Here is a 144,179-nt window from a genome sequence, read left to right as displayed (position 1 = left end):
AAACAATAGGTGCGACAGAGAAGTCACAAATTTGGGGCATGTTGCCTTCCCACCAAGTGTCACTCTGCCTTTGTGATGCCAATAAATTACACTTAGAAGCCCATGTTTTCAGATAAATTAACTTTAGAGAACCAAGTGTGTTTCCTTAAATGTAGACTAATGTCATTTTTTAAAATTTTGGTAGACTTTTAGTCATGAGTTTGTTGCAGCTGAGGAGTTTCTCAAACTATTCTTTTCTTATCTGTTTTGTTACTTGATGTTTTCAAACTGTTTTTAACACATTGCTTTTTAAGACTATGAATATTTATTTAATTGGGTTGCTGTGAGCTTTTCAAGCTATATGACCATGTTCCAGAAGCATTCTCTCCTTTCCTTTTTCATGGCCATATAGCCCGGAAAAACTCACAGCAACTCAGTGCTTCTGGCCATGAAAGCCTTTGACAACACATTTATTTAATTGTTTTTATTATTATGTGTTGGTTTGGCTAGTACATTTTGCTTTAGTATCTATTAATAAACCACCTCAGGACCTCTAGTAGAAAAACAACAAGATAACAATGAAACAAACAAAGAAAAAAGAAACAAGTTTGAATGAATGCATATTGGAAGACATCTTTCAAAAATGGTTTATCACGAAAACAATGGTGATTTTTCATGAAAATAGTTTTTAATTGAACTTAAAAGTTTAAAAAAGACAAAACAGAATTATGAATTACAGTTGTGTTTCCACATTTGTGGGTATACATTCACAGATTTTATTATTCGCAGATTGCTGTTTCTGCTACCACTTCCACTGCTGCCCCATACATGATTAAAACAAATATGTTCTCCAAAGACCTTTGTAAGGTCTCAAGTAAATGCTGATCATAAAATCGTGTTTGGAAACTTGCAATGCCTAGAGAAGTCTTTTCCGATCTCAGCATACAAATTTTATAGAAATCAGTAAGGTCAAGGACAGACAGAAGTTTGAGGTGGTTTGGAAACCAACAAAGACTAAATTTTGTCATACCCCCTCAGCTTTTCTTTTTAACCACTTTTAGCATAACTAAGTCTATCCCTGAGTGTGAATCCCCAACCCCATGACTTGTATATGAATGTTGCATACCAGCAGGGAGAGATGCTGGGAATCCAAGAAAATGGGTTAGTGGTTGCCTTCTGGGGCTAGTTTTCAAAATTACTGAAAGCATTCATTGAGTATTCCCATGCTAGTCCCCAAAAAGTACTAAAAATAGCTAGATGAATTGGTTATTATTCTGAGATTTAACCACCACTAAAGGCTGTGTTGACCTTGCTTACCCCATGATAAAAATTATGAGATCAACAATAAATCCAAATAAGTTGTTGACTGTACCTTAACTGTAGTCATCACTGATTTTTCCAATCATCTTTTAGTTTTTCTACTTTCTAATGAATGGAATCTGATATTTCAAACCCCCAAAATGTTGTTGTTGTTATTATATTTATTTATGCCCCATTGTCCTCTACTAAACAAAACTCAAACAAGACACGTTAGCATTGATACATCTAGTAGAACACTAGAAAGAGCTAGTGCTATGCAAAGTTTGTAATAACTGTAATGCAACTACATTTTATGGCACACAGCACAAACAACTTGTTATGTCATGACATTGTAGAACTTGAAAATAAGCTTTCAAAAGTAGTTATAATTGTAATTCTAGTGTAAGTAGCTGGTTGTAATTATAAAGTAGTTTTCAAAAATAAATATTGACTTTTCTATTTATCAGAAATGACTCAAATAAATATATTTTAGCTGAGTTTTTTGAGATGTAGTAGCATGAGGCAGAGCAACTTGAGTCTTACTTATTTATTTGATTTATTCAATGTATATCCCACTTTTCTCCTGACATGAATTCAAAGCAAGAGAGGCCACACACCATAACTATAAAAGTAACTGAAAAATTATAGATGCACTGTAAGAAAAATGAAACTATCCTGCACCAAATTTCAATTGTTTCCTCAAAACAAGTTCAGAACCTTAGATACTTCCTTTAAAGTTTGGACTTCACCTACAGTAGTATAGATATAGGCGACTGAAAGAAAGATTTACACTAGAGAGTAAAAATATGGGATTTGAAAGAGACCAATCAGAATTTGAAAAGGAACTGTGTAACATCTTATTGGAAAAATATATAAAGTATTACTGAAGATGGAAATGGAAACCGAACTGATAAAGGAATATATGATTAAATGGGCACAAAATGTTGGGCACCACATAGAACTAGATAAATTTAACTAATTTATGAGGCCATAAAGAAAGAAGACTCCGGGGAATGTGGAATGCGGAAGAACTTCATCGGTGTCGTTGATGGACGATGAAAAGCAGCAGCTCCCCTGGCGGCCAGAAAAAAAGTTAAATAGCCTTTGTCTGTTAAATGTTGTTTGTCAAACTGGCATTGAATGTTTGCCATATATGTGTTTACTGTAATCCGCCCTGAGTCCCCTGCGGGGTGAGAAGGGCGGAATATAAGAACTGTAAATAAATAAATAAATAAATAAATAAATAAATGGGGGAAAACGTGGACTATAGGCTTAAAGAAGATTTGGTGCCATGACCGTGTGTGAATTGGTGAATAATGTGTGCAGATCCTAGTAAGGTTGGCTTCTGAGCCTGAGCTGCGCCTGTTGAAGCAAGAGCCTGAGCTGCGCCTGTTGAAATCCAAATCCAAGGGAATCTAAGGTGACCCTTCCCTCGCGACCCTCCCAAACTCAAATAGGGAGATCCGGAGTAGTCAGGGATCTCGAAAGAGGTCTTGGCGGTCCGGAGGAACCCAGGAGAAGGGAGAAGGGAGAAGGAAAAGCAGAGGGGGAAGAAGAAGAGGTGAGTGCCGCCATTACATCGCGGCTAGCTCCCTCAAGTTTTTAAGACTTTATGAACTCACCGGAGTACCAAAGCTGCAGGGGCTCTCTGTGGACACTGGCAGGGAGTGAACTGGCTTCCTGACCGGCGCTGCCGTCCCCCTGCCGTTCCCCCAGGTCATCGGGAGAAGGCAGGCCGCGATTTGCAACATCGCCGTGGCCGCCATTGTTGCCGGAGGGCTGACGAGCCGGCTGAGTTGCTGCCACGAAGACGCCGCTCTGCCGCTGGGATTGGGGCTCAGCGGGCCCTGTGGTGACTCCTGGCTCTCTTTGCCCCCCCCCCTCGTGGCTCCCGTGGCTCCCTGGCCCCCCATGGTTCCATCTGGGGCGAAGAGCTGGGCAAGCAAACAAGGAGGCCTATCGGACGCCTCCCTCCTTCTGCCCTTCCCCCGCCAGTAGGCCCGGCCGCGCCGCGGGGGTGTTGCTCCATCTACCCCCGCAGCATTGTGGTGGGGGCTGAAGCGCCCAGCAAGCCTTGTAGGCCTTACAAAGGGCCTATTTGAGTTGTGGGGGCCGAGGCGCCCAGTGGACCCGCGAACTAGAGACCATCGGGCCTACCAGTAGGCCCAGCTGCTTGGCGCTGTTCCATCTGGCTCCCGTTTGCACCGAGTGTGGGAGGGACGAAGCGCTCAGCAGGCCTTCTTTCCATCGGACCTCTTTTTCCATCATCGGGACTCCTTTCCATCAGTGGGCCCGGCTGATCGGCCACACCAACTGGAAGGCCCAATTATTACAGGGCCCAGCGTTTGCCAGAGTCATCCAACTCATAGGAATATAAGACCTGAGTTTTCCAACACTGCCCTCTCTGGCCGGAGGTGTAAATAACATCATCCCACATTGCTGCTGAAAACGGGTGCTATATTTCCTCAGCCACTGCCTCACTTTATAAGGATCATCTCCCACTAAATTGCACCAACTCCTCACCTGGACGATCAAGAAGAATCAGGAACCGGACCAAGGGTGCCGGCTTGTTGCCCTTGCGGCTGGGACCTACGTTCTGTATTGACTGTCCTAGCTGAGTGACTTTGGGAAATTGTGAAGGACTGTCTCTGAGTTGTAGAAACTGTTAAGCACTTTAGTCCAGCACTTTAGCTCATATGGTCCTATCAGCACTGGAGCCATAGATACTATCTAGCACCTTAGCCCTGCACTTTAGATTGCCTGGTTCTGTCAGAAACTAGCGACTGGTCCCAACCACCATTATTGCTGCTGGTAGCACTACAGCACTTTGACAAACACTGTGACTTTATCTAACCCCCAGGCTCACACTGTGAATTATTGTTGTTTCATTTGTTTTCATATGTTACTCTTGCTATTACTGATATTTCATCAGCTTCCCTCCCCCTCCAGTAATGCACAAACACACTTTATGATACGTAGCACACTGGAGGGTTTAGGAAGGATTGAAGGGGGGGGACCCTCAGGGTCCAGATATTTACAACCACAACCATGTTTGTTATGATACATTAACAACTGAGATAGTAATTGAAGATCATGGAGGGATCTCCTCCGGGGCGGGTGGGTCCGTGGGTGGAGGGGCTGCGATAGAGGTGGTGACAGGTAGAGGAAGAAACGGGAAAGGGAGAACAAATTACTTTTTTCGGCCCAAAATTTATAATAATAATTTGACAAGCTTAAAACGTGACAAAAATGTGAGACAAAAGCAAATCTGGCCCAAAATTTATAATACAACATTGGCAATTCCAAAAATCCATACCACAACTCAACAAACAATTCGGCCTGAAAATAACAAGAATGTATTGGGAACTCCAAAAAACCCTCCCGACAAGATACAGCTGAGATGCCAGGATGGTGGCCCCTCTGGGTTAAGGGTGGTGCTGTTCAATGCCAGGTCGGTAAATGGAAAGACCTCCATCATTCGAGACCTAATCCAGGAAGAACAAGCTGACCTGGTATGTATAACGGAGACCTGGTTGGACGAAGGGGGAGGGGTGAATCTCTCCCAACTGTGCCCACCAGGTTACTCTGTGCAGCACCAACCAAGACCCGGAGGGCGGGGAGGAGGAGTTGCAGTAGTCTATAAGGAGTTTATCCCCCTGATCAGGTGCCCCATCCCACAATCATCATCATTTGAATGTGCCGGCTTCAGGTTAGGTGACCGGGACAGGATAGGGATTCTGTTAGTGTACCGACCACCCCGCGGCACGACAGTTTCTCTACCTGAGTTAGCAGGTATGGTCTCGGATATGGCGCTGGGCTCCCAGCGGCTTTTAGTCCTGGGGGATTTCAACGTCCATGCCGAGGCTTCACTTTCAGGTGCAGCTCAGGACTTTATGGCTGCCATGGCAACCATGGGCCTGTCCCAACTAGTATCTGGTCCCACCCATACGGCCGGACACACATTGGATTTGGTCTTTACCCAGGGATGGGGTGACAGAGTCGGGGCGGAGGAGTTGACCATCGCTCCGTTGCCATGGACCGATCACTTCCTGATTAGGTTTAGACACCTCCGCAGGGGTGGTGGACCCATTAAAATGGTCCGCCCCAGGAGACTTATGGATCCAAATGGATTCCTGACGGCTCTTGGGGAGCTTCCCACTTCCCTGGCTGGCGATTCTGTCGATGCCTTGGTCTCTCGCTGGAATTCTGAGATGACTAGGGCAATCGATACAATCGCTCCGGAACGCCCCCTCTCGAGTAACCGGGCTAGTCATGCCCCTTGGTTCACTGAGGAGCTGGCAGCTATGAAGCGAAAGAAGAGGTGGCTCCGGAATCCGACTAAATCAGCCCAAACACATCTGAATGCCTTTCTAAGGTTCTACGATGTGGCAATAGCAGCAGCACAAAAAACATCCTTTGCGGCCAATATTGCATCGGCGAAGAACCGTCCAGCTGAGCTCTTTCGGGTTGTCAGGGGTCTGTTAAATCCGCCGGAAAGCGAGATCCCTGACAGCTCAGGAGCTCGCTGTGAAGCATTTGCTCGGTTCTTCGCTGATAAAATTGCGCTGATTCGGTCTGGATTCGACGTCACTTTAAATGCAGTCTCTGAGGATGTAGCGAGAGCATCTGCTTGTCCGGTTTCGTTGGATTCATTTCAATTGGTTCAGCTTGAGGATGTGGACAGGATCCTTGGAGAGGTGCGACCCACCACATGCATCCTAGACCCCTGCCCATCCTGGCTGATAAAGGAAGCCAGAGGGGGTTTGGCAGAGTGGATGAAGGTGGTGGTTAATGCCTCCTTGCAGGAGGGCAAAATTCCAGCGAGCTTAAACAAGCTATTATCAAACCGCTGTTGAAAAAACCATCACTGGACCCCACTCAATTAGACAACTATCGGCCAGTTTCCAATCTCCCCTACTTGGGCAAAGTCATGGAACGTGTGGTGGCGACACAGCTCCAGGGATTTCTGGTAGACACTGATTATCTAGATCCGGCACAGTCTGGCTTTAGACCGGGACATGGAATGGAAACAGCCTTGGTCGCCTTGGTAGATGATCTTCGCAGGGAGCTGGACAGGGGGAGTGTGTCCCTGTTAGTTCTGCTGGACCTCTCAGCGGCCTTCGATACCGTTGACCACGGTATCCTTCTGGGACACCTCAGAGATATGGGACTTGGGGGTACTGCTTTGCAGTGGCTCCGGTCCTTTCTTGAGGGACGGTCCCAGAAGGTGTTACTGGGTGACACCTGTTCGGCCCCACAGCCGTTGTCATGTGGAGTCCCACAGGGTTCAATTCTGTCCCCAATGTTGTTTAACATCTACATGAAGCCGCTGGGGGAGATCATTCGGAGTTTCGGACTGAGATGTTATCTCTATGCAGATGATGTCCAGATCTGTCACTCCTTCTCACCTGTCACCAAGGAGGCTGTCCAGACCTTGAACCGGTGTTTGGCTGCTGTATCGGACTGGATGAGGGCTAACAAATTGAAATTGAATCCAGACAAGACAGAGGTCCTACTGGTCAGTCGTAAGGCCGAACAGGGAATAGGGTTACAGCCTGTGTTAGACGGGGTTACACTCCCCCTGAAGACGCAGGTTCGCAGCTTGGGAGTGATCCTGGACTCATCGCTGAGCCTGGAACTCCAGGTCTCAGCGGTGGCCGGGAGAGCTTTTGCACAATTAAAACTTGTGCACCAGTTGCGCCCGTTCCTTGGGAAGTCTGATCTGGCCACAGTGGTCCACGCTCTTGTTACATCCCGAATAGACTACTGCAACGCGCTCTACGTGGGGTTGCCCTTGAAGACGGTTCGGAAACTTCAACTGGTCCAGCAAGCGGCAGCCAGGCTGTTCACTGGGGCGACATACAGAGAGCACACCACCCCTCTGCTGTGTCAGCTCCACTGGCTGCCGGTTCAGTTCCGAGCCCAATTCAAAGTGCTGGTCTTGACCTACAAAACCCTGTACGGTTCCGATCCAGCGTATCTGTCCGAACGTATCTCCCTCTATGTCCCACCACGGAATTTAAGATCATCTGAGGGGGCCCTGCTCTCGACTCCACCGCTTTCCCAAGCAAGGCTGGTGGGGACGAGGAGCAGGGCCTTCTCAGTGGCGGCCCCCACCTGTGGAACTCACTCCCAGTGGATATCAGGGCATCGACATCACTCCTGTCCTTTAGGAGGAAGGTAAAGACGTGGTTGTGGGACCAGGCCTTCGGGCAATCTGCTAACTAGATAGGACAACCAGGCAATTAGGACCGGCAGGACTGATATATGTGGACTGATAAATGTGGAAGAAAACTCTGAACCATGAGATAGCGAACATTGACTGGCAATAAGGAAGAAGCGGTTTGTATCGGTTTGTATGGAATTTTACTGGTTTTATTGGTTTTAACGGGTTAGATTCAATGTATTGCTGTTGTTTGCTAATTTGTTATTTTGTTTTATTGTTATTATTGATGTTTGCTATGGGCATCGAATTGTGCCTTGGATGTGTAAGCCGCCCTGAGTCCCCTTCGGGGTGAGAAGGGCGGGGTACAAGTAAACCAAATAAATAAATTCTGCAGCTGACAGATGGTAATTTTGTCAGCGCTGATTGTGTTTAAGTGCAGGCCAAGGTATTTATATTATTATATTAGATTATTATATTATATTATTATTTATATATTATTAGATTATTATTATTTAGATTATTTAGATTATTATCATTATTTTACTGACACAAAAGCGCAGTATGTCACAGCAAACGAGATCTATATGCTGGAATTATTATTATTATTATTATTATTATTATTATTATTGAAATGTCAAATAGCCAAACAAAAATAATTAAACTACAAAGTATTGCACTACATGATATCAGCAGCAAAAACAGTATACAATTTACACAGTTGTGGAAGAAGGCAGACCTCCCAAAAATAGAGAATGGATGATTAAAATTTTTAAAATAGCACAAATGGAAAAATTTGCAATGACAAACAAAGGAAAAAACATTAAAAAAAACTTTATTGAGGGCTGGGAACAGTCTAAACTATGTAAAAAAAAGGGGGAAAAAGGAAAAGCTTTTATAGAAGGCTTCATAATTTAACCTGTTAGAATCTGTATAGGGAATTTATAAATAATAAATATGAAGCCAGAAGAAAGAACAGAAGAACAATGTGATAGGAAAGAAGAACAGAGTTATATATGAATGTCTGCAACCCAAGGGATGGGAAGTCACTAAAATGGAAGGGGTGGGAGGGGGGGAAGCATAACCAACTACAAATATTGTATAGGTGTTAGGTTGTATTGTATTGGTTTGTGCATATACACACACATATATATACACACACATTGGACCAATTATCAAAATCTTGTTGTTGTGAAGATCTTTTCTCTATCTTCCTCTACAATATGCTATCTTTTAACTTAATCCCAGTGGATCTAGTCCTAGGGATAATGTTCAGGCCTGTTAACATAGACGTTACCATACACCATGTATTTACATGAGTGTCATTTGGGGATATAAATCATTATAGTAGGTATACTAGATTAGCATGCAACTATGGTTATGGATTTTCTGTCAGAAATATCTTGCATTGTCTAGTAACTGAAGCAAACATAAAGTTATCTCAATTTATCTTTCAACCGACTGGTAGATAAAGTAAATCCTTTAACTGACACATTGCACTAGCTCAGGAATTCTAGACAATTCCTAGCAAACGTAAACTGCCTGAGATGATTTGTGTGGGTTTTGTAGCCTTTTATTGGATTTTCCAAAGTAATGAATTTTCTGTAATCATGGGTCAAAGAAAACACTCAGCCAGCACAAATAGGTATTTGCTCAGAGAGACTCGTGCTCGGTTCCTCTTTTCCATACACAATCACATCAGTTCATGTTGCTTCTCCTGTAGTCAACTGGTGCTGAAAGACTCCAGTTATTGGAAATATTTTTCAGATTTCTGATTAAAGTAACTGGAATGTTTCCCTCACACTTTTTGCTTATGACTAAGAACAAGATTCTCTGGAATCTTTATGCAAATCAATAGCTTATGAATGAACAATCCGTTGGGGGAGAAATGATGTTAAGCAACAGAAGTTCAACTCATGAATCATAGTCAAGAAAGGAAATTATGGTCTGTGGAAATTATTAATGCAAGTAAGGGAGTCTTAATATAGGTTATTCAAAAGAAATAAAACAACGGAGGACAACACATTCAGCAACGATAGCAAATAATAGCATTTCTCATTTTATCAGCAAAGCTTTATTGAACTCCCTGTTTTTGAAAGGGGGAGTTCCTAATGAATCTCTAAAAAGACAAAAGGGCAATGACTTGATCATCTTGAGCAGGGAATTATTTGACATGGATGCCATTCTTTGACATGAATGCAATGACAGACTTTGTCTTTCTAGGCACAAAGATTACTGCAGACTCAGACTGTAGCTAAGAAGATGTTTACTTCATGGGAGGAGAGCAATTACCAATCTCGATCAAATAGTTAAGAGTAGAGACATCACACTGGCAGAAAAGATCTGTATAGTTAAAGCAATGGTATTCCCCATAGTAACCTATGGATGCAAGAGCTGGACCATAAGGAAGGCTGAGCAAAGGAAGATAGACACTTTTGAACTTTGGTGCTGGAGGAACATTCTGAGAGTGCCTTGGACCATGAGAAGGTCCAACCAGTCCATACTTCAAGAAATAAAGCCCGAATGCTCACTGGAGAGAATGATATTAGAGGCAAAGATGAAGTACTTTGGCCACATCATGAGAAGACAGGAAAGCTTAGAGAAGAGAATGATGCTGGGGAAAATGGAAGGAAAAAGGAAGAGGGGTAGACCAAGGACAAGATAGATGGATGGTATCCTTGAAGTGACTGGCTTGACTCTGAAGGAACTGGTGGTGGCCACAGCCGACAGGTAGCTCTGGTGAGGTCACGAAGAGTCAGAAGTGCCTGAAAGAATAAACAACATTCTAATGTTGATGTTGAGTCACCTTCGGGCAGAGAAAGGTGGTATATAAATATGGCAAACAAACAAACAAACAAACAAATAAATAGTAGAGGGAGTCGGTGGTTATTTTAGATTATCCCGGGTTGGATTAAGCTCTCACTGTTCACCACTCTGCTCAGAGAAAGGAATGGTTCAATTTTTGATAATAATAAATATCAATAGAATGATGAAGAATTTTTTGGGATGTCTGGGTGGCCAGGGGCAACTGGCCCGCTGGAGCAACACGTGTGCTTTCACTTCTCTGTGGAATCCACAGGTCATACTAAAATCTATAATTTGCCCTCAAAACCTTCCTTATTAGAGGTGTACAAAATGGCTGAGATCCAATAAGTAATTCATTTTGGAGATCTGGATGCCCTCCACTTCGATTAGTAAAGATTTGGAGGGGTCCTGTTCTAATTTGAAATTGGAATATCCGAAGCTTCGTAATTACTTCATTAAGATTTGTTCCATTAGTGGCAATGGGGGAAATTGCAAGGCTAGTTTCTGTGTCATTTTTATGTCTATCAGGATAAAGCTTGGAATACTTGTAGGCAACATTTATGACTTTAAGCCTGCCAAGTTTCAGAACATTTCAGCCATCCACTAATTTTTAGGAATTTTAAAAAGCTTTTACAAATACTTTTCTTTGACTGCTTAAAGCGGGGAGGCTAATTTATGACACCATAAAAGTGCTAGAGAGCAAGGAGGAAATACTACTATCAAAAAGGCTCGGTGTCATAGTGGACAAAGCGACAGCTCCCCCTGTGGCTGAATCGAGCAACCTCCAGGTTCCAGTGGAAGAACTACTGAATGGCCTCTATCTGTCTGTATGTCTTGTATGTCAAAAATGACATTGGTCATTGAATGTTTGCTGTGTATATGTGTATTGTGATCCATCCTGAGTCCCCTTCGGGGTGAGAAAGGCGGAATATAAATACTGTAAATAAATAAAATAGGCAGGGATTTGTATTTTTCCAAGAGCCAATACACACTACCCTGCCCCACACAATGGGGCTGACTTGCCTAAGGGTTTTGTTCTTCAGGCTGCAGCAACTCAAAATTATCCAAAGGACCTTGAATACCACCACATATATTGTCTCAATAACAACATCATGTCTTAAAAGGAAGGCAGATGTGTTTGGCTAGCTGGATTGTTTGCCTTCTCTTCCTCTGAGGCTGCAAGACTGTAACTGTCTCTGCACAAATATGAATAACTTTCCCTCTCAAATGCATAACAGATTTATCACAGCAGGGGTATACTGCTGCCCTTTTGAGTTTGATCCCAGCAAGTTTGATCTCCAAGTTTGATCCTATCACTCCTTCTCTGAGCTTGACCTCATCATTATGACTTGGAACAACTTTCCCCAATCCTTGTCCAACATTTCAGCCACTAAATCATAATGACTTTAAGTAACTTAAGCAACATAATAATCTGGCATTATGATACGACCTCCTTAGGATAGTTTCTGCCTTTATAACTGTCCCAAGCAAAGGCTATTCTATCAATTTTTACAGAATGGTTGAAAGTGTATTTTCTGCCTGGGCTTAATCTAAAGAAATCTACTCATGCAAGATTCAGAAATGATTCATCCAGAGATTCAGAAAATTACTTTTTTGGACTTCAATTTCCTGAATTCTCTAAGCACCATGTCATGCTGACTAGAGAATTTTAGGAATTGTAGTCCAACAAGAAACATTCCCAAGCTCTGGCTCTAACAATCAGTAGCATCAAAAATCAGCAACAGCATCTGTCGAGTGCTTTCTGTCTGTTGTCAAAATAAAACTACAAAAATATAGATATAGAATATAGATATAGAAGGGTTGGCAGTTGTGATATTTAATGTTAGCAAATCACATGCACTAAACCTCACCACCTCTTATGGCTATCATAGCTAAACATCCATGAAATCTCAAGACTCATTCTCGTGACCGTCTACATACATTCTCATGACTTTATGATTATTATTCATAATTGATGTTTATAATCAGAGATACTTAAACAGGCTGCTTTTTTTCAACTTTGCAAGGAACATTGGAACAAGGACTCTGAAATTCTACATGCATGACCAACAGTGTTCCTTACTCACAAAACCATATGGTTATTTCATAAGATACTGGAATGCTACTTGTGTTTTTATACTTTTATCAAATTATTTTTAATCAAGTTGTACTTGTTCTGTGCTTGGTTTTTGACAGTCTGTATGGCTCTGATCCTGAAATCATTCCCATAGCTGCTACTCACGTTGCAGCTTTGAAGTGGTATTTGTTAAGAAATTCTCACCATTCCTCCTGCATCAGTTTTTTATTAAATAGTTGCAGAATGGCTGGACATCATTGCCTTAGGCACCATTTTCTTGACAAAAAGGCATGGTTTAATAGATTTAATTAATTAATAATAAACATGTTTCTGGCAGAGGGATGGGAATGAACTTTCAGATGTTGGTGAATTGCAATTCCACATGTCGTAGCCTATAGCCATCATCTTCAAGGAATAGTGGGAACTTTAAAGAACATCTAGATGGTTACACAGTTCCCACAAAAGTAGAATGAACTAGAAAAATGGTGATGGTGACTACATCAACTAATGGTGATATGCAGTTTGAGCCATGCTGATTTTCTGGCTCTGGTCCCATAGAGAACGTGGCCTCTTATAGTTGTTTTTTTAATTTAAAATATGCTATTCGTAAAACTTTTTAAAATTTCCCAAAACTCAGTGGATGAGTGAAACATTCTGAAACTTTGGGGGCTTACGGTGTCCTACAGGTGTCAGTTTATCAATTTCCACATCACAACTGATGCTGCTCACAGCTGACCACAGCGCTCCATGCAAGTGCCTGATCATTCTGGATGTCAGAATGGGATGCCTCACATGAGCAACAAGGGAAGACGTAAATTGACCCTCTTATTTTCAATGGCCACGCAGATTCCCTATACAGTATCTGAAGATGCTTCTGCAATGGCCAACTGCTCATGGGGACTTCTGAGGCTGGTGGCTGGCAGTGGTGGCAACACTGGGATGCAGCATCCCCTCCCACTGTGCTGACAGCAGTCCGTCTAGTCAGGAGATCTGACAGAAATTGATGTGATCCAACTGTCCAGTCTGTTGCAAAGCCCCTAAAGTTGGATAAACTCAGGCCCCTTCTGATTTGAACTGAAATATATGGCAGCATGGACTCAGAGAACCCAGTTTAAAGCAGATATTGTGGGATTTTCTGCCTTGATATTCTGGGTTATATGGCTGTGTGAAAGGGCCCTCAAGTTAAGGCCAGAAAATCTGGGATACTCACTAGAAGTCCCCATGCATTGTATTAAGCAGACAGAGGTGGATATATATATATATATATATATATATATATATATATAAATTTAAATAATGGACCAGATGCACCATCCCATGACATGAGATGGGATATGGGAGGAACACTAACTGGGGATATGGAAGGAATGCTAACCTCTAATTTTTTTTACTGCAAGAAAGAATCTATGCAGAACAGACTCTCTGCATTGCAATGTATAACAATAAAACCAAGATTTTTTAATTTGTTGAGCCATATTTATTAGAGGTTTTCTACATTCTTCATTATTGCATTTGTTTATCTTCTCCTTTTTTCTATCTTAATTGAGGTTGAATGAAATGTGTTTATAATTTATCAACTTGGGAGCTGTGGGATGAGTAGGGTACTGAGATGGAACACCATAGGTTCCTCTTTTGTTCTAAAAGTTGTTTCGGTCTTTAAAAAATCTATGTGATTCATTTGAGAGTTCTGGGTGCCACATTTATATAGGGAAAAATCCTATTTAGATACTAGCATATCTCAATTAACAGTGCTTCTATGAAACTCCTTTATACAATAGCTTTTCCTTATTCAAATTTCTGATTCTAGTGCAAAGCAAAGTGTGAAAGAAGTTCTGTGCAAGAACACATTTTCAAATTAAGGCTATATATAATGATTTGAAGTGAATCCTGACTTTCCTGACAGTTCTAACAGACTAGAACAGAGTTTCTCAAACAGCAGTCATCCAGATGTTTTGGACTTCATATCTCACGATTCATAACAAATGGTAAGCTGGCTGGGATATCTGGGAGCTGAAGTCCAAAACATCTGGAGGAGCACACTTTGAGAAACACTGGACTAGAGGTTCAGATGCAGATTTCATTTAGGACCCAAGTTCTCTCTTTCCATAGGTTTATTTTATTAGATCGCCGTGACACTATATTATTATACTATTTTTGATTCAATCACTTCTTTGCATTTTCTTGGCTTGTTGAATCACCTAAAACCTTGTTTCTTCTATATTAACCTGTAGGGTGTAGTGTTTGGCTTCATCTGTAATATTTTGAAAGAATATTAGATCTAGGAAAAATATTTTCTAATAGTTATGTTAAATTATGATTCTGGGATCAGTAGTCTAAACAAAATTATTTTTCTAAGTTTTGCATAATCTGATACTTAAACCAATGCAAATAATTTATACGGCTGTAGCTCAACTTTTTAAAATTTTGCTTCAAAGCATTGGAACATCTTATTAAAGAGGTCTAGTTATTAATCCAATATGCGAACAACATCATAAATTGCTGAGCCTTTTTCAGACATGCCAGCCATTCCTATCCCATCCTCATAATTTTTGTCTCCTTTGACATTTAGGAGAACTATCTGAATTTGGCTTTCTGAAAGAGAGGATCTACTATATCTGTGATGCCTCAATGTGCAGTTTGAACTCTGAACCGTTTTCAAGGGGAAAAAATGAAAGTCTCCACATGGAGGACCATCTGTCCCCTAGAAAGTTGTGATACTGTACAGTAGGACTTAAATATCAGTCCTACTATATATAATGAGATATGAAGCTAGGATGAGCCCTGAAACTGAGCAGGAAGTCAAACAGATAACAAAGATTAAGTTCGACAAAAGGATCCACCAAGCCCCAGTACATGTTTTCAGTCCATAGCACTGACTGAGATAGATAGTGTTTATCCCAAGCATCAGTATTTTATATTATGTTATGCAAACAAAGTTAAAGTGCAGATGGGCAATATCAAATGTATACATGGTTATGCTTATTTGAGGGCAATGTGACTTCCACAGACTGTATTCAGGCTTGTTTGTTGTTTAAGAGGATATTCTGAGATTCTGGCATTATATGTAGCCAGATCATTTGGTTGCTGGCTTGATGAGGTGATGCAAGCTAGCCTTTGACAGTCTGAATGTTGTGTAAACCAAATGTTATTTGTCAGGAAAAGAAACTCTGATTGATTGAAGTTTCAGCCTTTGTTGGTCTGAATGTTGTGCAAATTTAGTCCTATGAAAGCTGCACAGTTGTCAGTTTCTATTTGCAAGCTGCATTAATTTCTAGAAAATCACAGTCTTCTGATCAAGCTGTGCAGCACTAATAAAAAAACCTGAAGTTTTCTGTCATTGTGGGGGGGGGGGGATCTCAGAGTGTCCCAAAGTTATGAAACCATTTCCCCATTGTTTATATCAGGAATGAGGGAGGAAAATTAGAATCACCATCAGAAGATGGTTGATATTTTCCCCCTTTAACTCTTAGCATTAGCTTCAGTGAATTATTTTGATTTCTTTTAAATAAATTAGAATTAGTTAACACATCATTGATAGCTAAAATTGCTTACTATGTATATGCACGAGCCTTCAGGCCACTACTTGACTTATGGTGATACCATTGATGTCATAGGGTTTTTCTAGGCAAGAAATATTAGATACTTTCTTCCTATGAATTATGGCCTATAGCATTTGGTATGTGCTGACACTTCCATTCAAGTACTAACCAGAGCTGACTGTGCTTAGTTTCGAATTTCAGATGAATTGTGGTTGCTTACTACTTGGTAAAAATTGGTTACGAATGGCTTTATATTCTGTATGCCATCTTGAAAGCTCCAAATAGCAGAAGGATATAAATATTTTAACTGCTAAATCAATCAATAATTTTTTTTCTTCATTCCTCTGAAACTTTTAATAACATCTGTTTCAGTGGAAGAAGCAGATTTGAGCACAAATTGCACTATCCACTGTATGAAATGGATCGACTCAGGTTTTTATGTGAGAGCATATACATTTTAGGATGAATAGGGCTTTGAATCAGAAAACACAACTAGAAAGTTATGTTGTACAAGCAGCCCATCCATTCAATTAACCCATGTCTTCTTTTGTGTGCTTTGCTGAAAATGAGGTCATGTATTTGCTAGATTCATGCTGCTTATGCTTATAGAACTATGCAGGTGAGTTAGCTGTCTTTTCTGCACACCATGTTATGCCATGAAGTCAACAGAAGCGCAAGAACTAGCCAGACAGGCAAAGAACTATCTGGTGACCTCATCTGAAGGATCGCCACTTAATGGAAGCTGTTCCGCATCTGGCATGTGATAACTGAACTGAGACTACGCACACAATGGAAACAACAAAACAAATTGTAACACAGTCAAGAACACTTAATAGCATCTCCCCAGTGGTTAGTCTTTCATCCTGTTTCAAGTCAAGTTCCAATTGAATGCAGGATTTCACTTGCACACAATGACAAATGTTGTTTGTATGAGTTTCACTTCTTCCATACATTCTCACACCATGGGCAGCCTCCTCATGAAACCACTCTGCTGGAGGAAGCTCTCACTGCTTTTAATGTTTAACATGTGCATAGCTTCCGTTTACATGACTGTTCCATTTGTGGATTTAAAATTATGGTATGCAATGTCGTGCAGAAAAGCTCAGGTTCTAACCCTCTTAAGACAGTTCAAGGCATGATCACAGGATAGGAACAAAATGGAAAATTTTCAAACCATGAACATAACATTAAAATATGGCAAAATTCAAAAGCAGCAATGGGAGATAGAATGATTTACTGAAGCATCTTGAAATACATAGCGTGTGTATTTATTTAAAAAGGTTTATAAGATTCTCCTAAAGACCAGTAAAGAAGAAACTGGGAGCATTTCCTTTCTTAAGATATTCTAAAAATGTATACATCACTGAAAATGCCCTGTTCTGGTACTTAACCTAATAAATTTCACTGATAAAGAATGTAGAGTCTCAGCTAATGATCTAAATGATCGTCATTTCTTACAAGCGCACCCACACAATTTTTAGTACATTGTGCCAAATGGTAAAGAGACCTTAAATCTAGTCTAGAAATGAAAGCAGCAAATGCAAATAGCAAGGAATAAAAGAAGCTCCTACTAATGTCATAATGGCCATAGTCTGAATTCAGAGAAAATTTCCAGACTCTCTTTAATGGTGGATCCATACAGAGAGTGCATTGCATAGTCCTGTCATTATATGCCTTCAGGTCATTTCAACCTTATTACAACTTTAAGGCAAACTTATCATGGGGGTTTCTTGACAAATGGATTTTATCCATGGTTTCCTTCCCCCAGAATCTCAGAGCAGCTGGGCTTTTGGTCTGACTTATCTCTTCTCACTTCTCCCTTTCCCTCTTTTCAAAAAGTGAGGCCACTTATCCATCAAGGGCTTGAGAGCTGCCAGGTGTAGGAGGTTTTTAGGGTGAAAGAGAAAATAAAAGACCATGGCGTCCCATCCAAAAGGGGGCCACCAAGTGCATGAGTTGTACATACAAGTGCATAAATAATTAATGATGCTGTTCAACATATGGATGAAAACATCAGAAGATTCCAACAGTGACTGTGGAAAATGAATCAAAAAGCATTTTTCTCCTCTTTGAAAGTCCTCGAGAAAAGTACAAACTGAACTGTTGATAATCTGGCCTAACTGACTTCACACTCCTGGGCCAGTATCTCTACAGATTGAAAGGGGCGAGGGTGGTGGCAGGAGGGGGAGGGTTCTTTTGCCCTTTGGTTATATAACCACAGATGGGACAACTTTCTTTATATGATTCTAATCCAGTGGTTCTCAACCTGTGGGCCATGGCCCAGCAGTGGGTACGACTCTCCTTCCTCTTCATTTATTTTATTTTATATAATATCATTCTGAAATAAAATGGTATGATAAGAGAGAGGGAATATAGCTATCAGGGTCTGCTTGAAAATGTATATGCAGCCAGAATTTTATAGGTCTCATGCCAAGGTTTCAGAAGTGGTTTGACCTGTCTCAATGAGGGAGCCCCATTCGTGTCTGGAGAAACTTGGAATGTGGGGTATTAAATGATTTATTGATTGCAGAAATCCAAATAGGGGAGCCATTTAGTAACAGAGAACCAATCCTAACCTCAAAAACCTTGAGGGAAGCAGGGATATATAGGTTACCCTTACTGTAGAAGAAACAATATATTTCTGCAATATTGGTATGTGCAGAAGCCATTACTGCTTGTCGCTGTGAAAGCCACGACAGGAGATATCAATAACGAATACCAAGGTATCAAAAGTATTTGACCTGTTCAGTTTTGTGGCCCCTGATCTGCCAAGACATGGGCTTCCACTTTTTGGCAAAAATGAGAATTTTGGATTTAACATGTCTAGTTTCTGGTCTATTTATTTTAGTTATTGGCAAAGCAATGAATTAAGTAGTAATTTTTCTCCTTCTAACGAGTTAGTGAGAGATTTGATATCAGAAATGTATTGTTAAATTCTAGTCTGTGTATAGATTAGCATGAAGCTCTATGCAATTGTCCACTGTGCCCATGTATTAAGACAGTACTGGTTGGTGGAATGTAACAGGGAATCCCTTGAACAGTTTTAAATTTCTGGGCTAATACCTACAGGGAGAAGCACTTCTTTCAATACCAAGGTCCCAAGCCATTTAGGGTTTTCAATGTCATTACCAGCACTTTGAATTCAGAGTACATATATGTTTGGGCCTCTATCAAGTATTGTGGACAACAATCCATAACTATTTTGCATTAGCTGCAGCTTCCAAGTCATTTTCAAGGACAGCTCCACAGACAGGCATGTAGCCGGGGGGGGGGGGGGCGCTCGGGGGGCTTCAGCCCCCCCCCCGAAATTCTCATGGTGGTTCGCGAAAAGGCCTTACTGGTGCATTATTTAAACTGTTATGTTTATTAATATCATGATTTGATCACCATTCTCAATATATCCCATATGTATGGGGGTATTGGGGTAATGATACAAAAGGTTTGCTAGGCTAGACCCTCTTTCACTCAGACTCAGCCCCCCCCCTGAAACTCAGCCCCCCCCAAAACCTCCCCTGAAATTTTTTTAGCCCCCCCCCCCCCGGAAACGAAATCCTGGCTACGGCCCTGTCCACAGAGAATGCATTTCAGTACTGTAATCAGGAGGTTAGCAGTGCATGAACTACTGTGGCCAGATTATCCCATTTACCTGGTGGTAATCCCATTTGACTCAATTACAGTTAATTTTAAGGAGGCTATACTGTTAGCAATATTAGCATCCAAGCAGAAGTGAAAGCCAAAGACTCTAACAAGTAGTCCACGGCTACATTCTAATATAGCTGATATTGTAGTTCGCCCTTTCCTTTCTGAAAAGCTATTTCATTTGTGGTAAATAAATGACCAGGAAAACACCCTGTCAAATCAAGTTGGACCCAGATGCATTTTGTAACTGTATTTGAAATATAATTAGGGTCTGAGACTAGGCATTTTGAAACACAAAGGCAGCACTTTTGGATTTTGAGACTTAGGATTTGAATTTCAGGCCTTATTGGTGTCTGAAAAAATAACAATCTGGTGGATAGCTTACGTACAACTGTACATGAGCCATGAAGCATATTTTACATAATAAAGTTTACTGGACCACAGCAGTTGAGGTTAGACATGGGGCAGCTTGTTCTGTTTATTTTATGAGTAGCATTGATGTAATTAGCACTTGCATTTCATGCAGTTAGGGCAAACAAAGACGTATGTGAAATGTCATGTATTGTAGAGATGGCTTGCTGAGTATACTTGTGATTTGGGATTTGTCACATGGAATAAAGCACCAGCAGATTTGCAATAACATGGCAAAATAATATTTTATTTTTGGAAAAAACCTTTGAAACGTGACCTGTTTTTTACAGTGTATAAATAAATAAACTCACACCGATACGAGAGGAAGCCACAGGGAGGAGGGAGCAAGCTTGTTTTCTGCTTCCTTGGAGACTAGGACGTGGAACAATGGCTTCAAACTTCAAGAGAGGAGATTCCATCTGAACACGAGGAAGAACTTCCTGACTGTGAGAGCCGTACAGCAGTGGAACTCTCTGCCCCGGAGTGTGGTGCAGGCTCCCTCTTTGGAAGCTTTTAAACAGAGGCTGGATGGCCATCTGTCAGGGGTGATTTGAATGCAATATTCCTGCTTCCTGGCAAGGGGTTGGACTGGATGGCCCATGAGGTCTCTTCCAACTTTTTGATACTATGATTCTATGATTCTATGATTCTACTAAAATATGCATTTTGTTATTGGTCTTTTGTGATTGTTTGGTTTATTCTTTCACACCAGAGTTATTCTGATTCAGAGGGTTTGCATCCCTGCATCTTACTGTTTTTGTACTGAATGGGAAAAAGTTGCACTTATGAGATGCGGTCTTTACATCAAGGAAACAACACCTGTGGTTCTCTTATCACCCTTCATTATAGGGAGCCATATTCTAATAACATACCTGCCAATATTTCACAGTTGCAAACCAGGATGCATGTGGCCAAGCAACAGCAGAGTGTGATCAAGATGGCAAATGTTATTAATGGGTAAGACTATGCAAGCTGTGGACCTCATCACACTTACCTTTTTTAGCATCCTAGGACACTAAAGGGTCAGTCCAGCTACAGATGGGCACTCTGCCTATCACACAATGTCACTGGATTTTCTGTTGAAGCCCCACTCCCAACTGGAGTAGAAGCATCACAGGATGCCTCCCTCCTAACATGGGAAGGATCTCATGTGGTGCTGGCTCCAATGTTGACAGGACACTTCAGCGCCACTTTGGCACCACTTCCCTCATGTCACCGCTGCTCATGGGGCATCAGAGTCAGTCTACATCCTGCCTTTTCACCACGGAAGCTGGCAAAATGGCATGGGAGGGCAGGGGATACTTGTGATGACATTGTAGGGGAGGCTGCAGTTGTTTGCTTTTTTTCGGAGTCTACTGGGCTTTTTTTCTTTTTGCACCCCTCTTGACCACCCATTTCAAGACTAGGAACAAGGGGGAAAAACAGTTCTCCCCAGCTGCCTTACAGCAAGCATTACAGAACTAAATAACCATCACTGAAAAGGTATTTTCAAATGTTGCCACCTATTGAGAGCCTCTCCACACAAGAAAAAACTATCTGAAAGTCCCAGTTAACACAGTATTTTCTTAAATATAATGCACCTTTCAGTGGTTGCCTGTTTGTGCTATCCCAGAGGTAACGAAGATGGCTGCTGCCAAGAAACACAGCAGTTGTTTCCAGGACCCAGATTCTACAGAGATTAAGCAAAGGAAAGAGGAATGCTAGTAATAAAAGAACATGTTTGGGGCAGACATCTTTTACATAACTTGTTTGCAGTTTCTTCATGCGTATCTATGTCTGGCAGCATGTTTAGTGATTACATATAATTAGAAAGACTTAAATGGTGTCATGTCCTTTTCTCAATGATTAGATAGAGTCTTGAACATCGTACTAATGGGGAAATTAATTAAGAGTAAGAGCTACCAAACAAGTTCATTCGTTATGCAAATAAAAGTAGCTGTTGTCTCCCTTGCTCTTCCTTGCATGTATTAACTGGAGACATTTTAGCTTGATAATCAGGAAATGTCTCACAACAGACATCATTGTAGAGGATCTCATGTGTTTTGTTCATGGGTGATATCTGTTTCCAGGACAATCTAACAGTGTGCCCAGTTATACAAGAAGGCATTCCTGAGCTAGGAGGGAAGGAGGTGCTGCTCCTTCAGACATTTGCAGTTTACAGATGTCAAATTTTTGGACCAACAAAGATCTCTGACTGAGATCCTGGAAGAGCTTTCATGCATCAGAGAAGATTCTAAGATAGATGGATAAATGGATTGCATCAGTATCAGACGGCTTTCTAGGTTTAATGATTGAACACTTCCTGTGAGACCATACAAATCAAAAGCCTTGTACTACGACTTCATGAAAGCAATCTGCAACATGTCAGTCGGGCAGTTCTTCCAGCTGTTTCAAGATTATCTTTGACCCTCTTGCACAAAATATGGAATGACATTTGGCACCAGCATTCTACTCAAATGTAAAATGGGCCTTTCTCTGTTCTGTTATATAGAAATGAAGAAAAGAAACCCTAAACCCTGGGAACAAATATTATGTAACATGATGGAACTTATGTCAGAGTAAACATATATGGGACTTCAGATTAGTTTTACCTGAAGAAGTGTCTTAATTTTGGATCTTCCTCTTCAAAATAAAATGAGTAAAAATGTCTTCTTATACTTTCATACTCTGTTGGAAAACATCCTTTGTAAAAGAATTTAAAGAGCAGATCCTGATTTATTTCCCCATTGCAGATTTTCTTCATTTGTAGACATTAGCCACAAAAACTGAAGTGCATATTATTCACAAGGACCATCATTCCTTTATTAAAATAATTCCATTTTTGGAAGAGTTCTAACTTGTATTTAAATTGTGTTTAGATTTAGCTACACTTAAAAGGGGAGAAAAACCTACTTTGCTCACAAATGAAATGTAACAGCTTATTCATGAAAGCATGTAGTATAAACAGTATCAATGGAAAACTGATGTACAAAAGATTTTTTCTCTCCAAAACATCCTACAAAACTGGAAGACTTTATTAATAGATTTTACATATTAAAGTAATCCTTCACTTTATTTCTATTTAAGAGACTGGAATGTGTGGATTTTATGTGGATTCCTCAGAGAGAAATCTTAGTCTCTTTTCATAGCAACATTTAAAATACAACAGAGGAGGGAGTCAGAATATGTGACTTCATTTTTTAAAAAAAATATTAAATATACTGTGATGCTGCAACTTAAGGTATATGTTCATTTTAAAGAATGTACAAAGATGGTTTATTTGTAATCAGGAAGAGAAAAGAAAAATCTAAATTCTCTGTCGAAAAGAAAGCATGAATGAATAAGGAAGATGTTAGTGAAGCCACAGATTGGAAACAGTCTTCAGTCCCCAAAAAGGGGATACCAAGGATTGCAGTGACCACAAGAACATTGCATTAATTTCTCATGCAAGCGACATAATATTTAAATTCTACTACACCATATATGAGGTGACGCATTCTAGATGTCTACCCTGGGTTCAGGAAAGGAAGCACACTAGGGATCATCTTACAAACTTACACTGAATAATGGAGCAGACCAAAGAATTTCAGAAGAAAATCAAACTGTGCTTTCCAGATTATACCAAAGCCTTTGAATATGTAGATTAGATTACTTTTTTTGGATAATACATAAAGAAGAGGTGTACCACAATATTTGATTCTCCTGTTACATAACATCTACTCAGGACAAGAAACTGCCATCAGAACAAAATACAGAAAAACAGCAAAAGGGTCAGACAAGGCTTCATTTTATCACTTTATCTGTTTAACATATATGTTGGATTTATCATACATAAATCAGACTTAGAGATTCTCCCTGAGAGCCCTCGAAGGTGCCAAACTGACTTGAAAGGTTAGGTTCAGAAAACTGGACAACTTTTTAAAGTGTGGACTAAAATTCAGAGTAGTTTCACAATCCTACCAACTAGGGAGCTACTAACCACAAACGAAAAGATGTACTTTGTGAACATACAATAATAGCCTTTTGGGAGGGTGGAGGGAGAGTGCCATTTAAGGATTATTTTAAAGGCAATATTAAGCATGGCTTCTACTTTGTCTATTCAAACAGTAATTTAGAAACAGTATTGTCTCCATCAAGCACTACATGAAGACAGCATCCATGGCCCAGCCATTTCTGCTTCTGCGCATTTTTTTATCACCCCATGGCATGAACCTCCATAAGTTACCATTATTTTTTACAAAGAAAAACTATTTGTTTGTTATACATGAATGTGATATGTATCATTAAACACTATCACAATTTGCTTTTTATTTGAAATACATTCAGTGGCAACTGATGATGTCCATTTTAGCACAGGTTGCAGGAATTTGGATATCTCCCAATTCCAGACTGAAATGGAAATTATCATGAACATCAGTTAACTCATGTAGATGAATGGTGTGAACAAAGTTCATCTTTAACCAAGAATCATTATTTGGAAATAGGATCATCTATGTGGTATTCAATCAGTAAATATTTGAGCATTATATCACCTATCCCATAACGCCTAAATACCCTAAAGACACCAGAACTCACCTTAACTTGAAAGCTAAGCAGGATCAGTTCTAGTAGTACTTGGATGGAGGACCACCAATGAATACCATAAGCTGTATTTCAGAGTAAGAAACTAGCAAAGCCGTCTCTGCCCATTCTTAACTTAAGAAAACCTTGTGAAATTTATGGAGTTGGTATAAAAAGACAGGTGACTGGAAGGTACATGCATATACATAAATAAACATACACACTCAGGTCAAAGAAATGTCAGCACATTATAATTCCTGGTAAAATTTTTAATATCTGCCTTGAATGTCTCTGGAATGTGAACAAGAAATGATGAGCGGCTTCTTTGATGCTGCTCCCAAAAGCTTGGCCCTCAGATGGTTGCATGGCTTTGTTCTGAGAGTAAGGTTGCAATGTTGATTTACAATAGTTATGGGGCTCACTGCTAACGTCTGTTTAGATCCATCATAGCCGGTGTTTTTTATTCCCACTGTAAATATGCCTCACCCTGGAATGTACTGTGGATGGAAATCATCATCTAGCAGTACTATGTCAGGACATCTCAGTTTATCAAGAGGATGATCAAGCATGGCTAGATCCAGACTCCTGTTGTGTAGAAATTTATTGCAAGCCTCCTTGAAGTGATGTTCACTGGACCTCCCACAAAGTCTTTCCGGCTCATTCATTCTTGAGAGGATGACTCACATTCTTAAAGAAGATTCAGAATCCCATTTTGCCCTTCCTTAAAATAAGAGCTGTGTATGTTTAGCTAGCAGAAGAGAAGGTTGAGAGGAGACATGATAGCCATGTATAAATATGCGAAACAATGTCATAAGGAAGAGGAAGCAGGCTTATTTTCTGTTGCCCTGGAAACTAGGATTCAGAGCAATAGGTTCAAATAACAGGAAAGGAGATTCCACCTGAACTTTAGGAAGAACTTACTGACTGTAAGAACTGTTTAACAGTGGAACACTCTGCCTTGCCGTGTGGTGGAGGCTCCTTCCTTGGAAGCTTTTAAACAGAGGCTGGATGGTCATCTGTTAGTGATACATACTTTGATTGTGCATTTCCTGCATGGAAGGTTGGATGGCCAATGTGGTCTCTTCCAACACTATTAATCCCAGGGTGGTGCAATGGGTTAAATGTATTATTTATTATTAATTAGGAGCATTTCTATCTCATCCTTCTCACCTCCAAAGAGGGAAACCCTTGTGCCAGTAGGACTGAAAACTGACAGGTCGGAGGTTTGGACTTGGGGAGAGCGTGGATGAGCTCCCGTCTGTCAGCTCCAGCTCCCCATGTGGGGACATGAGAGAAGTCTCCCACAAAGATGGTAAAACATCAAAACATCTGGGTGTTCCCTGGGCAACGTCCTTACAGACAGCCAGTTCTCTCACATCAGAAGCGATTTGCAGTTTCTCAAGTTGCTCCTGACATAAAAAGAAACATTCTATGATTCTATGATTGAAATGGCAGGATTCGCCAATGAGAAATATGGAAACATCAGATTTGCAGCGCACATGTTGCTATTTACTTGTTGTTTCAGAAGACATCATGGATGGAGTAGATGATGGAGCACACTTTGATTTATGATTGTCTCCTTGTTAGCAACACTTTACATGTATAGTTTTATATTTCCTTTTAAATAACATAGCCCTAAATAGTAAATGGTCACGACTTATAATAGTTGATGTAAATAGTGCTTCGTGTCAGGCATTTGACAAAGCAACTTAGTCTACTAAAGTTCATGGTGCCAACTTTGTTCTCTCGGTCTACAGGATCCCTTTGCACGGTTTTTATATTATTAAGGATAGGCTTGGATTTCTAAGCTTCTGGCAGCAAAAGGCAAGCAAGATCACAAATCTGGAAGAACCCTTTAGGCATTATCAGATGCCGGAAAGAATATGCTAATACTTCTGTTTTAGTCTTTGATTAAAATAAACAGAAATATCCCTTTGTAATGACATAAAATATTCCTTGTAAAATTTGCTTGGTGTTTGTAGATGTTATGCTACAGAAATAGCAGCATATAAACATGCATTTGATGTATGCCATTCCTTTGCAAATTTGGTGCTATTTTTCTCACTGGAATGGAAACTCAGCATACTTTCATTGCACATTAACAAATACATCATACCATAAAATATTGTTATCCATGTAAATACTTATAACTCACACACTAAAACATTTTAGACTAACATAATTAACAAAATGTAGTTAATGAAAACAGAGAGATTGGATAGAGATATATTAATATCTACAAATTTTTAGAGGTATAAATATTTTCATATCTAGACTCACTAATTGCTAGTTTTCATGTTACTTTCAAGGAGCTTAGGCATAGAGTTTATTTCATGTCACTTCCTGTTTGTTTGGGTTTTCTTCTCCCGTACTTACTCTCTTTCTGCCTCATTCTGCATTTATGTCACCTTCCTGAAAGAAATACAATTTTAACCAGATTCTTGTTAAAAGACAAGACTGTTCTAGAGACAGAAGGATAATATTTGAACAATCAATGTTGCACACAAGCTAGCATCTGTTTCAAACTTATAGTGCTTACCAAGTTAATTTTTAATTGAATGAAATGAGAATGCTACCTATGGCTCAAAAAAGATTTTAAGTTTGAACCCCAAGTGATCATCCTGCACTTGAAATTCAGCAAACAGAGTATATAAGCAAATAAAAAAATTAATGGTATTCTGGAAAGTGTCTGCCAAAGTTACAACGCAACAATATAAGGACACACTGTCTGTTATTTTAATGCCATTCCAGCAAGTGTATTTTATGCACTATATAATTCACTCTATGTAAGATTCAGAGAAATAGCTGGGAATCAGAACTCTGGCTACAAAAGGCACATATTCATGGAATGCACACAAAGTTCCATTGACAAAGGAAGATAAAATATTCAGGAAAATAGGCTTGGAATGGAAATAAAGCTTCTTTTATTATGACACTCAGACAACTGCTACATGTCAGGAAAATGTGTTTGGTCTGTAAGTACAATAAAACTGCAATCTTATTTCGTTGGAAGTTGTTTAACTATTCTCTGGCAAAACTAAGAAATTTGGCCATGAGTCAGAAGGCCTCACAACAGGTCTAAGTGAATATTTATTTTGCTAAGTGTGACTCTTTGCATATTCAAAAATTAAAGATTTGCAGCCCCAAACCAAAAAATGCCCCTATTCCTTTGTCTCCACCAAATGCTTCAGAGGTGTTGGAAATACCTGCAGTAATCATTTCCATAAAGCAATGTTTCTCAAACTCTGCTCCTCCAAGTGTTTTGGATTTCAGCTCCCAGAGTTCCTACCAGCTGTTAGGAATTGTGGGAGCTGAAGTCCAAAACATCTGGAGGAGCACAGTTTGAGAAACTCTGCCATAAAGAATTGCAAACAGAGCAGTGGGTTCTGTTGAAAGCATTTCAGCTATGCACTAATAAATATAAGAAGCCTTTCCAAGCGGGGGGCGGGGCGGCTAGAAGATTTGTTCAAAATTTGTCTTAAAAAATGGATGTGAAATACAACAGTATGTTTACTGTTTTACTGGACCTCTTATTTCTAAAAAGGAAATGAGTCATCTTCCTCTTTCCCAAGACATTTGCTATTGCTTTGAAAATGATTGTAGTATTGGAGGGGGGTGAGCACAATGCCTGCCATATGAACTTATTTCTCTCTTCATGAAAATTTCCTTCACTCCTTAAATCTCTTCTAGCATTGCAGAACATTTAAAAAGTCAGTTAGCACTGCATTGCTATAATACTATATTCCATGGCAACATTCTATGGAATTGTGGGGGGTCACTCCCAGTTTTGCCAAAAATGATGATCTCTAAAGAATACAAGGCAAATATTGATAGGCGCAAAAAGTGGCATGGGACTCACAGACTGAATTTTGTCTATTTCCTGCCATCAGCGAGAAATGGACAAACAAAATAGGGGTATATTTGCTTACAAAATAAATGTGACATCATACATATGAACACTGGAAACACTGTTAACAAGGAGGATACAATCAAACTAATGCAATCTGTGATAACATGGTGTAAGAATCAGAATTGATATAAAAGTTGAGTATCCTTTATCCCAAATGCTTGGGAACAGAAATGCTCCATATTTTGGATCCTGGTTTTTTTAAAAATACTTTTATGTATATAATGAGCTACCACAGAGATAGAGGTCAAGTCTAAACACAAAATATACCTCACACATATAACCTGTAGGGAAATTTATACAAAATATTTCAAATAATTTTATGCATGAAACAAAGTTGGTATAACTTGAACCATCAGAAAGCAGAAGCATCACCATCTCATTCATGTATGTGGACTGAGGACCACTACCCATTTGATATACAGTAGAGTCTTGCTTATCCATCATAAATGGGCTGGCAGGACGTCGGATAAATGAAAATGTTGGATAATACAGAGGCTTCTGAGAGTTGACGTCCATATTTCTTTCCTGGCAGAGATCAATGTTGAGTGAGTTCTCCTTCTGTTTGGTTTTCCGGACACAAGGAGAAAACTCACCACTGATGGAAAAAAGAACCTCAAATAAGGAATTGTAATGAAAAGTTAGATAGTACACTTACACAAATCCTCAAGACAACTGCCCACCTTCATTCTTTTATCTTCCCATATTTCCTACAAACTCCCATATAGCCATGGCTCCTCCTTCCAACTCGTGGGGGGGGGGGGAGAGGCAGAACCATTATGCCATGGCTCCTCCTTCGGAGTCCACACAATGGTACCAGCCAAAATGGGGAACAAAGAAGGAAACTAAAAACATGACCTCTAAAGGGGAAATGCTGGAGGAAAATGGGGTGGGGGTGTTGGATAACATGGAAGGTCAGATAAGCTAAGGTTGGATAAGCGAGAGTCTACTGTAATTGCATATGACCAAGCTATTTCAGAGTAAGAAAACACTCTGGCATCCATGTTAAGTCTTCATAACATGTACATTTAAATTTCCAGTGGCTATTTTTAGCCATAATAAATGTTAAGTTACAATGTACATGTCCCATAATGCAGTGAGTTCATTCCCGTTAATCCTCCTTCAGAAATAATGCTACAACTGTTTAGGGTGAGAAGATGGATTTTTACGTAATGCATGACATACTTCCTTTTAAGACTCAGAACTTTCCATCTCAATAACTGCCATATCCAGCTATACTCCCACCATATATCATTTTAATGTGACTGCTCTGCCACTGAAGTTACATACATTCTACGTATATATAATGATAACATAGGGAGAAAGACTGCACCATATCTTAGATGGTGTCAGAATGGAGTCTGGAGTGCTCTTATGGGTACAACTCATGTAAGTCACAAGGAGGGTTATAGTCAGAATGATCTGTAAATGCTAAGATATTTGAAAGGAAAAAGTGACAGGTGCTTATACACTCTGATTTAGGTTACTTAAACATTTGCTTCTCAATATGTCAGGAAGAATTTTGGAGAGCTCTGACGCTTATGCCTCCTACTCAATGCTCTAGGACTGTGCTTGGATGACTTATGAAGCAAAGGAGGGGATAAATCTTTGTGGAAATAGGTGACATCGTACACTAAATTCAATACAACCCCCCCCCCCCCAAGTCCTTCCTCAAATGTGAGGGGACTATCCAGAAAAGACAGCTGAGTAATTTGCCTTGAGATTAGTGTCTTTCTGAGTCAGAGAATATGATGCATGGACAAAAGAAATGGCTCATCATTCTTGAAAATCAATTGGTTCATAAATTCAGAGATTAATGCTAAAGGCAAGCAAAACCTGAGACAATTTCACCAAGTCAAATTATAAACCCACAGTTCTATGATTGACAAAGCCTAACACTATTGCAAAGACAGGCAAGAAAATAATAAGGTAAAGCTAATAATAAAGTGATAATTATGAAACCACCACTGCCTATTAACAAATCCTACACTCACGTAGAGTAAAACTTGAAGCACATATTATTCTTGTGTTTCTGAAAGGCAAGGAACTCTTACAAAATCAAGTTGCGTGTGGATGGGCGACACTCCTCCCGCCATAAGAACCAGAGATGACACTGACACATAGATGGAGTAAAACATGGCCACAACTTAATTTATTGTTTACAGGAACAAGGGGATGGCTGCCAGGCATGGGTTCTGGATCAAGATCGATCAGCCCGCTACTGACCGATAAAAGATGAGACCAACAGGGGGCCCACTGGCACAATACCGGGCAACAAAAACGGTACCCCTGGGAACAGCCGTATCTTCCCTCCCCGGCCAGTAGGGGAGGGGCAGAAACCAGATTCAGGGCCCATGCCACATGCCAACGCTAGTTGTGATGAACAGATAATAACCAAAAAACTGCAATACTATACAACAACATGAAACATGCAGAGTGGGTGGGAGGAAAACTCAAAGCAGGTCTGGGCCTGCCTAGCCCAGCACAGCCTATATAAGGCTGCTGGGCAAGGGAGAGGCCGGCCCCTTAGCCCCTTAAAGGTACTGGGTGGGGCCGGCCGCTGATTGGCCTGCTGACCAGGCGGCAGGAAAGCTTCCCGCCACGCAAGGGGCTTCTGAAAGGAGAAGCCCCCTGCTCCCTATGTGGCCGGCGGGAAAGCGCCCCCCGCCGCAACAGGCCTTGCCCGGTAAGTCGGGCAATGCATTTGTTGGCAGATGTTGAACCCTAATGCCACTGGGGAAATCACATGATTTCAATGTATGAGACAACTTTTAAAGAAAGAAGTACAAGGGAGACTTGATTCACAAGGCACTTATGCAGTTTTTCATGAATGTTAAGAATGACTAAGTTTGGTTCAAGCCCTGTCTCAAGGTGCAGCTACATTATAGAATTAATGCAGTTTGACAGCACTTTAACTGTCTTGGCACAAAGCTATGGGATTATAGGATTTCTCGTTTTTCCATATCTTTAGCCTTCTCTGCCTAAAAGTGCTAGTAGCTCACCAAACTACAAATATCAGGATTCCATAGCATTGAGCAATGCCAATTACAAGGTTGTCAAAATGCATCCAGTATAGCCAACCTGATAATAACCTGCTTTATTATATGTAAAATAATATTTTTACGAATGCACTCAATTCTGTGAACACTGGCTGAGCGCTGTTATCATTATTTATTTATTTATTTATTTAAAACATTTATATTCTGCCCTTCTCACCCCAAAGAGGACTCAGGGCAGAGCACAACATATATACAGCAAACATTCAATGCCAAACTGTAAATATACATAAACACTAAAATTGGTGTGTTGTAGGATGCTTGCCACAGATGCAGGTGAAACGTCAGGAGAGAATGCTTCTAGAACATGGCTATTCAGCCCGGAAAACCTACAACAACCCAGTAATTCCAGCCATGAAAGCCTTTGACGATACATTGAACATCAAAATCAATTATCTCCACTTTAAAATGAATTGCTTAAAACCATTATAACATTCCTGTCTCAGTTACAAACCATGCTTCTATGGTTAAATCTGCAATTCTGTCAGTACAACAATCAGAAATAACTACCATCCATTTCTTTACGTAAGTACTCTAGGCATTGGTTTGGTTGGAGACAAAAATCTGTAGTTCTTAAGGGAATTACTCTAAACTTATATGCTTTTTCACAACACTTGACAACCCTGGGTGTTGCTTTAATAGTTACATTTAAATCCCACCTTGTCATCAATAAGCTCAAGGCAACACACAATTTTCATCCTCCCCATTTTTTCCTTCCAACAAGTCTTCCTTCCAACAAGTCAGACTGGGAGAAAGCTTAACTGGTCCAAGGCCACCCAGAGTGTTTCATAGCTCAGTGAGGACTGAAATCTGAATTTCCCAAGTTCAAGTGTAACACTCTAACTACCACACTGTACTGGCTTTCCAATTTATATCATTATTGAATTGTATTGGTTAGTTGCAGAAAAATTAAACAGAAGTTGAACCTGAATCCTTTTAACAGTCAAAACATTATGCTACTACTTCTTGTAATATTTTAAAAACATTACAAACCAAGCAGTCCCTTGAGTCTGTGCAATTCCAGTCCACCTTCTGTACACAGTAGGCTTGGGTAACCACGGAAAAATTTGGTTCTAAACTCGTTTCGTCTTTAGGGGAGCCCTTGCGTTTCGTTTTTTTAAAGAATTCCGAAATTTTCCTTTAAAAAAGTTCGAAATATACGAAATTTCGTAAAATTACAAATCGATTTGTTAATGGCGGACGCGATTGCACAATATGCTAAAAAACCCTCCAAATGGGACAGGGGGGACTTCTGAAGTTTCCCTCTCCCTCTGTTGTTGACTGTTGGTGTGATAATTTATTTTTTATCACTGATAAAACAAACAACAACTATAAAACTTGCACCAGACATACGGAAATAATTACGAAACAATTACGAAACAATTTCGAAACAATTTTGAACCAATTACGAAACAATTACGAAACAATACGAAATAAATTGGAAAAATTGTTTCGATTTTTAATTACTCCTCACAGTAGTCTTGCATGGCTCAATATTGGATCGTAAGCTAATTTAAATACGAATTAATAATGAATTAACGAACGAAACCGCCCAAGCCTAGTACACAGCACATGTCTACTAACAAATTGAAACATTTGTATTGTCTTGTATCATTATCCACCCTAATGGTGGTTTCCAAAAACAAATCTAATCTGGGCTCAGGACACCATTTCTCCTCTCCAACCATCTCTCCTGATCACTTTTCAGGAGAGAAAAGTGTTGGTGATGGTTGGCAAGCTAAACAGGGTAAATCCCCAGACAAAGGACCAACCATGGTGGAAGACTGGCAATGGGAAGTTAGAAATGGCCAGGCAGGTTCTACTCTGTTGTGTAGCTGTGCTCATATTTTTGTGCTCAAAAATAATTTCTGCACCAGGAAATGTTTTTGTGAAATTGGCAGGAACAAGGTATTTCTTAAAACTAGTTATACTGAAATAGCTACACTTCTATTAAAATGTATTCTATTATGTTTTCATTATTTCATTAGTATATTTTAGCATATTAGTATAGACACCAAATACTATTATTTTTATATTATTAGAAGTAATTACCTGACTACTCCATCTGTGACCAAGAAGGATAAATGAATAAAGGTCCACCTACCTCCTCTGCATCCAACTGCAGACATCGGAAATTGTATCCAGCATTTCTTTGCTACACGCTTTGCTGGCACCTAGAAAGCACCGGTTTCCATCACTTGATTTTGCAGTGACATCCATCACTATATCTGGTTTTATCTGAAGAGTTGCCTCCTCTAAGGGGGCATGTCAATGTATGGCCAGTTACAGATACTGTGTTTGTGAACTCGTGATGAGAGAAAGCTGCCTTTCCTATCAGGCTTGCTGATCTATTTTACTTCTATTTTTTAGTTTCTTTGATGAGACCAAGGAGTTAAGTGTTCTCGTCTTGATTTTTTGGTTGATGATACACAATAAAATGGTGTTTTAGGCTGGTTTGAAAAACAAAGGAAATATTTGGTCTCCTCTCCATGTTTTCCTCTTTCTTAGCTGTGGACATCTTTTATCTTCAACTCAACCAGGACTGCTTCCTTCGATCCTCAAAGAATCCTCCCCAAACATAAAAAGTGTAGACGTGAAGCAAGCTGGAGACTAAATAACTGCTTGCCAGTATCTTATCAATGTCATGTACAACAGATGTCTTGCTGGGTGGAGTATCTTGCTAAGATTTGAACTACATTCCACCTACAGAGGAATCTGGCATAAAGATGTTCATAGCTGCTTTGGAATCAGTTCAGCAATGGCTAGAATCTCTAATGAGAGGGACACTAATATGGCAAGAAATTAATACGTGAAGAAGAGATGTTAATATTCTTATCAAGAGTAGTTTGCTCTCTTTTATCATTAGGGTCTTCAGAATTCCTTACACAGAATAGTTAAGGATCAGAAGTGGAAGTCATAAGGTTGGTGCATTTATTCTGATTTTCATTGACAGCCTCTCTGATTGTCCTCTTGAGACCTTCCTTCTGGGAGGTTTTGGAATGCAATGGACCTGCATTGCAAAACTTCATTTCCAGTAGGGAGACCCCTTAACATTGCTAGCAAGCTGTCTATGCATATCTAGCTTTGGGAGAGCTAAATTTCCTTGTTCCCTTTGAAATGTAAAGGTTTACCCAGATATTAAGTCTAGTCGCGTCAACTCTGGGGGTTGATGCTCATCTCTATTTCTAAGCCGAAGAGCCGGCGTTGTCCATGGACACCTCAAAGGTCATGTGGCTGGCATGACTGCATGGAGCACCATTACCTTCCTGCCGAAACGGTACCCATTGATCTAGTCACATTTGCATGTCTTCGAACTGCTAAGTTGGCAGAAGCTGGGGAAACAATGGGATCTCATCCCGTTCTGTGGATTTGAACCGCCAACCTTCAGGTCAGCAAGTTTAGCCGCTTAGCAGTTTAACTCACTGTGCCACCACTTCACTTGCCCAAAAATGCTGGGGAGGACATGCTAAGGGCCAATGAGAGCATCCAGTGCACCAGGGGAAGCATCAGATCACAGCTCCACCTCCTTGCCAGTGATGGAAATTGAACAATGCTTCATCATGGATACCTGCCATGGGAAACTTCCTCAGATATGCTATCTCAACAGACACATACCAGAAGCTGAATGTCAGCTTCTTTTAGGAAACAGAAACTTATGATATAATCAGTATTTCTTCATTAGTAAACAAAAACGGTAAGAGTACAAATATTCAACTTTTCCAATTAAATTTAACATTTTATGTTCTTTTCACATTGATTGGATGCCATCTCCTGAAGAATATACTACAGCAATCACTTAGATATTTTGTTTTGTTTTCCCCCCCTTTTTACCATAGCAGTATGCTTTTATGTTTCATTTTCCTTCAGGAACCACCAAGCCAGCATCTGTTTACTGAAAGAATTTTATGAAATAATATTCCAACGGGATTCATTAAAATTAAACAGTATATCCACATTTGGCCTTCATCAGGGCACCCTTATACTTTTATTGACTTAGACGATCCCTCGTTGTCCAACTATGATGGCCCTTCAAGTGCTGTGTCTTGGTGGTGGATACGTAGGTGGCTGTAGAGCCCTATTCTTGACCCACATGTTCTTCCACAATGAAGACGTCCATTTCCAGATGGAAGGCGGTCCCAGTCAGGGTTGGCATGACGCGCCTTCCTCTTGGCATGTTTTTCCTTTCACCCTCCATTTGAGCTTTTTCAAATTCCACAGTAGACTTCCAGTTAAGACTGCTAAAGGGCCAGGGCTTCCCAGTTCTCAGTGTCTGTCCCACAGTTTTTAAGGTTAGCTTTAAGCCCATCTTTAAATCTCTTTTCCTTACCACCAACATTCCTTTTTCCATTTTTGAGGTGGGAGTATAGTAACTGCTTTGGGAGATGGTGATTGGGCATTCGGACAATGTGGCCAGTCCAGCAAAGCTGATGGCAGATCACTGCTTCAATGCTGGTGGTCTTTGCCTCTTCCAGCACACTGACATTTTTCTGCCTGCCTTCCCAAGAGATTTGCATAATGTTTATCATCCTGTAAAGAATTAGGAATAATTTGATACTTTCTGAAATTTGTATTAGTCTGATCCTACGATATGACACACTGTAGTACCACTCAATTGTAAAACCACTGTTCAAACAGTTCACCAAAATGCTATATTCAAACATTGTAGAAAAACTTTTGATTGGATAACCCTCCGTGTTGACAATGTTAAAATATTAGTATCAGAAGTGTTGAACCCTGTAACAATCCCACTGACATTATTGACTGGAAGATGAATAAGTACAAGTGCCTGTAAAAATTATTTAGAATCACCTGTTTTGGTGGGCAAAACTCTAGCCTTTGTTTGGTATGATAAAGCAGAGGTATGCTTTAGACTTCAGTTTAAAGAAGCCATATTCATATATGCACAAACCAAGAAATTGCACTTCTAATCTCGTCACTATAATCTTTCATTAACAAATTACATTTACATGTTTTTAGTAACTGTGGATACAAATATACTACCAAACTTTTTTTTAAAAAATCCAAAATTTAGAAGAAAAAGCAATTGTAAGTGAGCTGATGCCATTTAAAACATGCTTGTACAGACACCCAGCACAATATGCATGTACTGTGCATGAAAATCTAATTTTGCAACAAATGCTGTACATGTTCTTTTTATTTTCACTTATGTAATAGATGGATTAAATGTTCCATTTACTCCACATTGTTGCCAATGTTTTTTCTCCTGGAATCTGAGACAACACATACCATACAGAACAGATGTCTCCTTTTGTGTGGGGACCAATACAATACCAGTGGTTCACCACACCAAGACAGATGCTATGTGATTTAAAGCAGGCCTCATATTGAAGCAATAACACATACAGCCGTCTTAACTCAAGGATTTGGAGGTTCATCTTCTTGGCCTTGAAACTAGTATGAAGAACTGACTACTGGCTTGGTACTAATGCCATTAGTAGAATTGTCAAGACTTCTCTTCACAATCAATCCAGTACAACAACAGTCTGATTTCATATAATCTGCTCCAAACTATGAATCATACAGGAAATTGAGCTTGCTGAATTAGGCACATAAATTGACGTTCTATTACTATTGTATGATTCTTCTAATTTAAAATGAAAAGCATTGATGTTAGGTACTTAACTATAATTTTAATCCAGTATAAAATAAAGCTTACGATTACTTTTATATCCAGATTTATGAAATACTGCTAGAAATAAAACATTGTACATAAATGAGACACTGAACTAGAAAGGCACTTCTGGGTAATTTTATACCTCCTTCTCACTTTCCGTGTGGTGTTTATTCAAATTATGAAGACATAGACATAGTTTTGTTGTTGTCGAGGAAGATGAAACAAGGTGGCCGTACATAGTAGTCATACCTTCATAGGCTAGTCAGGCGGCGATATCCAGCAAATATGTAAACTAAATATTTTTCAAATGACTGCTCAGAATCATTACAGAATATGTTAGGGTTTTGTTTGACAGAATTTCCATTTTAGATACACATGAAGATTATAAAATGAAACACATGAAAAATATTTCTGAAAAACCAAGGTCATCACCAGTTGTTTTTATTATAACTGTATGATGTAATATTCTTAAAGTACTTCTGAGAGGCCTGTGTAAGCTAGGAACCAAATTGTCTTTTTAGGATTAGCATTTACAAGAACATATGTCGCATTCTGAGAGTAATTTAAAATTCAGGAAGATACTGTTTAAGTGATTGGAAAAGTGCTCTCTCCAATAGGTGCACAAGTGGTACTTGTATTGACTCTCTACTCTCAATATACATATAGGAATGAAATTTTCTAGAGTTCTAAGATGATAGCAAGGGAAAGAGAACTCTCCAGGAACAGGTTATGAAAACAAAATGTGACGATATGAGGACTTAAATCAACTCTTGTTTTAATGTCAAAGGAAAGTGGATTAAAGGCCCAAATAGATTAGTCAGTCAAGGCAGATGAAATGGGTTGAACTTGAACCAGGATAATTTGTCCTAGTCCTTCATGGACTGAGACTGAGTATTTGTACATGGCAGTTGCTACTATCCAAGTAGGCTCCCTGTGTAGCTTAGAACAATGGAAAAGCAGAGTTTTCAAACACATTGATAGAAAAGATTCTCACCTAAGAATTTATGTATCAACTCATGAGAGGTCAGAAGAAATCATGCAGTCTAAGGAAAAGAGTAAAAAAAAACAACCAGAAATCTTTAAACTTCACAAAGTATAAACAGAGCAAAAAACTTATTCCAGGTTGGATAGATGATGAGTAATCAGATAGTGCAGTTACAATAAGAGTAATATACTCTTTGACCAAAATCATCATCATCTCCTTCATCATCAAAATCCACCATCAAAAGAGAAAAAAATGGTTAGAACAAAACCACAATTTTGCCTCATCACAAGCAATTTATTTGAACCATTTTTCTTATGTTTTGCTGTGCAAACATAAAACGGTCAATTAAATTATGAGCTCAACCATACATTGAAATTTTCAGAATGTCATTTTTTTGGAATAATACAAGCATTTTTATATATTAATACAAATTGCCTTATACATTTTAATTTAAAATTTACAAGAGCAGTTTGGATAGAACTGCTGCACGACACTGGCATTTAAAAAGCATGCAGACCATTGAGACATTTACAGGTTCAAATCTTTATTGTTTTTAAATTCTACATGTCTTTTACAATACAATAATTTGTTACTTAAATGGCCTTTTTATAGTTAATGTACAATGGATTCTTCTCTTTCCTGAACCTCAGTCATGAAATACAATTTCATCAATATGATTTTTTTCTAAATAGATTAATACAAGACTCTCTGTGAATTGGGAAGGCTCCAGCATTTCATTTATAAATACAAGAACACACCTACTTCCCTTCAAAATCTATGATCAATCCTTCAAAATGCTTTGAAGACTGTGGAGTTTTACCGAGGACTGATATGAATCATATCAGTCTAAGAAGATACATTTCCCCCCATTTCTCTGCCATTTATATTAAAAGGCTTTTTAATGCAATGAAGCAAGTTACCTTTTCATCTACTGAGGCAAACTCATGTTGAAGAAAATTATGATTATCTGCATGCAATGAACACTCCTCTTTTAGATAGCTGATGTATTTTATACATATTATAAAGAATCTGTTAAAGAGTGCAAGTACTTTGATAATGATTTCACAAAGGACATATGCTGGTAATGATAGCTAACATTTAACACCTAATATGAACTAATGTATATTTAACAGGCAATTAACATGGCTAATAAATAAGCCACGATGAACAAGATTTGCCCTTTCAGAAAATGAACTCATTTGGTCCACACTTCTAAAGTTATTTGGGTAAAAAAACTGGAACAGGTAGGCCAGGTGTTGTGATGAAATGTTTGATTCTCAAATGTAACACATTAAAAAGAAAAAGGATCCCATAGTGGAGCATTGTCATATGACCTTAGTATAAAAAGATGACCTGCTGCTTGGAGTGACAAATGAGACCTGAAGGCCAAGCCAGAAAAAAAGTGGAAATGGGCTGGATTTCCATGATGGTGTTATACTTTCTTGTTCCATGGCACTGCCTTTACTCTGTAGAATTTTGTACCAAGAGGAACTTTAAATCTGTTTTGTGCCTAAAAAAACAACAACAAAGATAATTATTTCAAATGCTACCTAAATTGCCAAATAAGACACATTTCTGAGAGGTCTGATTGTCAAACATGACATTTCAAGTTCTTTCAGTATGCCATTTCTAGTAAAGTCCTTTCAAACCCTAACTCTCACTGAGCTCATCATTTTGTTATGATTTCCAAAATCTTGGAATGTTGTAACAAAAACCTTGTGATCAATGACTACGTCTAAAATCACTTTTAATTACTAAGGGGATTTTAAAAGTATATTTATTTATTTTTATTTAACATATTTATATTCTGCCTTTCTCAGGGCAGAGCACAGCATATATATGGCAAGCATTCCATGCCGGAACATAAAATAAGTAAAAATATGTCCAAACACTAAAAACAGTTACATCTACTTTAAATCTCAAAACACCATGCTGGCTCCGGTTAGCAGAGTGGGTTTACTATTATTGTCTAATTGCACTGCCCCAAAGGCTTGCCCCACAGGAGGGAGGGGATTGATCTAATCTCGCCAGGAAGGGAGTTCTATAGTGGGGTGGGGGTGGAAATCACTGAGAAGTTCCTCTCTTTTGTCCCACCAAATGCGTCTGTGATGATGGCAGGAGCAAGAGCAAGGTCTCCCCAGAAGATTTTAGTCTTCGCGGTGGTTCGTAAAGGGAGATGCGTATGAAGGTCACTCAACAGTACACTGCTGCCAATTTGTATTTATGCTGACTTGGACGACACCACAGGATTTAAAGCAGTATACTTTCCATTCCCAAATCTGATTCCAGGCAAATAATTATCTGCCTCGTTTATGAACAATGGGAGCTAAGCCATCATTAGATATTCAAGCTTGACAATGGAATGATGAAGGCTGGCCCAGAGTAAATAAAGGGTCGTGGTCATGTTTTAAGTAGTATGGTCACCACTTATTTTAAGTGTGAAGGATTCTTAGCCTCTTGAAGAAAGGTCTAACATTAACCCCCCCCCCCCCAAATTTAGGCATTCTCTCCAAGATTTATCATACGCTACAAAAAGCACATGAAGTGATACTCTTGTCAACATCCTTTGATTGTACGAACTGAAAAATACTCTTTAAAAACAGATAAGCAGGAACTAACTTCAATCCACTAAATTGAGAAAGTGAACTGCAACAGGTCTGGAGGTGACTCCAAAAACAGGGGAGCATGGAGGAAAAAAAATGGCAAAGGCTATAAGTATTCTTCTGCTTTTGGAAAAATCGGTATTTTTTATTATTTTAATCAGTCCTGAGAGACCCTTTAAAAGGCAAACTGGCACTTCCATCCTTTAGGCCAGTGAGAGGGAAGTCTGGAGAGTCTGAGAGCTCCAAAAACAGCCTTGGAGGTGCTGCACTCTGCCCATGGTTGAGATCGAAGCCATCTCAGCTACATCATCCAAGTCAGCATACATCTGAGTAATTTCAAGTCTTCTTCAGACTGGTCACAATGGCTTACTTGATGATTTATTATAAATTCAATACTGAGACTGCTTTTCATCTTTGAAGTTGCTTTATAGTTAGAAGCTGATCTACAGCACTTTCTTATAAAAATACTAGTGTCAATCAGAACTTTTAAGTAGTATTTTAGAAGTAACTTTGTCTGTAAGAAGATATTTTTGCAAGTTAAGATGGCACAGCAATGTTCTATTTGGGAAGCAATGTACAGACTGTTATGAGCCATTACTTTTTGGATATAGTAAGTAACATTTCCTTATTACTTCCAAAACACTGTATTTGTGGTCAGTTTTGAGGATTTGATGCAATTTTTCAATAAAAACAATTAAAAGATAACACATTACCTGCAAAGTTACACATAATGAGCTTTACACTAAAATGTTCATGTGCTGATTTTTAAAATGATATTCCAGGCTTGGGTAAAAAAGATAATTTGGACTGGATTATAAATAAAACTGGTTGATGACTGAAAAAGCTACTTACTTTCAGTATTGCTCCTAAAATTTACTTTTGAAATACAGAGGAATCTTGTTTCAGACCTATAAAGCTTACCTTTTTTGCCTGACAATATTCCTTTTCCATTACTTTCCCTAAAACCCAGGGCCTTCGAGTTGTGCCTGAAGCTAGAAAAAAAGTGTTTGTTACTCATGATATACAAACTATTGTCCTTATAATCACAAAACTGTCCAACAAGGCCAAACTTCTAGCAACCACAAAAAGTCAATTTTAATTATCTGATACAATAACAACATCGTATCGTCAAAAGTTTGCTGTAAGTTTTTCGTGCTATATGGCCATGTTCCAGAAGTATTATCTCCTAACGTTTCGCCTGCATCTATGGCAGGAGTCCTCAGAGGACCTCATAACCTCTGAGGACACCTGCCATAGATGTAGGAGAGAATACTTCTGGAACATGGCCATACAGCCTGAAAAACTAACAGCAACCTAAAAACATCATCATTATCGCTCATACACTTAATGCTACTCTCATATTATTGGATACACAGCCTGGAATCCTGATCATGCTTTATACATCACAATGGCCTGTTATGTTGGCATAATGTGATTTTCAGACTGTGCAGCAGAAGTGGGGAACTGGCAAGGGAGCTTCCCCTGCTTTTGCCAGCCAAAAAGATCTCTGTTATAATGAGTATTGCTCACCTATCACAAACTTTCAAGCTTTTTCATAGGGCATACATTGATGCCTCATAATTTTATGCAAAGGGGAAAGATGGCAGAGTATCATATTCTGTGATATGCTGAGGTGTGCTTATCTACATGTCTTTAGGTATCAGCTATATGCATCAGAACCAAGAGTTTCTTCAGCATCTGGTTCACAGATTAAGAAGGCAACCCAATAATTGCTTTAAACTATTTGAATGTTTTAACCAAAAAGCATACAGAGCACATGGCGTTCAAATAACTGGACAAGTTTCTCAGCTGCAAAACAGAGCTCAGTTCCAAGCAACAACTTCCTGCCCTTTAAAATATCTTTGCAACTCCAATTCCTGATCAGAGTAAATGGTAAAAATAGGTAGATAAGCTTGTTCTTAGGTGGAAAACGCCAATAGGACCTAAAGGCTAAGATCTCACATCCCTCTTGACAGGATGTGGCCGTTCCCTTACATAACATGTGTCAATCTCAAAGCTCATGGTCCTCCATAATGTGGTTTTCCAGATACTGGACTACAACTCCTGCATTCCTCATCATTAGCCCTTAGCCCAGAGCTTATGTGATACAGTAACATTTGAAAGTCTGTTCTGTTTAGTCAGGTTAGAGGGATTTGAATTGAGATACCAGACTTGTGGGTATGATGTCCGACTTTAAAATGTCATTTGATCTTTCCCCAACCTCAGAGGCACAAGTACTTTTGAGTTGCAATTCCCATTATCCCCAGTGTGCGTGGGGATAATCAAGTGTTTGGGATTGTCATTCAATAACATCTGGGGGCTCAAATTGGGTAAAACCCAAAGATCATCAACCACTATATTAAAAAATTATAGTTGGCCAACTCTATAGTTGGCCAATTCTACCCATAGATTCAGTGGCTCTTTGAAAGGGCTGATGTGGCCCTTGATTAAAATGAAATTTATACCCCTGCCCTACATAGTTGGCAATTATGTAAAATTGTGTAAAAGAGGTAACTGGGCATATAGCATTCAAAATTTCTCAACCTCGTGTGGTGCTTTCTTTTCATAGGTAGTTTGGGGAGAAATGCATCAAATTCTCTCCCTGTGTCCCCCTCTAAACTAAATTTGCTAACACTTCTTAAGGACAGTGCTTAGTTTTGGATAGCTTCATTAAGATTTATTACAGACCCAGCCAAACCGCCTTATGTGGTTCTCACTTTGGGATTTATCTGAACAATATAAATGAATACATGCATACAAATGTGGATAAACAGCACATTCTAATATGTGATTAAGTTTTGAAATTATCTGAGCTGTCTCTTTGGAGTTATGACACTTACCACACTCACCTGGTTTGAGATCCAGTGCAGTAAGAGATTCTGAATGTAAGAAATACAAAGTTGGGCTAACTGTGAATAATACATAGTTGTCATGACGTTCATCCAAAATAATGAGAACCAAATCGCCAACCTGGAAACTGAAATCAAAAGAACAAAAATCAGTAGGAGAATGTGGTTATTGGTGGTGGCTATTGGCCAGTGGCTATCTGTCAAGCCTAATTTATTTCACAAGATTATTTTAAAGAGAAAATTAGATGTGCAAGAGAGGATATGCTTCTACTCTTTGAAAAAATGCTAGATAACAATATAAATAAAGAAAAAGGCTGCAGAAAACACCAATACAGGCATGCCTCAATTAACAAAGCCAATGACAACAGAAGCTCCTTGTGCAAAATCTTTTTCTATCTGCCTGGATCCCTTTTTCTTTTTTGTCCTCTGTGCAGCTGGGACTACTTTATCAGCATTTTAATGAAGAAGATGGTAAAGGAAAACTGAAGGAGAACAACCTTTCAGTAACAAGTTGCAATATCATGTCTTCAAGTAGAAAGGAGAAAGGGCCCTTTCAGATAGGCCCTATATCCCAGGATCTGATCCCAGGTTTTTGCTTTAAACTGGATTATATGAGTCCATACTGCCAGACAATCAGGGATAAACAGAAAACCTGGGATCAGATTCTGGGGTATAGGGCCTGTCTGGAAGGGCCTTAAGACTTTAGATTATAGTTGTGTGAGCCTAAAACGGACAAAGCAAATTAGCAGCTACCACCAACATTTCTTACTTTTCGTACATGAACAAAGAGAAAAGACATCACCTCTCTCCCCCCAAATACATATTAAAAATATAAATCATTTAAGTTTAGCCACTAGAATAGAAATCATAAGAAAAGTGGAAGTTGAGAAAAGAACCAATTATTCCTAGATATATATTGGCAGTGGTCGCTAGAACTATTGAAATGATTTTGTTTACTGATGCAAAGCTCACTTTCCTGGCTGTTAAGATTTCATGAATGCTCACTGTTAACTTTTGGGGAAGAAATTGAATGACATAGAATTGATATTTTTGTACTGGAGTAACCCATCTCTATTTTTCCATTTTATTCCCACCTCTAGTATAAAATGTTATATTCAAAAAGTAATCCCCCAAAATGCATTTATTTCAAAAACAAATGTTTAAACGCACTAGTAGGCACAACAGCCTTGTATCTAGAAACTCCAGTTTTTACAACACAAGAAGTGTAGTGGATGTCTATGCATGTGGAAAAGAGGGAGTATTATCTAATGAGATCTATGCAGGTGTGCATACATTCTAATGTAAATTTATAGCCACACTTGAGTCCCCTTGGGGAGATAGGGCAGGATATAAATACAGAAGATGATAATGATGATGATTATTATTATACTTACTCTCTTATAGCGATTTTTTCAGAATGCCTTAGGGACACTGAAGACATACTTTGAGACATCTGCAAAAATTGGAAAAGCATGATTATTTTCATATTCTGGCAAAATGTTATACCACATATACAAAGTATAGGGTGAACAAAACCACATATTTTCTTGCTTTTTAAAGTACTTATTGTACCCTCTTAAAGGTTAGTCTGGGAACTAGTGTGGCCTAGTGGTTTGAGCACTGGAGTATGAATCTACAGACAAGACTGGATGTGAGAATGGGGAAATGTTTTCATCACTCCATCTGCATCAGGAACACTAGAACTGGGGTCAGTTTTCTCAGCCTCTTATAGTGATACTTCTCAGTTCACCTATGTCTGAAGCTCCTTTAGTATGAACCTTTCCAAAAAAAAGTGTAAGCCTTGTTCTCATGGAACTGAGGAATCAAGGACAGACAGAGACAAAAATGGACTCAAAAGAAATAAGAGACAAAAATGGAATAAAAATGTTCATGTGATGCAAGATAGACAGGAAAACTACTAAATAAGGAAAGGGAGGGAGAGAAAAAGCTCAGATACTTCTTTCACCACAGGATCCTAGAAGAAATGACATTTTTCAGTCATTGTTTTCAGAATCAGTAAATTTGACTTGTCCATTAAATGTATTCTTTATTCAGTAGGATCTGAAAGTATGTACTCCTATAACATCAAGCCTTAAGAATGCTGATTTTTAAAAAAATAATTAAGTAGCAAAGGTACCACAACTATCTGTAAAAGAGTATATTACGGATTGGATTAGATTTGAGATCTGTATCACTGGGCTAAATGATGAAAAAATGACATCCATATTCACCTATAGATGAAAATATCATTTCCATGTAATTAACAGTTACTGAACTGTAATTCTCAACAATTATTTGGTACATGAGAATATGATAACAACAACAATAATAACTTTATTTTTGTACCCTGCCTCCATCTTCCCAAAGGGACTTGGGGTGGCTTACATGGGGCCAAGTCCAAGATTCAACACAGCTAAAATATAACAACAGAATTCATAAAAACATTTCAACAGTATAAACACGAACCTAACATAATACAATAGCGAACTTCTAACAACCTTCAATAGTCTGAGTAGTGCATAGTTCTGAGCTCGAGCAGGTGGCTGGTGCAAATCATTTGCAAAGGATAGGGCTGATGAATAAAGTGCTAAGGACAGATAACAAGGTTAGAACTTGGGGGTAATGTAAGGAGAGCACTTTGTTTTTAGAAGGAAGCAGTGGTAAAGTGCAAGATCTGATTATGGATCAAAATTGGGGGCCAGAGTTATTTGGGGATCTAGTCAAAGGCACAGTGGAACATCCACGTTTTTAGTTCTTTTTGGAAGGTGGACAGGAGAACTCCAGAAGAGGAAAATGCGAGTTCTAAACAAAACACTTTCTCCACATTGAAATTTTGATTAATGCCAATTTCATGGAAATTTATGTTCAACCACCATAAAGAACTTATTAACATTTGTCCTGCTTTCAACCTAAATTCTAAGAATGTTTTTCAAAACTGAGTTTCTAATGACCAGAAGTCATACTAAATCAATAAGGAAGTTATTTTATTATCTGTTAAGCCTTTTCCCTTTTACACATCAGACTGAATCCAAAGATCCAGATGCTTGAGAAGAATCCATATGCCTGAAGGTGTGTGGAGAAATTAACACACAGGACTGCTTCTAGTTCTGTTCTGTTTCTCATGGCTAAGAAAAGTCTGTCACCTAGTGCCTAAACATAAAACTTCAGTGTGCAGATTTTTAAAATTAAAACAATCTGCTAAAAATCAATTTAGAATGTCCTCAAAAGCATACTCCCAGGGTCTCCTTTGTATTCATCTTTGCCTGATGTCTAGCTTCCACGGCCTTGGAGTTACTGCAAAAATAAGGACACTCATTCTTAGCTGTTAAAATACCAAGCTTCTCTTAGGTTCAGGACCTTGTTCCATCCAGGTGCTATTTCTCTTCTTCGACTTGTTACTTTTCTCTTTCCCTCTGCATCATAACTTGATCAGCCTGTATCACTTTCACACAGGTCAGAACACCCTTAATTAATACCCTCAAATGTCTTTTCTCTTTCTGACTACTCTTCTTCTTCTCCCCTCCATCTCCTTTTTCGTACTCTGAAGAGTTTCTCTCTTCCTTCAATTTAGTGCCCATTCAGTCTTGTACTTTTTTCCTCATCTGTACCAGGACCAAGGAACCTGCTCCTATCTCTCTGGGTTGCCATATTCTAGTTCATTCAAACTGTGTAGCATCTATTTGTTTACATCCTGTCTACAAAATGGAAACAATTATACTAACTTGATCCAGGATTAGGACATTAAGCTAATATGGAAACAGTTTTATATGCTTACATTACAATTTTTAACAATCCGTTTGTTTTCCAAAATTATCAAAGATTATTTTGGAAAATAATAATTTTCCAAAATTATTATTATATCCATTATATAATAATAATATTAAATTATTATTATTTCCAAAATATGTGCAAAATATGAGATAGTTATTTTCTTTTTAAAAGCTTGTTAACATTGCAGTTCTGTACATTTCTATAAGTTTCAGTGAGATTTCTCTTTGGTAAAAAGATATAAGATGGATATAGTTACTTAACGCAAATGGTTGTCAAAGGGATCTTAGCCTTTTAGTCCTCCCCTTGTCCCCAAACACCTTAGCCTTTATTTGTTTCCAATGCAGGCAAAGTATAGTTACTAAATTCCAAATAAATAAAATAAAACAAATCCCATAGCATACGCCTAAACTAGGTTACCTTTCATAGTAGAAAGCCTAAATACTGTAGAGTCTCATTTATCTAACCTTTGCTCATCCAACGTTCTGTGTTATCCAACACAGTCTGCTTCCCACCCAGATCCAATACATTGCAATGTTTTGATGGTAAATTCGTAAATACAATAACTACTACATAATGTTACCGTGTATTGAACTGCTTTTTCTGTTGTTGTAAAACTTGATGTTTTGGTGCTTAATTTGTGAAATCATAATTTGATGTTTAATAGGCTTCTCCTTAATCCCTTATTATTATCCAACGTTCTGCTGGCTCGTTCATGTTGGATAAGCGAGGCTCTACTATAGTAGGCCGCTCTGAGTCCCCCTTGAGGGGAGAAGGGCGGGATAGAAATGTACAAAATAAATAAATAAATAAAAGTTTCATTTAATGTGGCTACATACAGTGTGAGCGCACATGTAGCACAGAAAAATCTATAGTGTAATATTTCTAAAACATGTGATATTCTTGTGACTTCAGTCATTGGCCAAACTCAATGTAAAGTTGTACAGCAAATTTGTTTCCTGCAGAGCAACTGAGTAGAATAGTGATTGTTTTGAATTCTACAAAGGTTAAAGATCTATTCCCCCTTTTCAAGGAAATCTAGGATTCCAGTCCTACCAAGGGTACAAACTAACACTTAAGTGGTATGTCTAATATCAAGTATTACTTTCTACCCTTTTTTCATTCTCACTGTTAGTTAGATGGCCCACGTGGTCTCTTCCAACTCTATGATTCTAGCTGCAATGCAACTGTAGGAAAAAATGTTTTTTGAAGTTGAAGCAACAACTGCAGAATACATCAGAATACCAATTAACAATATGCATGCACTCGCAAACACTGTTTTATTTTGGCATCTTTACATCATTATTTTCCAGCATATTTCATTACCATTGTTTCCTAACTCAAATTAAATGAGAACATAAATGTGACCTTGTCCAAATTAGTGTTGATTTATTACTCAAACAGATTTTAGTTATAGCCAGAAATTAAAATGATCCTTCAAACATATTTCATTACCACTATTTTCTAACTCATAATAAATAGGAACATAAATTAGCCTGATTTATTGCTCAGATAGATTTTATATATATATTCAGGAAATGAAATTAAAATGATCTTGTCAAGAATCAGTTCATTATTCTGTCAAGTTCAAATTAAAGACACATTTCATGGTTCCAGACTAGTCATTGTTTTGAGTTTTATTTCCAGCTCATATGCCTTTCAGCAAGTATAAAAAAGGGGACACATTACTCCAAGCATAAGGGTTAACTTTTGAAATACAATTTATGGCGTAGTCTCAGCATTGAAGCTGTTGGTATTAATGATCCATATGGATCTCTCTCTCTCTCTTTTGGCAGGACCCCCACTTTTTTAAAAGTGGAGAAGCTATTTTATTTGAAACAGATTCCCAGTCTCTTGAATGAGATATCCATAATAAGGACAGCACATTCATTTTTAAAATGTCAAATGTCTAGTGAAAACCTGATCTTAAAGCTAGAAATATTGCATGCTAGTTGACACCCAACTATTTTACTAGTCCATTTTTTGAATTACTGGCATTTTTACATCTATCTGAATTTAATAATGTGAAATAAATACTAAATGGCAAGCATGTAACACCAGAAACAAAGGGCTCTTCCCAAGCCATCACAGAGCAGCAACAACAATCATTTATATAATATGTATGAACTAGCTGTTGAAAATCTACCTTGATAAAATTCCAGGTTCTTGGTTATTCTTAGGGAACTTTTCTTTAGTCCTCAATTTGTTTTTCACAGATTCTATTTTGATGTAAAACACCAGGCTTTTCAGAAACAATTAACTTTAAGATAAATTGTAGAGAAAAATACGGCCATCACAAAGTTCTTGATGTGTGCCTACAAGTCATTTCTGACTTATGGAAACCTTAAGGTGAATTGATCACAGGGGTCTCTTGCCTTTATGTCTCTCTGAGGCTGAGAGAAGTTTTCATGGCCATGTGGGGGATACAAACCCTGTTCTCAGAGTGTCTTAAGTCCAACACTCAAGCATCTATACCACACTGGCTCTCCAAAAAGTAACTCTTCAAAATAACTAAAGTATTATCTTTATTAGTCCAACCAAAAATGCTGAAAAATAGCAGGGGGAATATTCTAAAAGAAGATTCCTTCACCAGCAGTGTTAAGCTACAATAACTGTATGCAGTTTAGACTCTGTCCTTAAGGAACCCTTAGTCAGCCACAAATGTATTGTGTCAAGTTCTGTGTTTTTCAGAGGACTGTGGGATGCTTTCTACAACATGTTATCTGAGCACAAACGGTACCAATGAGCCACAGTGGGGAGGGATTTCTTAGGATGCATCCACTTCACCTGGAGGAGGAGATCAGCAACGATTGACACTTTATTAGCTATCACTGCACAACCCCAAAAACAAGCTTAAAACTGTGCTCAACACAGAATAATTGCACTGTTGTTCTACAGTAATATTTAAATGGCTTAATCACGACTTGAGTCCTTAATGTAGGAATGTTTCCCTCATTATGATGCTATGTTTATATTTCTCAAGTTCAATCAAACAAGCTAGGTTGTTCAATCGAGGTTGCTACTCTAAAAAATTAAGGCTTTAACAATGATTTCTAGGAATTTATTTTCAAGAAAGCATTAATTATAATGGTTAAATACACTATTATTTAAAACAATCAAAAGAATATTTTCAATTGACTGTTTTTTTATTCATTGGAGTCTTCTTCTGCCTTTCCAATGGAATGATCATATATTTGCCCTAATATGTTCTCATAATAAAGCATATTCTCTTTGCATTATTTCAGCGTTCACTGCCATAGCCAGGCATACTATTTTGATGGTACAATATAATTAACTCATCCCAGTGATGATTTCTTCCTTCACTCTGGAGTCCTCACACTTGTGCTCAACGGATTCTCTGAAGGCTAGTAGGAGATTCAGAACAGATTCTGGGAGATGCAAGAGGGCAGTTTACTTGCGTAACAATGGATTTTGTCCTAGGATAGCAAAGGACTACTAATATTCTGACCTTATACATCTTAATTAAACGAATCTGGCTTTCTAAAACAAAGTTTGAGGAATCCATATAAATATCTGTATTTACCAATCTTTGATTGAGCCTCTTGTTTTCTTCTTCTTTCAGCTGCAGAGTCTATCAAAAAAAGTAGTACAAGACCATCACAATGTGCATATATCTCATAGAGCACAGATTAATATCTGTATTTACTCGAGTCTAATGCACCATGGACTGTAATGCACACCTCAATTTTGAAGGTGGGCATTGCAAAAAAAAAAAAGTGTTGTTGAATGTAATGCACAGTTTCCCTTGCCTGCCAGCTGTTCTGCTGCTTGCCTCGGAATGAGTGATTGGCAGGGGACGCCATGCCCCTCCACCAGGCCAAGGTTGACCACCAGGCCAAACTCACCAGCCTCAACCTGATGGATGGGCAGCAGCTTCCCAACTAAGACCTCATTCATGACACCTTCAAAGCAAGGGAAAGGTTTTGAAGGCTTCATGAATTAGGCCAGTTGAGAAGCTGCTGTCCCTCCATCAGGCTGAGGCTGGTGAGTTTGTCAGCTTTGGCCAGATGGAGGGGCGCTGTTTCCCCTGATGGAGGGGTGCAAGTAGGTTTAGGTGTGCGACTCTTACACACCATCAAATCTAAGATGCACCTCACTTTTGGATATGTAATTTAGCCAAAAAAGGTGAGCATTAGATTCGAGTAAATATGGTATTATACCTTCATTCACATAATATCAGCATTTTTATTCAATTCCAGAGTACTCAGCTTTGAGTAAACAAAAATACTGGTTCTTTTCTTTTTAAAAAAGGCTTAAAAAGCCTGAAATCCAATACACATTTATCTCTCCACACAGAAACACTAGACGATAAGTCAGCTGTACCACATTATGCAGGCTTCTGTAATGCTTTCTCTTTGAAAATCAGCTTCTGATATAATCTAAAAAAACACAGCTGTTCACAACAGGTGTGCCTTTCATAAAATCTGATGTTGAGACTGAAATATGGCCCTCAGATTTTTTTTCTTGTGAAGAACAGTTCCATAACTTAGAAATACTATTTTAAAGTCACTGAAGTCAGAGTTTTATTTTCTTTCACCAACAAGTTCAGCAGCCAACTAGGACAGTAAGACAGTAGGTCTAAGGCAGATATGTGCACTTTAATAATGTTAATTAATTTGACTCAGACCAACTAGGCATATAAAGATTACTGCTGCTTCCTCTCCCCTGAGGGTGGAGAGAAAGACCAATAATTTTTTTGTCTTGGTTTACTTCTAACTCGCTGACTGCTTGAGATATGTTCATGAGGCTCAAAAGTCAGACATATATCTAAACACTACTGGTTACATTGGCTGAAAGCACAATCAGTCTTTTTGCTTGATATCTTTTTAACTGTAGATTTGACATTTAAAGCTCACTACATAAAAAGCATGTGTTTCATCGCTTCACCACACATACTTTCAATTTTGAGAGGGGTAGTGAATGAATTCAATTGTTCTAACTGAATAGCATAATATCAAATTGGAAGTCAAAGAACTAAGTACCTACTATGAGGACAGCAACAGTAATATGGCACGTTACCACTCAGTAATGCTTAAGAAGTAGACTGGCAGTAGGGGAAATGTACTCACTTTTTCTAACATCATTATCCTCTGTTTCTCTTCAGACAACATCTGTGCATTTTCACTAAAAACAAACAAACAAGGTGTTAATAAAATGCACGTATTCCTTTTGAACCCCTCTGGCTAACCAAATAGCTTTATGTTATGTCTGTCTGTAGTACGTACTTACTTACTTACTTACTTACTTAGGCGATCCCTCGTTGGACGAGTAAGATGGTCTTCCATTATGGATTTCCTTGTGGGTCCGTATGTGGCTGTGGAGCCCTATTCTTGCTCTGCATCTTCTTCCGCAGTGAGGGCATTGGTTTCCAGGTGGAAGGTGGTCCCGGTCGGGGTTGGCTTGACGCGCCTTCCTCCTGGCACGTTTCACTCTTTCACCCTCCACTCGTACCTCCTCAAATTCTGCAGCACTGCTGGTCACAGCTGTCCTCCAGCTGGAGCGCTCAAGAGCCAGGGCTTCCCAGTTCTCAGTGTCTATGCCAGAGTTTTTAAGGTTGGCTTTGAGCCCATCTTTAAATCTCTTTTCCTGTCCACCAACGTTCCGTTTTCCGTTCTTAAGTTCAGAGTAGAGCAACTGCTTTGGGAGACGGTGGTCAGGCATCCGGACAACGTGGCCGGCCCAGCGGAGTTGATGTTGTAGGACCATCGCTTCAATGCTGGTGGTCTTTGCTTCTTCCAGCACGCTGACGTTTGTCCGCTTGTCTTCCCAGGAGATTTGCAGGATTTTCCGGAGGCAGCGCTGATGGAAACGTTCCAGGAGCTGCATGTGACGTCTGTAGACAGTCCACGTCTCACAGGCATAGAGCAGGGTTGGGAGGACAATAGCTTTATAGACAAGCACCTTGGTCTCCCTACGGATGTCCCGGTCCTCAAACACTCTCTGCTTCATTCTGGAAAATGCTGCACTTGCAGAGCTCAGGCGGTGTTGTATTTCGGCGTCGATGTTGACTTTGGTGGAGAGGTGGCTGCCAAGGTAGCGGAAATTATCAACATTTTCTAATGTTACACCATTGAGCTGTATCACTGGCATTGGAGAGGGGTTGGCTGGTGACTGCTGGAAAAGCACCTTGGTTTTTTCAATGTTCAATGACAGGCCGAGCTTCTCGTATGCATCTGCGAAGGTGTTTAGAGTGGCTTGTAGATCTTCTTCTGAATGCGCACAGACAACATTGTCATCAGCATACTGGAGTTCTATAACAGATGTTGTTGTAACCTTGGTTTTGGCTTTCAGTCTGCTGAGGTTGAATAGCTTGCCATCTGTCCGATAGATTATTTCCACTCCGGTGGGAAGCTTCCCATCAACAAGGTGAAGTATCATAGCAATGAAGATGGAGAATAGAGTTGGGGCAATAACACATCCCTGTTTGACACCGGATTCCACTTTAAATGGGTCACTTTGGGAGCCATTGCTGTCCAAGACTGTTGCCATCATGTCATCATGGAGGAGCCGCAGGATGTTCACAAATTTGCTTGGGCACCCGATTTTGTGGAGGATGGTCCAGAGAGCGCTGCGATTCACTGTGTCGAATGCCTTTGCAAGGTCGATGAACGCCATGTACAGAGGTTGGTTTTGTTCCCTGCATTTTTCTTGGAGCTGTCGTGCAGTGAAGATCATGTCCACGGTTCCTCTGGAGGGGCGGAAGCCGTTCTGGGATTCTGGGAGGGTGTCTTCTGAGAGGGGTAGAAGGCGGTTTGCAAGGATTCTTGCGAGGATTTTCCCAGCAGAGGTTAGAAGGGAGATACCTCGATAGTTTCCGCAGTCTGTTCTTTCCCCTTTTTTGAAGAGGGTGATGATGGTGGCATCCTTGAAGTCTGCTGGGATTTTCTCGGTCACCCACACTTTTTCTATGAGCTGGTGGAGTTGGTGTGTCAGCTCAGGTCCTCCCTCTTTAAAGATTTCAGCAGGGATCCCGTCTGGTCCACTGGCTTTGTTATTCTTCTGTTGGCTGATGGCATTGCTGACTTCTTCCAAACTGGGCAGTGCTGCAAGCTCATCCCTGGTTTGTTGTTGTGGGATTTGTGAGAGGACCTCTTCGGCCACATTGGAGCTGCGGTTCAGGAGGCTTTGGTAGTGTTCTTTCCAACATAGTGCAATTGAGTTTTGGTCCTTCAGGAGTCTGGTTCCATCTGATGAGCGTAGAGGCTGTATGCCATGGTTTCTTGGTCCGTAGATGACCTTTGTGGCTTTGAAAAATCCCTGAGCATTATGGGTATCTGTCTGTAGTACTACGTTAATCTTGACATTCTATGTTTTTTCCCAATTTAATGGATATACTATATAAGTTTCACTGCATGAACCACATATGTCAAATTCAAGACCAGCAGTCCAATTCAGGCCTGCCATTTCATTTTATGTGGCCCTCCAGATATTGGAATATAGTATGTGTGGATAGCATGTCTAATGTTAAAATGTCCTCTAACATTTCCCTAACCTCAGAGCCAAAAGTCATTTTGGGTTGTAATTCCCATTATCCCCCATCTGAATGGCAGATAATTTAAACCTATGAAAGTAGTCATTCAATAACATTCCTGGATGCAAAATGGGTAAAAACTAGAACACCAACCATAATATAAAAAATATATAGTTATATACAGTATTTTCTGTGCATGGAGTCAACAACCCTTTAAAGACAACCATAAGCCCTCAATAAATATTAGCCCTCAATAAATATTAATTTGACACTCCTGAAACAGTAGATGACAAAATAGGGGGCTCCTAAGTTTATCAGAATTTTTTTAAAACTTGCAAAAAAAACAAAAACAAAACCCCAACCTTTATGCTGTTTCAACTGCTTGAACAAAATACTTTATAATGAATTCCAACAATTAATTTTGATACAGTTGATTTTCCACAATATAATTTTTTTGACTAAGTTTGACTCAATACAAGGTTTTTATCATCTCCTCGTGTCCTATCATATCATGAGATGGTAGCGTTTTATGTTGTACACATGGGTGGCAATAGGGTAGTGAAATACACAAGCACATAATACTCTCTGGTCACTGGATTAAAAAAAGTATTGGGGGGGGGGGAGAGTCACTACTGAAGTTTAAATAAGTATTTAAATGTGACCAGAATGTATGACAGAAAAGTCAGTTGAGGTTGCAATTTCTTCCACTGAAACGGATACTGCCTTCCTCATTAATAAAAAACACACACACACCACATATTCTAAAAATAAAACAAAGCTGAAAGAATGGAAATATGTTATTTAACTTGAATTGGTTTTTGTATTATGTATTTTAGAATCAAATGGCTGCCATTTTTGTTATGAGCTGTCCTGAGTCCCCAGAGGGGAGATGGGATGGGATCCAAATAAAGTTACATTATTTTTATTTTATTATACAGTGCTCAGTTATTGCTCCTGATTAAAGCTCCATGCTTTAAAACTATTACTGTTTATTACCTACCAAACAAATTAGGAGATCATGATCAAGGGACAGATCTTATGAACTTTTTAGGAAAATATTAAGCACAAAAACAATGATGTAAGTAAATATTTTCAATCAGAAGGGATGAAAGTTGAGAGACTCATTCAAGCATGAGCATACTTTTAAACCAACGGTTTCCAACGTTTGGTCCTTTAGTTGTTTTGGACTTCCAATTCCCAGAAATCCCAACCAGCTTACCAGCTGTTAGGAATTGTGGGAGCTGAAGTCCAAAACACTTGGCGGAGCAAAGGTTGGAAACCACTGTTTTAAATCAATAGCCTTATTTAGTCACCAACATTTCAATATATATTCATTCCAACAGCTACTTACTTGACAGCCATCATGCTGGTCTCCAAGGTGGAATCCATTCTTCCTTCTTCAGCTGCTTCTGAAGTCAATCGCTCAGGTTCTGCTGAAGAATCAGCTGCACAAGCTCCGGAAAGTTCCAAAGGAGGTGGTACATAAGTTGATGGAGCAAAATTACACCTCAGTTTATTAACTTCTTCCTCAAGTTTCTTCTTCTCTTCAAGTAAACGAGCTCGGTCTTCAGAGAGGGTTTCAATCAGATCTAAGATAAAGGTGAATAGCAATTCATGGCTATCATGTTAATATACTGCATAGATGTTATATGGAATTAAACTAGAAACAGTTTTACATCTCAAAGTTACCTTTGTCCCTTTCTTGTTGTTGTTTTATCACTTTTAATTTCTCACTCAGGTCATTTATTATGTTTTCTTTTTTCATTTTTTCTCTTGTCAAAACAGTATTAAAGGTAGTCTAAAAGACAGAAAAAGCATTTTTTTTAGTTAAGAATGTATAAAAAGATCCAATGAGAGAAGGCTCATCATATTCTTAATAACTTCAAATGCATTTAAAAATGGCATCCAAACTCTGGAATGTGTTCAACATTACTCTTGACATACTTGACATATATATATATATATATATATATATATATATATATATATATTCATTCATTCATTCATTCATTCATTCATTAGATTGATATACCATTCAACTTGCAAATACCCTTGAGCTGGTCTGCAGGAATAAAAATCTAAAACATTCAATAAAATAGAAAAGTCCAAAACACAATCTATGACTGCATGCATGTCTATTCAAGTCACCTAGCATTAAGGCAACTCATTAATTTCATGGGCTAAATTATAAGATTTGGGAGTTGTAGTCACTGGGATTCACAATTCACCTACAATCAAAGAGCATTCTGAACCCCACGAATGACAGAATCAGGGCAAACTTCCCACACAGAACCCCCATGACCAACAGAAAATACTTAAGGCCATCCAATCCAACTCCCTTCATCAGGGCAAGAATATGTAATCAAAGTCCTCCTGACAAAGAGCCATCCAGCCATAGATATAGATAGATAGATATGATTCACACACACACAGAGATATAGTATTTGAAGGGGACCCTTAAATGATATGTTGCATGTTCCAGGGTGGGAAAACCAGACACTCTTCACATCAACACCGACAAGGAAACAGCAAGAAATACGGTTTACCCACAAGCATAAAGAAATTACATATATTAGAAATCAACACTTTCTCATTACTTTATTTTCCAGATCAACAGACTGGGCCACAGCAACGCGTGGCAGGGGACAGCTAGTATAATATAAAATGTAAAGAAGCTCTCTACAAACAGCACCAAAATGAATTAAAATTATGAGACAGAAGAAATTGATTCACTGTGCCTTTTATAAAAACATACTGTCTAAGAAAATTAGTACCAGCCTAAAAATCTACAACTAGCTGGCAAAGGATACCATCAAAGGACTTTGGGAAAAATGAGGAATGATTAGCTATTGTGCTAGTTACCAAAACAAAGAATCTTAGTCATTGTCAAGCAGCCCCCAACAAGTGTATCTAATCTGGCATCACAGAGCAGCTTATACTACCTGCTGTTCTGCAGTGAGTGATGTTCGGATGTTTTGCATTTCCTCATTTTTTCTTTTCTCATGTTCTTCAAGCTGCTCCAAAAACTTCACTTTTTCCTCCTGAAGCTTTTCTTGAAGTTCTGAAACCAAGCTAGATGCAGATGATTCAGTCGAACTTGGGAGAGGAAAAAGGAAAACATTCACAATATAATGAAATATAATATAAATATAATATAGTTCAAATAACAACAACAAAGGCAAAAGATCTAAACCTTTAAAGCATTTTACCTTGTGTGTGTGTGTCACAATGTAGTTAAGAAGTACAAAGTGTTGGCTAACATTAGCTGCCGGTTCCAGCCTACACATTGCAAAACATTTTTAAAAACTCGATGTGAGATAAGAAAAAAAATTAAAAAAGGAGAGAAAAGTAATGCAAAATTCCTAGCCTGCAACAAGAATATACATTCTCTACTCTTAGTGACTTCTCTGGTGTTCAGAAGTTGTAAAAGAAAGCTGCATGTTCATGACCCAGAAGAAGAGGAGCTAAAAATCCTGATTTTACTTTGCAACCAGAACAACAGAAAATTATCTTGTATAAATCTAAACAAACATTAGAGTCAGCAAAATAATGTAAATGGGTTACTAGGATGGCAAGTGAAACCACATCATAATGTCCGCTAATAGTGATTTTAATGCACTCCCAGGTCTGGTTGTGAAATCGAAAAAACAGCATAATGTATATAGGAGGAAAGAAAAATCAGCAGACTCAGAAAAGCCAGAGTTTTCAGAAGTAAAACCGCCCTGAGTTGCCTTCAGGCTGAGAAAGGCGGTATATAAATATGGTTAATAAATAAATAATAAATAAAACATAAGTAAAAATAAAATTCTATTTTTAAAAAGAAATCTTTACTAGGGAATCTTTTTAAAAACACAACAAACACTATTATTACAATAAAATTATACACAACTTCTTTGAAACCGTTTAAATGTAATTACAAAGTTACCTGTTCAAGGGTAGTTCTACTCTGCGCCTTATTACAGATTTTCACAATTTAATCAGTTTCAAAAGGAAAATTACATTTACAGTGGCAAATACAAAAGTGTCTAGCTTATCCAACCTTCACTCCTCAAACGTTCTGTATTATCCAGTGCAGTCTGCCTCTTGCCCAGATCCACAGCTGTTTCAATACATTGCAATGTTTTGGTGCTAAATTCATAAATACAGTATTACTACATTATGTTACCGTGTATTGAACTACTTTTTCTGTCAGTTTGTTGTAAAACATGATGTTTTGGTGCTTAATTTGTAAAATCACGAGGTAATTTGACGTTTATTAGGCTTTTCCTTGACATACAACATTTTCGCTTATCCAGCGTTCTGCCAGTCCGTTATGTTGGATAAGCGAGACACTACTAAACCGCTTTGAGTCCCCCCAGGGGTGAGAAAGGCGGTATATAAACACTGTAAATACTGTATCATGAAACAATCTAACACCATTGATTTCATCACAAGCTGTTGTGGCTATTCCCACAAAATGCTTGACTCCAACAAAAGAAAATGTACTTTAAATAGTCTAAAAATTCAAAATGTTTACACTGAACTCTTCTCTACACTATTTGATTTCAGCAACATCCATGCTTGATTTCAAACCAGTGCTTTTTGCTGGCCTAATAAACGTATTATTTTTAATATGGAAGAGACTTCATAACTTCATACCGTAGCAACAAGAATCTACAATCTGAATTCCTAGTGTTTTTACATAGTAAACACAAACCTAATATAAAATACCCAAGACTACTATCAGTATATAAAGTAAAAAAAATAACAACAAAAAAACAATTGACGTCAATAACCCATGAAGGAGGAAAAAAAGCTTAGAAAAGCAAAGAGAAAAAACAATGTAGTTCTGACTTCTAATGGCATGGACAAGTTGGTACAAAATAAACATACATTCACTGACTACTTCAGATACAGATAGTAGAGGATACCAAGGAAGATAACCCCATGCTGTAGAGCTGACCAAATATGCTAAGCAGAATGGCCAAGCATGCCTCTTGTAATAATGTCCCCATGATTACACACATCTACACATAGTAATACTTTCACTTAGCCTGTCTATAACCCACAGCAGCAGTGGAATGGAATCCAGATTATCCAGTCAGGTCAAAACTAGTTTGGATGGTCATCTTACCTTAGACATCCTTTATTGCAGTTGTTTTATGAAATTCAGAGAGCCCCTGTCCATCACTAGATGCCTTTGCTGACATCAGCAAAGGTGCCCACATGAGTAAAGAGAAGGAAAAAGTAGATCTACCCTCATTTTCTCTAGTTCCATGGGCACCTTTGCTGATTATATCATTAAAGGTGCCAGGTGACCACCAGGAGCTCTCTGGACAAGGGCCTGATCTATACTCTTTCCCATGCGCTGTGAAGCACGGGAAAAGGGACTAGTATGAATTACAACTAATCCAGCTATCCACATTGATTCGGAAGTATGGCTGGTTTGGAGTTTCACTGAAACTTAGGAGCATTCTCCAACTTCTCTTAATGCAGGATAAAACTGGGTTAACTGGTTTTATTCGATTAGGGAGCCATTGAACATCATGTGGACATCAAGGAGTGACTTCTGGCCCAATGTATCAAATTGACTCCTATCATATATCTCAAGAAGCACTGCTCTGAACAATGAATAGTTGTGGTTTGATTCACTAGTATTGAGTTAAGCAACTTGTTAGCCAGAGGGGAAAATGCTATATTAGTCTAAAGTTCTCACCTGGTTCCCATTTCCAGACTCTAGCTTGAATATATCCAGAGGTCAGTCTTGAGTAGTTTGGCCTATCTCCTCTGAATTCACCATAATTTCATTAAATTTGTCTCTGAACAATCAATTGTCTTCTTCCCTGCATCCTCAAGATGTATCTGAAGATTTAGTTTTTAACTTTTAATCCTGTCTTGGACTATATTTACTGTGATGCTTTAATCACCAAGAGACAATGTGTTTCAAAAGGTTCCTGGTAGTTCTGGTTCTTGATCAAATGTTGCTTCAAATTCTAGCAGTGGCAGCAGTAACCTCATGACAAGTAGAGACTGACAAGTGTAGCAGCATTACAAATTATTATTTAGTTCATACATTTCCAAGAAGACTATTTCTACAATCTCTAAATACCCTTTATTTCCTAAGGGAAACCAATCCTGTCCCTTCAAAACAATGATGCCAAATGTATGTCCTTAAAAAAAAATGTTGGGATTGAAACTTCCCTTCCATCATCCTTGAACTGATTTAGGTAAATAGAACTCGTGGTCAGAAATCCAATGACAGATCTGGAGTGTCTGTTCTGGTCAAAACATATAACTTAATAATTACATTCTGTTTGAATTACTATTGTGTGCTCAATGTGGCACTAAAGTGGAAGAATGGAGGAACCTGGTTGAAATATTTGCTGACTTGGGTTGGTAAAAGAAGGATGTCAATCCCTTGTGTTACTAGATACCAGAAGAAATTGAAAGATTCTGTGCTAAAGCCTGGGAATAAAATGAGCACACAGAAAAAAAACCCTTCTTATTAATCACTTTAAATTGGAATACAAATGCAGGAAACAGAAGAATCAAAGATTATAGGAAAATTTAGCCTAGGATCAAGAAATGAAGTAGGTGAGCAACTGATTGAATTTTATCAGGATGATCACATATTATTCAAGTAACCTCAGTGGTGATTGTATACATGGTCAACACATGATGGCCAATATGGAAATAAAGCAGACTGCATAATTTGATGCAGAAGATAACAGCGATACAGGCTATGAACCGATAATATATATAAAACTGGAGTCAAGCTTGAGATTGCTATTAAACCAACCATAATGCCCCCCCCCCCTTGGAAGAACATCTCTGTAGAATAAAACATGCTTAACAGCACTGTTTTAAGACTGTCTAAAAATGTATTGTAATATTGCAACTGCTTAACCATTATATATTTGGGTTTTTTTCTGATTGTGTTGCAAGTTGCCTTGGGATCAGTCGAGGACAAAGGGGCAAAAAACAAATAAAGCTATACCTGTACCCACAACCTCAACCTAACTCATTTATTTTTACTTGTTTTGTTTTTGCATACTGCTACCCAGTTCACAAGATGCAGGAAGCATCCACAATTACATAAATGGTTGGGGTAAAAGGATGCTTGCTAATATCTTATCTTGCTAATAGTGGCCATTCAGAAGATAACTGTCTTTGTAATTAAGAACTAATTTATACAGTGTGACTAATAATTATTGCTCCTAGATCCGCACCAGAAATCAAATTGATCCTCTTGATTAACTGCCATAGTGGAGTTTTTTTTCAAAGATCCCACATGTATTGATCAACTACATGTACTTGATCAACACAAGTATGACTGTGGTATCACCAAACAAAAAGTTGTTGAATTACCGTGATGAATACAGTAATTACTACCGTCTATATCTCATGAAATTCATTTCCCTCCGAAGTGTGTTATTACTTAAGTCAACATCCTATGCATTTGAAACATGGTCTATTGTTCACAAAAATACTGTGTTAGTGGTTAAGGAATCTAACACTTGATAGACTCTGATGTTTGTACTGATGGAATAAATGAGCTAATTATTATTAATAGTATTTATGTATACCCCACCTTTTTCCCTGTAGGGATTCAAGGCGGTGAATGATCCCACACTTTAGTCAAGTTTAAAAAGTGCAATACACAAGTTAAAAAATAATGAAATAGTACAGTGGAGTAAAATCAGATTAAAATATAATAAAACATAAAATAGCCTTTAAAACCCAGTCGTTGCCCCCCCCCCCCCAAATACCACCCACAAGCAATAAAGCATTTCCTTCTATATTATGCCATGAAGATATGGAAAAAGAACTTAATCACCAAAGTTCCTGAATCTCATGGTGGCAATCTGAAATGCAATATAAATGCCATTGATACATGCATGCCTATTGGTCAGTTCTTCTCATCACATTAGTGAGATCAGGATGAAAGACAGGCAATTGTCCTTGTAAAAATGGGTATAGTACTGACTCCCTTATCCATGGGAAGATACATTCTCAGGCTCATCATGGTTAGTACAAATTATGGATAACAGCAAACCCTACTGAATGAACTGCTTCCTGTGCATGCACACTGAAGTAAGAAATGCTTAGTGAGGTTTAAAATTAGGCTTGTAGATACTATATGATATCTGACTTTAAAATGGGTTTTAACCTTTTCCTACCTCAGAGCCACAAGTGCTGTTAGATTACAATTCCTATTATTCCCAGTCTGCATAGCAGATAATAACAAGTAATGGAAGTTGTCTTTAATCTCATCTCGAACCCGAATTGGGTAAAAAATAAAGACCACTGACCACTATGTAAAGCAATTGTAGCTGGCACTCTGTATCCATGGAGTCAGCAACCTTTTGAAGGCAACCATAAGGCTGACGTGGCCCTTGATGAAAATGAGTTTGACATCCCTACATCAGATCTTGAAGCAAAGGAGGCTGAGTGTTGAGATGTATCCTCCACAAATGAGAGCATACTTTTCTTGAAGGAATATAATTTTTCATTATAATGCATATCCTTCATCTAAGCAAGTGCTTTTCTAGCAAATACTAACTACCAAAGCTTTTGAAGCAGAGGCTTCTTATGTCTTTCTAAGAGCACTATATATGCCTTTTCTCTTTGAAGTCTTTTAACATGTCACCCTCCATTGGTGCTATTGCATCTTTGAGTAAAGCAGCTATTGTTGTGCTGGCGAGGGGACTAATAATTTCTGCACTTTCTGGCTGTTGAAACAGTAAACCAATAATTTGAGCAAACCCCAATTTAATCAAATCTTGACATATCCCCAGAAGCAGAATTGCTGTGAGTCTTGGAGGTGTTTCCCCAACATTGATGCTACTTCCTGAATTCTATCTCTTTCTTTGATCTTCCTGATCCAGTCTGTGATCTTGTTCTATAAATCTTCAGCCTAAAGTCTCCATTATTCATATAACCATTGGTTTGATATCATCAGGACTGAATGATCCAAGAAGCCACATGAGAGTCAGCTTCTATGGTAGACAAAAATTACCACCACCACTGCCTCGCAGTAATCTTTCCTTGCTCTAATTCACCATCAATGTTTAGCTCACTTGAATAATTAGACTGTATAACCCAAGTGATTCTGCTTAGTTCCCAGTAATCCTATCTTTAGTATTCATACTGTAATCTTTACTTACAAGTTTGGAGACATTCAGTTTAAAACTCTTTTGATAAAAATTATAATGGTATTATCCAAATATACATTAATTAATTCATATATATATATATTCCTTCTATTTACATAAAATTGAACTTAAAATATGTTTTGAAAATCAGAATTACACAATAAATTTATTAGATGTCTCACTTACTGATGATTCCAAAAATTCAAAGTATTTGAATGAAATGCTGATGTCAATGACTGGAACTGATTACCTTGTTGTGGGATAATCTTAAAGTGAACCTATCATGGGGTTTTCTTGGCAAGACTTTTTCTGAGAGGGATTGCCTTTGTCTTCCTCTGAAACTGATTATCTACTTTTTAGAAATTAATTGTCTTAACATGTACTGCATGCCTATTATTTCTGACAATTCCTCCATCACGCCCCCCTGTTTAGATGGAATTTGGGGTATCATGCCAGAAAAATCTGCCTGGTGAGCCTGAGCAGAAATATAAATCACATCAAGTCTTGTAATGTCTGTAAAACATTATCCTGAGTTGCACTGTTCAAGGGAAAGCTTTAGACTCCCATCAACCTTGCCTTGCCTTTCAACTGGAACACTGTGACCTCTAAAGTTCTCCCTGTTTTTGCTTGCCTACTCCAACAAGGAATCTCTCTGAAATGACACCCTCATAGACAACTGTTAGAATCACTGGGAACTGTGGGAACACAACCTGACAGTTGCTTCTAACAGTTTTCTTTGACAATATTTTTCCATGCATTAAAGTCACCTTTGCTACTGACACTTTTTTATTCTTTACAAGCTGTCTCCTGCCATGTGTTGCTGTGGCCCAGTGTCTGTTTTGTCTGTGTATATATTTGTGAATATGTGTATATATGTGTGTTTGCGTATATATGTGTGGTTTTGTGCATGAGTTGTAAATATTTTTTGGCTTTTTAAGTCTCTTCTGCTATGTTTTTCAGTGTTTTTATGAGTGATGGTGACTCGTTGGCCTGATAGGTATATTGTGTCCAAATTTGGTGTCAATTCGTCCAGTGGTTTTTGAGTTATGTTAATACCACAAACCAACATTACATTTTTATTTATATAGATTTTAGATTTGCTGAATCCTATACTTCTATCTAACTCCACTCTTTTATTTTTCCCTTTCTCCAAAATTTGAACTCATTTTAATTAATAGATTTGAGCTGCTGTTGCAGAGGCAATTCGGTCTACTCCATGCTCATGAAATCAATTTGCCTCCTTAATCTGGGGTGCATCTACACTGTTAATGTAGTTTGACACCATTTTGACTGTGATGAATCCATGGTATGGAATCTTGGGAACAGTGGTTTTATGTAGTATTTGGTCTTATCTGTCAAAGAGTGCTGGCACCTCATCAAACTACAACTTCTAGGATTCCATAGCACGAACCATAGCAGTTAAAGAGGTGTCAAACTGCATTAATTCTACAATGTAGATAAACTCCTGGTTAGAGTCCTGTGGGGAATCAAATGAACTAGAAGATTTCTCTCTAGAAGCCCACTCAGAAGAGTATTTCAAGTAGCCCAAAATAATCTTTCCGAAAGCTATGTATTATACTATTTCATAACTACAAAAGCATCCCTTATCTCCAAACTAAAAAAATAACATTTTAGTTTTAAAAATTCTTAGCAGTCAAAATGTTAAAACCTTCTAATCTCTTAGCACACTCTGCCAAAATAACACAACTCCAAAAAACAAGCCACAGAAGTAGAAATGTTTGACCTAACAATGAAAGGTTGACATGGTTTATTTAAAGTGTCTATTTTAAGCAAAAGAAAAGAAAAATCCATCTAAAGCAACCTGTAGCAAGACACTTCAAAGGAAAATAACCACAGAACTAGCTATGGAGGCTATTTGTACAAACCTCTGTGTGAGTATTAATATTACCTTGCTGTTTCTTCAATTTTGTATAGTCAATTCAAACTGTTGGGACTATGTAGATAGAGAAAGGGCAATTTGTTTGAAAGTATTCCTTTCAGCAGTTACTGAACAGTATTATGAATCAGAGAAGATCATTTTCAGAGTCTAAGTCATGGTAACTTTTAAAATACATACATAAATTTCATAGAGAGCCCAAGCTTTTAAATTTGGCAATCCCCTCTTAAGTGGGTTTGAATGGGCTGGCCTTTAGTTCAGGAGCATAAGCAAATGGAGTGGACAATGGAGAATTCATGTGCCCCAATGATAAACTGATAAAAAAAGATTAAATTGGTCATGGAGCATGTTTACAAAATCCAAAGGGAAGTATGGGACTGGTGAAAGTATGGGACTGGTAAAAGTATGGGGACCATTGCTTGAGAGTGTACTTACTCGACCGACTACAAGATATATTCTGCATAGTTGATTTTATTTCAAACATCTGAATGCAACATTAATTCATACAGTACCTCTGATTAACTTGCATCTCAAGTTGCTGGATTTTTTTCAAAAGCTCTTTTTCTACTGCTTCCCGTTGCAACTCAAATTCTTTACGGGCACTTTGTACTGCATCTTCTTTTTCACAAGTCAGCTTCTGTAGAAATACTTTTCTTTCTTCCTCATGGTTAGTGACTAGTAGCTCTTTTTCCTCTTCAAGTTTATTGATAGTTGCTTCGTATTTCTTCTGCTGTTCATACAAAGTCAGATTTTCTTTTTTCTGATCCTCTAGGGTACTCACTTCCAATTCCAGTTTACCCTGCAATTCTGTTAGTTGATCTTCCAACCTTTTTTCTGCTTCAAAAGCTTTTTTATGCAAACATGTTACTTTGCTCAATTCAGTTCTAAGCAAATTTGTTTCTTCCTCATGCCTGTCGATTAATTCTGAAATGCACTGATCCTTTTCAATTGTCATTAGAGTTCTCAGCTCTGCCAAACCTACCTGATATTCATCATTATTAACTTGGATGATATGGTTCAATTTATCTATCTCTTTTCTTAATATTTCAGTTTCCTTTTCAACTAGATTTTTCAGATTATCCTGCTGCTGAGTTTTGCTCTCTTCTACAAGTAGTTTCATTTCATCTGTTTCTGCTTCTTTCAGGGCAAGTTCAACTTCTAATTTACACCTCAAATCAGAGAGTTCAGACACTTTGGCCTTTAATTCTTCAACCTGTTGTTCTTTTGCGTGGACATCAGTAGCATGAGATTTCTGCATTTGTTCCACTCTATGACGATTTTCTGTTTTTAACTTTTCTAAAGCATCATTGTGTTTGGCCACTAATTCTTCAAGTTCTTGTGTGTGTGTGACAACTAAATTGGATTCCAATTCTTTTAAGTGATCTTTTTCCAAAGTCTGAAATTCTTCTTGTAACACCTGAATTTTTTCATCATTTTCAAAATGAAGTTTTTTCAGACTTTCTGAGACTCTTTCACGAGACTCCCTTAGTTCTTTAATTTCACAAGACTGGTTCTTCATTTGACTTTCCAATTCAAGTAGTTTTTGATCTTTTTGATGCTGTAAAATCACAACTGCTTCCTTTTCACTCTTTACTACTTCAAATTCATTATCTTTATCATGCAAAACATCTTCGAGACTTTTTAAGTCACACTTTAATTTTGTTATCTTTTTAAGGTTCTCTTTACCATCTTCAACTAAAGTATTCAATCTACTTTCATACTCAGTTTTTAAAGATTGCAGTTCTTTTTGATGCTTATCTTTTAGTGTTTTTTCAAGAGAAAGTTTTACCTTTTCTATAATATCTCTTATTTCTATAGAAGTACATTTTAAAGAACTGGAAAACTCATATTGTTCTTTTTCTACAAATGTTCTGAAGTGACAAAGATCTTCTTTGATGTTAATTAAATTTAGCCGAGACTCCTGGGCAACATCTCTACATTTCTCCACATAAACATTTACAGCAGAATTTTCTAACGTTTCCTCCTTTGCACATATATTTGTATCTTGCATCCTCCTACTATCTATTGCATTGATAACTGAAGAATAGAGAGACTCTACCATCATTTCTGGACTTTGAGGATCACTTATCACATTTGGAGATACTGGATTTTCTTCTATTACAAATTCATTCACTGCTGACATGAAATCGGACTCTGGACTTTCAGCCAATGAGTCCAAGTCTAAAGACCCTTGCTTAAGGGATTGCTCTATGCCTGGATGGGCAATTGTTTCAAAATCAAATGTATGAGCATCAATACTGTCTGGAGACAACTCTTCCAAAGGACCCGGAGGACAGACAGGAGGGCACAGAGGTCCTTGAAGACTGAGTAGTGGAGGAGTTTTAGGAGAGGTAGCCATTGTTATTCCCGTTGTACTTTCCATCCTTGGTGTAGTCACAGATTGTGGCGAGGCTTGACTGTTGGAAGCCTAAAGGCATAAAAAGGTCAAAGTTAAAATACAACCATTTCATAACAATTCCAATATAGGCCCCAAATCAAACACAGAAGAATTCACACATGCCATGGTGTTCTTTAAATGTTTTACTTCTCTTGCACATACCCCAAAAGCCTCATGCATTATTGCTTGAAATGGCTTATAAGATATAAGATTAACATACCATGTACATCACAAACAGGAAGATTCTAATGAAGTATCCCTTAATTGAAATGCTGGGGGCTAGAAGAGTTTTGGATTTCAGATTTTGGAATAGCTGCAATTGCATGCATGTTCATAATCTTTGAGATAGGACCCAAGTATAAAAATGAAATACATTTATAATTCATATACACATTATATTGTAAATGTATACAATATTTTAATAATGTTCTGCATGAAGTAAACCCTGAGCTAAAGTGTCACAATCTCACCTGCACATATAGACAAGTTTGGATTTTGGAATACTTTGAGTTTCAAAATTCTGGATAAGGCACACTTAATCTGTAAATGATATGTATCCCTAAATTGTAACTACAATATAGCATTGGTGGAAATAAATATGAGGAATGATTGGATATTTCCCAAATGATATTACAGACAGTGCCTGAGTTACAAACATCAAACTTACGTACAACTTCTACTTACAAACAGGTGAGAGACAACAGGAAGTGAGAGTACATCTAGTCCCAGAAAGGGCAATTCACTCCTGAAAGAGTTATCACAGACAAAAGGTGCCTCCACTGAAGAATAGAGATACTCTACCATCATCTTTGAGGATCACTTATCACATTAGCCTTATCACCAATTCTTGTTTGCACAACAAGCCACATTTTTCAACATCCAATTATCACAGGGACAAAACATGAGGTGAAAACTTCTGAACAGGGGCACAGACAGACTAACAAAACATGGATGTTAATCCTTCCCTATGCTATTCAAAACTGTTTTAAAAATGACTGAAGTTACACTTTAAAATATACCTGCTTCAGTTTACTTACAAATTCAATTTAAGAACAAACGTCCATAAACTATCTTGTTTGTAACATGGGAATTGCCTGTATAGTAAATGTTGGGTGATATATATACACATAGCTCTACAATGAATAAGAATGTTAAGGCAAAATATTTAAATCCTCCTTCCCCCATTTCAGTCTCTCCACATGTAGTTCTTCCTAAAAGTTGCTGTAAAAATAATCAAAGGACCCCTGATGAGGTGACAAGCATGGTGATTCACAACAGATGCTTTGACACATATGCTACTGATTCTTAAAGTCCGTTCAGCATTGGTAAAGCTGCGATATTTGAGAATGAAGTAAGAAAAAATCTGTCAAGCATCACTTCAAATAAGGCTGTGATGAGATATCCTAAGTACTTTAGTAATCCAATATTCAAAGCACTCCAAGCTACCATTGAAGGGGCTGAAAGACAAAGTCATCTTGAAAATTACAATTCTAGTAGTAAGTCTGTGCTCCTTATAAGAAGAAATGTAGAAGTTTTATGAAGGCAAAGGAGGGCCACCACTTGACAAGACGTTTAACAGCAGTGTTTAAAGGATATTTTCATAATGTAGATTTAGGATACAGCTGTAGGAAAGGAGCTGTTCATGAAGCCAGTTTGTCCATGTATTTTTTTAAAAAGCATATGAGAAAACAGACATAAACAGATCAGAAGTGAAGTGTACATGTTTAAGAATGATCCAATTAGCAAATAACTGGAGGATGCAGTGGAATTTCTTTTCCTTTCCTCTTCACAGCTAATGGATCCAGAGTCCAATTAGAAATTATGATGTCAATTCAGACATTACTATGATGTCAATTCAGACATTACGGAATAATCTGACCCAAATTAAGTGCCATGATGCAACTCTGTCATCCTATCACCTTCAACAGTCATGGGAAAAATGTACCTTATCATGGAGAATTACTTATCAGTCAACCATGGATTCCTATAATTCCTATAATCTCTTTATCAACCAATCCCACAGAAGCACACACAAAAACAATACCAAAAATGAGGAAAATGTTTATTAAAACTACAACTGTAACACAGATGAAAACATCAACTTTATTTTAAAAAACCCTGATTAACAATGAAATTATTAATATAATAATAAACAACACAATGAATCAGGTGCAAATGTTAAGTTCACTCAACAAAATCATGAACCTCTTGCCAATACAACTGGATACAAGCCAATGGATCATATCTAACTGAATACAGGCACAAAGATGTTGGACAAGAGGAATTTCCTGCTCCATGAAAAAACATCTGCTTCAATTTCTGTGAAGATGGATGGGCCTTTAAAAAAGATTGAAACATAGAAGACTGAAACAAGGATTGTAGCCTCATAAGCAAGATCATATTTAGAGATGTTTGACTATTGAGAGTATCTTTTCCTGGAGTGAAGGGCATGGCATGCAGTCTAGTGTGAGGCTTATGAGGAAATAAATAAAATGCATCTACACAACCCTTCTGGTTCCAAATATTTAAGATGATGATTATGCAACTTGTCTTTGAATCCTAACCAATGTATATAAACTATGCATAACTATGCAACTTCTTTCTAACTTATAGTAACCCCAAGGCAAACCTTCCATGAGGTTTTCTTGGTAGGATTTGTTCAGAGTGAATTTGCCATTACCTTTCTATGAGGTTACAAAAGTTAACTTGTCCAAGGTCACTCAGTTGGTTTCCATAATTGAGTTGTGATTTGAACTGTGTTCTCCTGAATCATTGTCCAGAGGTAAAATCACTACACCACATTATCTACATTTTGTCACATATACACACCCTTATATATGTAGAGCATCCCTTATCGGAAATTCTGAAATCTGAAATCCTACAAATTCCAACATTGTCCACATGGGTGGCTGAAATAGTGACACCTTTGTTTTCAGATGGCTCAATGTACATTAATTTTGTTACATACACAAAAATATTTAAAATATTGCATATAAAATTACCTTCAGGCTATGTTTATATAAGGTGTATATGAAACATAAATCAATTTCACTTTTAGACGTAGGTCCTATTTCCAAGGTAATATACATTATGTGTATGTATGTATGTACGTGTGTCGAAATAAAGGTATTCCAAAATCCTAAATAATACAAAATTCACAACCCTTCTGGTTCCAAATATTTAAGATGATGATTATGCAACTTGTCTTTGAATCCTAACCAATGTATATAAACTATGCATAATTGCAAAAAGAAGCTGTGAATACTATTTTAAAAGGTCATTTTTTTAACAAATAATCGATCATTCACATTTTAGAGAAAAAATGCATTATTTGCAATGTAGCTATAACATACCACCTTATAGGTTATCTGATTAATTAATACGAATTAATAAAAAACAATATTCCTATTACTGCTACACACTAGGCTCAGAGTTGTGATTCAAATATTCTACCTGAAAACAAATAATTTAACACTACAATTCAAAATACATTCACAAAAATAGTCCTCACTAATTCCATTTCACAATACAGCCTAATGTCAAGTAATAGGCCTGGGCAACAACGGAAAGATTTGTTTCTAAAATCGATTCTTTTTTGGGGTTTTTTGCGTTTCAATATTTAAAAGAATTCCGAAATTTTCCTTAAAAAAAGTTCGATATTTACGAAATTTCGTAAATGGTAAAAAAAAATTACAAAACAATAACGAAACAATAACGAATCGATTCGTTAATGGCGGCCGCGATCGCGCAATACGCTAAAAAAACTTCTGAAGCTTCCCTCTCCCTCTGTTGTTGACTGTTGGTGTGATATTATAATTTTTTTTCACTAATTAAACAAAAACAACTATAAAACTTGCCCCAGACATGCGGAAATAATAACGAAACGACCTCAAACCAATAACGAAACGAATATATATCGAGATACGAAGCATTTACGAAACGAATTGAAAAATTCGTTTCGTTTTTAAGTTGCTCCAGAATGGTTCGTTATCGCTTCGTTAACAAAAAATAACGAATTTTTAACGAATTATGAATTAACGAAACGAAACCGCCCAGCCCTATCAAGTAACTGTGCTTAGGTCTAGCATGCTATAGATTTTATTTTTCCATACTGTCATATCCATAACCCAAGAATACCTTTTGTTCATTCAGCAGATCTGTAATGGTTTGTGACATTTCATCCAAACTTTGTGCTGCTTTGACCAGGTTATGTAGAGCAAGTACATGCTGGTGGAGAGGTTCAAAATCACAAAGTATGGGAACCCTTCAAAACAGTAAACACATCATATGAATTAAATTCATCAGAGAACAGATTACATTGTAAGTTAAAATTTTAAATATGTATGTGATAAATTGAAGTTCCTCTTGCACATGTTTACAATGCTTTGAGAATTACAGCTTGCAACTTGGCTTCTAGCATTAAGTCAGGTGTATGCTTTAAAATCAGCCTCAGACATACTGAAGTTAAGGGCTGCAAGAGATTGTGTGAGAGAAGGTCTAGCAGTCTCAGGCCTACATATAATATATATGTGTTGATTTGAACAGGAAAAACACATGCCTATTGAAGAACACCACAAATATGCACTCACTCATAAAAATAAATTGCCTAGACCTGATCCTGTAAATTGTAGAATCATGTTGGAAGCCTAAGGAGAACTGGGTATTTTCTAGGTCCTCCACAGCATTTATGCCGAATGCTTTGGATGGAAACCAATTGCAGAATATGTTTCAGGTAAAAAAAACAGGGTTCCATATTAAGCAAAAATAATAATAATAATAATATTACATGAAGGATCTTGGAATGGACCCCACACAAAATAAGAGGGTGTTGTATTTATAAAGATTTTGAAATGTAAAAATGAGATAAACATGCAAGTTATGTTTTATGAGAATACACAGATAGATACTTTAACATGATTTTTTTTTTACTTAGCATACAAATTATATTAGTCATAAAACCAAGTTATTTAATTTTCTTCTCAATTTTAACTCCTCATTTTTGGATCAGTGTTAATAAGGTCATCTCTTTCATTCTTTTTGTCAACAACATTGTCTTTTGATTAATCTTTAATCCTGCTAAGCTTTCAAATAATGGTTCTGTACATTTCAAACAATTATCCAACTCAATGATCAAAACATTAAATTGTGTATTTCTTGTTTTATTTTTATACCAATAATTTTATTGTCTTGTCTTATAGCTCTATTCAAAACTTCCAAGACCAAAATAAATAAGAGTAGAGCCTCGTCATGGGCCTGGTATTTGTCTCATTTGTTTCTTTTGTGTTTTGATTTTGTATCATTCATTCGGATGAGAAGAAACTTACCCACCCCCCCGGTTTGGAAATATCTGTGAATTGAAAGGTAAGTGAGAATGGTAACCATTTCGTTGGCTGATTCTCGGTGCTTGGCTGGGCCTACATCTGAGAAACGCTAAGCTGTAGGCCCTGGCGCTTTGCCGCCAATGAAAAAATATTCATTTTTTCAGAACAAAAAGGCTCATTTGGAAAAGCTCTTGTTTTCGGGAGAGGCACTCGAAAATGAAAATGGGGACTTATGAATGAAACAAACTGAAACGGATAGTGATTCTGTACAAAGCCCAAAACTAGTAGAGACTATTAGTAACCTTGACTTGTTTCTTTTTTTATATTATATGGTTTTGTTAATTCTCCATTAACCATTCTTTGGGCATTTTGTAAGTTATAAAACAGCTTAACCTATTTAATAAAATTACTACCAAAACCTATCTCTTCCAAAACCCCTAAAATAAGAAAACCCAGTTCAAGTTATCAAAGTCTTTTCCTGCATCTAGAAAAAAATCAATGTTACTTGTTCTAATTATGTCATTTCAAAGTATCTAAAATAATTCTCGTTTTATCACATATATATGACTCCGTCTCTGCAGTAGAAATGTTATGTGAACAGCTGATAACTGTTATGGGGATCTTATTTATTTATTTATTTGCTTTATTTGTATACCGCATTTTTCAGCCTATACAGGCGACTCAATGCGGTTTTAATTCTCTTTTTGACAGAAATTCACACTGGTCTTTATGAATAAAATCCTGGAGTACTATTTTCAAACTCTTAAGTCAAAACAGTTGTGAAAATGTTAAAATTATTATTCAGTAATGAAATTACGATATACTTTTTGTCAATCTAAAGTCTGGATACCCATTTGGAATTAACACTATACAGTGATACCTTGACTAACGAGTTTAATTCCTTCTGGGACTGAGGTCTTAACTCAAATTGCTATTATGTCAAATGAAATTTACCTATTGAAATACTATTAATCCGTTCCAGCTCCCCCAAAACACATTTTGTTACGTGCTTTTAAATAAGAAAAATGTACCTTATAAATAACAAATAATGTATACAAAAATAATAACACATAATAAAAGAGAATGCAAAGAAATAAACTGGATTTACTCAAGATCAGACTTCATTTAATCTTTTTCTTCTTCACCACTGACATTTGCCCTTTTCACCATACTTGTATCTTTAATATTACTTTATTTTCCTGTTCTTTTCTATAAGCCATCTTCTAAATTTATTTGCAAATTCAAAGTTCTTTTGGCTTTGCAGAATTCGTAATTTCCTAGAATATTGTCTCTGTAAAATCTTAATTTGATTCAGCACCATCTTGGGTGCAATACTGCATTTGACAGTGCTCTAGTCTCTAACCTGTCAAATAGCAAAGACATTCATACATATTACAATGCACGTAAGCCTCTGCAGAAAGTAACAGATTATGTATATGTTATTGAGGTAATTGAGTGGTCTCCTGTACATATTAAATCTGACAAGACTGTCTACCTATAACAGTGAACAGCTCTAATAGGACGCCAGTGAAAAACCTCTGAGACTAAATCAGTAATCATGTTATTTATGAACAACAATACTTTGGACAGCAGAAGTGCTGGACTGAAGCTGAGAAAGCAAAAACTTAAAAGGGCTGCATTCAAGTAGAATTACACTCAGAATATCGATGACCTGAGCTTTTTCAAACAAACAATGCTGTGCCCATGGTCAAAATGGAGGGCAATCTAAGGAAAATAAACTCTTGGAAGAAGACTTCACAGCCAATGTAGCAATACAGTTGAATCTGGATTGAAAGTATGTGCCAATCAGCTTAAGAGCTTGGAAGTTAAGGAGATCATGATGAATGTCTCCTAAGGAAATCCGATAAAGCATCTGAAACTATCTTGATTATCCCAGGTTACAGGCAGATAATATTTTTTTTAAATGCCATGTAAAAAGCTGTTTGCAGACTGTATTAGTAAAAAATGGATGACATGGGGCAAGAGTAAGTTGTAAAGGACACAACATATGAAGTGGAAATAGGGATGGGGATGAGAGAGAAAACATTGTTTAATAAGTCTATTCCATCAAGAAAACGAAACCCTGCACAGTACTGATGTACAGCATCCTTCCTGTCAGCAGCAATTAGTTTCAACTAGCAGACTATCAAGAATGGATGCCAAGAAAAATATTTCTAAATCTCTTCCTATCTTGAGAGAATAGATACAACACTAGGGTCAGACTGGGCAAAGAGAATTATTAGACAGACAGAGACTTCCTCTGAGCATTATTTAATGACGATACTAAGAGGTGAAAACCTAAAACCCAAATTATGTATTAGTTTATTGGTCATAAACTAAATTAACCAAAACAATTTGAGATCAGCAAATTATTACAAATCCGGGATTCTAACTTGCTATTATGTGCCTCCAATCCAATTCTGACTTAGGGAATCCTAATACGGGGTATTCTTGGCAAGATTTATTCAGGTGACGTCTACTGCTTTCATTTAAGGTCTAGAAAATGTGGATTTCTAATGCTCACCTAGGTTTTAATGGCAAATCAGGAATTCAAATTCAGGTTTCCTAGACTGGTACTCCTACATTCAAACCTCTATATGACATTAGCTTATTTTAACACATTACTTTGTTTCTAACACAGTATTCAAAAAGAAAATAAATTTCCTTTAAGGGAAGAATACTGAGAAACTGAAGAGTGAGCATAACATCAGCAGTATCAATTTATTTATTAAGCATTATTAAATTAACGTTGCTTGTAATTTCACTCGTTGGTTTTAATTTACTGGGAGTAAAAAAAAAAAAACCTTGCAAAACTACAGTGCCAACAGCAGATCCTGATTCCTCTGCATGCCCCAATCCATCTTACCTGAGCAATGGTTGTACTTCTGAAGGACAAAAGGACTGCAGAAACTGCAGATCAGATAAAGAAATATCTGGAAGTTCACCATCAAATCTGCGAGGTTTCCGGGTCTGGAGTAAAACAAATATTATATCTAAATATGATGTAACTATAATACAAAGACAAATTATTGAATGCTTAGGCTATACAACTGAACCTCAATAGCTATTGTGTGTAAAATTAAGTAGACTGTTAGGTTCATAAATTTTAGATATACTTTCACCTTATTTTTGAATTAGCAAATAGCATACTGCCATGTGTGTCATTAACCCTCTAGAAGACCTTGGAGGGCTGAGCTTGCTCCTAGAGATGTGCCCCCAAATACCTCTAGGAGACAGGTTTTGCCATGTTTTGGATTTCCAAAAAGTCCTCTCCTGGATCAAAATTGGGCCTGGATGTGTGTGAAAATTTGAGGTGGCAATGGTCCCTCTTCACCCTAGTGAACAATGTGGAGTATTTTGGGAATCCATGGGACATCTAAACATAGTGGAAATGTCCTCCACAGCCCATAGAGTGCATAGCGCATTTTGGGAAATGTTTTTGAGTAGTTAAGATTTATTATTTAGAGAGTTAGCATAAAGTATCTCAGAGGAAACAGCAAATTAGCAGTGCTGTCAGAAACTGATATTAAGATGACAATAAGCTGAGGAAAATATTTTAACACAATATGCTTAAGTGTAAAATGATGCATATCAAAGAGAAAAAATAAATACTCATGGGATCTGAAATAAATATTTGGTTCATGCTGGCTAGTTTAATGAAAACCGTCAACATTGAGCAGAAGAAAATTCTATTTGAAGAGAGAAGAATTAGACAGCTATTATTGCAAGATGTTTATATAATCTTGGTGCAACTGTACATTTAATATTTTGAACATTTCCAGCTGGTATATCTAAGAAAGCATGTGAGAGCTATAACATTTGTAGAGAAGGAAAACCAAAATCGCCGGAGTTAAACCTAATGGTCTAAGAAGAAACACTAAATCACATACAATCATAGAGTTGGAAGAGACCTTGTGGGCCATCCAGTCCAACTCCCTGCCAAAATGCTGGAAAATCGCATTCAAAGCACCCGACAGATGGCCATCCACCCTCTGTTTAAAAGACTCCAAAGAAGGAGCCTCCATCACACTCGAGTGCTGAACAGCTCTCACAGTTAGGAAGTTCTACGCAAGGAAATAATTTTCAATTTTGATACTTGGGCCTAAAATAGTCCTAGTTCACCCCCAGCCCAGATACCCCCAGCCCAATATGATTGCCAGTTGCATGCTGTAGGGATTTCTCATGGTACAAACTGGTCAACTGAGGGTGGATGTAGAGGTAAAGGAGAGCCTGTCCAAGATCCTAGAAGAAAGTGAACTGACACCCATAACCCTTGGAGATTTTCCTTTGCTACAGGATAACAAAGTTGGCAGAGAGACATAAGAGGACATGATACTTGCTTACAAATTTACTAATGCTATGTTTTTTTAACATTGCAGCTGACTTTTTATTTTATAAATTTGATAGTGTTTAACTCCATATAAATTATATTACTTTTAGAACAATGTAACCACATAAATGTTTGAGCTGCTTTAGCATTACAAGCTTACTTATACTTGGTACATACTGGCTTTGCCCAATATATAAACATTTGCTTCCTCCATCAGAAGTTAGGAGTATTTAAAAATGCTATACTCACACAAAAGGATGGAGGCCATGCTTCAAGTCCCCTGAACAAACGATTTCTTAGAAAAGATTTTCCTGTACAAAAAATTAACATTACTTTTTTACATTCATATTTGTAAGACAATCTTTTAATATGCAATTCAATATAAGGAGGGAGTACTCCTTTCGCTTCAACTGGTGGCTGAACAACTTTTCAGCAAGGAAAAAAAGTGGAAGAGTGCAAAGAGGGAAAGCCATTTTTTACTTCAGGGAAGCTTCTATTCTAAATGCATTGGGCTCAAATTTTATTCTGACATGACTTTTCCCATTCTGTTTCACAACTTTTAAAGTATGTCATAATTAGGATATAAGTATTTTAAAAATAATATCTTACCAAAACTTAAAGCACTGGGGGGAAATAACTTGAGCTTTTCACCTTATAACTAGCATTACTTTGAAACAGCACAACGTGATAGCTATTGCCTTCATTTTAAACACTCCTTTGCAGTGTCATTTTTTTTACTGTATCCTTGTCACAGAAGTTTTGTTCAATACAGTTCTAAACATGACTGGGAATCAAATATGCTTCCATATATAGATTGCCCCTTTGATTCCCTAGTCAAAGGGGCAATCAATTGAACTCTTATCACTCCCTCTGGCCTTCCACCACTTCCATAACTACAGATATTTTTCTCCCAGCTGAAGCCTAACAGAAGGGAAGTGAGCTGAAGAAAAGTGTCACAGTAATAAAGCACACCAGTGGTTCAGGATGAGGAAGTAGTCACCATACACTGCAACTTTAAAAAACACCCTCTATATGCTGGACCAAAAGTATAAAATAGTTCTTTAATATTACACAAATGTTTGTGCCACTGCAGCACAGAAGTGGCATAAGTGATACTTACTAAACAATTTCCCAAAAGATTCCCTTTTGGCCTTTTCAGCGTCATAAAGATGTTTCCCGTCTTTTATCAAAGCACCAGCCCACTATAAGGAAAACATATGATGTGAAAGACATGTGCACATGTCTATGTTTACATACATAGTTAGTGTTATCTCCACACCAAGGACTGACATTTGAACTCAGGCTACTTACCTCCCTGTAGTGTTTAACAAACATTTTTCTCCTTACAACTTCAACAACAGCCAAACAATACATCTGTGGGACATTACTAAGCTTCTCTACAATCTTCACTCTTTCTAGCAACTCTGTCACAAGACGAAGCAAGGCCTGCAGTTTCTCTCCATCCTGGTCAGCATGAAGCATTACAAAGCAGCACCACCTACGGAGTATAAAGTTTCACTGTAACATAATGGACGAATTTAACTAAGAAAGGCTTTCTCCCAAATGTTTCAAGCTCTGCTTTACACTGTTGTGCTTATTTATGAAATAAAAAAATAAAATTCAATAACAACTGAACATTATTTTCATTTGTTTCACATCTTGGCCAAATACATAATACTAAATATTAGTTATACAGAACAGCTTCGCAAACATGTTTGTACTTGCTTATTCTACATAATTCATGATTTTCTTCTGTACATTTCTGAAAAGCCTGGCATGCACAGAAGCTCAATTATGCATCCATTACTAAGTTCCATTTTCTACAAATTACAAAATAGTCTAGTACAGTGTTTCTCAACCTTCCTAATGCCACGACCCCTTAATACAGTGACCTCCAACCATAAAATTATTTTTGTTGGTACTTTAGAACTGTAATTTTTCTACGGCTATGAATCATAATGTAAATATCTGATATGCAGGATGTATTTTCATTCACTGGAACAAATTTGGTCAAATACTCAATACACCCAAATTGGGAGGTGGGGGTTGCTTTTGTCATTTGGGAGTTCAAGTTGCTGGGATTTATCATTCACCTACAATCAAAGAGCATTCTGAAATCCACCAATATTGGAATTGAATCAAACTTGATATACAGAACTCCCCTGACAAACAGAAAATACTGGACGGGTTTGGGTGGGCATTTACCTTGAGTTTTGGAGTTGTAGTTCACCTACATCCAGAGAGCAAGCACTGTGGACTCAAACAATGATGGATCTGAACCAAACTTGGCATGGATACTCAATATGCCCAAGATGTGAACACTGGTGGAGTTTGGGGAAAACAGGCCTTGATATTTGGGAGTCATCATTTCTGGGATTTATAGTTTAGCTACAATCAAAGAGAATTCTGAACCCCACCAACGATACAATTGGGCCAAGCTTCCCATACAGAACCGCCATGGCCAACAGAAAATACTGTGTCTTTGTCAACCTCTCTGACACCCCCTTGCGACCCCCCCCCCTACCGGGTCCCGACCCCCAGGTTGAGAAACGCTGGTCTAAGTCATCTTAAAGAAATGAAAGCTAATTACAGTTGTTTTAAACCAGGTGACTAGACATCTTCCGGCTGCCCACCAAAAATATAAGTATTGCAGAAGGATTACTTACTTTAGTCGTACTTGTAGATTATTTGCAAGTTCTTGTTTGGCAGTAGTACATTTCTGTTTAATATCTAAAAGTTTTCTGTGATTAGTTAACATAATCATCAATTGATTTGCATGACTCAAACATAAATCAGGTAACACCGAAGGATCCTTCAGGTTCTCTGCTCTCTTCTGATTAGCCAAAAATCCCTATGAGAAAATAGAATAAAAAAGCATTCATGTGATCAGAAATTAAGACAAGTGCCTCCTATTTTCTATGCCAAAGAAATCACATTACACAATTTTAGGTTAAGTTTCAGGGAAGTGGGTCCTTTAGAAACTCTAATGGGAAACTTCTAAGCAGAGAGATGACATTGCTTTAAGTTTGTGATTTGCATGTGGAGGGTCCAATGTTACGTATATACACTCGCCCCCACCCCTGGTTAAAAAAAAATCAGATACCAGGATTAAAAATATTTTTTCCAGATTTTCAGGTTGCAGTGTTCTGATCCAGAATGAGGCAGCTTCATACATTTTTTATATTAGATTTTGGAGCTGTGTGACAGTAGCCTTGTGATATATTGCCACCTACTGACCATAACAGTCAAGATGCAAAAATAACAGTAATGTATATACATATTTTTTTTTTCTAAAAACTGTGTAGTCAGTAATGTCAATTGCCCCCCCCCCCCCCGATTCATTATTCAATCTTATTTTCCCAAATTATTTCAATCATGAACTGAACAGGCAATGTTTAAATTATTATGTACAGTTTATTTTTTTATTGAAAGCAATTATCCCACACGAGCTAAAAAAATAAAACAGCTTAAAATAGTTAATTTCACAGTTCTTTGCTCCCAATTAAGTTAATATTTTGGTATTATATTAACTTCAGTGAGATCCAAAGAACATTGTTAGAAACTCTGCTGTACTTTTAGATCTAAAACATGATGTAGTAGAAGGATCATACACCCTCTGGCCCCACTCCTATAACAAAATCTCTTTGTGTAATATAGAACACAAAATTCATATACGCATTTGCCCTGTGTGAAAGGATGCCTAGAAAACAGTCATTCAGCTGAGTGTGTACAAATGTTCAACGTAACTGGAGCTACTGATCACTCATAGGTCCTATTTATAGAGCACCAACACACATTTCAATGACTAAGCACAGATATCCCTTGGTAGATGTTGCTACTCAGTTCATTGATATTTCAGGCAGGCTGCAAACACGCAAAAGCTGAAAAAACCAGCAGGTATGAAGCACCTCCCACTCCACACAGATAACCCTGTCTATGGCAAAGTATATTTAAATAGGGCTCATGCTATATTTGAAAGTTCTTAGGAAATGAATTTTTAAACACTATGATATAGTGAATTTAAAACAATAAGGCTTGTTCATACAACGCCGCTTTTAGGTGTAATTCTCTGTTTTTCCTTGTTTGTGGTGTGAAGGCTTTACAGATAGCACATGGCTGGGAGAGATGTTCTTCTCCCAGGCAAACAAGGCAGTTATCATGTGCATCGTTGTCTGGATATTTATTAGGACACGATACACACTTCTTGAAAGAAGTAGTCTTATTATTATTATTATTATTATTATTATTATTATTATTATATTTAAGAAACTGGTCTCCTGTTTTCCATTGCTGCTTTTTAGCACGGATTGGAAGAATTGATCGAAGCCCCTTCTGAGGGCTATTTATAGAGGGGAGCAAGGTGGGCGAGGCCTCGTTAACTGTTAAAGGTCTCGAGATTTTTCCGTTGCTGCCTGCGCGAGCGCAGGAATATACCATATGTGCAAATCACAGTGACCACGAGGGGAAACTAGGCAAAGCTATCTTTCTGGATTTCCATATCACACTTTGCCAATATATAAATTATTTCCTTGGTTAGCATGCTTTGTTTCAGTGCCTGTTTTTCTCATACACAAATGTACACAACGGGGAGGAACACTTCGGGGTTATTTCAAGCAGTGAGAAGAACTGCTATTTGAACACAGTTTATTTGGTTTGCTCATACTGTTTTATCCAAGACATCTTGTGTTTACCATCAGAACGGCTAATATCCAAATACTCAGATAAAATATAACTCGTTGCCTAGCAATACAGACCTATGAAAAATGTGATATTAAAAGGTGAAATCTTAACATAAAGCTATGTAACAAAATTTGAAAAAAAACAACTATCCCTGGTTTGAAAGTGTTATTCCTGTTTAATTGTTATTCCTGTGTTGTTCCCGAAGTACACTTACTGAATTTAGTTGTTATACTCCAAAAACTTCACTTTTGTGGTTGCCACAGACTATGTTGAATAGTCTGAGAATCAATTAGATATTCATTGAAAAACTATAGCAAAAAGTGATGCAGGATGTCCTGCAAATACACATTTTTACAGTTTGATAAACCTTTTCCACGCTTTTATGATAGAACCAATTAGGAAATGACATTTATAACCCAGGAACAAAAATTGTGTTACATAGTGTAATGTAAACGGGGCAAATTGAAGTCCAGTGGCTGAACACTATTCCCCTGAAACTATCTGTGAGGACCTTAACCATGCCCTTTTGCTAGCCAAAGCAAAGCATCAAGCGAACTAGTATCCACATCATATGCAGATGGCATGACCCTTCAATTTTTCCTTTTGGCATGAACTATCTCTTAAGAATAATCCTCTCATGTCATATAATGTCTCCTTGAGATTGTGGCACAGTTGGCTGAGTGTCAGCTGCACTAAGATCACTCTGACCAAAAGGTCATGAGTTCGAAGCCAGTCCAGGTTGGAGTGGGCTTCCAATTAAATTGTGTAGCCTGTTGTCGACCTTTGCAACCCAAAAGACAGTTGCATCTGACAAGTGGGAAAATTAGGTGCCACCTTGTGTGGAGAGGCTAAATTAACTAATTTATGAAGCCATTAAAAAAAAGACTCCAGCAAAGCACTCCAGCAAAAACATGCGGAAGTACTTCATCAGTGTCGCAGATGGACAATGAAAGCGACAGCTCCCCTGGCGGCTAGAAAAAGTTAAATAGCCTCTTTGTATGTCTGTATACGTTGTATGTCAAATTGGCATTGAATGTTTGCCAAATATGTGTACATTGTAATCCGCCCTGAGTCCCCTGCGGGGTGAGAAGGGCGCAATATAAATGCTGTAAATAAATAAATAATAAATAAATTTACCACTCTCATGAGTTCTGTCATCATTGCTATTAAGGGAATGCCAAACAGTCAGCATACTCAAAGCCCCTCCCTGCTTGGCCACTCACAACTGCTGCGAGGGTACTCAAACATAGGTGAGCTGCCTTTTCTGGAATTTATTCAATGTCACTCTATGCAATACATTTTTCAAAACCTGATGTGGATTTCTAGCTGGATCAGGAGGAGTGTATTAATGCAAAGTGCTTGTGGGACAGTGAATGTACCCTCCAGAAGGTCACTGTAAAAGAAAGCTGGTCCCAGATATGTCAGCTGCCTGACCCTACTTTGTAATTACAGTATATTATCACGAAAAAAGAGACTAAAATGCTTACATTACCTGAGCAAGTTCTTTTTGTTCATTTACCAGCCTGCTACAGCTAGCTATCATCTGGTCCAATGCATAAAGCCTGTCCTCAAGACCCTTAATGGCTTTCATGTTCTGATTATCTAATTTGGCAATTGTTTGTCGACACTCTGCCAAAAATGGTTGGATAATCCTTGGATCCAACTGAAAGACATAAAAGGCATGAATACATTTTGAGGAGAGAAAAAAACGCAAACATAAAAAGAGCAGACAGTGTATGGAAGAAAAATATTTATCCATGGAAAGGCCTTATGGTATACACTGAGAATGGTAATGTCCAAACTGGGAACCTTTAGAATTAATATTAAACTACTAAAGCAAATAGCTTCCTATAATAAATTATAAATTAAATTAAAATTAGACTAAAATTAAAACAAATATTTCCTAAACCAACCAAAATTCAAAGACTCATTAACAGGTTGCACAACAGCAATTTGCTTGTGCATCTACTCCCTAAACAGCTCTTCCTGATATCATGGGAACACGAGGAAAGTCTTGAGATGTAGAACTGGAAGCTTCAAGGAAACTGGTTGGAGACCAGGTGCACAAGTCAAAATCTGTTTGTGTAAAATCACATATTGATCAGAACCATCAAACATGACACTTTCAAGGAAGGGAAAGATTAAATACATATATGGTGGTGGCAGGCCTCAATTTCGCCCATCATCTCCTGCCCTCTCCTTCTCCCTGTATTTAAGGGAAATGTATGAATAAAAGTTTGCCATTATATCATGCACCTTTGTCATAACAGGTAGAGCAATAAAAGTGAGTACAAAAACTGTATTTTCCAGACATTTTAAGAAGAATATTATTCCATAAAGTAATATAAAGCTAGGGACTTGAATCTTGACATCCCAGAAGCAAAGCTCCTTTCAAAAATAGGAAACCTCCCTGAAGATAGAAGACAGGTTTTCACTGATCTACTCCTTCCCGCAGCAATCCTTATATGCCTGGAAATCTTTCTTGAAGGTACCTGCCTGGAATACTATGGGCGTTATTTCAGTAAATGCAAACTCCATCCCTGCTCCCACATCAGCAGCAGAGTCTGCTAGACCTAATGCCCTTTCATCATGACAATGAGCCTTACTGTCTACAGGAAGGAACAAGGATGCAATCTTGTATATTTGGAGTAGGCACACTGTGGCAATGTTGTCAAATCTTTGGTAGGACTATGCTTGCTTCTATTTTCTCAAGGCTATATGTAGACTCTAAGAAGATAATCACACACTAGGAAAAAGGAAATGACAACCTCTGACTAGAATATCTTCCTTTCTATGGATCAACAATCTGGGCTTAAAACCTTTCATTTGTGATCAATGCCAGTTCCAACTTTTAGTAGAACACATCAAAAACTTTAGTCTTTCCTATATTCTTTGAAAGGATTTGAGAAAGAAAATACAACTGTGGCTACCAGAAAGCCTGTATCAAAGTTCCAAGTTTTATCTCTGAGTAGAACTCTGCTCATAAAAGACACCTTTTGAAAATACCCCCTTCCCCCTGGATCCACTAAAAACTTGTTAAGGAATCCACTGTAAAGTTTGCAGGACTAAACAAATAAAAATAAATGTTCCTTCCTATAATAGAAAACTACCTGGGGGAGGTTTCTGATCTGCAAACACAAGGATTCTTTGTTTCATGCAAGAAAACATATCTAACCACAAATATTTTAAGACAGTTAACACATCAAAATAAAACACAATGGCATTATTTGAAATAATCACTTACTCTGCTCATAGAATCAAAACATTTCCTAACCAAAGATTCCACATCATTGGGTCTATCTTGAACATTAATCCAATCTAAAAGAGAGACGTTGAATGAAGGCAGATCATTCTCTTTAAGCTCCACTGAAGTGTCGCTGTCTTGGACTGAGGGATTTTGACTACTTTCTCTATTTTCATTCACTTTTTCAGGAACTCTACCATCTACCACTGGATATTCTACTGATTTGCAAAATGATGCTAGCACCGATCGTTTGTTCATGTTAAGCATTTCAGGGGAAAGCATCGCTTCAGATGATTTCTCATTCTCAGTGTCTTCACTTTCAGTCCCTCCATGTTCAGCAGAAGAATCCAGTCGTTCTAAACATTCCCTGTAACTGTGTCTGGTGAGGCACTCCAGCAGTGGAATCTTGGCCATAATAGAAACAGCAGCCCCTAAGCTTGGAGAAAGAACAAAAAAAATCCTTTAAGTACAAAGGAACATGACAGCGATATATATATAAAAGACATACTCTCCAAATATCTTAATCTCAAAGTCCTTTAACACTTAATGTGTACATTTTAAGTAGAAAGCTTTGAAATTAAATCATGACACTGGCAGTCTTGTAAGAGTCAATGTATTCTGCAGAATGTCTTAGTAGACACATAAATGATTATCTCATGTAATTTTATCCAGCAAGCAAAAAAGCTTTCGAAGTATTCATTCACAAATTTAGCTAACAAACACCCAATTAATGATTATCCTAATTTATTCTGAGAAAAGTAAAACAGGAGAAAAAATGCACTTTATATACTACAACCCTCTGTACATACTGACCTAGATACAATACTGAATGTAAATATAGTAGATCAACAGAATCAATTGCTGCATTATAAAACAAAACCTATGTAAATCTTACCAATTTGAAGAATATAGTGTAGTTGAAACTAGCAGTTCTCGCTAGGATATTAAATTCAGTGATCTGGAAATGTAACCTTAATTCTACGATTTGATTTCTGTATAATAGAGCTATTGTTATCAATTATGTAACATTTGCAACATTAGATAAATATGGATAGAAAGTTTACTATAAGCTTCCAAGATGTGAAAATGCTTAGTTTTCAGTAAAGTGATTGTATCTGAAGACAAACTTACTGTGTAAGTTTCAGCTTGATATCATCTATGGATTGCAGGTAACTTGAGTAGACATTTTCAAATTTGAAAAGCAGCTTTTGGTAAGAATATGTACAATCTTCCAAGTTTGCCATTATGGCAGCCCAGCCTTGATGCTGAAGATGTTCATCATGGACTAGACCTTCACAGAAGGAACAAAGTTTCTTGGCAATTTCATACATTTCCTGTAACAAAATAACATTGTAAATATCAATGAATGATCAGACATTTAAATTTGAGGTTTCCTTTTTTTCAACACTGCTCCTTTTTAGCTATGTCATGTCAGTTTTTAAAAGAATGTAATATCTACAAGGCATGCTATTTGTTTTCCAGTTGTTTGGGCATCTTTATTTTAGGACAATTGTATGACATTTAACAGTTTATCAATATATTGTCGAAGGCTTTCATGGCTGGAATCACTAAGTTCTTGTGGGTTTTTTCGGGCTATATGGCCATGTTCTAGAGGTATTTCTCCTGACATTTCGCCTGCATCTATGGCAAGCATCCTCAGAGGTGAGGTCTGTTGGAACTGGGAAAAAGGGTTTATATATCTGTGGAATGACCAGGGTGAGACAAAGAACTTTTGTCAGTTGGGCTAGGTGTGAATGTTTCAACTGACCAACTTGATTAGCATACAATGGGCTGACTGTGCCTGGAGCAAACTCTTCTTGAAAGGTAATTAGATGTCCCTGCCTGTTTCCTCTCTGCTGTTTTTGCTGTTGCAATTTTAGAATTTTTTAATACTGGTAGCCAGATTTTGTTCATTTTCATGGTCTCCTCCTTTCTGTTGAAATTGTCCACATGTTTGTGTATTTCAATGGCTTCTCTGTGTAGTCTGACATGGTGGTTGTGAGAGTGGTCCAGCATTTTTGTGTTCTCAAATAAAATGCTGCGTCCAGGTTGGTTCATCAGGTGCTCTGCTATAGCTGATTTCTCTGGCTGAAGTAGTCTGCAGTGCCTTTCATGTTCCTTGATTCCTGTCTGGGCGCTGCGTTTGGTGGTCCCTATGTAGACTTGTCCACAGCTGCATGGTACATGGTAGACTCCTGCAGAGGTGAGAGGATCCCTCTTGTCCTTTGCTGAAAGTAGCATTTGTTGGATTTTCTTAGTAGGTCTGTAGATTGTTTGTACGTTGTGTTTCCTCATCAGCTTCCCTATGCGGTCAGTGGTTCCCAGTGGTTCCCCAGCATAGGGAAGCTGATGAGGAAACACAACATACAAACAGTCTACAGACCTACTAAGAAAATCCAACAAATGCTACATTCAGCAAAGGACACGAGGGATCCTCAATATCTTAAATAAAAGAAATGCATATGTAACTAAGTCATGAAAAACAGCCTGTATAACCCTGAAGCTCTAGTCCAAAGACAAAAAGAAACTCCTTTTAAGTTTTGACAAAGAAATCTGTATTACAAATCTTTCCCTTTGCTCAGCTGTTCCATTCTCTTCAAATATTCCTGTGTCTCTGCCTATACCAAAACATGTCTCCCATTAAGTCACTGTCTTCTATTGCCTTTGCATTAGATACTAGCCTTTCTCTATTTATTTTCGAGGTAGCTAGCTGGATGAGGAAAAACAAGCTAAAACTTAATCCAGACAAAATAGAGGTTTTTACTGTTAAAGCTCCCAACCAGGGGTTGGATGTGAGTCAACTGGTCTTAGAAGGAGTTACACTCCCCCTGATTCTGGATGTGTCACTCCAAATGACAGATGGCAATTAGGCATGCTTAATCTAAGTTTTTACTGATGTGTCGGTTGAGCCACTCCTAGAGCTAGAGCACCTATAGATGTTAAAGCACACACTGGTAATCTCAAGGCTGAACTTCTGCAAACTTCTACATTGAGCACTTTGTACAGAGTTAGTGCAAAATATGGCAGTCAGACTAATTAGTGGGACTTCTAGAAGTGGTCATATTATAAATACATTAAAATTATTTTTCTGACTGCCATTTCAGCTCTAGTCAGGGTACAACCTGTATAATCCGCCCTATACACAGGTCTTCTGGCAGAGATTTAGTTCAGTCAGCCTTAACCAGGACAGCAACTTTTCATATGCTGCCTCCCAAATTCTAAGATGACCCGCTGTTATAAATTTTGACAGCTGAATGAACTGTCTGAATTTAAAACAGCATTAAAGACCAAACTCTTCCATCAGGCCTACTCAAATGGTTTTTAAGTTGCACATTTTTCAATTATGAATTGTTTTTTTAAAAAAAATTAAGCTTTTTTAGACTGATGTTATGCTAATTTAACTGATTATGTATTTTAAATTCATATTCATGTTTTAACTGTGTTATATGTCTATTTGTTACTGTATTTCAAGCTATTGTTCCCCACCTCTATCAACAGAAATAGACTGATGAGAAATTTTGTTGATGTTCTCGTTGTTGTTTTTACTAGTGCTACTATAATTATTGCAAAATGCAGTCTCCCCTTCAGATTCACTGAGGTTAGTGGCACATGAATCCCAAGGAAGTGAAAAACACTATGGTCAGTTTCTAATAGAAGTTGACCACAGAATTGCCCCGGAGAACCTACAGATTCCTAGAGAAAACATTTTAAACTTGTAAACATGGAGGGCTGACTATACTTTCATGATAATCCATGCCTCAGACTTTGTCTGAAAACCTAGAAAATTAATTCATGGCCCAATCTGAAAGTTGTTAATGGAAGTGCATTTTACTTTTAAAAAAATCCACCTCTTTAGATATGAAAAGCTCATGATTTCTTATCGCTTTGCATGTGGTCCATCACAATGCTCAAGTATTTACATATTTCTCTGTGATTTTCATTTTTGGATTGTCTCTTATTTGTGTACATGTATGAGCACCTATAAACCTGCTGATGAGAATATGTACTAATGTATTCCAAAGACCTAAGACTAATTCAGTAATATACCAAATGAAGTACTGTTTGCACAACCTGAGCATCTGCCATTTCCTGAATGGATTTGCACTGACATGCTATGTCCCTCAACCCACGATCTTCTTTCTTTTTTTTGCTAAAGCACTTCATGTATCATTTCAGCTTCAAAAAGAGAATTATGATTTAGAAAGTAACAAACAGGAGAATTCTGTGGGGTCACACACTTTCTTCCCATCTCATGGTCCTTCCATGCTATAATACTCCAGTTTGTCATTATATTCAACAACCATGAAAAGCTGATTAATACAAAGCTATATACAGGGTTAGTCAAAATGAATAGGCCAATAAGAAAATTAATTGTACCCGAATGTATGTTTTTTTTTGTTTTTTTTTAATAATTTTTATTAAAGTTTCTACAAACCACACAAGGAAAGAGGGGGAACAATAACAAGAAAATAGAACAGTAGGAAAGGTAAAGATATACAAACAAAAAAAAAACATTAATACATAACAGACACCTAATACAAACAATACAGCTAACTACCTAAACTATTCTAAAATGACTTCCACTCCAGCCTCAGGATCTTCTCTGTATATTTCTTCTCCTTAAAGTCTATTCTCATCCCAATGTTTTTTCAGCTTTCTTCACATAATCATATAAAGGGGACCAATCTGTCCTCCTTAAAGTTTTTCCATTGTTCCTTCTCAACAAAAAAGTTAACTCATCCATATCTCTTATCTCTTTGATTTTTTTCCACCAGTCTTCAATACTTGGAACTTTATCGTTCTTCCAATCTTTGGCAAAAATCATCCTAGCCGCTGTTGTACAATAAGTAAATATTTTATCTTCGTTCTCTTCCAATTTCAAATCAGAGTCTGTGAATCCGAGGAGGTAATATTCAGGTTTCTTTTTAAATCTTTTCTTTAAAATTTTTTGCATCTCCTCATGAATAATCGACCAGAACTTAGATGTCTCTTTACATGTCCACCACATGTGGTAAAAAGTACCTACTTGCTCATTACATTTCCAGCATTTATCTGATACATTTTGATACATATGACTTAATTTACTCGGGGTCAAATACCACCTATAAAACATTTTGTACCAATTTTCTTTTAAATCCATGGCATATGTATATTTTAATTTTTTATTCCATATCATTTCCCATTCCCCAAAGTGAATGGGTCTTCTTATATTTTCGGCCCATTTAATCATACAGGTTTTTACCTGTTCAGTTTCTGTCAGCCACTGAAGCAGTTTATTATATAGTATTGTAACTGTTTTCTTTTGTGTTTTCAATATTTTATCCCATACATTCTCCTTCCAGTCAAAACCGGTTTTTTGGTCCTGTTTAAAATATTCTTTTATTTGTAGGTAATTTAACCAAGTTATATTGCCATATAAGGTCTTTAATTGTTCATATGGTTTAATCTCCATCTTCCCTTTCACTAATATATCCTTGTATCTTGGCCAAGTCCTCCATCCTAATAGTCTTCTTTGATGTGCCTCCATTGCTGAAATCCATAATGGTGTTGTTTTATAAAAAAATTCTTTGTATCTCATCCATGTCCGTAATAGGGAGGCTCGCACAAAATGGTTACCAAAATTTTTCTCCTTCGTTTCTCTGTTATACCAAACATATGCATGCCATCCCACTCTTAGATCATGGCCTTCTAAATTTAGGCACTTTTCTTTATCTAAAGTCATCCAATCCCTAATCCAGGATAGTGCGCAGGCCTCATGATAGGTCTTCAGATCGGGGAATCCCAGTCCCCCTCTCGTTTTCTTATCTATTAAGTTTATATATTTAATTCTCGGTCTTTTTCCTTTCCATACAAATTTCAATAGATCTTTCTTCCACTTTTTAAAAAGAGTTTGATTTCTTATCACCGGTAAATTTTGAAACAAAAAAATAAGTTTTGGTAAAACATTCATTTTTATCAAAGCTATTCTGCCCAGAAGAGATAGTTTCAACCGGTCCCAATTTTGGAGGTCCTTTTGAACCTTCTTCCATACTGCTTCATAATTATTCTTCAAAAGTTGCCCATTTCTAGCTGTAATCCAGACTCCTAGATATCTAATTTTCTTCACACCTTCTATTCCCACCTGTTGTTGGATCTTTGTTTGTTTCTCCTTGTTCACATTCTTAAATAAAAGTTTAGTTTTCTTCATGTTGATTTTAAAACCTGCCACCTTTCCAAAGTCTTCTATTTTATTTATCCAACTTTGTAAATTTTTCTCTGGGTTTTCAATTGTGCCTATTAAATCATCCGCAAACGCTCGTATTTTGTATTCAAATTTACCAATTTTTGCTCCTTTAATCTTTTCATCTTCTCTAATTTTCTTCATCAGGATCTCTACAGCCATGACAAAAATCAGTGGAGAGAGTGGACAACCTTGTCGCGTGTCTTTTGTAATTTCAAATTCTTGAGTCACTTGACCATTCACTTTCACTTTAGCCTTTTGAAACTCATAAATAGCATTAATTGCATTGTTAAATTTCTCACCCATGTCCAACTCTTGTATCAAGATCTTGAAGAAATCCCAATTCAAATTGTCAAATGCTTTCTCAGCGTCTATTGACAAAAGGGCAAATTCTTTCTGATGGTTAATCTCATAATATTCCAAAAGATCTAATACGTTGCGTATATTTTCTTTCATGTGTCTATTTGGGAGAAAACCTGTTTGTTCTTCTCCAATCCATTTACTTAAAAAGGTTTTTAACCTTGTGGCCATAATGTTTGCGAACATTTTATAATCTGTATTTAACAAGGAGATCGGTCTATAATTTCTAATATCAGTCTCCGGTGAGCCTTCTTTATGTATCACAGTAATTTCTGCCTCCTTCCAGGAGTCTGGTACCTTTCGATATTTCATTGCCTCATTCGCTATAACCTTAAAAATAGGCATCAATTGCAGTTTAAATGTTTTGTAAAATCCTGCCGTGAACCCATCCGGTCCCGGGGCTTTATCAGCATTCATTTTATTTATGGCTTTCTCTATTTCCTCTTCTGTTATTTCCTTATTCAATTCTTCTCTGTCTTCATCTGTTATTTTGTCTAACTTTATTTGTCCAATATATTCCATAATGTCTTCTTTCTTTATATCCTCTTTTGTATATAGCTTTGTATAAAAAGACCTAAATTCCTCCAGTATTTCTTTATCCGTCTTCAGATCTTTTTCTTTGGTACTTATTTTAGCAATATGGTTAATTTGCCTCTTTTTTCTAACCTGGTTTGCTAACCATTTACCCGGTTTATTGGCATTCTCAAAAGCTTGTTGTTTTAAAAATTTCATCTGTCTTGATTGTAATTCCAACTCTACATAATTTTTTTCTTGTTTCAGTGTCACCAGTTGTTTCTCTATTCGTTTAGATGGGTTTTTCTTTAATTCCAATTCTTTGACTGCTATTTCTGCCGACAGCTCATTTATCCTTTTGTTCCTTTCTCTATTCCTTCTTGCTCCTTGTTGAATGAAATGCCCTCTCAAAACTGCTTTCAAGGCATCCCATACCACTCGTGGCTCCGTTGCATCCAATTTATTTATTTGTAGATAGTCCTGGATTAATTTCCTGAAGTATTCTTTATCTTCTTCCGTCTTTATCAGGTTCTCATTTAATCTCCATTTTCTATGGTAATTTTTTTTGATTTATAACCATTTCCAAAGGGCAGTGATCCGACAAATCTCGTGGCAAAATATTGATCTCTTTCAATTTCGTAGAGAGGTTCCTAGTAATCCAGACCATGTCAATCCTAGACCAGGATTGATGTCTATTCGAGAAAAAGGTATAGTCCCTCTTGTCTTTATTTTTACTTCTCCATACATCTTCCAGATCAAAGTCTTTTTGTAGATCCATAAATTTCTGAGGGAGTTTCCCTCCCTTAGGCTTCTTTTTCTTCCCACATTTGTCCATTTGAGAGTCCACAACTCCATTAAAATCTCCTGCCAGGATCAGCTCATCAAATTCTGTTTCTTTTAACTTAATATTTAGATATTCCACAAATTTTCTCTTTGGTCCATTGGGGGCATATATATTACAGACCAATATTTTGGAGTCTCCAATTGTCATTTTCACTGCTACACATCTTCCTTCTGTATCTCTAAATGCCAATTCTGAATCTATTGAGTCTTTCACATAAGTTACCACTCCTCTTTTCTTTTTCTCATATGCCGAATAATATTCTTTTCCTAATTTTTTATTCGGAAGATGCGCCACATGTTTATCACAGATATGTGTTTCCTGTAACATTATTACATCAAAATTCTGTTTCTTCAAAGTCCTCCACACTCTCCTTCGCTTCTGGGGGGAGTTCATACCATTGATGTTGTTTGAAAAACATTTTATTTGCCTCTCCATCATTTTATTCATTCTTATCTAGTCCCAATCCTGTATCGCCAAAAGCCAATTCCGCTGTAGCAGTTACCGGTTGTTCCGAGCTCGGACCTCCTTTTTCTTCCTTTTTCCGTGGTGTCATTCTCTGTGGTTTCGGTTCTTTTCCAAGAAAACCATAATCTTTTGGTGATTTATATCTTGCCTTTTTTGCCTTTACTCCTTTCCTTGGTGTAGATAGTCTTCTTTCTTCTCCTTCCTCTATCTCTACTTCTTGTTCTTCTCCTTCTTCTCCTGATTCTTCTTCTTCTTCTCCATGTTTTTCATCTCCTTCCTTCTGTTTCATAAGTTTTTCATAGAAAATCTTAGCCTTGTGTTCAGTTGTCAACCAATATCTTTCTTCATTATATGTCACCATTATCCCTTCTTTTCTTTCCCACCTAAATCTTATCATTCTTTTCTTCAATTCTTCTGTTAAGAAAAAATATTTTCTTCTTCTTGCTAAGGTCGCCTGTGGAAATTCCTTCAGTACCGCGATTTTCTTTCCTTTATAGAAGATTGGTTTTTTGTTATTATTATAAAGCACATCATCTCGTACCTTCTTTCTTGTGAACTTTACTATCACGTCCCTATCTGTCTTATTTCTTCTGGAATAAAATGATGAAATCCTATAAACCTGGTCGACCTCCTGTTCTAATTCATCTCCCTCACACTCCAGACAGTCTGCCAGAATTTTGATTATCAATAATCTTATGTCTTCTTTGTCATCTTCCATTATATTTCTGAGTCTCAGTTGGAAATCCATTTGCATTTGCAGCAATCTTTCTTGTTCTAATTCCATTCTTTCTCTTTGTCTATCCAGTCCTTTTATTTTCTGTGCCATCTCTGTTTGCGTTCCCTCCATTTTCTCTTTAGAGGCTTTCAATTCTTTCACTTCTCCATCTAACTGTGTTATTTCTTTTCTTATCTGTCCGAATTCCTCTTTTATTTCTGTTTTCATTACTTTAAATTCTTCTGTCATTTTTGTAATTATTTCTTCTTGTTTCTTATAAAATTCTTCATGTTTAGTCTTCACTTCCTCCTTCAGTTCTACTTTCAACGCGTCTTGTTTTTCTGATATCTTTTTAATCTCCTTTAAAATATTATCCATTTTTGGGTTTATATCCAATGATCCTCTTCGTGACTCTGGTTTACTTGGAGTTGTCATTTCCAATTTGCTTCTTATTTTCAAAAGGTTTACTTCTTATTTTCCAAAAATCTCTTCTCTAAAGATATCTATTATCCAATTATCTTATTTCAAATCCAAGACAATTAAGTAATTAATTAATTCCTTAGTCAATAAAGATCTCTATTAATTTCAAATTTCTTATAAATCTTCGATTCAATTATTTACAACTTGTTAAGCTAATTCATTTACTCATAATATATTCTCCCACTAAAATTTAAAATATACACCTTAATATACTAATATCAGACAGTCTCTTATTAGCTCAAATATTATTATCAGTTGATTTAATTGGTTTAATATATTTAGATTTGATTTTAATTTTTCCCCCTTTATTTAATAATAGAGGGAAAAAGAATATATATTTAATAGAATGGCACTATTTTATGTAAAATCGATTTCTTATAATAATATAGTAACTTCGCTTCAATTTATCAATTTGTCATAAGAGATATATATTTTCCAATAAAGAATATTATTTTCTTCTTCTTTTCCTCCACTTGGGGGCACCAAAAATCAAATTAGTCTTTTAGTCTTTTACTTATCCACTTCTCTGCTCCTCCAATGTTCATTTATCGTCCACTTCTCCTCCTCCTCGTTATAATAGTTTTCGTCTACTTCTCTTCCTTGTCCGATGTCATCTTCTTCTCTTCCTGGTCCGTCGTCGTCTTCTTCTCTTCCTGGTCCGTCGTCGTCTTCTTCTCTTCCTGGTCCGTCGTCGTCTTCTTCTCGTCCTCGTATCTCCTCTCCGTTGCTTCTGATGTAGTTATTGTCTTACTCCTCCGCTCCTCCGGGTCTCAGTATCTCCAAATACACCAATTTCTTCTCTGCCGATCTATAGCGTCTTTTCTCTATGGTCCAAGATGGCGCCGTCCCTCCTTCCGCTCCGTCACTTCCTCCCTGCGTTCCTTTCCGGCCCCTCTTGGTTTCCTCTTGTTTCTTAGTCCTCCACTGTCTCCGGCCTTCCAATTATGTCACTTCCTTTATGTCATCCAGCTAGATTGTTTATGAAGAAGGCTGGGGTAGACTCAACAATAATGGCGCCAAGGTCGGTGATTGTTTACCTTTATTTCTTCCACCTCAGTTGAAATTATGTGAGGAGTTCTTCGTCCTCCTTCCTTCTCTTATATTAAATTATCATATAGATATACAAAATTAATTCCCTTAGATCTGCTTTTTCATTTAATTTATCCAGATTTTGCCAAATTTCCTCTTGTTCAATTTGTTCCAATTTATCCAAATTATTAATTCACCTGAATATAATTTATACTTCCTTGAATCTCTTTTATTTTCTATTTCTTTATTCTTTATTCTTATTGTTTATTACTTCTCCAGCCTTCCTTGCCTTCCTCTTCCCTCCGTTTCTCCCTTTTGTCAGTTGTTGTCAATTTGGGAACTCTCTCCCATTACCTGGGGGTGAAGTCTTTCTTTTTTCTTCCCCTTCACTGGGGATTTCTTCAATCTTCCTTTCTTCTGTTGGAGTGGATTGGCGGCGGTGAGACAAGCCTTGCGGCTTGATCCTTGCGGGGTGGTTCGCTTCCCCTTCGCGCTCGGACCCTCTCGACCTCCCCTCCTTGAGGGGGGAGAGATCTTTGGGGTCTCAAGCCTCCTTGGGGTTTGCGACACCTTTGCACTCAATCCGGCAAAGGGGGGAGCTTTTTAGCTCTACCAATCCGGCAAAGGGGGGAGCTTTTTAGCTCTACCAAACCACCACAACGCCGGTCCTCGTCGGGAGCTCTCTCTCGGCGAGGCTATCCCGTCGCCATGTCCACCGGAAGTCCCCGTACCCGAATGTATGTTTACTGTAACCAAACCACAGCTACGTAGCGACAGATAAACTATCAAAGTTTTTTTTGAGCAACACACATGTACGTTAATGCCGCTAGGCGTCGCTAGGAGTCGCTGTTTTCAAAATGGCGGAATCAGGCAAAGAGAAGGCGTTTTGTGTGATGACATTTGCTAAAACAATGTCAGTAATTACGGTCCAGCGAGAATTTCGAGCCAAGTATGGCAAGGAACCACCTCATCGACATTCCATTGCGAGGTGGGTAAAGCAATTTGAGGAGACGGGCTGCTTATGCAAGGGTAAAACCACAGGACGACCGCGTGTCTCCGAAGACACAGTGGAATCCATTCGTGCATCCTTTCAACGAAGTCCCCAGAAGTCGACAAATCGTGTTTCCATGGAATTGAACGTTCCGCAAAAAACTTTGTGGCGCGTGTTACGCAAACGTTTGCAGTTCAAGCCGTATAAATTGCAAATGGTGCAGGCTTTGAAAAAAGGTGACTATTCGAAACGACACGATTTTTGCGAATCAATGCAGCGAAGACTAGAGGAGGAAGGCTTTGCCAACAGACTGGTCTTCAGTGACGAGGCAACGTTTCACCTGTGCGGGAAGGTCAATAGGCATAATCTCCGCTTTTGGGGATCTGAAAATCCTCATGCCGTATTGGAACATGTAAGGGATTCGCCGAAGGTAAACGTTTTCTGTGCAATAACCAACCGTCACGTGTTTGGCCCATTCTTTTTCGCGGAGAAAACCGTAACAGGCATAGTGTACGCTGACATGTTGTCTGAATGGTTGATAACACAGTTAGAAGAGAAAGTGCCCGATTTCGTATTCCAACAGGACGGTGCCCCTCCGCATTGGCACAACAGTGTACGCGAGTACCTCAACGAACACCTTCCCAGGCGTTGGATTGGCCGTGCTGGAGTGACTGATCTTCCATTCCTCCTGTGGCCCCCCAGGTCCCCCGACCTCACACCATGCGACTTTTCTCTCTGGGGGTATGTGAAAGACACTGTGTTCCGATCTCCATTACCGCTGACCTTGGACGACTTAAAACAGCGCATATGTGCTGCATTCGATGCCATTACGTCGGATGTGCTGCAACGGATGTGGAATGAACTGGACTATCGCTTGGACGTCTGCCGTGTCACACGGGGCGCCCATATCGAACATCTCTGAAGGTGAGACAAAACTTTGATAATTTATCTGTCGATACGTAGCTGTAGTTTGGTTACAATAAACATACATTCGTCTAAAATTAATTTTCTTATTGGCCTATTCATTTTGACTAACCCTGTATAAAAGATTGTCAGAACTTTTTGTTTGTCAAATACACCCTCCCCACCCAAAAAACAGCATTTGTATTCTAAAGTGATGCTCACTCTGTCTATGAAAGTAGCTTTTATGTGTGAGATTTCAATGAATTAATACAGTAGAGTTATTAAACCTCTGAAACTGCTTACCACAGCAAGCTGTGTCCGTGAAGCTACTGTGTGAAAAACTGCAGGCATCATAAGAGATTCTTCAACTTTTAGTTCCATCTCATTTTCTGCTGAAAATGTCGTTTTGGGGATAGCTGGAGGACGTTCACACAGAATCATTTCTTTGTTGAAGAGAAAAATTGGATTTGTGTCCTGTGTTAAAATAAAGCTGTTATTTCCATTTTATTCCAGATTTCTTTTTAAAGAAATAAGGGTAACAGGATTGATATTTACCGTTCCAGCACTGTAACTACAGACTTTCCTGTCAGCTGCCATGCATTCGCCTCCATTGACAACCAGTACCTGATGTTGAATGGCAATCTTGTACTTTGTCTGGATTGCTTGTTTAAGATCTGCCACACTATGGAAAAGGATTTTTTTAAAAGTGTATTTCACTGATAATTAAGTAGCACATACAAGATATTTTTACTCTTTAAGAAGTGAACATTATAGTTTCAATTATTCAGTTTTCAAAGACTGAATAACTGAAATTGGTACTATAATTATCATTCTTACTGCAATTGTATATTAGTAACGTGACTTATTGCCATTATCCACCCATTTGCCAATCTGACATCATAGCTGTATAACAAGAGATAACCAACATATACTGCCCCTGTATTATTTATCGTGCTATAAATAAATCATCATCTCCCTTGGAAAGAACTCCAAAGAAAGGTGAAGAGAAAGGGCTTTCCCAAGTTATACAATGTATCACCTAAGTAACAGCAGAAATTATACACTCATCTAGTTTTTCTGAAGCATTACAGAAAACATATACGTAGTTTTGATTTGATTGCGAGACATAGTACACACTAAAACACAAACATACGTAGCTTTGCTATGATCAGTTAATTAACAGAATCCTCAAAAGAAGAAAATGATAGATTGTTCTTACTTCTGTACTGCAAGTTCTGTATCAAAGGTAAGGGTCGTCCCAGTATTCACCAGAAATACATATAACTTCATGGCGACTTCTTCAGGTTTCTGAAACTTGTACCTTTGACTTCGTGATTATGTAGGAACTAGGAAAAGAGGTCACATAGTCGTTTTACTAATGCACACACAATGACTATCACACGGTCACAATATCAAAGTTTAGCAACAAATCAAGATGTCTTATGTAAGGGTCTAAAAATCATGATGAACAGCCACTATGGTAGCTCATAGAACAGAAAATTAATCTGATGTGGTGTATGTGTATCACTTTATCAGTTTACATTTTACATCTTTGGAAGTGGCAAAGGTAAAGTGGGAAAAGGGATGTGATTGCATTTTGCAAGTTCCCACACATTCTTGTGCTTCCAATTGCCTTTTAGAAATACACACTGAGCATGGGGGTCTGTGATGGGCTCTTTAAGCCTGTTCAGATAAACATACTTACAGAGAACCACACTCTACAGCATAAATGTAATCCTTTTATTTAAATCATGTTGTCAACCTCCACAAGAAAATGCTTTTATGGGCCAGTTAGAATCATCAAGATACTGAAGGATCAAAAAAGTCATTTCAAATATTTCGTAATCAGTGCTCCTCCAAGTAAGCTTCAACTTCAGCCATAATGGTCAGTAGTCAGGCAGTCAAAAATTATGGAAGGGACTAGAATTTAAAAGGCTGCATTAAATATACCATGGATCTCTATGTATAAGTTGACCTCATGCATAAATCAAGGGAAGGTAAGGGGGGCATATTGTGGACTTAGCTATGTCCTATGGATAACATGAGTATCATTCCACAGAGTGGGGAAAACATCAACTTGCCTCAAGTAGCCAGCTGCCCCTGGCTGCCACTGTTCTGCTGCCCAGACATTCAACAAGGCCAGAAACAGTGTTGCAGAAGAGAAAACAGAAGATTTAAGGCACAGTAGTCTTACGAGCCATGGATAAGTCAGCCCAGTTTTTTTAAGGTTGATTGTTTGACTAAATCTTTTAACTTACACATAAAAAGGTGACAAGAGTATACATTTAAATGTATGCAACCATATAGTGAGAACTTAACCTCAAATCCTATAAAAGCAGCCATTTTTGGCTCAATTGTTAGATTTCATCTTGAAATATTTTTTTCTCAAATAGTCTAGGTAATCGAGGTAGCAGCCCCCCCGGGTTGAAAGTCCTGTTGCTTAATGTCAGGCCAGTGAATGGAAAAACAGCGGCCTTTCAGCATTTGATCCTGGATGAGCATGCCGATTTGGCTTGCATCACAGAGACCTGGTTGGACCGGTGTGTGTGTGGTAAATCTCTCTCAACTTTGTCCACGAGGTTTCTGTGTGCAGAAGCAGGCAAGACTTGGGAGGGGGGGGGGTAGTTGCAATGGTCTATCAGGATTCCATCCACCTGACCAGATGCCCTGTCCCACAGATGGCCACATTAGAATGTGTCTACCTAAGTGTGAGTGGCCAGAACAGAACAGGGATTCTGTTGGTGTACCATTCACATCGCTGTTCAACAGTCTCCCTACCTGAGCTGGCTGGGATGGGATGGTCACGGGCTCGGTGCTGGAGTCCCAAAGTCTAATTGTGCTGTGGGACTTTAACATCCATACGAGACCTCTTTATTGGGAACGGCTCAGGAATTCATGGCCACCATGACAGCCATGGGCCTGTCCCAAATGGTTTCTGGCCCCACTCATAATGTTAGACACACTTTAGATCTGGTCTTCTGTTCGGGACGAGATAAGGGTGACGGTATAGTGGAGGATCGATCCTTTGTCATGGATCAATCGCTACCTAGTCAGGTTCAGACTCACTGGCTCTAAACCTCTGCAGGGGCCGAGGACTGATTAGCAGGTTCCGCCCACTCCAGGAGGCTTATGGATCCAGATGGATTCCTGACGGCTCTTGGGGATTTTCCTGCCATCTCAGTAGGTGATTCTGTTGAAGCTCTGGCAGACCTCTGGAATACGGAGGTCGCCAAGGCAGCTGACACAACTGATCCCAAACATCTCCTCTCACAAAGCAGAGCCAAATCAGTCCCCTGGTAAATCTCATCAATCTTACGGCATTGATGAGATGTTTAATTGATTTATATTGACTGTATGCTACTGTTTTAATTGTTTTTAACTGTTTTATGATGTTTTTGAGCATTGAATTTTCTACTGTTAACCGCTCTGAGTCGCCCAAGGGCTGAGAAGAGCGGTATACAAATATAGTAAATAAATAAATAAACAAACAAACAAGAGAAGGGGCCTCTGGAACTCTCTCCCTAAAGAGATATAAATGGCCCCCTCCTTACTCTCTCTCTCTCTCTTTTTTTAAATTAAACACTTTCTTATGCTTTCAAGCATACAGAGAAGAGGAGACACAGAATATCATGCATAGTCACCATGGAGTGGAAAATGCAGGTCATTCTTGCTGCTGGTTGTAATTTGTTTTTTAACAAATTAAACTTTATCTTGTTTTGTTTAGATTCTTGTTTTGTCTCCCTAATTCTTAATTGTGAAATCATCCATTTATTGTGTTTACCGTTTAATTTTTGATAACGTGTTATTATTTTTGATATAGATATGGATTTGTTTTTGGAATTTGGGGGTTGGCTATTTTTGTCTATGTTCAGCTTCTTACGGCATTTAATGTTTGCCAATATCTGTTGTAAATTGCCCTGAGTTTCCTCGGGGATATAAATAAGGACTATTATTAGTAGTAGTAGTATTATTTCCCCAGACAAGAAATCTTACCTTCAGGCACTGCATGGAGGTACCACAGTCTTTAGGAACAGGTAGACTACAAAATAATATATTTTTGTCATTTGGCTTTGGCAAGAAAATGATGCTTCTAATAAATACAGCATTTAAAGAGCTGCAGAGGGAAAAAAAGAAATGAGATGTAAGTATTTTAACAATGAAAATTCAAACATGCATGACGCTTCATTTCAAAAACACTAATTAAAGCCAATGTATTTAGTAGGGCTGGGCGGTTTCGTTTCGTAATTTCGTGATTCGTAAAAAAATCGTTATTTTTTTTGTTAACGAAGCGATAACGAACCATTCAGGAGCATCTAAAAAATGAAACGAATTTTTATATTCGTTTCGTAATTGTTTCGAATTCGTTTTGTATTCGTTTCGTTATCGGTTTGAAATCGTTTCGTTATTATTTCCGCATGTCTGGGGCAAGTTTTATAGTTGTTGTTTGTTTAATCAGTGAAAATATCACACCAACAGTCAACAACAGAGGGAGAGGGAAGCTTCAGAAGTTCCCCCTGTCCCATTTGGAGGTTTTTTAGCGTATTGCGCGGTCGCGTCCGCCATTAATGAATCGATTCGTAATTGTTTCGCAATTGTTTCATATTGTTTTGTGATTTACTAAATTTCGTAAATATCGAACTTTTTTAAAGAAAAATTTCGGAATTCTTTTAAATAACGAAACGCAAAAAAACCCCTAAAAACGAATCGAGTTTAGAAACAAATTTTTCCGTGGTTGGCCAGCCCTAGTATTTAGAGCCAATGGTAAAGTCTGTTCCTCAGAACAAAATAAATATTAAGCAAGTCATGGGATAGTTGTGGTAGATATACCAGTGCTCTCCAGGCATTTTGAATTTCAGAACAAATCAGGATAATAGTCTTGGATGAATATTGAAAAATACCTAATCACCTATCTGTTCTTTAGGTAGTGAAAACTAAGTAACAGTGAAGAAAAACTTCAGGGCAGCAGCCTGAAGTGAGATTTATGTTTGTACAAAACTGTATTAAGGCTGCAACCATTTTATCAAAGAAAGTAGAGGAAACCTAACCTTGTAAAATAAATCCACCTGCTCATAGGTGCCAATGCCAACCATTTCCTGCACACAGATATCTGGCAGAAAGAAGATTCAGACCACCGATTGATCTATTGAATACTGAAAACACAAACTTAATGTAGCTCTTCTCAGAGTAAGGAAATTTATTTCCAGAACACTGTATCTAGCACAATTCATAGAGAACTAAATAAGCAAACAACTTCTCACAAAGGCAGCTAAAAGTATTATTTGCATGTAACTCTGTAGATGGCATACCTGTTTCTAACAAAATTAGCAATCAAAATATTTGATCCTACTCAGTTTCTTGTTCTGTGGGCTATCACAATAATATGCAAGAAAATTAGACTAATTTTCACATTATTAGTCCCTATATGCCAAACTGCACATGCCAAATTGTGTTAAGATCACTTATTACTGAAACAAGCATGCATCCTATAAAAGTTATTTAAATTAATACAGATATCTCATTTGCCCTGCTTCTCTAATTAATGGAAGGACATAGTCGTTGAAGCAATATCTCACCAAAAATTCAACTGTATGCTTCCTTAGTATAAGGAATTGGCATTTTCTGGACTATTTAACTAAAATGTGTGGTATTTAAGGAATTCACTTTTTAAAAGCTCCCCCCCCCCCCCAAAAAAAAGTATGATCATAGAATACACACAGCTGGAAACATGTTTATCTCTGCAGCATTTCTTAATTCCCATTTCACAATCTATATTTTGAAGAAGTGTTCTGCATCCACCACAATTCATATTAGAATTTTACTATTTATAGCTACTCCACATTCAGAATATAAATATCATTCCATTTGAGACAGTGCAACTTTTGAATTATAGTTAACTACACTACGTATTTCTGTTGTATGTACAATTCATTACCTTCATCAATACTACCTGACATTCATTCTACCAAATTTTTAAAACTTCACTCATTAAGTAACTAACAGTGTCTAGGGCTGTGATAAAAGATATAAAGGGATGAACAGTACAATTCTGTTCTGGAATTAAGTCAGCAAGATGAAACATGATTGTAGTTATATCGTCTATCATTGTGCAACTACAAATTTTGGAGTGCAGTGAATGTCCATTACTGAAAAGTGGAAATGAATGAAGATGGGCCAAATCTTGGATGAAAAATAGTGGCAAATCACATTGGTATACTATCCTTTCCTAGTCTAGATCCTGTGTACTCTGCTGGCATTGCAATATGTCAGCAAAACAGCTGTGATGATTAATATACACCCCCTGAATACATTTAAGGACAACACATATGTTTCTGCTTAATCTGTCCACAGCTTATATTAGGGAACAACATCCTAACTGTAACCAACCATAGATAGGGTAATCTTTAGAGTTAAGACACCACAATATAAAAACAATATTTTAGCTTATACAAGGTCCACGTAACTATGCATCTATGCACCAAGAATTTAGAATAGAACAATGGAAGTTATCGAAGAGGAAATGAAAGCAAACATATAGTGGAAAAGGACAAATGGCAGCTCTTAACAGCTCAATGGACTGCATATCCCACAAGCCTTCATCAACATAGCAAGTCATGAGGAATCTGAATGCATCTAGAATTAATGAAATTTAACCCTGCTTTAACTGCCATAGTTCAGGCTATGGGATTATGGGAGCTATAGTTTGATGAGGCAGATTAAACTAAATGTCTTGTAAAACTACAAAGCCTATAATTCCATAGCATTCAGCTAAAACATGAGTACTGTCAAGCTATATTAATTCTACAGTGTATATATGTACTGTCAGTCACAGAATCAGTGTGGGGAATAAAAAAAATAAACAGACAATTTTCCCAGCAGGGGAAAAGTGTCTCTCTCCAAGGATTTGTATTGGAGCTAATAATATTTAATATTAGCAAATGATCTGAAATCAGAGAAGAACTCTGTGATATCACATGAGCTAGACATAAGAAGACTAGATTCATAACAATATGGTGAATGAAATTCAATGCAACTATATAGTCATACACTGGTACAAAAAACCCCCACATAATATAATATCCATTATTGGGATTTAAATTATCGGTTAAAAGATATGGATCGAGAAGTGGGTCTCTCAATTAAAATAGAAACATGTATAGCAGGAGTGAAAAAAACTCAGTTTAGAGATTATTTTAAAAGAGACTAAAATGTATGAATATCATGATGCCCTTTATATAATGCATTGGACAACCACATTTGGAATACTATAGTATGTAGAATTCAAGTCCAATTTCCTGTCACAGAGAATTGTGAGGCTCCTAAGTGAGACCATAATGGTCAAATACATTAACATCAGCTCTCCACATTCACTGGTATTATGGGTGCAAGACCCTACAAAAGTGAAAAAAATGTAAAGAATCATAGTTTCAAAGTCAAGGGAAGTAATAGTCCCACTATATTCTACTAAGGTCAGACCTCATATCCTGACTGCATTCAGTCTTGGGTACCTCACTTTGATAATTATCTAGACAAGTTAAAGCAGGTTAAGAGAAGGTTAACAAGGATGATAAGTGACCAAAAGATATAAGGAAAGATTGCAGAACCTGGGCATGTTGAGCTCGTTTTTGTTTGTTTGTTTGTTTTGTTCTGTTTTTTGTCATGTCAGGAGCAACTTGAGAAACTGCAAATCGCTTCTGGTGTGAGAGAATCAGTCGTTTGCAAGGACGTTGCCCAGGGGATGCCTGGATGATTTGATGTTTTTATCATCCTTGTGAAAGGCTTCTCTCATGTCCCTGCATGAGGAGCTGGAGCTGATAGAGGGAGCTCATCCACCTCTCCCTGGATTCGAATCTGCGACCTGTCGGTCTTCAGTCCTGCCGGCAAAGGGGTTTAACCCACTGCACCACCGGGGGCTCCGTGAGCTTGTTGAGCTCGGTGAAGAGAAGACATAGGACTGACATGATTGCGTTCTTTAAATATCTCAAATGCTGTCACAGAAAGGAGGGTGGAGGCTTGTTTTCTGTTGCCTCAGATAACATTTTTAAGTTGTTTTAAGTTACAAGATGGTGGATTTTGATAGAACATTAGAAATAACTTCTTGCCAGTCCACTTTGGCAATGGAATCAATTGCATCGAGGGACAGTGGAGGTCTTCTCCTCTGGTTGTTTTCAAGATGAGACTGGATAGTTACCTACCATGTATATTTTAGATCAGGCCTCCACAACCTGTGGTCCTCCGGGTGTTTTGCACTCCAACTCCCAGAAGCCCTAGTCAGCTTGTCCAATGGTCATGAATTCTGGGAGCTAAAGCTTAAAACACCTGGAGGGCAACTGGTTGTGAAAGTCTGCTTTAAACAGAGATCCTGCATTAAGTAGGGTTCGGGCTCAATGGCCAATGAAGCCCAACTATATAATTCAAAGACTCTTATGCACAATTATGCAATTGCTCAACTAAACTATGCAGAAAGGAACTGTACCCAATGGAAAAACCCTCTCTCAATGATCAATTTTCAATAACCACATAAGGCTAAGATCTACTGAAGCGGCCACCTCCTCTACATAATTTTTCTTGTTAATCTCACAGGTCATCAGACCAATGCAATGCACAGAGATTTGGTATACTACACATAACAAAAAAAGCACAGAACAACTAAAAGCTATATCTTTCTTTGTATGAGTGTCACATTTGTGATCTTAAATGAAGGTAGAAACTACATACGCAATTTTATTTAAGACAAGGATGAGGATTAAGTGATGGAGCAAACTATACAAGATAATCTTCTGACATACAACTTTCAAGCACAAAGAAATCCTACAAGCAGTGTGGTAACTTCCATTCTAATGCAATGCTGATACTGCAATCTGTTTAATGAAGATTGACATTTTAAGCTATGTGTTGTGTTCTAGATGGCTGGCAGATGAGAGACCACAAACACAAACTCTAATGCTCTCAGAATGAAGACCACTGGTCTAAAGTGCACTGTTCTCTTCAAGTTAAGAATGTACCTCTGTCAATTTCTTTATCCTGCAGAGTCTCAACTAGAGAGCCATTCTGGAACCTGTAAATCTGGAAATTTCCAGGAAAAGTTACATCTCCACACAGAGTTATTCTGGAACTATATCATATGCTCATCAACTGTGGAAATGGGAATAGGTTGTGGCTGAATCTATGCAACCCATCATGACTTTTTCTTCTGTCAGCATAGTGACCATCAGATGTTTTGGCTGAAATGCTCATCATCCTTGATTATTTGACATGCTGAGCTGGGTCTCTACAGTTCCCAATAGAATGAGAAGTGTGCGGTGGGGTTACTTCCTTGTAGAATACATACTTGCATATTATGTGCAATGTGATGTTGGTGACATCATTTAGATGATCCCACTGTCACATGTCAACTGTGCCCACCATGTATGGCTAATATTGGAGACACATTATGACTTGTGGGTGGTGACAGCTGCTTGGTACACTGAAGAAAAGCCCATTATTGCTGGATTGCATCTTTTTTCCCCCTAGTTATTATCATACTTTACATATTGCTGCCAAGGAAGCATAAAATATTCAATATTTATAACTATGCAAGTGCTCTTAAAGATATCACTAGATAATGAATAAATATATTCCTTTTAAAATAAAGCTACTTCTGAAGTCCCATATTTTAATGATGCCATATCCTGCTGGTGAAACTATTTTCACTTCCTTGTCTTAAATAGTAAAAATAATTATTGGAAAATAAAAGAGAGGAATAATTAAACCCATGCTGTTACCACTTCGTAATACCTTATTTTTCCTGAATTCTGTAATTAAGCAAGAACTGACCTAGTCAGTATTTCAATGAGATACAAGGAAATGCCTCACCAGAAATTCCAAAGAGCTAGGAAAGGCTCCTACCTGAAATAAAGGATAATTGCCACCAGCTGTAACTCCCAATGCAGCCCAAAGGTTTGACCCAGGATAACTCACTTTCCTATACTCCTAAGATGCTAGAGAGCTTACAATTTAGTTTTACGACACTGCCATAGCATCACTGTGCATACATGGTTATGAATGTTTAAGTTCTTTGTATTTACATAATCCCCAATGGCACAATGCTACAAGTCCATGAAGTTTAGATAGAAGTGTATTTAAAAATCTGGATAATAAAATACCTAGAATGCAGCTAATGCATAAGCCAGTTATACGTTTATATTAGTCAAAGTACATTTTGGTTTTCCTTTAATGCATGTGTCATATAACTAAAAGTAGTTGCATCTTTGTCTTTTATAGGTATTTGTAAAATACTATACTAGGGACAAATAAAGTATGATACAAAGGTTTTATGGAATCCACAAACTTCCTATTTACAGCCACAAGACTCCCCAAGACACAACCAACAAGATTTATTTTTAAAATCTTAAGTTCCCTTAGATGTTCCTCATCTTCAAATTACCCCAAACCACAAACACAACCACTAAACATAGTGGTTTGCTCTTAATGCTAAAACCTGTAAAAAGGTTAAATCAATCTGAAGCAACAACATAGCAAGAAAAATGACCCATACTCACACCATAGGTTCCCACTTTTGTCTTCCATGCCTCAGCAGTACCCCAACAGGCTAGGCCTGAAGGAAATTAAGACCTGCAACACCTGGCTCCCAAGCCCTACTACTACATTTCTAAAACTGGAGGAAATATAAGAATATTTACAGAAAAGATTAGAATAGTAAGGGATGGTCAGATTTCCAAATTGCTGAATACCAAAGTCAATATTGTCTATGACAGTGTAATTCCATTTTCAATGCACACTTGTGAAAGCTAGATAGTGCAAAAAGCTAGCAGAAAGAGGAGGCCAGACAGGGAGCAAAGAGACTGTTCTCAGTAGTGGCAGCAGCTTCTGTGTTGCCAGGACAAGAAGTGCCCAGCTGGTGACCCAGTCATTCTTACTGCTTACCTGCAGATCCTGCCTCCTGGGCAGCTCTTCAGGACTTTTGCCTGCCTTCTCCCCCCAACTCAGTCTCGCACAGTTCCCCAACTGGCCTCATTCACAAACTTCCTCAGTTTTGAAGGCTGTGTGAGTGAGACAAGTTGGGAATCGCATGAGGCTGGCAAGCCTTGGCCAGATGGAGGGGCATGGCTTTCCAAATGGCCTCATTCATACTGCCTAACTTCATGGCACACTATGCCTCCACTATTGGATACATTACGTTTGAGGACATATCCATTTTTTAAATGTGCATCTTCAAAACTGAGGTGCACATTACATTTGATGGCACATTACACTCAATGAAATATATGCTTCTTAGGCCTGGGCGGTTTCGTTCGTTAATTTTGTAATTCGTTAAATATTCGTTATTTTTAGCAATTACGAAATGAATACAAAACATTTTTTCAAACCCGGAAGGGTTTTTCAATAACGAAACGGCATCCTCCATCCTTTTTACGAGCTTCCGCCCGTTTCGGAAATGGAATGGAGGATGCTGGTGCCTGGGAGCCAATCCGGCGCTCCCAAGCACCCAAGCAGTGCACCGTGGCTGATTTTGATTGGCCGGGAAGCCCTTTAAAAGCGGCTCCGCGTGGCCGCTTTGCTCATTGTTGCGGAGGCGAGGGAGAAGAGAGGTCCGGGAGGGCGGCTTGCATTGGCTTGGCTGGCTGGCTAAGCTGGATTTCCTTGCATTGATTCCTTAATTCCTTAATTCTGTTGTTGGGAGAGCGAGGGCGGTTTTTGTTAATTTGTTAATTTTCCATTTTTAAATATTTTTGAAAAATACCTTTCTTTTATTCTTAAAAAAAATCAAAAAATATTCTTAAAAAAGGAAAGAATCTTGTGAGCCTGTGTGTGTGTGTTTCCCCCTGTCTTGTGGCTGTTGGCTTCACAGCGGGGAGAGCATTTTGTTAATTTTCCATTTTTAAATATTTTTGAAAAATACCTTTCTTTTATTCTTAAAAAAAATCAAAAAATATTCTTAAAAAAGGAAAGAATCTTGTGAGCCTATGTGTGTGTGTTTCCCCCTGTCTTGTGGCTATTGGCTTCACAGCGGGGAGAGCATTTTGTTAATTTTCCATTTTTAAATATTTTTGAAAAATACCTTTCTTTTATTCTTAAAAAAAATCAAAAAATATTCTAAAAAAAGAAAAGAATCTTGCGTGCCTGTGTGTGCGTTTGTCATTTGTGTAGTTCCAACCAGTGCGCTCCTTTTGCCAACAGAAAGTGCTATAATACAGTGCTCGCTCATTATTTGTGTAGTTCCAACCAGTGCGCTCCTTTTGCCAACACAAAGTGCTATGTATAATATAATACAGTGCAATTAGCACGAATAACGAAATTTCGTAAATGCTTTGCGCATGCGCTAACGCGGTGCGCCATCTTAACGAATCGATTCGTTATTAGCGATGCATACAAATAACGAAATTTCGTAAATGCGTTGCGCATGCGCCAACGCGGGCGCCATCTTAACGAATCGATTCGTAAATATTTACGAAATTTCGTAAATACCGAACTTTTTTAAGGGAAAATTTTGTAATTATTTTAAATATCGAAACAAAAAAAAACCCCAATTACAAATCGATTTTAGAAACAAATTTTTCCGTTGTTACCCAGGCCTAATGCTTATTAATATTAGTTTGCTGAATAGAAACACACATTAAAGGAGATTCCACAAATCTGTGCTCCATCAGGTAAGGTGAATATAGTTCATCAGACGAGAGTGGAACTACAAAATCAAGGTCAAAATTATTCTAGGTTAGGAATTGGTTGGTCTTACTTTCCCATTGTTTGCACTGAAGAACACTGCAGAGAGCATTATAAAAGATTAAAATGCTCACTAAGTTTAGTTTATCTACTAGCAAAATATGTTATCACTAATTAGGGGACTGTTAAACTTGGGAGGTTAAATGCAAATTAAGGTGCATGCAACCAGGCTGATAAAAACAGATTCATTCCTTTTCCCTTCCTCCCACAGTAACCTTTATAGACTGAAATATTATCACACAAGAGGTGGCGGAGATCCTATTGATTGGAATGAACTTGGGGAGAGCCCCCAATGATATAGAAATACATTATGTTGCCCTTTTATGATTATCCTGGATTTTCCTGCCAAAGATGCCATCTTTTCCTTTCCTATGCCAACATGATTTAGATTCAGTAGCATTTAGATTGAATGTAATCCCAAATGTCACTTTTGCCTCTTTCAATTATATTTTAACTACATGCACTATTTGAAGTTACACAGCATCTAACATGAAGTTCAGTAGGATTTACTTTCAGTTGAGTAAGCAACTTTTAGTTTATATTTAGGGTTTTTCAGAAACATCTCAAAGCAGAAATATAGATCAACATAGAAGTGTGCACTGGGTAAAAACTTTAACTTACTGGAAGAAAATATCACAGAGAATTCATTAGTATTTATGAGGTATGTCATGAAAGGATCAGCATGCATACACATGGAATAAAGATCACCCCACATGAATAGGGAACAATATCACACACTATAATCCTGAAGCTATTCACAAAAGTAACACTACACTAACTAAAGAGAAATGTTATACAACTATGAGCTCTTTAGCAAGAGAGACTATTCCGTTCCATATACTTGGTCATTAAATAATGTAATAATGGCACTATCAAATCTAGAGCCCTCTCTTTCCCTGACAACTATAATAGTGTGACTGTCATGTTATTTTGAGCTCGTACATCTAAATAAAACGCAGCAAAATTTAGTACAATCACAAGCCACTGCCATGGCAAAAACAGAAATACACATAATTACTTAAATGCTTCCCTTTGCCCTAGATAGCTGTAAACATACTACAACATTCATTAATTGTTAGTTCAACTACAGCGACCAATAATTATACAACTACTGTGTGTACTGGACTATGTCAACTGAAGACATTACGTTGTAGAGATTTGCATATGAAAGGTCTTTTTAATACATAAAACATGCTGCATATTTAATTTAGATTTTAATCATGCAAATAGATAAAATTCTATAAAACAAAGTGCTTAATATATGGGGAAATACAGAAGGAATATCCATGGGGTGTGAGAAATTATCATTTATTTAAAAATGGAAACAGAATGTCCTACCACCTACTGGAAATGAGGCCTATATAACAGTCACCACAAAACTAATTAAAGCAATATACCACCGATGACTAAATCAGAAAAGTAAATTTGGCTATCAGTTTGGTAGGGAAAGTTTCTCTTTATAATGAAAAATAATTAAAAACAAAACAAAACACTTTTTTTTTCAAGTCAGAGTCAGGGGTTAGGGAAATCTTTAAAACAAACCAATTAGAATGGCACTCACACAGGGAAATCCTCAGGTAACTGCTACATTTTTTCTGAAAGTTATTCATTATTGTTGTGTGTGCATGTGTTTAGCAATGATGTATTTATTTACTACAGGTACTTCTAACACCATGTCCTGTGTAACTTACAATACTCAATCCCAATTCCCCCCCAAGCAGATCCAACCAAGTCAAACAGGATTATGTTAGCAAGTATGCAAATATGACAAAGGAGTGTTGAATAGAGATTTACAGATTAACTGGTAGGGTCATGAGTCAGAGGCATTTTGTGATATTTAATTTCCCTTAATTCCCTCAAACATGTACAAGCGGATGGTGAACACTCTCGTATGAACGGGAAAACTAAAGGGATGGTATATTCTGTTGTCACCAGCTAAGATTTAGTAAAAGGATCTTCTAATCTCACACTATAGATAATGAAATGAATGTACTGGAGAAAGAAAAATCACCGGATGACACAATTCAACCACATTCCAAACTGCAATGCCAATGTCACCCAAATCACCCTGAGATGAAACACACCATGAATCACAAATAAGTTATTTACATTTAGCAAAAGGGTTAAACTGAGCAGGCAATGAACGTTTGGTGGGGAAAGGAGAAAAAAAGTACAGCGCTGAGCAACACTGCCTTTTGAAACTCATAGTACTGCGTGAGGAAGGAAGGAAAGAAAGAAAGAACAACAGTAGCAGCCGCCACCCGAAAAAAACAACCACAGTGCTCCTTTTCATAACAAAGTGTTGTGGGCGGGCAGCAAAAGTGCGGCTGGGCTGAGTCATCCGGCTTGTAGTTAAAAGTTTTGGAAGAGATCCCACACCCCTCTGAGAAGAGGCAAAGAGAGGACACACAAGAGATGATACAAAGGAAGGGAAGATTTGAGAGACCAGTGATCTATTGGTCAAAGGATTTGAGGCTGCTGGGAGTTGAAGTCCAAAACCCCTGGAGGACTAGAGAGAATAAGATATTCAAAACCAGTGATTCCCCCAAATTCTGATCCTCCATGACTTTTCAACTCACAGAATACCTGACCATTGGCTGAAGTATCTGAAGCTGTTGGGAGTTGAATTCCAAAATACCTACAGGATTGGGAAATCAGCAGTTTGGATTATAGCCCCACATGGAGAAGCCCCTTCAATTCCACACATTGAGAGGAAGAGGAAGACACACAAGGGAAGGAAAAACACAAAGAAGAGGAGATTCTGTGTGCCATTCCACACAGCCATATAATCCCAGAATATCAAGGCAGAAAATCCCAATTATCTGTTTTGAACTAGGGGCCCTCCTGCATAACCCTATATCCCATAATATCAAGGTAGAAAATCCCACAATATCTGCATTGAACTGGGTTATCTGACTCCACACTCAGATAATGTGGGATTTTCTGCCATGATATTCTGGGATATAGGGCTGTGTGGAAGGGTTCTGGGTTATCTGAGTCCACACTGTCATATATTCCATCTGAAAGCAGATAATGTGGGATTTTATTTAGCTGGGTGGAAGGGGCCTCAGATAACCCAAGGCCCTTCCTGACAGGCCCTATATCCCAGTATCTGATGCCAGGTTTTTTGCTTTAAACTGGGAGCCCTTCCACATAACCCTATATCCCAGAATAACAAGGCAGAAAATCCCACATTATTTGAGTGGACTCAGATAACCCACTTCAAAGCAGATATTGTTGGATTTTCTGCCTTGATATTCTGGGATATAGGGCTGTGTGGAAGGGCCCTGGATTATATGAATCTGCAGCCAAACATGAGATCAGATACTACAATATGAGGATAAGCAGAAAACCTGGGATCAGATACTACAATATGATCCTGTCTGGAAGGTCCCTGGGTTATCCAAGGCCCCTTTCACACAGTTAAATAAAATCCCACACGATCTGCTTTCAGCTGGAATATATGGCAGTGTGAATTCAGATCAAAGCAGATATTGTGGGGTTTTCTGTCCTGATATTCTAGTTTATATGGCTGTGTGGAAGAGCCCTAAGTCTACACTGCCATATATTCCAGTTCAAAGCAGCTCATGTGGGATTTTATTCAGCTGTGTGTGTGTGGGGGGGGGGGGGCTTGATCTGTGATTCCCCAAACTGTGCTCCTCCAGGAGGTTTCCCACTTTAATACCCAGAATCCTTAACCATTGGCCAGAGGCTGTTGAGAGCTGAAGTCCACACTGTTCAAAAGAGGACCAGGATTTGGAGACCACAGGTTTAGACTCTTGCCTCACAGGGAGAAACCCCTTCATCTCCACACTTTGAGAAGAAACACAAGAGAAGGGAAGAGGAGAAGAGATTTGGGGTCAGTGATTCCTCATAGAATCAAAGAGTTGGAAGAGACCTCATGGGCCATCCAGTCCAACCCCCTGCCAAGAAGCAGGAATATTGCACTCAAAACACTGGTTCTCCATGAGTTCCCCACTTCAGCTCCCAGAATCCCTGGCCATAGCCTAAAGAGTCTGAGGGTCCTTCCACACAGCCCTATTATCCCAGAATATCAAGGCAGAAAATCCCACAATATCTGCTTTGAGCTGGGTCATCTGAGTCCACACTCAGATAATGTGGGATGGCTGCGTGGAAGGGCCCTGTGGCTGCTGGGAGTAGAAGTCCAAATACTTTTCCAGACACACAAGAGAAGGAGAAAGAGAAGATGATATTAGAGCAGGCCTGGGCAAACTTGGGCCCTCCGGGTGTTTTGCTTCAGCGGCTGAGGAGGGAAAGGAAGGGGCCTGAGGCTGTTAGGAATTGTGGGGGTTAAAGTCGGAAACACCCGGAGGGCCCAAGTTTGCCCAGGCCTGTGTTCGAGACGAGTGATTCTCCAAATGCCCCGCAGCGGTCTTGGGGGGGCTCCCCGCCTTACCCGAGGGAGGCCACAAAACCCACAGCAACAGCGGCAACAGCCGGGCAGCAACGCCGCCGTCCCCGCTGCGCCTCATCCCGGGCCGGGGAAGTGCCTCCTTCGACTGCGGCTCCCTCAGGGAAGGCGACGGGGGTGGGCAGGAGCCGCAGACTCCGAGATGCGGCGAGGCCCCGCTCGCTCGCTCGCTCGCTCCTGACGCGCCGCCCTCCGCGCCGCTGTTTGTTATTGTCGTCACTGTCTTCCGCCGCGGTGCACGCTGGGTAAGTCACAGGCCGGAAGAAGAACGGGCGGGGAGGAGACGAGCGGAAAGGAGGGAAGGAAGAAGGCGGAACCACAGAGAAAGGTGCCTAGAGCGCCCCCAGAGTGTATTCCCGGCCTAAGCGGAAGTGGAAGGCCTCCGCCTGTGAATTGCAGCACACCAAAAGACCTGGGAGTCCCTCTGCACCAGGCCTGGGCAAACTTCGGCCCTCTGGGTGTTTTGGACTTCAACTCCCACAATTCCTAACAGCCTACCAGTCAGAGTAGGGTCTAGAGCAGGCCTAAGTCAGAATAGGGTCCAGAGCAGGCCTGGGCAAACTTCAGTCCTCCAGACTTCAACTCCCACAATTCCTAACAGCCTACCTGTCAGAGTAGGGTCTAGAGCAGGCCTGGGCAAACTTCGGTCCTCTGGGTGTTTTGGACTTCAACTCCCACAATTCCTAACAGCCTACCAGTCAGAGTAGGGTCTAGAGCAGGCCTGGGCAAACTTCGGTCCTCCGGGTGTTTTTGGACTTCAACTCCCATAATTCCTAACAGCCGATTATGTTAGGAATTATGGGAGTTGAAGTCCAAAAACACCCGGAGGACCGAAGTTTGTCCAAGCTTGCTCTGGACCCTATTCTGACTTATAAGAAGCACTGCTTGAATATCAAGCAAGAAGTGGGTGCTAGAAATAATATCATACCACAGCTGACTGGCACAACTTGGAGATGACAACGAGATATAGTGAAGACATCTGCCCTTGGGCTTTGCTGCTCTGCTGCTGAGTATGCATGCCTAGTGTGGAATACATCCCAGCCCGTTAAAAATAGTGGATGTGGGTCTTAATGAGACATGCCGCATTATCACAGGATGTCTACACTCCAAACCACTGGAGTAATTATACTGTTTAACCGGTATCGCACCACCTGACATCCACTGAGAAGTAGCAGCCTGTAATGAAAGGACCAAGGCAGAGACATCTCCGGCCCATTCTCTGTTTGGATATCAGCCAGCATGTCAACAACTTAAATCAAGAAATAACTTCCTAAGATCTACAGAGATACTCGGAGGAACACCTCAGGAGGGAGAGTCCAAAAGTGGCAGGCTAAAATCCGGAACCTCAGTCATAGGCTGAAACTCCCTCCTGGGCACACAGAAGGTTTGGCGACTTGGAAGGCACTGAACTGACTGTACTCTGATACCACAATATGTAGAGCTAATCTTAAGAAATTGGGCTACAAGGTGGAGTCCATGACATGCAAGTGTCAAGAGCAAACCACAGACCTTATACAACAATGCAGTCTGTGCCCTGCCAGATACACAATGGAAGACCTTACAGCGACACCATAGGCATTCAAAGTGTCCAGTTTCTGGTCATAAGAAATTTAGCATAATGGCAAGGTTTTGTTCTTTTCAAACTCTGTGGTTTTTAAATATGTGGTTTCTTATACATTATAACTGTACTTTCAATTTGCTTCTGACACAATAAATAAATAATGAATTGCTGGTGGAATAATAGAGAATGAGGTTTCAGTGGAAGAAGGTCGCTGTGGTTGAACCATAGAGGATGGCTCAGCTGAGGGGAAACTACTGTAGTTTATTCAGGAAACTGGAGCTTTTGAAGGGGAGATTTTACTAGAAGCTCAAAAAATTAGACTTTTAGAATTCCCCAACCAAATAATGATTTAGACAAAGAATATACTAAGCAATAATATCCAGTTATGTGAATAATTTTAAAACCTCAAATGCTTACGGTTAGCTGTTTTCCAGTGCCTGCTTCCACATACCTTGTTTTTGTGTGCTTCCGCATCCATGACATGTTTTTAATTCCTTCCTGAAGATCATGTGTAGGAGCCAATCTAATCTTGGGGAAGACATTCCAGAGCTGGGGGGTGGCACCACCGAAAAGGCCCTTTCCCTCATCCGGAGAGAAGGGCCTCCCAGCAGACCTTAACTACCTGTGGCATTCTGGGATTGGTATTTGGTTAAGGAGTGATATTTCAACACCAAAGTAGTGCTTCAATTTGTAAACCGTTAAGAAATTAGACAGATTGATGCTTGATTTTAAAAATCAGTGGAAAGGGGTTCTTCTGGTTGTTCGTGTTTGGATTTTTTTATCCAGGCAGAGCTCTCCAGGGCCTGCCATCACCACAAGAGGCTTTCCAAATGATTATAACAGTATGATTGTGCATCAACTGTCATTGTTCTAGCCCAAGTGGTGTCAAACCTATTTTCATAGAGAGTCACATCAGCTTTATGGTTGCCTTCTTTTTAAAAGATCTATATATTATTTTTCATCAATATAAGTATTATACAATTTATAAAGGCAATAATTTTCCTTCGGGTTGCCTTCAAAGGGCCATTGGATCCATGGACAGAGAATCCATTTTTCCCCATAGTAGCTGGTAGTCTTTTAGTTTTTATGCAATTTGGGTCCCCAGATGTTATTGACTGACAACTGCCATAACTTTGATGATGGGAATTGCAACCCAACCACACTTGTGGCTCTGAGGCTGTGAAAAGGTTAAAGGACATTTTGAAGCCAGATATCCTATCCACAAGCCTTGTGTTTTAAATTAAAACCCCACTCTCCAGACTAATCAGAACAAACTGCAGCCTCCCAAATGTTGCTGTATCACAACTTCCATCAGCTCTGTTCATGATGTCTAATGATGATGGGTCCAGACCTGGAAGGCCACATTAAATGAAATGGAGGGCCAGATTCAGCCTATGAATCTTGAATTTGACCCATGTGTTCTAACCTATGGAGCTCCTGGGAGTTGCAGTCGATGACATAGCCTTTAAAATTTTCAGAGAGCTCTGGTGTCCCACTAAACTGCAAACCCCAGGGTTGCATAGGATACAGCTATGATAACCAAATTCTAATGCTTTAATTGTGTTGTGTTAAAGAACCGCATACCTCAGGATTTTGCAGTATAGAGCTATGGTACCTATAGTGAAATAACAGTGCTACAATTGTGCATTCAAATGAACTCGGGGGGTTGGGGTTGGGGGTTTAGTCTGATAGGTACTTTCCCTTTGAGAGGAATTCCTTGAAGGCGAAGTAATCAAGTTGTGTTCAGAGTTGTATGAAAAGATGTGGAAGTAGATGTGAATTAAAGGTGTTGCAGGGATATTGTGCAATATGCATAGATTACATGAAAGCAGGTACAGTTAGACACAGGTTCCATTATCCAGAAATACAACCATCAATGGCTTCAAATTTATTCAAAGCAAAAAATCCAGAAGCAAATCTTGTTTTTTTTCCATTTTATGTAATGGGAGGACTTGACTATCCATGGAGTTTGATTCCTGAAACCAAGCCCAATCACCCACCAAAAACAGCTAAGATGACCTTTTAAGGATAGCTGAAGACTAATAAATATCAATAAATGTGATTCTGGTAGTCCCTGAATTTTAATGTTGGGCTACAATTGATGGCCAAACAGCCTAAAACGGTATAGGAAGGACTGGAAACCTGCATCCTAAATTACATAGTCAGTGTAGACTCATGTAATGCAGTTTAACCACACTGAACTGCATTTTATGGGTCTACCTTGATCATATACTGCAGTGTAGGTTTATGTTCCCATTACTTCTTGCCAACATAAATATTAGATAGAATGGAGTGCTGGATTTCTATTCCTACTGATTCTGGACAACATAGTCAATGACCAAGAATGATGGAAGTTGTACAACATTTGAAGGGCCATAGGATGTCCACTCCTTAGTAGTGAGATAATTGCAATAAGTCCTAATGCTTTGACATAAACTGGGACAACCAGTATTCCTAACTTCTGTAATGACGGGTTGTAGTTTTGTTTTTTATTCTAACAACAAGCTACAGTGGGCCACTGAACATTAAGTTCATGTTGGAATCAAAGAGGCATCAATACTGAGAGATTAGGAAAAGGAGGTCTGGACTGCATGCCAGCTCATCTTTTTCTGTTATTATTTACCTGTTTCTTCCCTCCCTGCAGAAATAACTTTCTCTTCTCAAAAGTTAGTGTTTTAAGATCATTTATCTGGGAAGGAAGAAAGCCAAGAATCTCCTTCCTTCTGATAGCTTGCATAAGAGCCAGTGTTCAGAAGCTTTTGTTCCAAAAATAAAATAATTCTTATTTTTTGTTTATCTACTTTTTATATAAGATGGATTTCCTTAAACAATAAATGTAAGTTTTACTTATTTTAAACCTTACAGAACATTGTGTGCATTTCTCCCTTGTTTCCCACCTTATAGATACTAATACTGGTCACACTGCATCCTGCTTTAGATATTGGGACCAAACATTCTGGCAGTATCCCATATGCCTGACAATGGAAGAGTCATCAAATACAATTCCATTAGATGAGCAACAAGATATCTAAAGCTTACACAACAGAGTTCTTGGATGAATTGTTTACTTTTGCAGTTGCCAAATGAAGTCTGTTCACTGACACAGTCAACAGAAAATCCATCTTGCCCATGCCAGTCATGCTTGTGCATGTTTTGTTTTGTTCCTGCTACTTGCCAGTTCTTTCACAATACTTTCTATTTTTTCTTTATCCAGTTTTCTATTAAATAGGAATAAAAAAATATTAAGGGAAGAAATATTCCCTCTATTCTTCATTCTGTCATGGCTAGTAAAGATCTTATTTTCAGATTATTCTTTTGTTGACTGAAGTGTTCAAGATCCTCTTTCCTTTCAGCTTGCGGCCTACTTGGATAAGACCCAACAGCTCCTTTTTCCTAATTGTTTCCAGAACAATATTATTTATATTCTTGGCTGCTATGTTCTACATATCTTTGAGACTGCCATACACCTATTTAAATCTATTTGATATGATCATCTAAAAACCACAACCTTCTTCCCATGTTATTTGCAGGAAAGAGAAACCAGAAATGCAAGATAAGATTATACAATACAAAACAACCGATTCAAATTGCTCTTGATTCAATATTCACACTTTCTTTAGCTTTAAAATGACCTTTGTTTCAGCAAAAAAAAAATGTTTTACATATGTTGAACACCATTTGTATTTTGAGAGAAAAGTATATGCTTCTGTATAATACTGGTAATTATTTCTAGCCATATATGTCAGTGAAGCCAATATTTGTAGTTCTCCAGATATTGCTGGACTATGGTTCCCATCATTTCTCACCATTCGCTGTACTACCTAGGCCTAGTGAAGGTTGCCATTCAACTTGGTGTACTATATGTTCTTCACCCCATGCCTAGAAGCATCTCTGGGTTCTGTAACTTTATACCATCAGAATTCCAGACCTGTAAATGTCTGTGCATAAACATGTGCATACAAGGTTTTTCCCATATCTGTGCTGACGCTTGGAAGGGAACAGTTCTTTCTTTTATATAAGTAGTGTATGAAGTGGGTTTGTGATTTCTATGGCCACATATACACCAAGTATTTAATGCTACTTTCTTGGTGTAGCAGCTATACAACCCATGCTGCAAAAGTGCACTGCTGCACCTTTACGCTCTTTAAACAGATAAGCAAAGGGTATTCTAAAATGGAGAACTGTACTTAAGTGTGCGGCGAAAGCAACTCTACAGAATGCTAACTGCTATGCAGTCATCCCAAGGGCTCCACTGATATGCACAGGTGCATTCCTCTGGAAGTTGGAAGGAAACCCTGCATTCTCCACAGTTGTCAACCTGCAGATATTGCAGGTCCTGGAACTAATTTGAAGCCACCCTCTGTGGTTGTGTCATCATAATTTCGGCCTTGAACTGGTTCCATAGAAATCAATCTAGCCATCTCCACAGTAAAACGGGTTTCTACTATTCCAGTTTGAACCAACCTAAGTAGTCAGTGTAGCTATGTCCTATAAAACCATAAGATGGGCTATATTGTACCAGATTAAAAGACTTATACAGTTGTACAGTTTGTCTCCATTGTGGCTAACAAAATCCCTATGAGAAGTTCATGAACACTGAACAGGATATAAGTGCAGTTACAGCCACCCTCTTCTGTTCTGAAGAAAATTGTATTCTTTCTCACACTGTATATACTCTAGCTATTGAGACAAGCAATCGTGGCAGCCTATTTTTCATGAATTTGTCAACTTGCTGTGAAATATGGCAACTCAAACTGTGGCTTTCTTTTTTTCTGAACATGATGTCTTGTCATATGCAGTGAATTCATAAAACATTGTTCATGAGTTGGTTGCCTCCTTACAAGTTGTTTTATATAAAGCCGAGTTGTTTTATAACCTGATTTTTAACAATGGGAAAGCACAAGATCTTTAAATCGCCACTAGAGGGCACTTAAAGCCATACTTTGCATTTTGAACTATTATGGGTTTTTTTTTCCTTTATGAAAGAATGACGTTTTCCTCAAGATAACACATACATTTAAAGCTGTCTTTTTCTTTGCTGTATGATTTAATGAAAGAGGCTACTTCACACCCAACTCCACATCATAAATAACTAAAATTGAAAAAAAGTTCTGTTGAACACAGTGATGCTAACAAAAGCCATATCTCATAGTGTGCAACTTATGTAAGCAGTGTCTGTAGTATGATTCTCTTTCATCACTATGCAAGTATTCTTCATGTCACATTCATATTTTCAAAATATGAGTGGCAAAAAATGACTGTGGGCTTTTAATAGGAATCTGGTGAGGTGGCATTTCATAATAACCTTGCTTGATAATTATCTGTTTGATTGATTGATATGTATTTCAATTGCTATATGTTTAGATTGTTTTATATTTTGATAAAATGTGTTTTATTGTTTACCTGTGCAGCACTGAATTTTTGCCAGATTTGTAAGCCGCATTGAGTCCCCTCCGGGGTTGAGAAAGATGGGGTAGAAATGAAGCAAATAAATAAATACATTTTTCCCAATGTGTGATTTAATTGGTTTATTTTAGGGTGGTTTATTTTAAATTCATTTTAAGACGACAGTTTAAAGTTCTAAAATGGTTTAGGACCAGGACTATCTCCTGTTATATTATTTTTTTCAGGTTGCTGTAGTCAACTTGAGACTTGTTTAGCATGATACAGGTGAGGTCTTCCTCCCCACTTATTGGCCATCTTGGATGGAGAGGGATATTGGAGAGATCAAGGGCTAGGAAGGCATGGTGTCTGCAGATCAAGGACTTGCCTGACCTTTCTATGCCATGTCCCAATCCCCTTCTCTGATGTTGGATAGGAAGGATTGTGAATTGTCCTGTCAAAACTGGTCAAAACATTTTTAAGTACCAGAAACCTGACAAGAAAAACCCACAACTCATGCATTCAATACTTATTCTGCGCAACATGTGTCCATGCTTGTTTTTGCAGAAAACACTGAAAGTGCGTGGGGGGGGGGGGGCATTAATGAAATAGCCATATACAAATTTTACAGGTAAGAAGGACTGAATTGCACATTGTCTGGAAGCATTACAATTTTCAAAGAATTTCTCCCAGCAAGAAGAAAATTGCTCAAAATAATCATTGCTTCATTTTAGAAGGAAATTAGTGAAGAATTAATTAATGAGAAATGGCATCCCTAAAGAACCGAGATCCTATTTTTCTTTGGCCTTTCAAACATTTTTCTTAGTCACGAGTCAGTGATGTGGAATGATGGGAGCTGTGATCTGAATACATCTGAATACATCTGGCAAACTACATGCATGCTGTTTCTATCCCTGCGGATCCCAAATTGTTGCTCCTGGATAGCTTCTGTTTTACATCCTACATTTCTGCTAAAATATTTTACATCCCACATTTCCACTAAAAATAACATTTTGTATGATTAACTGGTGAATATTTTGGCAAAAAGACATTTAAGATCAAGATAACCTGATCTTTTTGGTGTTGTTTAGGAACTTGGGAACATTCACTGTGGCTTTATCTTCTGAGTTGGGAATGGGAAGAGAAGGACTGAAGACATTCCCTCCAATTGTCCCAATTAATTATCTGTGCTCCCAGAGGTGCATTTAAAATGTCTTGGTTTATCTGGGTCCATTCTTCTTGTCCCCTTTATGCTCAGCTTACTTCAGTTACTTCAAACTGAGTTCAAAGTAAAAAGGAGTTTGCATGTGGTTAACTCAGAAGCAGGGAGAAAAAAGGAGCAGGAATGGTAGGGAAGAACCTTGCCCATACAGGTAAAAGAAAACGCTCCAAACTGTTCTTTCTCATTAATAATTTTGCCAACAATCTTGATGTTGTCTGGCCACATGTGTCCTAGTTTCCATTTGTGACATTGTGGATAGACAAACAGAAGGCAGCTTTCCTGATAAATCTTAGTGATGGAGCAAATTCTGAAGAGTCGTTGGTAGCTAGTGTTCCCCTGTTGCTGCAGGTGCCACAAACAAATGTTTGTCTTGTGATGCTGTCAGGACCAAAATATTGCTGGCAAGAGGGGCCTGTAGATCCCTTTTCAATCCATTCATAAGTTTCAATACTATTTGCCAATTATCCCAGCTTCATTTTCTAGCTATGGAGAATAAAGAGATGGCAGCATGTTTGAGGTTACAGGTTTTGAAGCTGTAGTGTCAGTCAACTCATTTGGAACACAGGTAGAGGGAATGATCCCCAGACTTTGGCCTCCAAGTGTTTTGGACTTCAATGTCCAGAAACCCCATGAAGTTTAGACAGCAGGAATTTCTATTGGTGAAGTCCAAAACATCTAAAGGACCAAAGTTTGGGGACCACTGGTTCCGAGCCACCCACATCCTCGGGTCTGAAAAGGACTGGTTGAAGCCCTAGAGATGGCTTCTTGTGACTAAGTTCTGCAACATGATCTTGATCTTCTGCAGCTCAAAGCTGGGACTACAGTAGCAGAGCTTTCACACCAAAACAAAGGTGATGAAATTGCTGAAAGTTGTCAACCAACCTTAGAATCATAAGAGTTAAAAGAGACTACCAGGATAATCAAGTCCAACCCCGCCACCTCCCAATGCAGGATTGCACAGTCAAAGCACTCCCAACAAATGACCATCCAGTCTTTTTAAAAACCTTCAGAGAAGGAGACTTAACCACACTTTATGGCAACATATTCAACTGTCAAACAGCTCTTACCATCAAAAAGGTCTTAAACAGGCCTTACTTCCTAGCTGTTTAAGATCTGTGGTTTCCTCTATGCTTTTCCTGTTCTTTCAGGAAAAGCATTAAAATCTAGCATAATGGCAACAAATGTGTAAAATCCAAAGAATCATTCTGAAGTAATCAAATGCAAGTTTACAGTATTGACCAGGAAACAGCATGAATGGCAGCAAGCACACTGAACTCCAAGAATGAGTAAGCTGCATGCTTTCCCCCTCAACTTTCTTGAAATAGCACCATAGATTTTTCTTCCATTTGTTCATTTTGGCATTTGAGGGAAATAAGCAAAGGGCATTCAACAGTGCAAACCTATATTTGTCTGCTCAGAAATAGCACCTTTATATTCAATGGGAAATTTTTCCCTGATAGGTTTGGATTGCATAGCATCTGAATATTTAAAGGTTTGCAATGGAACCCAACTCTCAGTGTTATAATTAAGTGTGAATATTAGGTTTCTATTATCTGACATTTTGCTGTTATTTGGTCTAACAGCAATACTATTTTTTTGCGAATTTCTATTTCATTCTTTCAGATAAGAATCTAATATCCTTATTCCTTGACAGGTTGTGTGCTATGACTTCTTTTGCCACATTTTAAGAGCAAATATAGATATGAGATTAGAAAGGGCCTCAGGATATAATATCATCCCAGGATATTTGACTCATATTAGGGAATGAATATCTGACCTTACTGAGACTGGATAGCTAAAGGCAACAATCTTCATCCTACAACCTATATATTCTCAGTTGCAGAACAAAGCAAAATGTATAAAATATATTATTTGCTCCTTTTTCCAAATCTGTGTTGTTGTGCTATAATCTATGTACATAGACAGAAAAAAAGAAGTCACAACTATGTTGGATTTTTTTTCTTAACCCAATAGATGGTGTGGTATATTTATTCATACTTTTTTTTCCGTGTCAGGAGCGACTTGAGAAACTGCAAGTCGCTTCTGGTGTGAGAGAATTGGCCATTTGCAAGGGGACGCCTGGATGTTTGATGTTTTACCATCCTTGTGGGAGGCTTCTCTCAAGTCCCTGCATGGGGAGCTGGAGCTGACAGATGGAGCTCATCCATGCTTTCCCTGGATTTGAACCTGTTACCTGTCGGTCTTCAGTCCTGCCAGCCACTGGGGGCTCATTTATTCATACTGTCCATATCTTTATTATCTTTATTTATACCCCAATTTCCCCTAGAATTGGAACTCAAGATTATCCTTTAAGCTGGAAATGCTGAATTCAACACTTATGATGACTACAGAAACAACAGCAAAAAAGTTTCCTCTCTTCTTTACTTCCCGGTATCCTAAATCTCCAAAAATATATAACTCAAATAATCTCAGTGTTTTCCAGGACCTATCAGAAACTGATAGCTGCCAAAAGGAAAATTCAAGAACAGGCAAACAGTTTACTAAAATGTTTTTATATATTCAGAGTCTAAATTGACAATACTCAAATATTGTGTTAGATCTTATCAAATGATTAACTGAAATCAAGATAAATGACTTTCATAGCATTCCTATCATCTACTAAACTCATGATCTGATTTTTAAAAAGTGTTGGTTCATATCTTTTCTGAGTATTTTGTCCTTGAAAGACACATCCTGGCTCTTAGTAATCACTGCATTGTTGTCAAAATGCTTGCAGACAGCTCCTGTGTTCTAATATTTCTTTAGATATTGAGGTCAGGCATACTAGCTTGTCACTCTCTGAATCTTTTTTAAACAACAGCTACAACAGCAACAAAACAAGTTTCCCTCAGTGTTTTCAGTGGCAATTACAGACATATGAGTCATTAATGGGAAGGTGTTGAGAAAGGAACCAATCAACATGTTCACAAATCCTCTAGTTGTTCTAACCCTGAACTCGTTAGAAACCAACACATGTATTATTCATTGGTTCATGTCTTTTCTGACCCAATGTCTGTTCATATTTCAAGATCTATGTGGTGCTTCAGAAGTACTCTAATGCAGTTTATGAGTGGAACATAATTTATTCTTCCAAAATACTCTGATCCAGAATTCATCATATTATATTGCCTTGGTGAGGGAACAGTGAATAATGCCATGTAATGAACAATATCACAGAGACTGCATAAAACATATAAAATAAATATGGGATTAATAGATTTCAATTAAAATCACAGGTGTGGGATGTTTCAAAGAAATAACAGAAGCTTGCCTTAAGAGCTACCAGGGCTTTTGCTGTTGCCTGTGATGCCGTGTCCCTAAATGCCCTTGCAGACTTAATTAAGGAAAGCTATCAATCAAAGATAATGACTCTTTATGTTATTACTTCATTCTCAAGTAGGATGGAGCCAGGACTGCTCAGCAACCAGAGACATTGTTTCCTAATTGAAGCAGAGACGATAGGCAAGTGACACTCTTTCATGTAACGTAATAAAAAAGGATTTGGTCATCATGGTGAATTGTTAGGAGCCCCAGTGAATCCTGTCTACCAGAGTAATAAGTACTCCACTAGTTAGCAGCCTGTCTGTGAATTAATTAATTTTTCCAGGTAAATAAACATGCTTGGCTTTATCCCATCAAGAATATTTGTGGATGCAAGCACAAAGGCAGACAAAAAAAGGATAGCCCAATCTAGGAGAGTATCGTTCAGAATGTATAAAAGTAAGTTTTATTGTGAAATTATGAATAAAATCCCTGCTGGGAATATAGTTAGAATGATTTGTAATAACTGAAATGCTGTAAATGCTCCCCTCTCATCCCTTTTTAGAGCTTCCCAGTTGTCTGATATTTCTTATTAGCCGTCGTCCCGTCCCCCCCCCCCCCCCCATTTTAGATTCATACATGCACTTTAAACTGTAAGTTCAGTCTGCTTTTTAATCTGTCTCTTTTATAACATGTTTTTAATCTGCTTTTTATCTGACCTACTTGGGAACTGCAATTCCCTTCCTTGGCACATGTGCCTCATTCTATTCTGTGCTGGTCAAAGACCATAATAAATCATTGATTGATTGAATAAAATCCCCTTTTTACATATCCTGAGAGACTACAACTACATTTAACTGTAGAATTAATGTGGTTTGACACCACTTCAACTGACAATGTCCTTAGTCTTCCGCTTTAGTTCTAGAGCAATAGAAACAATTTGGCAAAATCACACTAGTGATAGCACTAGTGAAACAAATACCAATGAAAATGTGTATATAAATATGTTTTTCATTGGAGATACATCTTGCAATCTCCTTGTGTAGGAAAGATTCCATGTAAACACGTGGTTATATCATCAGTATAGGTTTGCTCTCTAGAAATCATGCAATTAATTGGCCAGCAATGCAATCCCGTACATGATTATTCAGAATTACCTTCCATTGATGGCTTTGTTCCATTGAAGTACTGCAGAAAACAGTTGGATTTTAGTAGGATTACCAGTATCCCACTGTGTTCAATGCAACTCACTCCCACCTAAAAAAAACTGCAGGCTTAATTCCTTTCTTTTCATAGCCTTATTTATAAGGTTGGCATGATTGTTAGCTGCCCTGTCAAAAGACTGCACAACTCTACAGAGAGACTAGCAGAATTTTAATTTAAAGATAGTGTGGGGTTGGGGAGGGGGCTCTTAGAAAGGACGATTTCATATTGTCACAACTGCGTACTGAAATAATATGGTACCTAAAATGTGTTGACGTCAACATTTCTAAATCCAAATTAGCTGTACAAAAGAAGAAAAGAAAATTGATGATGACTTTTGGGGCCATGTAAAATCATACCAATTTATGGCTACCATATGCTATTATTTAAAGATATATGGAATTGAAATTGGATTTGAACTTATACTAGAAGCCAGGGTGACTAAACGGGTAGTTCTGCTTTGGATATATCAAGAGGTTATGTGCTTTATTGGAGAACATGACAGTGCTCAGTAAAATGGAAGGCATTATGAAAAGAGCAAGATAACATTATAGATGAATCAATTTAGTGATGGATGTCACAGTCCCTAATTTACAACATTTGAACAGGACAACTGATGACCAGGTATCTTAGAAGTCTCTTATTGATAAGACCATCATGAGTCAAAGTCAACTTGACAGCAAATAAAGATTATGTAACTGACTTTTAAAATCCCAATTTAGGTGTGAATTCGCTGTATTATGTTGTTGTTTTTATATCCAGTTTGAAGATCACTCTGCCTTTTTCAAGTGTTTCTTGTTGTCAAAGAGATCCTGCATTCCATTGTTGTTGTTTTTCTCCTTCTAATCTCTTAAATTAATTCTCTGTCGCTTGTTCTGGACTTCTGAATATCATTATGTGTTCTTCAGGTAAAGTGGTTTTCTTCCTCGAATTCAGTGGTAAACTATGGGGAGGGGGGGGGGAATGAATGCAGGATGAGAAAGTGATGCACATATCCAGGCTGTGGTACCTTTTGCAGTCAGTCAAAAGCCTTTAACGAAGTGGGTACATCTCAATGGGACAGGGATTCTATTTCCAATTTTAGTCAGAGTTGAAGAAGCCGTTCTACATGTTGAAAAATTTTTGAGGTTGGGCTAGCACTTCAGACTGCTCTTTTAAACTTCAGACTACATCTTGGAGTGGATTCACAATCCTAATGGCATGGAGGGCGGCCATTGCTTTTGGAGGGCAGGTCAAAATGCTTAGTAGTTCAGCTTCCTTGTCTGCAGTCATTTTACTTGCTTCTCATCAGAAATGAGCAACTTCGTAGGGCTCACTCCTTTGGAGAGATTCTCTGTTGCCTAGCACATATATGAAGGAAATCACAGGATGGATATCTTTCATTGTTCTATATCAAATTATGAGTCCATCTAGTACAGCTTTTAAATGTATCGGGATTCATTAGAATGTATTTTAAAACCACAAACAAACGATTACATGTACTTGCCATTCCTTGTGTGGTTCTTTAATCAACAAATATTTATCACAGACTCAAACTCATTTTTTTATAAGAGGAAAGGTATGCCGAGGTAAATTGATGGCTGCCTCTCTTTGATGTGAATGTTGTTTTCAATTTCTCACTTTGAAAATACAGCTAGGCATTCAACTCTGAATACATGAATACATACAGGAGCTGGAAACAAATGGTCCAGAAAGCAACAAATCACAAGGCATATATATCTATATATAGAGAGGGGGGGGGCACATTTCATTGCCTACCTTAGTAATAGATATTTACAACTGTAGATCTGGAGGAAAAGGTGTCATCATTTGCACTTTTTCAAAAAAGGCTTTCAAACTACATTTTATAACTTTTTCACTATGAATCCTTGAATTTTACTCAAGGTAAATAGAATGTCTGTTTGTTTTAAAGGCTTGGGCAAGTTTCAGTTTTAGATGGGACTGGGACACCTTGCAGCATCACATTTTCTGCAATGATTACGTTGTCACAGTCTTGAATCGGGTGGGATAATGGACTTGTGTATATATACCACTAGGAAATTTTCTAGGCATTGACTTGATCAGAGTTGATTATTTTGCTTGTGATTTAATTTTTTTAAATGAATGGTCATTGATTTCCTTTAACACCAAATTCCATGCAAAATGGACTGTAAATGATTGTGTGGGGAAAAGAAGGGGATCTGATTACTTCAGACTAGAGTTCTTTTACAGTATACCATTACAGTGTCATTATGCCATTTTAACAACCACATGAAACATTTTATGGAATCCTGAGATCTGCAATTTAGGAAGAGGCATTTAGAATTCTCTAGCAGAGAACCTTTATGTCCAGATTACAAACCTCAAGACCTAAGCCTAAGAAGCAGCCATGGCAGATAAAGTATAATCGCATATACAGTAGTGTACAGACAGCCATACACATTTATGGGTCTGACTTTTGCAAATTTGATCACAGATTTTATTAATATATTTTCTCTAGAAATTTGTTGATGCTCCAATGGAAGTTGACCATAGAGTCAGGCTGAAGGACCTAAGGTTCCCTGAGATATTTTTTCTCAAGTTAAACAAACCGCATGTTATTAGTGGCTTTTCTACTTTTGTGTGAGTCTTGATCTCCTAACCCCCAGCAAATGTGGAGGACTCGCTACAGTATGAAAGTGCTACTGCTTTAGAAAGGGCACGGGTTTACAGTGAAAGGAAATGGAATGCAGAAATAAACCCTTTGGTTTTTCCCTTGCCTTCCCCATAAAAGAAAATGAGACTCTAGGGAGATGAGAAGTAATGGATTTAGATGGCAAAGTAAAGACTTTTAAAAGGGACAGAAGGAAAGAGCTGGCAATTAGAAAGAGGGAAACAAAAACTGGTCAGAGGAGGAAGGACCATGGCAAGGAGCAAGTGACGATGATAACAAGGAGATGAAGAAGATGAAAGTGATGGATGGCAAAGAAGGCGAGTTCCTGCTGAGGGGGTCCAGAGATACAAGCATGAAAGCTGGTGACAGGAAGGCTTAGGGAGATGAGGCAGAAAGCTCTGCAGAAGATACAAGACAAAGGGGAAGGGTGAATAAGAATGGAAGAGGTGGTTGGAGAAAGCAGAGAGTAACAGTGAGAGGTAGTGTCAAAGCTAGACGTGGATGGAAAAGGTCCAGGGAAGGAAAGCTACTGGGATGCATTTCCTCATCTATTGGGAGCATGGGAAAATAGCAGCTTCTCTCGTTGGGAAGAAAAAAGGAAAGTGTAGGGAAAAGGGAGAAAGGAAGTGTCTCTCAACACTATCGCCACACTAGAGACCACACTAAAAGTTTGCAGTAGTCAGGGGCTTTCATCCCAAGATTCCAGTTGGAGAATTGCCAGCATTCACCAGGAAACCTGCATGTGAAATTCTAGAGATAGAAATGGAGAAGTTGGAAGTAGAGGGTGATGGTGCATGGTTGCCTGTCTTACTCACCTACTCAGAAAGGAAGGATTATGCAACACAAACTTTCCTGAGTTGTCAAGGCAGGGGAATAATAGAAAAAAATAGTAATACAGCTCAAACTATAAGATGAAGGACAGGGAATAATGAGTCTAGGGTCAGCCCATAGAATACACGAGGCTACAAAATATCCCTAGTTTTTGGAACCAGTCTCCTGTCATGAGTGGCATTTCTGAAGTTGATTTTCGAACAACAGTTAGGAAATAGTCACATTCTGATGTTGGGAGCACCTAAGCCATAAACCTAAATCAGAAATCTGTCTCCCTGCAAAATAGAGAAAAATCTAGTCAACATGATTGATCCTGAACTTACAAGAAAATGACTGGGATGCCAATGTAAATGTACCAAGCTTGGTCAAATCAGTTAACAAATTGCATTCTGGAAAGGAAAGAATAGAAATCCAAAGTAGTTTTGGACTTATTAGATGAAGTTTGATGATTCTGTGGTCAAGCATTTCAATTTGTGTAGTATAACAGACAACTATACATGTATATATTTTAAATTATAGTATACATGTGCTTCTTTCATAAAATCTATACCCAAATCTATTGCCCACTATGTAGAGATGAGAGAAATGAACAACTTTGTAACAAAGTGATTCTTCAACACTATTTTTAGGGAAAGGCTTGGGGGTTCAATATATTTGAAACCAGAAAGAGTAAATAAAGGTAAATGTGGGAGAACACTGACTATCTCCATTGACAGCTACTTTTTATACAGCAGCATAAGCAATTCACAGGCCACTGTATTCCTTAATAACATCTAGAATGAAATAATAATGTTGCTATACTGACTTTTAAAACTTCAAAAGAACATTCAGCGCTTTACTCAAACTCTTATTTGCTTTATTTCATTTTGATTTTCAAATTGTGATGCCATATATAGTGGCCAATGACTCACAGCCAAGATTAACAACACTGCGTCTTGGTAATTGTTATTTCTTTAATGACTGCAATTTCATAAGAATATTTCATTCTGAAGAGCCAGGCAGTGATCATTTCAATAATAGGGTCGACAAATACAATTTGATGTGCCCTGAAGGTTTTTATTCTCCTTCACTTCAGATTGTACTTCATGGCCCTATTGTGAAATAGCTATGGTTGAAGAAGCTATCATTCAAGAACATGGATTATGAAGAAACAAGAACATTTTTGTATTGTCGAAGAGTCTGTCAAATAATCCAAAAGATGCAAGGCAAGATAGAGCTGAAAAGGCAGCAACCTTGAGCACATTTTGATTCTAATATGGGAGTGTGTATCCTCAGGAGGTAAAAGGCATTCTTAGTGTCAGAACAAAGGAGGGTGATATATCATCTTGAATTCCCTGTTAAACGGCACTTTGCTGTAAGGCATTTTCACTTCCATGAGATGAGGGTGGGAATGGGAAGAAAATGATAGATCTCTAAAAGCAGCAAGATATTTTAGTTTTGAGTCTAGTTACAGTTTATTTACCCCTTTTTCCCCTTGTTATGTCAACATTTCCATCAAAGTCGGGCATACAGTGCCCCCCTCAACCCCCCCCCAAGATCCCCCAAGAAATGGAATTGTGAGGGGCAATTTCATAACCAGCCCATGGAAGCAGCCTACTGTGATATCTTGCCTCTTCCTTTCTGATCAGTGTTCTTGATCTCATCATATAGATCAGACAGTTCCATTTTTTTTCTTTTCTTAAATAAAATATAAGCAAATATTTCTCTCTTTTTTAGCCACCCTCTCTTGGGAGTCTTCTTTAATGAATTTAATGAATTATTGGGGGGTTTTTTACCCAAAATGTGGCATAGGAAATGATACAGCAATTCCAGTCTACCCCAAACCACAAATGCAGAATCTATTCTACTGGGGTTAAATCTACTGGGCCTTTCAAAAAGATGGACAAAGTTTAATATTGCTATATCTCTGCAACTAGGAACTACCAATAAATTTGAACTGGTCCATTTTGGGAAGAAAAAATACCTCTTTTTAAACCAGAAAAATTAACTGGTTGAACTTTCTCAGAAAGATTACTTTAAATTTCATAATAAGGATCTAACTGTCCAGGGGAGAATTTAGATGTTTTGGGGTTTGGCAATTCTCTACAAATAAAAAAATGACAAACCAGACATGACACTTTGCAGAAAATATTTCATCTAAATACTCCTCTTTAAAAGTTTCAAGTATATAGTCTAGTATGAACTGCCTAGATAGAATGAGTGAAGAATACTTGTAAACAACACCTATGGTAAGTAGACTTGTCTAGAGTGGAAAGGGAGAGCAGGCTGTTCTTTCCCTGGTCTTTCTTCCTCAATCCCTTTTTCCCCTCATGTTTTCTTCATTTGTTGTTTAATGTAAGAGGTTTAAAGACAAACAACTTTATGGCATTTAACTTCCATAGCACAATTGATACACCTGTAAAATGTTAAATAGAGCCTACTCCTCGGGATGTTGTATAGGAATTCATTGCAACAGTACAACGCTAAATTACTGAATAATAGAATTGGAAGATACCACATGGGGCATCTGGTCCAACCCCCTGCCATGCAGGAAAAGCACAATCAAAGCACCCCTGACAGATGGCAATTCAGCTTCTGCTTAAAAGCCTCCAAGGAAGGAGCTTCCACCACACTCTGAGACAGAGAGTTCCACTGCTGGACAGCTCTTACAGGCAGGAAGTTCATCCTCATGTTCGGGTGAAATCTCCTTTTCTGCAATTTGTAGGTGAAGGAAGACAGCCTTAAGTGTTTGTTCCTACGGCTCTATATTTAGGTAAGAGGTAAAGAAAATGAAACAAAGTAGAAATGAGATGTGGATAGTTCAAGCTGACAATGAGTCTATACATCTGGAAACTGTTTCGCAGAAAAATGGGATACAAATAGAATTGGAAATATTACTTTTCAGTCTACAGATACTAGACCTTCTGACCATGCTGGATGGAACATTCTGGATTTTGTAGCCCAATTTCTAAAGTCTGGATATAAAGTTGAAAAACTAACACATAACAAACAAAGAATAATTGCAGGAAAGATATGCTATTTCACAGCATTGATGTTTATTTAATAATAGCTAAGATGCAGTCCACATGAGGAAAGGATTTCTGGAGTCATTTGTCTGAATCAATCAGTGTTTTCTTTTCTAAAATTTATTATGACTGTGCCAGAGTTTCTTTCCTCATTAATTTTTCTTTGTCACTTATAGTGTTGCCATATTTTACTAGAGAAAACATATAACACACTCATTCTCCTTGATCCTTTCTTTATTTGTTATAAGGATGTGTGTCTTGTTTGAAGCAGAAGATGTAATGTTCATGAGACAAGAATTTCAGAGTTTGTTAAACTGTTAGACATAGGAATCAAATGTTTTATTTTGGCATGAATGAGTCCCACTAGTAAAGGTAAAGGCTCCCCCTAACATTAAGTCTAGTCGTGTCCAACTCTGGGGGATGATGCTCATTTCAATTTCTAAGCCAAAGAGCAGGCGTTGTCCATAGACACCTCCTAGGTCATGTGGCTAGCATGACTGCATGGAGCGCCATTACCTTCCCACAGGAGCGGTACCTATTGATCTACTTATATTTGCATGTTTCCAAACTGCTAGGTTGGCAGAAGCTAGGATTAACAGTGGGAGCTCACCCTGCTCTCTGAATTTGAACTGCTGACCTTTTGGTCAGCAAGTTCAGTGGCTCAGCGGTTTAACCCGCTGCACCACCTGAGTCCCACTAGCTTACAGTTAAATATATGTGTATGTAGTACCTACACACAAATGAAACTGCACTGAAATCTGTAAAAGCTCTTGTGATCACATCTACAAACATCTAAAGAAGTACAGATCAAGGCCCCAGCTTTCATGGGAGATTTTCCTTTCTGCTTTGGTGTGGTTTCGGAAGATTTACCTGATTGTGTGGCTTATGAAGACATCCAGGGACCAACATTTGACTGCCAGATCCACTGAGGTTGCCCATACTGGACCTTAAAAGATGCTTCAGTAGTGATGGAGCAATCAATAGTTTTTATTACTGAGGCAGCATCTTATGCTCAGCAAGTGGGATAGAGTCATAAAGTTGTTAGAGACTCCTGTAAGCCATTTATCTGCACTCCATTCAGCACTTCAAGTAATGGCCTCCTGCCAGATTCTTGCTGAGCTTCTTCTGTGAACAGATGGACACAAAAGAGGAAACACAAGCCACATTTCTTTGGAATGAAACTTAAAAGGAGTTATGCAAACAAACGTCTGGGGTCTGTTGATTTGGAATATGAAGATGTTTTAGCACCACAGAATCAACTGTCACTTGTAACAGGAGTCTTCTTTTCTCCCAAAAGCTCACTCTTCAATCTGTTTTATAGTAGCTGCAAACATTGTCTGTGCTGTTCTTTAAGAAATATAATACGATGTTCTCAGATAGCTAGGAGCAATACAGGTATAAACATAATAAAGAGTGTGGTTTCCAGAGGTTCAAAAAGTTTTCGATAACTCTTGGCAAGATTTATCTGAATTGCTTACTTCAATTCATATATGCATATTGTTTTCAATAAAAGGTTTCACATGTTCAACTCTGTTAGTCTTGTTGTTATTGTTCTGGATGGTGATCCCTATTCTTCTCAAAGTGCATCCAGGAATTACTTTCTTCCACTAGCTTCCCAATTTCTTATTATTTCTATTTTGGTGTCTGAACTTAGAGATCTGTGTTTTTCTGGGGAGGCCTTGTGAAGCAGGCTTGTATTCCACTCTCCCCATTTCTCATAGAAAGGTACACACAGAGAAGGACTGGCTTTCTCAGCTCAAGATTTACTGCATTCTTTATCATTCTGAGAGTGTGTATTTCTTCAGCTTTCCCTCACCACACACCCAATGCTGATGTTGCTAACAAAACCCTCCAGCAACAGAGAGAAGAAGTAAGGGGGTAGAAAGGAGTTTCTTTATCATATGTTGTGCTGTCGCGCGTTGGGCCTATAGCAATTGGCTTTGGAACAGGACGTGCTCTTTGTGCCCAGCAGGACGTCGGGGTGCCTCAGGTGAGAGGCCCTATGGATTTTCCTCTAGAGAGTCTTTAGAAGTTTGAAAGGTTTAACAAAGTTCTTTATTATTGCTTAAGTCTTCAACAAACAATCAAATACTTCTTAGATCTTCAACAAATTAAACAAATGCTTCAAGGCTTTGAATCAACTGGTGGCTTTTTTAATCTTGTCCACAAGGGACAGGCAACTGGCTTTGTGAACTGTTTCTTTTCTTTAAGAGGGAAACCCTTTTAACCCCTCCTTGGGCAATCTACTTTCTAAACTTTGCTGGTGTGGGCACTACTCCCGGCTCCAAACTGCTTCTTGGGTCCCGAGTAGACCTACCAGTCAACGCTTTGTAGATTCTCCAGCTGGAGTCCTTTGGAACTCATCCACAAATTACCATCTTAAATAAAGAGGTCAATAGGAAGGAAGGGAGGGAGGGAGGGAGGGAGGGAGGGAGGGAGGGAGGGAGAAGAGGAAAGGAATAGTTCAAACTGAGTCAGCATGGGTTTGTCAGCCCCAGCTTCCCATTTGGGGACATGAGAGAAGCCTTGCACAGAATGCTAACACATCCAGGTGTCCCCTGGGCAATGTCCTTGCAGACGGCCAATTATCTCACACCAGAAGTGACTTGCAGTATATTCTCAAATTGTTTCTAACACAGAAGAATAAGTCCTGCCAAACTAAAAAATCAGTTTATGATTGGCATGTTTTATATTTCATTTATCCCAACCCCACCTTCAATAAAATTGTGATTAGTAAACTAACTCAGTGTGAAATAGATGAAAATACCATCAGATGGATCCATTTTTATGGCTGCCACAAACTATGTAGAATTTGTTGAGACTCTATGAGATATTCATTGAAAAACTATACCAAAATGTGCCTAAGGATGTCCTGCAAAAAAACAAAGTTTTTGCAGTTTAATAAACCTTTTCCATTTTTTATGATAGAACCAAGTAGGAAATGATATTCATAACCCAGGAACAAAAATCATGTTACATTGTGTAATTAGATATACAATCATGTAATGACTAATACATACAGTTGCATAGCTGATCTTAATTTCCAAAAGAAAGAAAGAAATTTGTGTAAGATTATTTTATTAGTCCCATTTTTTCACCAAAGTTAATAAAGAGTATTAGCAATACATATTGTATTTGGCTTTAAATCTTAGGTTTCTTAACCATACAATTCATTCAGTAGTGGTACATTGTCAAATAATGGTGGTCTGCTCAGAAATCAATTTATTTGTTGACCGCAAGTAGACACGGGGGCAGTGTAAATTGGCTCTACCACCTACTATTACTGAAAAGGACTTATTGATTTGTTTGCTCTGCATCATGTAATGATCTGCACACAGTCAACTACTCAGGAGATAAATACAGCTGGCAAGAAACATTGGGTAGGCCAGCCACTCAGTGTGAATTCAGCATTAAAAGCAATAAAAGCAGCACGAAAAGAACATATTCCTTTTGGGTCCCAGTTTTCTTCCAGATTTATGGATTCAGTCAACTAAAAGAAAACTAACAGCTGACAACTGATTTTTTTTCTTAGTCTTCATCATTAAACATCAAGATCATCACATCCAATTGTATTGCTCTCATAAGGAGAGAAGTTTAACTATGGTCCCTTCTACACTGCCATATAATCCAGATTATATGGAGGTGTAAATGGAACCTATGGCTGGCTATACATAGCCATATAATCCAGATTTTCAAAGCAGATAATCCAGACTATCTGCTTTGAACTGGATCATATCAGGCCCATTCTACACTGCCATATAATCCATATTATGAATGTTGATCTGCCCCCGCCGCCACTGCCGCCTTCCTTCTCAAGCCTCCACTAGTTATTTGTTATGTATATGGCTGCTTACTGCATTGTATATGTGCGTTGGTTTGCAATTTTACCTTACCTCTTTGTTGTGGGAGGGGGTCAGACCATGTGATCAGAACTAGACATGTTCAGGCTCAGACTCCATTTTAGTTTGCAGAAGCCATTAGACTCTTAGAAAGAGTAGAAGCCATCTGTTTGCTTTAGACGTCAGTGTGTGCACTTGCATCAGAAGCAGCCAGTACAGTTTAGACTTCTAAGTAGGAACTATATGTTTAGAGATCAGACAGAGAGCTACTTTGGACTACAGACTACTGTTTCTAAGAAGATGCCCTGTGTTACCTACTCAGAGAAACTACTTAAAGTCCTATTGTAACTGGAATCATAAGCAAAGTGCCTGTATGCTGTATACATGAAGTTTTGTGTGTAAAACAACTCTGTTACTTTTAAAGAAGACTGTTTATTTTGTCTCTTGAGAGCATGATTTAAAGGCAAATATATTTTTGGGCAACTAAAGGAACACTTCTGAAACTCTGCTAAATATGTGTTTTTTGTGCATTGTCACGTCTTTGTCCCTAACAGTTCAAAGTGAGGAAGTCCTGGATCTAATGGGGAAACTAATTAATTTGGTTTACCTGCTTTGTCCTGAATTAATTTTCTTTTACCAAAGGCATCATTTGAACACCTCTAATGAAGGCTCAACCGGTCTCGCATTATGGAAACTGTCTGGAAGGACCCTCAAATTGGGACCCAAAGAAGCCTCCAAAATAATTTTAAAATGTATTGTTGAAGGCTTTCATGACTGGAATCACTGGGTTGTTGTAGGTTTTTTTCGGGCTATATGGCCATGTTCTAGAGGCATTCTCTCCTGACATTTCGCCTGCATCTATGGCAAGCATCCTCAGAGGTTTTGAAGTCTCACAACCTCTGAGGATGCTTGCCATAGATGCAGGTGAGACGTCAGGAGAGAATGCCTCTAGAACATGGCTATATAGCCCAAAAAAACCCTACAACAACCCAATTTTTAAAATATTCACAATCAAAATTTAAAACAATTAGAATAACATAAAACAATAAAAAACATTTTTAAAACAAACAAGTTTAAGAGGAATAAAATATTCCTATAAAATGTTCTGTGAAAATTGCTGGAAGAAACATTAACAACCTCAGATATGCGGATGACACCACTCTGATGGCCGAAAGCGAGGAGGAGCGGAGGAGCCTTCTAATCAAGGTGAAAGAAGAAAGCGCAAAAGCTGGGTTGCAGCTAAACATCACAAAAACCAAGATTATGGCAACAAGAATGATTGACAACTGGAAAATAGAGGGAGAAAATGTGGAGGCCGTGACAGACTTTGTATTTCTAGGTGCAAAGATTACTGCAGATGCAGACTGTGGCCAGGAAATCAGAAGACGCTTACTTCTTGGGAGGAGAGCAATGTCCAGTCTCGATAAAATAGTAAAGAGTAGAGACATCACACTGGCAACAAAGATCCGCCTAGTCAAAGCCATGGTATTCCCTGTAGTAACCTACGGATGTGAGAGCTGGACCTTAGGGAAGGCTGAGCGAAGGAAGATCGATGCTTTTGAGCTGTGGTGCTGGAGGAAAGTTCTGAGAGTGCCTTGGACTGCGAGAAGATCCAACCAGTCCATCCTCCAGGAAATAAAGCCCGGCTGCTCACTGGAGGGAAGGATACTAGAGACAAAGTGAAGTACTTTGGTCACATCATGAGGAGACAGCAAAGCCTAGAAAAGACAATTATGCTGGGGAAAGTGGAAGGTAAAAGGAAGAGGTGCCGACCAAGGACAAGATGGATGGATGGCATCCTTGAAGTGACTGGACTGACCTTGGAGGAGCTGGGGGTGGTGACAGCCGACAGGAAGCTCAGGCGTGGACTGGTCCATGAGGTCACGAAGAGTCGGAGACGACTGAACGAATGAACAACAACAACAATAAAATGTTCTCCTTTTTATATGTCAAAAGCCCATTTGAATACGGTTTTATAACACTTCTAAATATTTCTACTTTTAAGTATTATTATATGTACTTGTGTATAAGTCATGTTCGTGTATAAATTGTCAGTCAAGTAACTTGAGTCTACATAGCCATGGACTGTAATACGTATACTGAATAAGAAATGACATCTTTAGGATGCACTGGCACTTAGTGGAAAGCAAGAGGGAGAATTACTCAGTCTGACTATTTTGAGTCTGCTAAACTGCCAAGAGAAATAATTCTTGAAAGGTTGAAGTATAACAGTTAATCCAAAGTTTTGGAAGGATAGAATGTACTGAACTCCATCTGTCAGGTACCTGGTCATTGTGTTCTCAATAGTACCAGACAGCTTACATCACTATGCCAGATATACTTCCCCATAAAAGTGTGCATAATTTCTTTTCTGGCTGATAATAGTGTTCTGTAAAGCTTTGGAAAAAGAGAATCCTTGCAATTCTTGAACAATGCCTCATACAGTGAAACTTAATTAAAGAACCTCTCACAACACGTGCATGCCAATAGGCCTTATTAAAGACGCACATGATAATTTAAAGCCAGACTATCATTTTGATTTCATTAAGGTCTGAATCTTTAGCTTTTAATATCAGAAAGTAAACCCCCCTGGGTTCACTGGGGTTTACTTGTGTGGACAATCGATTGCAATTGAAATTGTAAGAAGTTCTTATCTTTGCATTCTAAAAGCTTTTTTTAAAAAAAAGAAGAATTGCTTGGATCCTAACTAGAGTCAATCCACTGAACCAATAGAGCTTGTGTGAATCTAACAAGGTCCAATTAATTCAATGTGTCTACTTTAGTTGGATTCAGAGCAATTGATATACATCAAAACTAAAGCCATCCCTAAATAAGAAATTGTAAGAGAATACAGTTGGATGAGAGGGTGATGAAAGCAGTGAGTGATGCTCTGGATGGTTGCTTACCACTTTTTGGCTATGGGTGGCTTCAGCATGTAATTATACTGATTCTCCTGTAATGTAACATTCCTGGCTCTGCATTTGGCTATAAACAGAGCTTTTCTTGCTCCTTATTTGACAATATAGTACTGACTGATCCATTAAAAGGCAAAAATATGCTCCAAATATGTACGAAAAATCCAAGACAGATTAATGCAGCTGCTGATTTAGAAAACTTGGACATGCAAAGATATACTCCATGAAATTACACTGGAAGGATAGCTAGAAAAGCTAGCAGGTAATGAGCCATATAATACATTGCTACAATTATGTTTATGCTAACATAATTTGTTCATTTCCTTTTGGAAGGGAAAATGTTTACATCAAAAAAACTTACCCTTTATATTATAGGGTTTACCTTATCTGTTTCTTGATCAATATAGTAAATGAAAATATCTATAGGGAAGAGGGGCAAACAGGAGGGAGAAGAGAAGGAGCTGGAGAAGGAACATACAGTGAGACAAATCAGCAAGGGATTATGGGCCCTTCCACACAGCCCTATATCCCAGAATATCAAGGCGGAAAATCCCACATTGGCTTTCAACTGGGTTATCTGAGTCCACACTCAGATAATGTGGGATTTTCTGCCTTGATATTCTGGGATATAGGGCTGTGTGGAAGGTCCCAAGATATGGAAGTAAATGGATATTAGAAACAGGCAACAAGAGAAGGCCTTGCCCAGGACCTGGGTCAGACTCAGCAATCCTATTTCAGAGCCATTTTTGGTTGGAGATTTTGACTGGGAGTTCCAACAATTGTTAACATTCCTACTAAACTTTTCATTCAAGGTAATCACTTGGCCTGACACACAGCCACACACAAATGTGTGCAGGCTTTACACTGAACATGTGGAATAAGTTCACTACCTTGCTTCCACTTCTGCAAGGGGCTCAAGTTCATACACACTCCCTCCAGTCCCCTCCTTTCCCATTCCTCCTGACTTTTCAGCTTGAGGACATTGGGCATCAAATACTTAAACACTTCTGGTGTAACCGGTGAGATGAAGAAATCAGGCATTTGTGTTTTAAAAACATTCCACACACCTAAATAAAACTCCTCCAGTGCTGCTTACTGTGAAATTTACCAGTACCTATCTCCATGGAGAGTCAGAAAAGTATTCACCACCCACCCCTTAGGCTTCTTTCTTGAACCTTTATCCACTCCTCTTCTCTATTCCATCCCATTCAATCTTTTAATGACCTTAATATTTTTTCCTGCATAAACACCCTGACTTCTCACACTCTTCCTTATTCTTGTTGCCAACCCCATGCCATGTTCTGTCGTATCTTCCATCACATTCATGTTCTCTTTCTCTTCCTCATTGCTAGCTGATCCTTCTCCCTTTGGAACCACTAGGGCCCCTGTTGGCAGCCTGCAGACACTTCTTTAACAAATGGGTTGCTTAGCAGTTGTGGGAATGGTGATGACAAGCATGCTGGAACTCCCATTTCAAGTATGCTTGTGACACAAGAAAAGAATTGTACACAATTTAGAACAGTGAAGATAAATTCTTGGAGCGAATGAAAAGAAAAATGTAGTGGGATTTGCAAACTTCCAAAAAAAGTAGCATGCTTATGAGGACAACAATGCAAAGTAATCTCCAAGTTGGAATGTCATTTCAGAAGGATTTTGACAGGTGATTTCTCTGTGGCAAAGAAGCATTTCAGAACATTCTGTATGGCTTGTTATTCTCTAATTAATTGCCTTTGTTTCAAGTGTATTTGATTCTATTAGTTTATTTTTATTTTTTATTGATATGAATGTTATAGTTGTATGTATTTTAACCTTTGGGTTGTTGTATGTTTTTTCGGGCTATATGGCCATGGTCTAGAGGCATTCTCTCCTGTCGTTTCGCCTGCATCTATGGCAAGCATCCTCAGAGGTAGTGGCCTCACTACCTCTGAGGATGCTTGCCATAGATGCAGGCAAAATGTCAGGAGAGAATGCCTCTAGACCATGGCCATATAACCCGAAAAAATATACAACAACCCAGTGATTCCGGCCATGAAAGCCTTCGACAATATATTTTAACCTTTGTAAGCCATTTTGAGTCCCAGACTTTGAAGAGCACACTTTCCAAATATGCACTTTAAAAACATGTCTATAGTTGTCTATCTACTGTATATGTGGATTGCAGAATACAAATTGTATCCAGCCTATAGATAATTGGAAGCAACTAGAGTTGTGGAAAAACATGGCTAGAGTATCATACAGGTTGTTGTTCTGTGCCTTGAAGTCATTTCTGACTCATGGAAACCGTAAGAGGAACCTATTTCAGGATCTTCTTGGTAAAATATGTTCAGATGGGGTTGCTAGTCCATACCCAACATTTCACAGAAAAAAGGTGGAGCACATATGACCTAGAAACATTTGATTGTGGTCTTATCAGAAAAGTTATTAATGACAAACAGAGAAGGCAGAAGAAACTGCAGCAGTTACCCTTTCTCTGAACCTCCTGGCAAGGGTAAGATTCCTTCCCCTTTCTTTTTTATCACTCTAGCTGTGTGAATAGAGTGAAAACGGTTTTGCAACTCGGACTGAGGTCATTTAATTAAGCTGATGTCAAAATGGGAAAGTGGAAGAAGAGATCAACTGGGATATTTTAAAAGCAGTAGAAAATATAGGATAACAGAGGATTAACTGGAACCTTTTCTGCTATATCAGGACACTTTGAGGATATGAAATAAGAGCATCTGAATCCTGAGATACAGAAATATGTATAACCAAAGAACCAAATAGTCTCAGCCGTAGTCTGCATTTATTGTAAAATACTGGTGCCTGGTTTTAGTATTTTCCCGTATAGATCATAAGGAATCAAGGTGCATCCAATGACAGGTGTAAAGCTGCATTTGCTATGGTCTGTTGGATGTTACAGGTATTTG

General features: G+C 38.2%; 1 protein-coding gene across 2 annotated transcripts; it reads right to left on the bottom strand.

Annotated features, from left to right (window-relative positions):
• Positions 1–38,561: 38,561 nt before the first annotated feature.
• RB1CC1 (RB1 inducible coiled-coil 1) lies at positions 38,562–115,658 on the bottom strand. 2 transcript variants are annotated; one of them, XM_060775299.2, is made up of 24 exons: positions 115,408–115,658; positions 102,264–102,384; positions 99,490–99,616; positions 98,826–98,952; positions 98,574–98,744; positions 86,882–87,084; positions 85,751–86,186; positions 83,999–84,169; positions 80,493–80,677; positions 79,138–79,324; positions 78,947–79,028; positions 78,076–78,137; positions 76,363–76,466; positions 72,313–72,439; positions 66,290–68,205; positions 57,689–57,842; positions 56,436–56,544; positions 56,098–56,335; positions 52,345–52,399; positions 50,799–50,846; positions 44,881–44,939; positions 43,478–43,614; positions 41,559–41,629; positions 38,562–39,544 (listed from the first exon to the last, which is right to left on the bottom strand). In XM_060775299.2, exons 3-24 carry the CDS (start codon positions 99,558–99,560, stop codon positions 39,467–39,469), a joined length of 4,791 nt encoding a protein of 1,596 aa, XP_060631282.2. In that variant the 5' UTR covers positions 99,561–99,616; positions 102,264–102,384; positions 115,408–115,658; the 3' UTR covers positions 38,562–39,466. The 2 variants fall into 2 exon arrangements, with proteins under 2 accessions (XP_060631282.2, XP_060631283.2); XM_060775300.2 differs by having other exon boundaries at positions 43,487–43,614; positions 115,408–115,657.
• Positions 115,659–144,179: the final 28,521 nt, after the last annotated feature.

Source organism: Anolis sagrei, chromosome 4 (assembly GCF_037176765.1).
Source record: "Anolis sagrei isolate rAnoSag1 chromosome 4, rAnoSag1.mat, whole genome shotgun sequence".
Taxonomy (NCBI): Eukaryota; Metazoa; Chordata; class Lepidosauria; order Squamata; family Dactyloidae; genus Anolis; species Anolis sagrei.
The sequence above is the reverse complement of the archived record's forward strand: the minus strand, read 5'-3'. Positions and strand labels throughout refer to the sequence as shown.

Coding starts and splice junctions, on each gene's coding strand:
- RB1CC1 (XM_060775299.2), bottom strand. CDS start 99,560: ATGAAGTTATATGTATTTCTGGTGAATACTGGGACGACCCTTACCTTT. Junction 98,745..98,825: donor GTAGTTACAGTGCTGGAACG/GTAAATATCAAT, acceptor ATTTTAACACAG/GACACAAATCCAATTTTTCT. Junction 86,187..86,881: donor ATCAAGCTGAAACTTACACA/GTAAGTTTGTCT, acceptor TCTTTCTCCAAG/CTTAGGGGCTGCTGTTTCTA.